This window comes from Amblyomma maculatum, chromosome 1 (assembly GCF_055883805.1).
Source record: "Amblyomma maculatum isolate TAMU_Amacu chromosome 1, ASM5588380v1, whole genome shotgun sequence".
Taxonomy (NCBI): Eukaryota; Metazoa; Arthropoda; class Arachnida; order Ixodida; family Ixodidae; genus Amblyomma; species Amblyomma maculatum.
In genome coordinates, this window is record NC_139344.1 from 269326168 (window position 1) to 269464501 (window position 138334).

General features: G+C 45.7%; 1 protein-coding gene and 1 non-coding gene across 4 annotated transcripts; both read right to left on the reverse strand.

Annotated features, from left to right (window-relative positions):
• Nucleotides 1–5228: 5228 nt before the first annotated feature.
• mino (glycerol-3-phosphate acyltransferase mino) lies at nt 5229–109136 on the reverse strand. 3 transcript variants are annotated; one of them, XM_084591232.1, is made up of 22 exons: nt 108956–109136; nt 38995–39229; nt 33954–34061; nt 33524–33597; nt 33332–33439; nt 33228–33271; nt 33054–33132; nt 32879–32975; nt 32681–32817; nt 32512–32608; nt 28109–28238; nt 27937–28019; nt 27720–27833; nt 27443–27644; nt 27311–27381; nt 26311–26608; nt 23099–23241; nt 22909–22986; nt 19571–19696; nt 16876–16999; nt 9727–9795; nt 5229–6232 (listed from the first exon to the last, which is right to left on the reverse strand). In XM_084591232.1, exons 2-22 carry the CDS (start codon nt 39220–39222, stop codon nt 6060–6062), a joined length of 2583 nt encoding a protein of 860 aa, XP_084447358.1. In that variant the 5' UTR covers nt 39223–39229; nt 108956–109136; the 3' UTR covers nt 5229–6059. The 3 variants fall into 3 exon arrangements, with proteins under 3 accessions (XP_084447358.1, XP_084447357.1, XP_084447356.1); XM_084591231.1 differs by lacking the exon at nt 108956–109136 and adding an exon at nt 102336–102382; XM_084591230.1 differs by lacking the exon at nt 108956–109136 and adding an exon at nt 50964–51187.
• On the reverse strand, nt 81142–81215 carry TRNAS-GGA (transfer RNA serine (anticodon GGA)). The gene has a single exon. It is a non-coding gene; the product is annotated as a tRNA-Ser (tRNA).
• Nucleotides 109137–138334: the final 29198 nt, after the last annotated feature.

The window sequence follows — 138334 nt, forward strand, 5'->3', positions numbered from 1 at the left end:
ACCTATAATCTGGAGGAATGTACAGAGAACACACTGTTGTTATTTTACCAAAAAGTAAAGCTCATATTGCCACTGCCTCTAGGTCTGTATTAAGTGAGATGCTTCAGTATGAGATTGATTTTTGAGTTACAATGGCAACACTGTCAGAGGGGCGAGTGCTGCCTTGCCTATCCTTCCTGAATATGAGGTAATGCTTGAGGAAACTTGTGTCTGCTCGTTTTAAGTGGGTTTCTTGGAGACAAAATATGTTTGGTTGGTGCTCAGCAAGGATTTCATATACATCATCCAGATTATTTAGTAGTCCCCGACACTTCCAATAAACGGTACTCTCAGTAGCCATTTTTGTAAGTGCAGGATGTGGATGAGACAGTGGGTTTAAGACTCGCCGCCTTTATCAGGTGGCTTCACTGGCTTATGTTTTTTCAATTTGGAGCGGTCCGGCAGGCACCGCCTCTCATTGGTGGACTCCCTGGGCGCCACTGATGCTGTGGAGTCCACGCTAACCTCCATCGACTCTGGTGAAGGCATGGAGGCAGGAGGTTTTTCCAGAGGAACCAAGTTCCTCTCAGATGTCTTTGGTGTCCCGGAGGTCTGGGAGAAAGTGACCTCCGGGATTGCAAAGATTGGGGCAGCCGGTGGCTGCTTAGTGAGGAGCCGTGGTGGAAGCACGTCAGCAGCATTGCACTGCGTGCCCACCGTTACTAGACGCGGCCTGGCCCCTCTGCGGGCTGCGTCAGCATAGGGAGCGGAGGAAAGCATTCTGTGCTTTTTTCGCGCCTCTCCGTATGTTATCTTCTCAGTTACCTTTATATTGATAACTTCCTTTTCGGCCTGAAAGGCTGCACAGGACCGTGAGTATGCAGGGTGGGTGCCCTCACAGTTCACGCATTTGTAGTCAGTTGCACTACATTTATCGGTTGCATGGTCATGTGCGCTGCATTTTGCACATGTAAGGCGTCCTCGACATGTCTGGCTACCATGCCCGTACCGCTGACACTTGAAGCACCTGCGTGGGCTTGGTAGGTACGGGCTAACTTTGCATCGGATGAATTCCACATTGATAAATTCAGGAAGTGTGCTCCGGTTGAAGGCGAGAACAATATGTTTCGTTTTTATTTCTTCATTCTTTTGCCTGATTGTTATTCTTCGTACTGCTGTTACACCTTGGTTCTGTAGGCCCTCAAGGAGATCTGATTCTGTTTCGTTTAGGAGGCCTCACTCAGAAACCACTCCCTGGCACCTGTTAAGACTGCGGTGGGGTGATACTTGAACGTCAAGGTGAGCAAATGTTTTTGTTGTGAGGAAGTTGTCAGACTGACTTTTGTCTGATACCTCTATTAGCAGGTCACCAGATCCTAGTTTTTTCGCTTTATAGTTTGCCCCAATGATGGCCTTCAGAGAGTTGGCAATCAGAAAGACTGACAGTTTATTTACTGGTTTAGATTCGGTTATAGAGCGCAAGACAAGGTATTTTGGAAAGTTCTCAGTTGGTGTCGAGATTTTTTGCGTCACTTCGGTGAGACTCCTTTTCGGGGGTCGATCAGGTTTTTTTAAAGGTAGTTTTTCCATGTAGTATGGATAGTTTAAGGGGTCCTAATATATGTCGCCTCTGGTTCAGCCTTATACGTAGAGGAAGGTCCCGGAGCCCCTCGCCTGGTGGACAGGCGAGGGGCCCATCTGCCGAGGCTTGACCATGGCCTTGACCGCCATCGTTCAAGGTTTCTTCCCTCCACCTCTCAACCTATCGCCACGGTACGGATTACAGCTTCGGTATGGGGGCTCAGGGTCCGTGGTGGCACCAAGCACCAACACCTAGTTTACACAAGGTGCCCCTGCGGGGGCCTCTCCCATATTCCTCGAATTAACCCGGTCCTGTGCTAGTTGTATCTACTTGACCCCTGCGAACTTCTTAATCTCGACCGTCCTCCTCTTTCTGCCGCCCCCTGCACTTTCCTTCCCTTGGAATCCAGTTTGTTACCCTAAGCAACCCACACGACCCTACTACAATTACAACTACTCAATTACAAACTTTTTGTATCCACTAGCAATCCAACTCTCATCACGTTTTACACTGCAGCATTTTTGCCGCAGTTCGGCAATAGTAATCTTGGTTTTCGGATTTTTGGAGGTGGTTTCATTACGTTAATCCAGTGGCATTGCTACAGCTCTACAGGGTCTTTCACAGCTACAATAGGGCATATAACGAAACATTGAAAAGACAGCATGTTTAGCCATTAAATTATAAAAATGCCAAGATACCATCACTGTGCAGTTTTTTTTTTTTTTTTCAGTATTTGGAGTTGTCATGCCTGCTGAAGAAGCTAACTGAACGACCTTGACAAGAGATCAGTTCTAAGATAAATTAGTTCCAACTAGTTATTTAGCCCTCAATAAAGGTCAAGAAATATGGAAACAAAAAATTTCTATGGGACAGCTGGACTGATGCAAAAAGTAACATTAAATGCAAAACTGAAACCAAGGCATGCAGACTGCAAATTACAAGTGCTCATAGGTGGCTTTACATGTCACACAACAGTTGTTGATCCACACTGCTCGCAATTTTTTGCCAAAAATGAGTGTTATTTGTAGCAAAGCTGTGGAAATGGCTTCATCCAATTGCTGTAAGCACATGATTTTGCCAAAAATTAGCCAATAATCCACTTCTAACATGTAAGATGATAGCAATGTAATTGACATTTCTAAATCTCTAAATGATGATAAATTATAAGGCGAGGCCTAACTTTCTGCCCAGCGAATAATAGCTTCTTCACCGCAATACAAATGAATTCAGGAGAATGCATATTAAGGAATTTTCGCCGAAAAACCAAATAATGTACCGGAAGCCTCTACCCTACTCAGAGCCCCCAGCACATGGTTTCCTGATGCAGAGCGCAGCCCCGAACTGGAACTATATATAAAATCCATAACAAAAGAAATTATTGAAAAAACAAAGCTAGCTCGAAAGCCCAAAAACCTCTCTATAACTGAAAGAGCAACTCTTGAACGCCTAGCCTCTAGAACTGATTTAGTTATCAAGCCTGCAGACAAAGGTGGCAGCATAGTGATTCTCCCAGTTGAAAATTACAAAAAAAAAAAAAAGAGGCATATAGACATCTTAAAAACTCATGCCACTATGAAAAGTTAAATACGGATCCAATAGAACAGTTCAGTGAAGTCATCCAGAATAAAATAGGAGACATATTTGCCAGGAAACAGAATACAGAGATTGGTTTTTCTGGAAATGGCTTAAGAAATTTGTAGTCACTTATATACCTTTGCTATATTGACGATATTTTCATGATATGGCAGCATGGGTCAGAATCACTCCAGTCATTCGTCTCGCATCTTAATAATCATCACAGTAGGATTAAATTCACTTGTCTGTCACAATTCAAACTTTCTCGACACCACAGTGTCGGTGGAAAATTGAGAACTTAAAACTTCCTTGTACAGAAAGCAAACGGATAAGCAACAATACCTAGATTTTGCCAGTCATCATCCAAGACATTGTAAGCAAGGAATATTTGTAGGACAGGCGACACGGCTTAGAAGAATATGTAACGATAAAGACTACCTAAATGAACTACATTCATTGAAAGCAACACTAATTCTGAGGAACTATACCGGTAACTCCCTTAATATGGCCCTCGAAAAGGCAAGCATTTTAAACCGCAATGATGTGCTCACGAAACGACCAAAGGCCAACACTGAATGCCAGCCTTCTTTTGTAAATAAATACTCCAATGCCCTTCCAAACAAACAATATTCTGTGGAAATACCATTCTATGCTAACGTGTAATGAACGCCTGAAGAAAATATTCCCGGAAGCACCAAAGATAACATACAAATGCAATGCAAACCTCAGAAATATTCTAGTACATTCTAAACTCAACAACAAGCATCCAACACAACCACATCCTTGCTCTGGACGCAGATGTAAGACTTGAAATCATATACAAAAAGACACCACAGTTAAAAGTACTGCAAGCGATTTAACTTTTCACATAAAATCAGGCTTTAATTCAATTAAAGCCTGATTCACATCTTCAAACTGTCTACCTCCTAGAATGCTCCTTCTGTCATAAACAGTACATTGGAGAGACAGGGCAATCAATGAATGGCTTAATGGCCATAAGGCAGACACAGGCAAAAACCTCCTGAAAGCAGTTTCCCAGCATTTCAATCAGAAAGACCATAAGTTCGAAGAAATTAAATTATATATTCTCCAGTCAGGCTTTAAATCTGCAAGGGTCAGAAAATATAGAGAGCTATATCTTATTCATAAATTTAGAACATTGGAACCAGCAGGAATATCTCTAGAGGAACATTAGAATCCCTTAAATATATTGCCTCTGCACCAAAACTAGCTGGGAAAACAATCCTATATAGCAGTAATTGTAGTTTATTCACTGCATGTGTACTCTCTCTCCCCCCTCCCCAAAAGCATAAGCTGCAGGTGTTTCTCCAAACAAGTTTCCTACTTATCACTTACTACTTTAGTAGGCCTTTGAACTTTATTTTTGGCATGGCAGGTGTGGTTCACTGTCCAGATATTAATCTGTATTGTCCTTTGTCCCTTTGCAGGAAGCTTTTGAAATTTGTTCACCTGCAGATATATCCCTTATCATGACCCTTTGGAATGAGTTCCTTTTCAAGAAATATGTGTCTGCACCAAACCTGCTTTAGGTGCAGACTAATCATCCACCCCACAACTATAGTTTTAGTGGTACTGCTGCTTTTACTTCTTTCTCAGGCCACAAGATCACCAGTTCCAGGCTGAGAAGTACATATTGAAGGAACATTTTTTTTTCACTCCTTGACCTACTTTCTTCTCACCCACTTTCCTCCCCTCCCCCCGCCTTTCTTCTCAGAAAGCAGAAGCTTATTTAAACACCTGCCAGTGATAATCGCTCTGCCCAGACAACACAAGTCCACTTTGTTGGCTCGACCTGCAAACTGAGGCTTGCCCCCTCTCACCTCCTCTACCCTTGTTCCGTGCTCTTTCATACAGCGTAGCCATCTTCTTCCTCTCGTTCTACCTGAACCCACTGTCAGGCATTCTAAACAAAAAAATATTCAGTACACCCAAACCCATGATGGCCTCTGGCAACGTTTTTGAAACTAGTAGTTTAGAGCAGTAGTGTGATTGCATCAATTAATCGGAGCCAGCCATCAAGACAGCACAGTTATCTTAACACACAAATTTCAGACTACAAAACGAAGGCAAGTGAAAATCAGTTATTTTTATTAACTATAACTAGAAACCTGGCAACAGCAACATAATGCTTACCTTGAAGGCACTTTTTGTCCCAGACAAGCAACTTTTGCCTTTGAACACTTGGAACAAGAATTCATTTGTTAACTATGATGGCATGATGACATACAGAAATGTGCAGTCATGAAATGACAGTATTCACAAATGAAAAATTTGATTATATGTATATACATGGTACATGCCATGCAAAAAAAAAAATGCAGTTCTCTCAATGAAGTTAACTCACTTTTAGAACCAAAATAGGCCTGAATCCCTTCTGCTTCTAAGAGCTAAAGCTCAAAAAACCACAACTCTCACAAAAAACAAAATTTGAGCAAGACAATAAGACAGATTATGAACTACTAATATTCTAAAAACGGCAGACAAATGCTAGGCAGAGCAACTTTAACAGTGCACAGAATGTTCCCCAGCGTAATTTGTAGCCATCCAACTACCAAACCAAGGGCACATTATGCACCCAATTTTAATTACACTGCCTTCACAGTAAAGATTTTAAGGAAATGCAAGTGACACACAAGCCTCCTTTTTCAGATTCATTCAATGCATTCATGACTGCAATACTCCCCCCAACCACAAGAGAAAGCACGAACAGGTCAGCACACCCACATGAAAGTGTGCACGCATACAAATGCTAGCAAATACTACCTGGAACAGTATGACCAGAGGTTTAAAAAAAATGAAAACGTGACAGAAACGTCTGAGTAGAGCACATTTGAACAACTGCTTCTGTCTTTGGTTGCGTGGCCGTCCTCATTTGGAGTCTACCAAATCAGTGTCCACCAGGTCACCGCCTGAATGCCCCCACAAATCTAATCACAGAGTCTATGGCTTCGTCCACATTCCATGGTTCCCCCAGGTAGAGGACACGCATGCCATCTTGAGAATGGTGCTCCACTATGCCCCAGTGTTCATACAGCTGGACAGCATTGCGCAGGGTGTCAGCAGCAAAGCTCTCCTCTGCAGCAATAATGCAGTGAACAGCTTTAGACAGAATAATGGCACTCCACATTAAGGATATCCAATTTCAATACACAAAAACCTTCCCCCATTAGAAAAAATGCATCCTAAAAAGAAACTCCTCTCACCGAACCCACAAAAGCGATCAAGTCACAGATCACTCATATATCGAAGCTCCTGCATACCTTCTAGCAGAGCACATAACAGAAGATGTTCTAAGACTAATGAAAGAACACACCTAGCAGAGCCTGTTGTAGTAGCGGAAGACTACTGGTAAAGTTCTGAAGTGATACTGAAAGGAAGACACACACAACCAACTGACAGTATGGAGTTGTTGTCTGTCCATTTGCACTGCGAAACTCCACCTTTGTAAACATGAACTAACTAGCCCAGATAGTTTTCGTGGCCAATATACAGCAAAATTTAATTTGGGCTGCACTATCCCCATTATTAAAAGATTTGAAGTGATATTGGGATTGGGAACTCCCACATATTTCACTGTAAACTGATGGAGTGGCAGCCCCTTGAATTCATGAAATGCTGCAAAGTAATGCTAATGCATGATATGCCGTAGCACTCCCATCATTTATCATTTATTGTCCTTTTAGGGCCCTGGGTCGGGCATTACATAAGGGGGAGGGGGAGGGTAACGAGTAAAGTATGTGGTCATATGATTATACAGTGGAATGAAAAGCAGAGGCAAGGCAACGTTATACATTTCTATGGAACCGTAAGTAATGAAAGGACAAGACGAAAAGAACACCCATTTGATTCATGATACATTCAATCAGTGGCACAGCTTGCTGCAGACTGCTGAAGCATGGCGTCTGCAGAGAAGACTCTCTTCACTAGGATGCAGCCATGGATATCACTTTCAAAGTGCTCTTGGCACTTCATCAAGGCACAGCGAGACCGGAGGAAGCACACACTTGTCACTCATCTCTGACCCCAGTAGTGGTCAAGGTAGCACATAGCAGAGGTCCTGTCATCGACGCCTCTCCCCACACCCATAGCAGCGCCAAATCGTGTCCCACAACGTGACCATTCTTGCTTCGATCCCAACATGAACTGACTGCACGCAACACAAGCCTGCACAGTTTATTTTAATGGCACGCCAGAGCTAGAAGGTTATGCTACTAGCATCAATTACTTTAACTACTGTCCAATACAGTCGATTTCTCTTCACAAAAAACAACCATCCAAATTTTGGCAGACGTAACTGTGGCAGGCGTGTAAGTAGCTTTGGACGAGCAGAGTATTATGCACCCCATGATGATGCCAGTTCCCGGCAGGATCGAAAAGAGTATTAACTTGTATGCAAATCAGCTAGGCTATTGGAAATTTGAACTGCACGCGGCTTGCCAGGCTCACTTGCGCTGGCAGTCGGTCCTTTGCATGAGCGGTAGGTAGGGTAAGAAGAACTACAGATAATAATTAAGCGGTGTGCATGCACCGTGAAATCCAGTACTAGACACGGCTGTGAAATTTGCTGCAAGCTGTTGAGGTGTCACCAGAGTGTGGAAGGCAGGATGGAGTGCCAGTTGGCTTTTCTTGGCTGGCACTGTAACAAGTTTATAATTGATTGCCTCATGCCATGCGTGTGCCACGATGCCATCCTACGAAAAAACAAAACGAAAAGCTGCAGCATACGCAGCACATTCTTGCCATGAATTTTTTGCCTAGGCCCGATTTCTTTTTATGTTCGGTTATTTCGAACATTTTTCACAGTCCCAATGACTTCAAATTAATTCGGTTTTAATGTCCCTGATGAAATGGCACGTACTTTATTTATCCTAAAGTTTTATGTACTAAGAACTGTCAGCAGCTACTAGGACCCGAAAGCCTGATGAAGATACACCCAAAATGATTCTCAAAAACAACTGCGTTGAACCTGTGAGCCAGCCGCCGAGAACGAGGCTTTAGAGGCACATGCATGGCATATGCAGAGTACGCTTGCTTGCCCTATGGTCCGAAATTTTAGTGCCAAGATTTTGTACGTAGCAGCAGTACAGTGGAAACAAGAGTTCTCGTACACTGTATTCACATACACAAAGGCCGACCCCCAGAGGGTATGCTATCTGAACTAGGTTAATAGTCTGCTATAGTTCTCTGATCAATAAATTGGGCCAAGAACTTAGAACTGCACAGAGAAACATTACAGAACTTTACATAATACAAAGATTAGCAGTAAAAAGAACAAGCCTTTAGCATTACACCCAGCCTTTTCACAAGATCACCAGCATAACATAGCTACTTTCTGCCTGCAATGACTGCAAATAATGGCGGAATGAAACTCTCAATCACTTGTCATGGTGGCTCTGTGGTTATAGCATTTAGTAAACGTGCACAAAGCTGTGCAATCGAATCTGGACTGCACTGACCGCATTTCCATGCCGGAAAAATGCTATTGGGTCCTTCTTCCATACCACACTATCACTTTGCAGCCAAGGGCAAGAATAGTTGTGAGGCAGGACACACTGCCGCTGCTATGAGTGGGAGGTACTTCGATGCCTCTGCAGAACGCTGCCTTGACCCCGAGTAGGCTGGCGATGAGCTTCCAGTCCAGCTGTGCCTTGCCGAACAAGCAACAAGCACTTTCAAAATGGTATTCGCTTTGGCAGTCTGAGAGCCGTACCACAGAGTTGTTTCCCAATCTGAAAGCTCTGGGAGTGGGGCACCATGATGTATCAAGCATCGGCATCACTTTGCGGATCTGAGGGGCCGTCACTTCATAGCTCTGTAGCGAAATTGGGATTCGGCAAACTGAATGCAGGAAAAGTGAGGGGCTTCATTAAGAAATACACAAGAGAGGCGAACGCTCTCTTCTTATGGAAGTGGGCTTAGACTTTCCCGCACAGAACTCAAAATCTTAACCGGGCTGGTGCAGGTCACCAGTTACGATTATCTGGTTAAATTTATATTCAAATTTACAGGACTACAAAAATCTTTATAAAAGTTCGAATTATAGATGCTTTAATTCACTTATTTTTCTCTGTCCACCTAGCACATCAGACATCACAAGCACTCACTAAAGCCATACTTTGTGAGAATTGACTGCTAAGAACATCATTCCTTGCTGTGCACCATATTTGAGTGGAACCACCTTACAGCTCTATCACAGTTTGAGTGGTACTGATTACCTTTTTTTTTCCCACAATCTCTGCATTTTTGTTTACTACATTTACTAAAATGTGCCCCTCCTACTTGGACCTTGTTGTGGTCTGAATACTAAATAAAGTAACGAAGAAAAAAAAATCACTATTCAGCGGCGACTTGACGAGCCAGGAAAGCCATTTTAGTCAAACAGATAACTCATATGCGGCAAATGTACACTCTATTCAAATCATTTAACACATATGCATTGCTGCTCTTTCTACAGAACACCCGACGAGTACGGAATGCTGCTTTACAGCAAAACTTTATGAACATTAAAGGTACAGAGGCAACCATTAGTAAGTGAACACATTCAATTCACTAATGAAAAATTTCCTCACCATAATACAGTGTTCCTTGCTGCAGTTTGTCTTGAGCCACTTTCTGGATGTGCCTGAAGAATATCCTCTCTGCAATCACAAGATAACCTCATGCAACAATGCAGCAGGCAGCAACAATATATGTGATCCATGTCAATCTAAATACCTAATATGGCACATAAAGCTGATTGTGCAGTAGCTGTAGTCAGTCGGAAGAGAACCGATATATGAACAAAGCTGTCAACCTCCAATGTGGTTTCAAATATGCCGCATGGTTTACTTCATTGGGTGCGATTTTGCAGTAATATGTTAGGCTAAACTTTCTTTGAAGCAGCCAAAAGTTCCTTTCAGCATAGATAAGTGAGCATATGGCACAAATACACAGTCTACCCTGGATATACCTAACTCAAAGGGGATTGCAAAATAGTTTTATATAAAAATGCCAACAGATTAGCTTTTTTTTAACCCAGAAACATCAATATGATGCATCTACGCTAGCGTGCATTGACATTACACAGTGCATGGTTGCCTTGCCTTTCACCTCCATCAAAATGCAGCTGCCGCAGTAGGAATCGAACCTCAAAGAAATGAACACCTGAAATTTTCAAGTTGGGGCTCCCAAATACTGCCCCATAAAAATCTCTGGTAAGTCTATTGCCAGCAAATTCCAGCAAATAAACTTCACCCAAAATGAAGCAATTCGTTTTCAGACACAACACAGCCAAGAGATCGAGAATCAACAGAAAGCAGTCAGAGTTGGTTTGTTCCAAGAAAGGGGATAACTCAGTAGGTCCGCTGTCTAGAAGTTAAAAAGTGGGACAAGACAGGAAGGCATGATAGTGCTGATGTAGACAGAGGATGACAGACAATGACTGCTTCCACATACAACAAATTTATAGGTAGTATCGATTTCATTGATGGACTGAAGGAATACTACAGGTGCCGTGAATGTTCATTGCATCACCCCGCATATGGATGGAAGAGAGCTGTGTATGCTTGAGTGTGTGTGTGTGCGCTCTAGTGAGTGAACCAGCAGCAGATGCTACATGCCACACAACTGTTACTGCTGCAAAGCGTGCCACACTTAGAAGGACATCGTATCCCACAGGCCTCCCAAAATAGGCCTGTGGGTTGCAGAGCGAAGGAACTCTGTGCAACAGCTCCATATTTCCAAAAGACACTGAGCACGTTGGCTCCTTAGTGCAGAGAAGCCATCTGCGGGAGCGGCACTGATAAGGAAAAATAACTGGATGAGAGAGAACTTGGAGGGAAAAAAATGGCTGCAATGCACTAAGGAGGCAGCGGAAACAAGGGGAGAATGCGAGGTCTAACGATGACTGCAGCCAGCTTTCGCTGGCTTCTATTTTGGCAAGAAATTGACACAGGGAAAAAGCAAATTGCTCTTTGCAGACAGCTAGCATTGCCCCTTTGACCACCACGATCAAAATGGTCGAGACAGCTGATGTTTTCATGCACGTGGAGAAAGTGTACTTTCATCGCTCAGTGTAATCACGCATCCAATGAGGTGTTATGCAAAGTAGAAAGTGTATGCACTGTAGTGGTGTAATGTAGTGTGTGATCGTGTGTTTTGCATGCGGCAGAAGAAAATAGCAGATTTCTTCAAATAAATTGGCTTTGAAGTTAGTGTAACATTTTCATTTGAGATTTTGCTTGTCTACACACGTCATTTGCATGCCTAGGTTTGACCCCTGGCTTATAATCCCAGATTTTTCATTACGATATTTATAAATAACGAATGATTTTTTGCTGTACCACGTGATTCGTATCGTGATTTGACTGTACGAGGTGAAGGATTTGGCTACCAAAGAGAAAATTTTGCAGACCCTGAAAGGCAGGCTCTCGACAGAAAGCCAGGAGGAAATGCAACGCGAAAAGAAGTACCCTGTCTATGTCCATGTAATGTGAAAAGTGAAAACAGATTCTTCTGGCGTTCGAAATCAAGAAGCGTCTGCAAACAGCAGCTCAGCCGGAGTTAAAAGAGGCCTTGCTTCCGTAGGTGATCGACTCGCATAATGCAAACCTGTAATTGAATGAACCCTTCATCTTGGCGCAAGGCACCCAAGATGCACATCAATGCATTCAAGTACGGGAAGGGTGGTGTTCAGTGCACATAACATGAAGTTGTTTTTTGCCACTGTACACAAAATCGGCTTTGGTTTCTGGGGTTCAACATCCCAAAGCAACTCTGGCTATGAGAAACGCCGTAGTAAAGGGCTCCAAAAATTTCGACCCCCTGGGGTTCTTTAATATGCAGGCGTGCACTCCAGTGGAACATATGCTCTCGTGCCATGATTTCTGCAACCAGTACGATGTAAATATTTTGAGTGTGGTCAACATTCTAGCATACGTTTGACAAAACACTGCCACACACGTCACAGCTAACTTTTCTTAGAGCAGCCTCGTATCTGAGCATTGCGATGATACAGAAGCCAAAGCATCGCTAGACGACAATGGAGATGACTGCCAAGACTATGGAGCTGTTCTGCCGGATGTGGTGACACTCACTGATTATGTTAGCATTGATGACTGCGTTGTTAAAGCTGACTCTCTTACTGAAGAAGAAATTGTCATAGACTTGTTGCACGGCGAAAGTTCTACGGTGGATAAGGGGCCGTGAGAGAAACAACCTTGGCCCCCTGACACGGTGAAGAAAGCCGAGGACACTCTCAGTGTGCTGGAAGAATTTTGTTGGGACACTGCAGACAGCATGGAAGGTGTTCAGCACTTGAAAGGACTGCGAAAAACAGTTTGGCGTGGGTTTCTGTGGGGAATGAGATGAGCATCCTCGAATACTTTTCGCAGTAAAGGTATTTGATAAAAGTCGTGCCTAGTTTTTTGTTTTTTTTCTTTTTTTGTTCTTTCAATAATTTGAACATATTTTATGGCCGCTAGAGAACTGAATTACCAAGCCTTTACTGTATCAAACTCAAAGATTATTCCTTTGAAAATCCCATGTATAAGCACAAAAAAGTTGTGCCATTTATCAAACTACAATTTCACCAGTCGTTTGATATACAGTAGCCGACGGGTAATTCGGACTCCAATAATTCAGACTTGTAGGATATTTCGGACTTCAGTGAGGCACCGTCAGTCACCCCATCGAAGCGCATACATATTCGCGACGGATATTTCGGACTTTAAAAGTCCGAAAGTTCAATTTTTCGGACTAATTTCAGTCCCCTGCAGGCCAAAATCTGCAATCTTATCGGCTTTTCGCCGGCGCAACAAGCACCATCTTGGATTGAGGTGGATTGGCTCTGCAGTTGGATTGGCTTGACATGGTTTCGGTGCCCCATTTTTGCCAGGAGAGGCCCCTGCAATCTCTGCCACTTCGAGGTGGCAGTCGGATTGTCATCGCCGTCAACCTGCTTTTGTCGCCAACGCTGACAGCTATCTCTGTGCTTTGTCTCATACGTCCGCCGTGTTGTCACACGAGTTTCTCCGATCGCGTCAACCGAGTGGCGCGCCGTCAATTCTTTGGCCGTTTTGTGATTGCGTCCGGCGGTTCCACCGCTCTGAACGAAAAGTGCCTCATTTTTGCGTGTTTGACGAGCGGTGTGGTGCGCACTCGGGCTGTGGACATGGCCCCGCCGGTGCTGCCGGGTCCGTCAAAGAAGCGTGGGAGCTATTCTACCATGACCCTTGAGAAAAAGGCAGCGATCATAAAGCTAGCGCTGAGTGGGCGAACGCAAGCTGACGTGGCCAAGGAGTTCGCACTGTCGAAGCAAACTATTTCGGATTACGTGAAAAATAAGGAGATTTTTTCCGCCTTTGAGGCGTCCCACAGCAGCAGCCAGAAGAACGACAGGAAAGGCGACCACCCCGAATTGGAGAAGGCCTTGCTACTCTGGCTTAAAGCTGCTTTAGCGAAAAACCTTCCAGTGTCGGGCGACACGTTGAAGGAAAAGGCAGAGACCCTGGCCGTGAAAATGAGAACTGAAAAATTCAAGTTCACGGACGGATGGCTCCGCGGTTTCAAGAAGAGACACGGTGTGTCTTTTAAGAAGATGTGCGGGGAGAGCGGAGCCGCCAACCCAGCCACGGTAGCAGACTACCGTCAGACGAAGTTGAAGCCCTTGTTGAGCCAGTACAGCCCGGAGGACACCTTCAACTGTGACGAGACCGGCCTCTTCTTCAAGATGTTGCCTGACCGCACCCTCTCTTTTTCGGGTGACTCCTGTTCAGGGGGCCGCCACAGCAAGGAAAGGATAACAGTAATGGTAGGTGCAAATGCCACTGGCACTAAGAAGCTGCCACTTCTTGTGATAGGCAAATCCAAAAATCCTAGGTGTTTTAAGGGCGCGAAGAACCTTCCCGTGTGGTACTGCAGCAACTCTAAGGCATGGATCACTCATGCTTTGTTTGAAGATTACGTGCGTCGACTCAACCGAAGTTTCGAGCGGCAGGGGCGACAAGTTATTATTTTTGTTGATAACTGCGCGTCTCACGGCACCTTCGACAACCTGAAAGCCATTCGGCTCGAATACCTGCCACCAAACACCACCAGCGTGCTCCAACCAATGGACCAGGGGGTGATCAAAAACCTTAAGGTGCATTATCGGAACCGTCTTCTGCGGCGCACAGTCCTTTGTTTTGACAACGGGAAAAAGTACGCCACGGATCTTTTTGCGGCGGTTAGCATGCTGGCTGATGCGTGGAAGGCAGTGAGAGCGGAAACAATTGCTAATTGCTTCAGGCACGCTGGATTCTCCGCCGATGAAGTCGATGACGTAGAAGACTGCAACGATTCTGAGGATTTGACTGCAGACAGTGGCGAAGACCTCATCGTTCACCTTCGCGGGAACGGAATGGACATTCCAACGGGCTCCACGTTCCGCGAGTTTGTTGAAGTGGACGACGGCCTCGATATGTGTGCGGACCTCACGGACAACGAACTTGTACGCCAGGTTCTTCAACCTGAAGACGAGTCGGACTCCGACGACGACTTGGGCGGCCTACCACAGCCATCGCTTGCACAAATTACGAACGCTGTGAACTTGCTGTCTAGCGTGTACAGCGAAACGACAACTTTGGCGCAAATACAAGCGCAAATCGTCGCCAGCAAAAGAAATTTGCCGCAAGGTAAAATCGGCGACTTTTTTAAGCCGATTTCCTCTGAATAAAGTGATTTTTTGTGCTTCACGGATTTTTCGGACTGTTCGAATATTCGGACCATTTTTCGGGTCCCTTCAAGTCCGAAAAAACGGTCGGCGACTGTACTGAACTCCGCACCATGCACTGGAAGGTTAACTGCTCCCAAAGACCCCATCATCCTTGATTGTTTACCATGTGCGCAAGAAGCGAGAGAGAAACAGTTCGGCAGTGGCCGGTAGGGAGCAGATGCAGCCAATGCAGCAGTGGTGTTGGGGAAGGGGAAACAAGAGAGCGAAGTGCAAGGGTGAGTACATTCTTTTGTTCCTCCATGGGTGTGCAGACGCATGCAGGAAGGAAAACTTCTGTCGAGCTTTTTCTCTCTCCTTTCTTCTGCTTTTCCTGTCTTCATTCACAGCAGCACACACAGCACATGCACTGACAAGCCAGCTCAGCAGATGGTAGACAGAATGGCAGACAATGTTGGTTGCTTTCTCCAGCCAACTAATTTTTGCTGGAAAAGCTGAGCAAGCTGCTATGCACTCCTACCAAGGACGCTGGTATTCTGCCAAGTTTGCCCCCATCTCCTCAACCGTTCCCCTTCCCCAAAGGAACTAACACATGCTGTGATACTGCCGTACAGCACCTTGGCGCCCTGTCATAGCGTAGGCTGTGGACTGCGCTGTGACAAAGGACACACTAACGACTAACCTTTTTTTGAAATTCCCAGCGGTAAAATTAGGAGGGGGGGGGGGTTCATTACGCCAGTACATTCGGTTTCGTTCCAAAGCAACTCAGGCTATGAGTGATGATGTAGTGGAAGGCTCCGGAAATTTCAACCACTTAGGGTGCACTGACATCGCACAACACATAGGCGCCTGGCTTTTTGCCTCCACCGAAAAGCGGCTGTCATGGCCAGGATTAGCTCCCCCATCCTTGGGCACAGAAGTTGAGCATTCTAACCACTGCACTACTGCAGCGGATTGCATAGGGCATCATTTGTCACAATCATGAGACGTGTCAAGCAGATTTCTGTATACAGAATTATCAATATATCAAACCATTTTGCGATACCCTTCCAGTTGATATATCCAGGTTAGACTTTAAAATAGCTTAAAAGTAGACAATTTTAGTGGACCGTATTTGTGCCTCCGCTCCGCTCAGCCGACGAACGGGAGAGCTACTGCGCATGCGCCAAATGTTCAGACGGGAGCGGGCAATTGGACAGGCCTTTCCGTTCCGCTTGTTCGCAGTCCTAACGGAGAGCGGAGCGGCACTGCGAGCGCATCGCATGTGGTGAGGCTACGTGTTGCGCCACCACCCGGCTTCACAAATAACGAACGCCTGCTCAAAAATAACGTATGCCTCTCGCTTCACATCTTATAAAAAGTTTACGCGCAATAATAAGTATTGCTTTGCACCAGGGCAGGAAAATGCAGCAGTGCTTTTTTAATACCTAGTTCCACTTTTTATAACCAGGGGGCTCTTCGTGCAATTCACCTGCGCCTTCGCTCAGCTAAAAAATAAATTTTGCCGCCAGCGATCCGGTTAGGCTCAGAGGGCAACGCGAGCGTAGTGGTGTCACCAATACGATCTGCTAAAACTGTCTAGTGACTGCTACATTTAAGTTCAGATTTTGCTTGCTTGTTTGCATAAGTGTCTGCTGCCAAAGTATAATTTTCATACCTAGGTCTAACCACTGGCTTATAACCGAAAGCTTTTCATTACAACGATAGCTCAAAATAGCGATTTTTGAGGGTCCCATGTGATTCGTTGTATTGAGATTTCACAGTACAGGTTTATTGCTTCCACTGGCCGTTGTGACAAGAAAACTGCAATGACATCAAGACACCTTTCTGTAGTTTAGATCTGAGGGTAGGCTCCACTGCCCTTCACTTCCAAATGATGCAATGCATTTTTCGATGTGAACAAAAAATCAATACACAGAGCCAAACAATAAACCTTCACTAAGAACTGAAACTAGATGGAGTCATCCTCACTGTCCATTTAAGCACCACATTTAGCACACACACATTGATAAAGTAACACCATGCATACCTTCTATCTGTGTGCCCACCAGCTTGGAAAGAGAGCAAGCAACCACCCAGTAGGACTCGATGCAACTTGCAAGCACTGTGCGGAGGAACTCCAGCATTCCAATACTGGTCTCATTCAGGGTCACCTGCGCGAGTTGAACGTCACTAACAGTTGCTAGAAACAGATGCAAAGGAGAAAAACATCGAGCATTTGGTTGGCTGCAACAATGAGCACCTAAAAACTGAAAAGCAAGCCTCTACCCTTCATGCTGCCAAAGGCATGTGACCAAACAAAAATTCAGCACTAAGATCGAAAACACGCCCAAAAACCAGTGCACATTAACAATAAACCCATCAAATCTGCAAGCAAGCATGTGTAGCACACAAGGTGCTCACTATAAAGACATGTCAATCATCCTCCACGTGGAATACCAAAACGGCTCCAAATGCAAGGTCCACACTTGAAGGTTCTATCACAAGTTTGCCCCACAGGAGATCTTAATGATGCCCTTTCACGTGCCACTGCGTACTATGGACATGTAGTGCAAATATTTGTGAATGCTAATGTGTACAGAACTGGGCTTTTTAAAAGGTGAGCATTGTGATATCTCCTTAAATTGATGACCATTAGTTTGGAAATTCAGATAACTTGAACCAAGTTCTGGCAGACGCCCATATATATATATCACGTTGGACACTCGTTAATTCAAAGATCAGAAGGCTCACACCAGTTATTTCAGACGGGGGTCACGTCAAAGGATGACACTGGAAAGGCCAGCAATCTAAACAGATCTCCCCGAACCCAAAGTGCATGAAATGGCATTCACCTCAGGCGCACACACTAAGGCAGGCGCAACAATTATCGAAAGTATCCCATTGCCAAAATGTAGCCCAGCAGGATAGTCTACCTTCTCTTAAATTCACACCATCCTGCCATCGAAAGTATGCCGCGTTTCGGACACTGCTTTCCACATACATTGTGCCCTACGAATAAGTATGCATATTTACCTAAATTGCACCCATGTGCTTCCTCTACTCGTTGAGTATACTAACACATCACATTTTAAGGGTACTCACCAGTTTCATATTGCTGCCAGCCATCTTGCGCACTACAAAAATTTTCTTCATTTGGAATAATTAGTAAATTAGGTTATTTTTCATAGTTTGCTTAATATTGACTTTAGGCAATAAATATGATTCGCCAAGTAGAAGATAGTATTGTATTGTATTGGGGTTTTTTGGCGCATAAGCAACTGAGGCTATCATGCGCCAAGAGCAAGGTTAAAATCTTCTTATTTAAAAAGGGGAAGAAGGTTTGTTAAAGTTTACAGTTTATTCAGAACGTCTGCTTCTTTTAAAAAACTAAGAACACATGTTAAGTTTATTATTGCTCTTTCTCCTAAAAGTAATTTGGGATGGAAAGGGATGGCACGATCATAAAAAATAGTGAAATGCTTTCTCCGTAGTGTCTTTAGTTTTGGGCATGTAATCAGGATGTGGTTGACTGTGAGTAGCTCTCCGCATTCTCCACACATAGGCTTATCTTGTTTCATTAGTAAAAAGTTATGTGTGAGATGTGTGTGCCCGATACGCAGACGGCATACTGTAACCTCCATGAAGCGTTCCTGATGAGTGCTTGTTTCCCATTCTTCTATTATAGGCTTTACGAGGTGCAATTTATTACTTTCTTGGTTATTCCATATAGACTTTTGTTTTCGTTTAATTAACTTTATGCAATCCTTATAAGGTATGTTTACTTTCTCTATTTCATTCCTGCCTGCTTGAGCAGCACACACGTCCGCTCTCTCATTTCCTTCAATGCCCATGTGGCTTGGAACCCAACAGAATATTATGTTACGTCCTTGGGTTGAGATCTTTATTACATCGTGTATTATGTTTCCGAGTAATGGCATGACTGCATTTCTGGAGTTTAGAGCTGTGGCGCCAAGTAGAAGAGCACCTTCAGAAACCCCCCTTCCACTTGTTTGTGGTATAGAAAGTTGCACGTGTATCTTTTTTTCTGAACTCCAAAGAAAGCCCATGAAATGCAGAAACAATCTCGTGATAAGGGCATTCGTGCGCCACAATAATGCTGCTCTCAACTGTGGATTGCATGAACCAAAATCACCTGCGGCCGTGCCTCAATGGCCCAGTTCCAGCTTTAGGCTGATAAGGTGGCGATGGCTGTAGCCCACTCGCTGCAACTTGCACAGTCACATGCGCCAACTGGCTCACGCGAGAAGAAACCACTGCAGAAATATCGGCCTGCCGCTGAAAGCCATGGCTACAGCTGGTTTTGTTCTCTCATGCCATTGCTGAGAACAGGGCAATTGTGGTGCACGAATGCGCTAGCCACGTGAGTGTTTTTGCAATTTGCAGGCTTTCTTGGAGCTCAGAAAAAATATACACAGTTGAATCCACATATAATGATGCCGGTTTTAACACTATATCGGTTACAACAATGAAAAGCTTCTGCACCGTCCACTTTTGCATATTTTCTATGGTAAAATAACCCGCTTACTACAATGACCCCATGCCGCATTATCGGCTATATATCAATGAAGTCTGGCTTCTGAGTGATTGGGCCAAAAGGCAGTAGAATGCGAAATTCTTGAAAAGAAAACAAAGAATGAAATTCCAGCTGCTCAGTGTATATTTAAATTCTGCACTTGATAGAAGAAAACAGGAAAGAAACAGGGTGACGTAGTTTTACTGACCCGATACTGCTCATCCTGAAAGTTGGAATCCTCATTTCCTTCAATTTCACTGTCGAGATGAAAAGAGTGCAGTTTCTTCATTGCCAACTTCCTCGATGGATGTGTCAACACCAAGGGGCCAGGACACTGCACACACAGAAAAAGTTCACTGCTCAGGTCACTTGCAAATATGTACAGCACAAAAAATAGCACAGACAAAAAGAAACAGTTTTGCGAGATTGCAACTTCATTTCTTACAACATTAGTTAAACCTGGATGTAATAAAGTAGAGAAAAGTTTAAAATGTTTCATTACATGCAGGCTTTTGTGTAACAACAAGCTAGCAACAAATGAAATGCTTGCTTTTACACTTCATAACTGAACATCAAGTTTAGTTTTAAACCAGCCAAAAGACAACACAGAGAAGAGAAGCAAACAATATGAGGCTGGTACGATTACCAACTCGCCCAGTCGTCAACCTTGTCATGGTTTGGTTTAGTTTGTGGGGTTTAACGTCCCAAAGCGACTTAGGCTATGAGAGACGCCGTATAGGGGGACTCCGGAAATTTTGACCACCTGGGGTTCTTTAACGTGCACTGACATCGCACAGCACACGGTCACCTTGCTTTTCGCCTCCACCGCAAAGCGGCCGCCAAGGCCGGGGTTCGATCCCTCATCCTTGGGAATGCCAACCTTGTTATTTCATCAAGTTTAACTAAAAACTTTTCACTATTTTCACTTGATAGATTCAGAGAGGGAGCCAACTTCGATGTGCTCAAGCACCCCCACTAGTTTGGAGTTCACATCAATAAGCGGCACATTTCCACTCCCTATCTTGTGCATGTATCTGCACTGATAAATTTCTGGGCACTGGTCAGTAGTGCCTTCAGGGAGGGTAGTATGCACTCATGGATAGCCTCTTCCCCCTTCAGATTCCTTATTTGACGGCCTTCTGACAGTGGCTTAAGCTACACTGGGACTTTCTTACTTCAACATGCTGCCAATAAGCCCTCTATGGCTTTCCAACCCTCCTGAGAACACGTCTAGTGATTGGAACCTAAGTGGCATCACTCCCACAGAAGTTAAAGTATGCTTTTGTCTAGCGTAGGCATGGCAGCCTCAATGATGAAGTACTACCTGCTTGTTTTCCCAGCAGAACCATTAGAAAAACTCACGTAGTTCTTTGCAGCCATACAAGATTCCTAACGGCTCGTGGTAGCAGAGAGGAAGTGCTATGTCACATCCACTTATTTGCCAATAAATTTACACCAATTGCTTCATTTGAAATTTAATCGTGAACAAACATTTATTAGGCTCCATGCTCTTCTAGTTTATGAAAAATGCATCAGGCTCAGCAAAATACCGCTGTCACTAGCGTGTTGCCATCATGTTTACTGGGGCAGCCCCTATACCATGTATAAAATTGCATCGAATCAATTTTTTTCATGCACAATACCATTAACCATTTCACTGTCACGAACGTACCGGTACGCTTTCGCATGTTGATGCCAAAACATCAAAGCAGCCATTTGGAGCAGTTTTGAAGCAATATTGTGTTTTCTATCAGGAAGAGCAGTTTGGAGCAGAATGGAGCAAACGAAGCAGCACTTCCACCCCTGCAGGCCTATCTCACTAACATCACTGCCTTGTAAACTCTTGGAGCACATTTACATAAGCAAATAATGAAATTTCTTGAATCTAATAATATATTATCCAATGTTCAACACTGTTTCAGACAAGGGTTTGATCTCAATGCCTGGATTTCGGGGGCCAAGTTGATGCCATATTTGTAGATTTCTGTAAAGCATTTGACTCAGTACTTCACTGTAAACTTCAAAAAAAGATACCACAGTAGACTCTAATAATGCTCGTTTAGTTTATTGGATTTCCAGCTTCCACACACAATGTTCACAGTTAGTTAACTAGCTGAATCCTACACGTAACTTCTGGCATTCCCTAAGGCTCCCTACCCTATTGGTTCCCTCTCCTTCTTACTTTATATAAATGACCTTCCATGCAACATCACATGCCAGATATGCCTCTACGCCAATGGCTGTGTCTTGTATTGTCAAATTAACAACCATCAGGACCACAACCACCTTATTGATTCCTTTTCAAAGTTCTGTGCCTGGTGCAACAAGTGGCTAATGAGTTTAAACTTCCAGAAAACTGTTGTCCTCACTTTCAGTAACAAACAGTGTCCTTCATAATTCAATTATTCTTTAAAATGGGTCAGTCACTAAACAGAGTTTCTAAATGCAAGTACTTTGAAATAACTATTACGGATAATATGGTCTGAACATACTGACTCAATCTGCAGCAAAACCTTGAATAAACTTTGTTACCTACGCCATACATTGTCTGAAGCCCCAAAGAAGCAAAACTCTTGTATAAATCTGTCATCTGCCCTCTTCTTGAATATGCGTCCACAGTGTGGAGCCTGAACTCCGCAATCAAAATTAGGAAATTTGAGACTATGCAGAGGAAACCGCAGTTTCATCTTTCGGCGGTATGACCGCGATTTTTCTCCCTCTTCCATACTTTCATCAGTACATTTACCTCCTCTCTCTGAACATCACCGCGCTGATTCTTTGAAGTTTTTACATTGCATTATTAATTCTCATTGTCACCTCTCGCATAATACTTACCTAATGTTTGCCTAATTAGCATCATCAAGAAGTCACCATCCACTAAACATTATACCTTTCCATGCACGGATTAACTTTTTTCCCTCTAACAATATCCGATTGGAACTCTCTTTCTGGCAGCATCCAGGATCTCCCACCGAAAAATATTTCTGGTCCGCATTGAAAGTAATTAGCGTACTGTATGACTGCCCATGAGCGAGATCGGGTTTGCACATGTGTGGCATTTGTTTGCTTTTTATTTCTCTTTAGTAGTGTTGCACTGTATATGGTTGGCACGCTACACTATTTGTACCGTCTCTGCCCACTCCTGCTACAGCCCTGACAAAAGGGCTGCAGTATGTGAATAAAAAAAATAATTAGAAAAAAAAAACTGTTTCAGCTACTACTTTCCAACTGGCCCATTTCCTTGTATGTTTTTTCAAAGATCCCATGAAAAATGTAACAGCAAAGTTCTACTGCACGAAACCTGATTCAAATTTCGAACCATTGATTCAGATGTAAACCTTGTTGAGTCTGTACAGAAACTTATATCATGCCATTTTTTTGTGAGATGGGACAATTATGCCCTACAGTTCATTTCTAGTGGCGCATTATGTGAAGAAATGTGAAACTCCCAAAGAGTGTGCAAGCATTTGGCTACAAAAAAAGGTAAAACGGGCGTTTCCATGCATTTTCATATCCTTGAGCTATGACCACTATAACGTCACTTACCTTGTACAGTGATAAAATATTGCTTTCAACTAGGCGCTCTATCGAGTTATTGACCACTGTCTGTGCATCGCTGCAAGGCTGAAAAATTAAAAAAGGAGCGACAAGGCTATGTTAGGCACGCACAAAAACGTCAGCACTGATTAAAGTGTCACAATCACAAACCACAATTGAAGAAGTGACAATCACGTACCAACACCAAAACAAACTCAAGTTGGAGGATGTTTATCAAATCCTGGCACTTGCTCAATAAGTCAGACCGTGAGACGACCACAAGGTTGTCGCGGCCACGCAAAATTGCAATGTGATCACCAGTTAGAGTGAACAGGGCAGTGGCTGAAATAAAAGAAAAAGATGGGCATTAAAAAAAAATGGACATAAAGAGGAGCTGCACCCTCTTAAAGAAGCGCAAAGTGTCAGGCAACTCGCAGTATCTCTCAACACAAAGAAACAACTTTGTGAGGCAAAACATATGTGAAGTAAGGTCTCAATTTCATTTCCTTATTCAATCTGCCATTAGTGGGCCCATCCAACAATATGTACTGTTTGAACCAACTGGGTCAGGCTAAACATGTGGCCTGGAGACAAGCTGGTAAGCCTCTAACAGGGTTGCAGTGGGAACAAACAGTCAAGGAATCATTCATGTAGTAACCTTGCAAAAATGCATCTTATTAATTTTAAAATGAACAAACGATTCCTGAGCATTCAATAAGCAGGAACTTAACTAGCCTTTCTTTCCTGAAAAATATATGCAGTAGCTTTTTCACGCACCTCGGCAAAGCTCAAATGAAACTGCTTGTCTTCACTTGTTTTAACCCTTTCGCTGTCAGGCGTTTCTGGCAGTGACGCACCGCCAGTGTTCGCTTGGTATCAGAAAACGAGCATATCAGGGAAGGAGTATAGCGATTTATTTTTGATTATGATTGGTATACAAATAAAGTAGTCAACAGAATATGCACATTTCAGTGTTCTGCAGATGTTAATTGACATCATCATCATCATCAGCCCGATTATAAATTAGATAAATGAGAATAATATAGGAATAAAACTGCGATACTTCTTGAGAGTCCGAGTCCAAGCCCGGCTTGTATTTATAATCAAAAGAACCATCCCTCCAGTCCGCAGTCGAAGGTCCCACGCGGTCAGCCATCCGAAAGTAACTGCGCTCGCAGAAGGCGCACTTTCGGTTGCCCGCACAACAGAGAGAAATGGCACGTCGTGAAATCAAGGTGACAGAGGGGGATGGAAAGAGGCTAAAACAACATCCTTTGCTACTGCTAGCCGCAAGCAAGGGCGCGGCAAAAGAGAGCGAAAGTAGTAATCGAGTCATGTGTAGACCTATTGGAGAGGCAACGGCGCGAGCCCCTGAACGTGACGCGATGTAGCAGACACGCCAACAGAAGAAAAAACCTGCAAACATGCGCAGGATGGCAGAACATCCCTTGAACCCGTAACCACACATACACGCCGCGAAACGCGCGCTGCATGATCGCGATAGAGTAGTGCGTGCAGAGCGACCGCGCCCCCCAGCAAAAAGGTGACGAGGGTGGGCGCGGTCGCTCCATACTCTTCAGTATATATGTACCAACACAACACGAGGGGAAAATATGAACTTGTAGAAAGATTTGACAGATGGCGCAGCCTGTGCAAGTGCGCCAGCTTCGCGACCAGGTGCGGAATTTTGAACGCAGGATAGAGAACGTACCGGTACATCAGTGACACTGTGCGGGGGGAGCGAGAAAACGTACCGGTACGTTCGTGGCAACGAAAGGGTTAAATATGTGCTGCCTTCAAAACGATGTTCTAGGATGCACATGGTTACTCAATCCAAAGGGACGACAATGTCAGAGGTGCACAGAGAAATCAAGAAACTGTTTTGAAAACATTCGTATACATGTATGCCCAAGGACACTAAGCGTAGCCTATGTGAAAAAAATTCTGAGCGCACTGTTAAACCTACACTGCAGAAACACGAAAGCCTGAGCATAGCTGCTACACAGGGTACATCATGTTTGTTATCATCACCATTATCAACTGAATGCACCATCATTATCATCGCTACTGTCAACACTGCCTTTATCACTACTTGCAGTGTCATTGTCATCGCTACTACAGTCAAATCTCGATATAACGAATCCCGCGGGACTGCGAAAAATCATTCGTTATTTTGAAATATTGTTGTAATGAAAAATCTGCGATTATAAGCCAGTGGTCAAACCTAGGTACGAAAATGACGTACCTTGGCAGTAGGCACGTGTTTAGACAAGCAAAACCTCAAGTGAAAAGGTTGCACTAACTCCAAAGCTGATTTATTTGAAGAAATTCATTATTTTCTTCTGCCGCATGCAGCAAACACGACCGCGCACTACATTACACCACTACAGCACATACACTTTCCGCTTTCCGGAACACCTCATCGCGTGCGTGATTGCACCGAGCGATGAAAGTTCAGACTTTGTCCATGTGCAAAAAGAAAAGAAAAAAAAAAAAATCGGAGTTTTTTATGACCTTATCTTCAATGCTCCCTGAGCTTTGAAAATCTTGTCTCGGTCTTTCATAGTGATCGCGGCAGTCAATGGGGCAATGCTAGCGGTCTGTAGAGGCCGAATCGCTTTTTCCCTGCGTCGATTTCTTGCAGTGAAAGCAGCTGCGTTCATATCTTCTTGACACTTCGCTGGCTAATATCATCGCCAATCTCGTACAAACTTCGCAATAAGATAATCAGCGGCAAAAAAAAAAAAAAAATACCGTCCCGCACGCGCAAACGCACGAACGACCGAGTCGCGTACGGCACACAACACAGGAAGAAAAAAAACGCAGGCAGCTAGGCCTGCTGGCTACTGCGTAATAAACCATAGCTTCATGGTGGCGCTAGGAGCTGGTCCTAGATGTCCTGATGATGATAGCTACAGCCCACGGACCATACACACAGAAACGGCGGTTTCTGTTTCGTTTCACGCGAGAGTTGCAAGCTGCGGTGCTGTTAATTTTAGCCAAATTCGTAATACTGATGTTCCAAAATTATAGAACAAGAAATAAAATACGTTCGTTATTCCGAAATATACGCTATTTTGAAATTCGTAACTCTGAAATAGTTTTACATTGAAAACATGGCAAATCTGCCGGGGATTCTTAAAAAATTCGTTAATTTGAAAAGTTCGTTAATGTGGTGTTCGTAGTAACGAGATTTCACTGTATTATCCTCATGGTAGACAAAGAGAATTATGATGTGGGTTGGTTAAAGCGCTCGGCTGGGGATCCGAGGGATGGAGGTTCGAATCACAGTGGAGACAGGATTTTCATTTTTCTGATGACGTCATGATTGACTGCTATAATGTGACTGGACAGACGCCGACAGTATCGGGAAGTGCACATATGTCAGGTGTTTGAACTGAAATTCCTCACCTACAATGGCCTCATGCACGAACACCGAGAGTACGGCATTGGCATAGTACTGCAGCTCAAGCACGGAGGGAAGGTGAAGCGCAGGCCGGTAGAAGACTATCTTGAGGTTGTTTTCAGTGTCGCCCGATGACCACTCCATCTGAACTGTCTCAGCCAGGACCAGTTCCTTGCCCAGCAAGGCACATGCATGCCGCACAGCTTCAGCACTATCAGCTGGACACATGACCTGGTGCTGCCGCTCAGACGCTGCCATACGCAGCCAGCTAAGGCTGTATGCCAGCTGCTGCAGAGTGCCACCCTGGACAAACATCACTCTGTACACTGAATAATGCATTTTGGGTCAACAACTGATGGAAATTCTTTTGAATGGGCAGTAAGCACCATATATGACTATGGTTTGGTCTGGTTTATAGGGTTTAACGTCCCATAGCGATTTAGTCAAGAAGGGATCCGAAATTTCTACCATCCGGGGCTCTAACATCGCATGGCACCCCACACTTCAAGCAAATATCCTTGCATGTAAAACTTCACACTACTCCAAAGAAGCATGACTAGGCAGTTAAAACTGTGCAAAAACAGATCACTTTGTTTCTAAACATATTGGCTGCATCAAGATCTCCACCCAGTGACCCTGCTGTCAGATTCTGTCATTCAATCATTGCTCCCACTGCTATCATCTAAGGCCTCCCCATCGTTGTACAGAAAAAAGTTGTTAATTTGGCCCCTATTAATTCTGACAGTCACCAGGCTCCTAGCGAATGGCCATGCAAGTGAGTGGCGCCAAACCTCGTTTATTCGAATGCCTTGCCGCTGCCACAGGTGAATTTGGCCAGTCTCCCGAAGTGGCCCCATGCTGAGTTATTACCTGCTTGACAAACAAGCTACTAAACATTCATCTTTGGGCTTGAAGTGCATACATTTTTCTGACTCCTCTGAGCCTTCCAAAACTGCACCTGATGCCCACACGCTTACATTAAGTCACACAACCACAAAAGCTCACCTTTCGATGCTTTGTGAGAAGTAGAAATGCCAACAAGTTTGTGCTCATTAGTGCAAGAGACGCCGATGATTCTGCAAGAAAAGAAGAAAATGTCAAACATTGGTGCCGCACACAGAACAGGAGAAAACTTACGACAAGAGACGTGATTGGCAAGGCTCTTGATAGCAAGTCTACAGTCTTCTGGGAGGCTGTCTGCACTTGCCAGTGAACTTGTACTCGCACACCCTTTGTACTCAGTTGGGCTGCTGCCAACTCTTGTCACGTCCATTAGTGAAAGTGGGCAGTCAAAGCACAGTGGCTCTACAGACGAAGCCTTCGAAGATTCCAGGAACTCCTGAAAAGTAACGCCAAAAATGGTTGAGAGAATTTCGCAGTTTGGAGCAGGAAATGAAATGCACAAAACCCTCACCTGCAGCGAGATCGGCTGACAAAAATCCAAACGAACAGCACCATAGTTGGAATGCAGTATCCTCCAGATAGATGCGAGCGCAGCCGTGAATGTCTCCATCACCTTTGGCTCTCCCTGATATGATAAGGAAAAAACAGTTTGCAAGGCGTGAAAAAAAAAAAGAAAAAAAAAAAGAAAGGATATCAACATAACAAGCAAGAGTGAAAACAAGAATTACCAGCTGCTCACTGACAAAATTTCCGTCCAGCAACTTCTCATAGCTAATGGAAATGGGCACAATGTAAACATCCTTTACAAGACCTACAGAGAAAAAAGTATCACTTGTAAATACAGCCAGTTCATATAATACAAATCCATTTCAGACTAAATGGAAAGTAGTCACTTGATACCTTCATTGACGCAGTTAACGATGACAGACAGGAGACCTGCTTTTGGAAGACGCGTTTTTCCAGTCCGTGAACGCCCTCCTTCAAGGAAGAACTCCAAGCTGTGATTTCCTTTCAGAATTTCCTTCATGTACTGCAATACATAGATAGTGCAATAAGCAATAACCTTTAACAAGCACACCTGCAATAGTATATGCTGCTGTAGAAAAAAAACATTAGCAGGTTTTAAAAATTATCTTTTAGTTATAACGTTAACCCTAATTTCATGGTTGACAGAGGGGAACAAAAACAATCCAAACAAAAGTAATGCACACTAATATTAATAACAAAAGAGGTAGATATAACACTAAACATTCTGAGTCAGGGATATGCAAACAGTATTCAAATACTATTAGCTAGGGATAATGAAACAAAGCAACAACAGACAAAATTACAATACAAAACAAAACAACCAACAGGTTAATAGACAACAGCTGCTCGCACGCAGGTTTTGAAATGGCAAAAATTCGCAAAAAAAAAAAAAGTTTAGAAAAAATGCATACTTGCTTATTTCAACGATTCAAGAATTGCTCCACGAAGTCTGAAAGCTCAATTCAGTCACAAAATATTTAAAAAAAACGACCTCATTTGCGTCAAGGTGTGCGCGAAATGCCCGAAAATTTCCTAAATATGTTCAAAGTTCACGCGCTCGCCATGCGCGATTGCGGCGATCCTCCGTCGCCATCTTGGGCTCATTTGAAAGCCGCTTTCTTTGTGCGTATTTTGCCCTACTCCAAAATGGCGTCGGTTGGGCGCAGCCACCGCTATCACGCCTTTCCCGAGAGGCTCTTGTGCGCTGCTGATTGGCCAAAGGACGTGCTCCTCCGCATGCTTGCTTCTTATTGGCCCATCGCTGTTTTCTTTCTTTTTTTTTCTTGCGTTGCCATCGTCTGCTTCATCGCCCTGTTGCCGCGTGTGGTATTTACTTTGTTCAGCTGTTTCCTGCACGTTTATGTTTGACTGCCTGACTTTTGCTTCGGTGCGAAATGTCTGATCGTCGCCTCACACTGACTACATGCCAAGCGTTCGGCAAGAAACGGAAGCTGGCATGGAACGCACGACCGAAGGCGTTCGATGCCACGCTGCAAGCATCGCCGGTCGCATCCTCACCGAGTGGCACTGCCGGATCGAGTTCCGAGCCGCAACCAAGTATGTCTGGCAGGATCACATCGTCGGTTCAAGTCTCTAGTGACGGGATGGAACGCATTGACACAGTTTACTTCACTTCCGAGGAAAACAGTGAGCGCGCAGCAGCCGCCAGCAAAACAAAGGACCACTTAGAGTCGAAGTCTGCAACGGATAGAAAGTTTGAAATTCTGGACGTCGACGCGGAAACAACCGTCAGTGACAGCAGCACGGAGTTGTGGACTTAAAAGTCATCAATCAGTTATTCAGCATCATGCCCTGCCCCGAGTGTGGCGAGAAATCGGCGACAGTGACACAGGATCAAGGAAAAGAGTACGGGCTAAGTGCCAAGCTTGTGCTCGCTTGCACAACCTGTGGCATGCGCGAAGAAAGATTTTCTTCACCCCGGATGGCCGGTGATGCCTCGATAACGCCATTCGAAGTGAATGTTCGAGCAATGAAGGAGATACAGAGCATAGGCAAAGGAGCAACAGCCTTATTGGACTTTTTTGCCATAACGAATATCTTTCATCGTGGTCTGCACCATAAGACATATCAAGGCCATATGAGCATGATGGTGCAAGCGTGCAACGCTGTTGCAGCAGACTGTGAAACTGCAAGTGTGGACCTAGTGAAGAAGATTTATCAAGACTTCGGCAGCCTACCTAGGAACATAGACGTGATTTTTGACGAGACCTGGCTCACGCGCGGTCACAGTTCGCACATCATGGTTGGATGCATCATTGAGATGTACACCGGGCTCGTGATAGATCACGCTGTGTTGTCCAACTTCGGTTTAGGCTGCTCAAAAGGTCCAAAGCCTGATGAAGAAACTTATGCAGCCTGACATGCAGTACACACTTCAGTGTGTAAAAAAAATGTGGATTTTAAGTCTGGACAAATGGAGGTTCAAGCTGCACTGTGCATGTTTCAGAGGTCGCTGCAGAAGTACAAGCTGTGGTACACCACAATGCTATCAGATGGAGACAGCAGGAACTTTCACGCCTTGACAGAGGAGTCTGTGTATGGCTTCATAAAGGTAGATAAAAAAAGACTGCATAAATCATGTAAGTAAGCGCATGGGAGCAGCCTTGCGTTCACTTGTTGACAAGAAGAAGGCCCAAGGTAAGCCATTGGGAGGAAATGGACGGCTGACTCAGGACAGAATAAAAAAGATAAGTTACTATGGCTACGCCCTGAGGAGCCATAAGAATGATGTGGCTGGCATGAAGAGGGCAGTTGCAGCTACCCTACAGCACATGTCCTCAACTGATGATGACCCCAAGCATGCCCTGTGCCCCGAAGGCCCAGAATCATGGTGCACATACAACCGTGCCATGGCAAAAGGTGAGGAGCTGCCACCCCACAAAAACAGCCTGCCAGACTTTGTGAAGCTTTGGAGCCGGTCTTCAAGCGACTGAGCGATGAAGCCCTCTTGGAGCGGTGCAGTGACGGCATGACTCAGAATGCCAGTGAAAGCTTGCATTCCATGATCTGGGATCAAGTCCCCAAAAATAAGCATGCCTCATTGCACAGTGTCCAGAGAGCAGTGGCTGAAGCCATCAGCCGGTTCAACCAGGGTATGACGAATACTGCAATAGCAGAGAAACTGGGCTACAATGCGGGCAGCTGCCTTGTGCGCCAAGCGTTGAAAAGGATCGTCGAAGGCTGCACATGTCAAACAAGGACCACGCAGACAGGCGTGCTGTGAACAGGAAGCTCACAAAGCGGCACAAGTCTGCAAGGGGCTCTGCCTACAGCCCTGGTCTGCTGTAGGTTTAGGTGTCACATGTGCACCATGTATAGTCCTGAATAAAATTCAGAGAATGCTACTGTTTGGTTTTCGCATTTGGATTTCACCCAATTTTGCTTCTAGAGGGGCAGAACATATGAGCACCCCACATATGTTATTGCTATTTATCTACAAACTGAAAAAAGGATGTGGAGTGTGTGGCAGTAAATTTCTTGCAATGTTTTCAAGGACTGTGGAGGACGTTACGAAAAATTTCTTATTGCTTTGTTTGTGCATCAGCCACATATATGGCATCATGTTATTGCTGAAGAACAGGCCTACATAATGATACTACTTATAGTGATACAGTGCCTTGCAAACAAAAGTTACAGTGAACTAAATCTTCAAATTCGTTTATCTCTGTTTTATTTTTTTGGACTTAACCCACAGCCTTACGGGGCATTTTTGCAAGTTGTTTTCGAGTCACAACTAAAAGATTGGTACTGCTGTATTCGTAATAAATAGATCTAGCCGGTTATGCTATTTATTATGCTCTAATAATGTTCACCAAATTATAATTCCAATTTATTATAGAGAACAGACAATAAAAATTTTGCAGTCAAGATTGCATTAGTTTCTCTTACATATGGAGCACATTCAGTACAATGAAAATAGCATCACCGGCTAGAGCAACTTCCTGGCATTCCAGCTGTGCACCTTGTTTTTGCTTTAGACAAAGTTAAGCTATCAATAAGCACCGTAAGAAATAGGCTAAATATGTGTTTTCAAAATTCTATATCTCGTGACCTAATGATACTATGCACAACCTAATTACATATTTGGAATCGGCAAGAAAATCTGAACAAGACAAGTTTCATCCAGTTCGTCCTAAAAGCAACAAAAATTATTTTAAGACCCACATCTCCCCTTAAAGCTCCCAACATTTACCAGGAAACAGTTACAAATAGTGATTACTAGAAAGAAGGTGGATCCCTTCCTGGTTGATATGTGTGAAAGTTGTTTTACCATGTTTCATTTGCATTTCCCCCAAAAAAAACCCTGACACCACTCACTGAAAGTATCAAGGCACTACTAGTTAGTTTATTATGGTCATCCACAGAAGTTACTAATCCATACATAATCTGCAAAAAGCTCTATTTTTACAGGTGGCTCCATAGCAGTCGGTATGTCGATGTAAATCAGAGAAAGCAATTGTCCAAGCCAAGACTCCTGTGCCATGCTGGAGAATGTATCCAAGAAATCAGATTCACAACTGCCAATATGCCTGCTGACAGCTAGCAAAACAGAGTATCCATTTAACACTATCATTCCCGTTTCATAATGATAGTTTTCATACATATTTTATTAGTTTAGAAAAGTCAACGATCCAGCAGTGCATTACAAGATATAAGTCAAAATGATCAGAAATCGTACGATTTAACATCCCCAATCCATTCTTTTCATTGAGCTTCTGCTAAAAAAAAAGTCAGAAAAAGTAACTGAACCTTACCTCTTTGAGGACAGCCCTGTAAAGGTGGTCTTTGCGTCCATTCTTAAAGTCAAGCCGCCGTTTTATAAAAAATCCTCCCAATCCTCTCAGCAGAGTCCTATTCAGCATAGAAGAACAACGTAAGTATCTGCAGATACCCAACTACCTTGTCAGAAAGGGCACTTCTTACCCGAAGAGCGGAATGAGCAAGTTGTCCCCAGCAGCCACAAGTGGGACCCTCATGCCATTCAGGTACAGCAAGTAGGTCACAAGGATGTAGTCCAGGTGGCTCCGATGCAAGGGCAGGTACACCAAAGGAACGTTTTTCTGTAAGCATACGAGCAGCAAGCATTACACACAGTCTCTTAACTTTTCTCACAGAACTCACCTCAACAACTCGCTTCAGCATTTCGATCTGTCCCTTTGGCACGTACACGCCTGTCAGCATGCGGGACATGATGCGATGCATAAACCATACAGCAACCCTGAAATGACCAGTATTGCTCACGACAAAGACAAATGTGAGACAAATCAGAAAGAAGAGAGAAGACAATGTGGGTTACCTCAGCAACGCAGTAGAAATGGACGCCCGCATGCGTTCAAAGATACTGATAGCCCGTTTTCTGTGTTCAGGTCTGTCACCTGAAAGAGGTCTCTTACTTTTATATCAGCCGCATTTTTAAAGCAACAAGTTTGGTTCACTTTATAAATAAAAACATTAATCCCAAAGAACTCACTCTCAGGGTCGTCTTCAACAGCTTTGCTGATCGCATCCTGAATACTGCAAGCACAAAAATAACCTATATTTGCAACTGGATTAAATGAGGTATTTCGCGATTACCTTTCAGAAGCAAGTATCTCTTTGGAAATGGGCACATATTCATGTGGTATATTCTTGCAAGTGAGGTAAACTGAATTTTTTAGAAATTCTATGGGTGTCAGCCAACTCCTAGAAGAAAAAGTACATATACTAGTAAGAACTTCAGAAGTAAAAAGTAAAGAAGTAAGAACTAAAAACAGAAGTAAACATTACCTGCAACTTGATGGGACATTTAGAGCATTGTCAATGCTCTGCAGTGCTAGAGATGAGTCAATCTTGAACTCCAACTGAAAGAGGCATTAAAAGGAGAAAATGCAGCTAAACAAGCTCCAGAAGTGCAGAGACTGCAAGAGTCAGTTATACATGCTGCAATGTTTCAGGAAGTATGGCACAAAAGGTGTGCGTCAAGTTATCACTGCAGCCACACAGCCACTTTTTCCTTTTGAGCTTATTGGTTCACTTTTCAACTCTACCCAAAACCAGCCTCACACAAACTAAAAACCATGCATGTGAAGCATCCCTACAGAACTATTTAGGAGACAGAAGGTAAATGTCAGCACAGCACAGCCATGACATACAGTAGGCAAGAGGCATGACAGAGACAAAAATGACAGCATAATCCCCCAACAAAAACAGCTCCTACCTTTGTCACAGGCTGGCACTTTTCACAGCTCTCTAGGGAAACAGAGTGCAATGCCTCAGACTGTGGCTCATCCTCCATGGGGGCCCACTTCTTGAAATACGGCATAGCCTGCAAACCACGTGCCCAGTCAGAAAATAGCTGGGCCAAGAATAAGCCCCTCAGGGCTTCCCCTTTCACCACTTCCGCCTCAGGAATGACCCCTCCCCATCCTCTGTAATTAAAAGAACTTTTAGACGGGCTAGATGGTTTTCAGCTTCAGACGGCATTCTTAGCGCTTGTTTGGTTTTTTTGAGACCGTCACTAGGGCTACTCAGGCGTGTTTGCAGGTGCTTGAAATCTGAACTTTGGCGGCAGGTGCGATGCTGTCAAGACATGTTAAGAGTTCTATGTTTTGCCTTAGATCCAGGTAGCGCTTGTCCCGTGTCCTTCCTTTTCTCTCGTGTGCGTGTGTGTTTTTTTTGTGCTAAGAATGCCTTCTGAAACCATTCTCTGTACTACTCTTGACAACAGCAGAAGTACAAGAATCAGTCAGGGTTCCTTTAACCTTGGCCTGTAAACATGACAAGTCTCTATAAGCAACACAGCCACAAGGCAAAGCAGCAGGTTTAATAATCTATCTGCAAGCCTGAGTGCAGCAATACTGCAAGTGCCTAGAAAACAGGGAGGTTACCGTAAAGCTAGGTAAAAACACCACCTAGTGCACACCAACCTTACCATTTCATACAAGCATAAAAAGCCATGCAAGAAATGAAGACACTGAAGAATTTGAGGTGGCAGAAAAAAAACTATTGTCTGCCATAAACAGAAAAGGTCTGCCCCACTACAACCCGTGCCAAGAACCTATCTTTGAAACACTATGCGGGCAAACACTACAATTTTCATCCTCAATAACCATATTCTACAAACTATGAAAATGCTTAAAAGCAGTCTAAATTAACAGCAAAACGATTAATCGAATGAAAATTATGAATTTAAAAGCCTCCAAACAATGAAATTCTTGCTAAACCAGAAGAAAACCACCGAAAATAGTGGCATTAAGCCAAGATGTCCAATCATGGACAAAAGTTTGCAGGATAAGAATTTGTGACAAAAATATATATATATATATATATTTCTTTGTTGCCCAAGCTAGGCAGTGAGTTGGTCATCATTTATGTGGATAGAGCATGCATTCCTCCTTATGCCCCTATAGATTCATAGATCAGCTTTTTCTGACCCATTATGCAAAATTTTTTTTTTCATATATTATGCACCCACCAGTCCCACACATTTTGTTTGTTGTGCAAAAAAATTTGCAAAAATATATGGAGTTAGAAAAAAAGTTTATTTCTTTAAAACGTTCATTCTTTGCAGACAGCCCTATCATGGAACTTTTCAAGCTCTCCAGTGTGGTCATATTGCCTCTCCACGAGGCCCTTGCTGCATGCAAGCTTCTTAGGGGTGCAATGTAAAAATCCCAATTGAAGCGTTGATAGCAATTGATGTTAGGTGGACGACATGCTGGCACAGGCATCACTACAGCCAGTGCAGACCAGTGTGGTGAACCCCACCCGCCCTTATTCTTGACCTACACCTCTGCAGTGGCATCTTGCAGTCTGTTTGCAGCAATGCAAGCAAAGCCCACCATGTTGGCCAGTATAGCACAACTGGTGTTAGTACTTCTCAGGCTGGAGCCACTGGTGAGGCCATGTGTAGTCATATCGTTCTACCCCACATCTATTTTACACATTTTGCTAAGCCAGCTAGAATGCATACACTGGTTGACCTTGTAGCCATTTGGTGTGCTCATGACCTGCGATTAACTGCAATTTCAGTGCCACCTTTTGTATTGCTTTTGTTGGCAGCTGAGAGGTCACATTTTGTAAAAAACTGGGATTGGACTCTGTATATCCCCCCTTGCCTTGGGCTCCAATTTACATGCTCAGAAAGGCTCCATGCAATGAAGCGTACATCCTTCACTATGTTGCATGCATGCTCAGTCATTAAGGAGGGATGCAGGGCTAAAATAACAATTTTCACCAAAATAATGTGTTTTTAAACTTTTGTTGTTTTGGATTGTGCATGTATTGGAGAAACTTCGCACCAAGTTTTTGGTTCTCATCTGCGCAGCAGAAAGATTAAACTGAATTTTTTTTTGCTAGATGTGCACTCACCACCGAAAACACCTATGAACGTTGACTGAAAGACCCAGCCACATAGTGAACACGAAACTGAATGCAGAGAGTATTCCCAGGTTAGAATGCTTGGTTTTCACGCTCTCTAGTCAAAAAAGACCTGCTATTGAGAGAACGGACAGCCAAAAAAAAAACTAAAAAGGGGAAATTTTGAGACATGGCAACAGTAGACTGGTCGGTAAACCAAAATGTAAGCTTGGATTGACTATGGTAGCCTGGCTAACCTAAGTGCTCGGCAAGCGCTAGATAGAATATGGAGCCCAGACAAAGAGGCACGCAAAGCAAGCAACCAAGGAAAGCTAATTGAATATTTAGGGAATCCCCCAAGGTTTGGTTTGGTTTTGGGGTTTAACGTCCCAAAGTGACTCGGGCTATGAGCGGAGGGCTCTAGAAATTTCGACCGCCTGGGATTCTTGAACGTGCACTGACATCGCACAGCACACAAGCGCCTAGCTCTTCGCCTCTGCCGAAAAGTGGCCGCCAAGGCCGGGATTCAATCCCACATCCTTGGGTACAGTAGTCGAGCGCCTTAACCGCTGTGCCACCTCGGCAGGGTAATCCCCCAAGGTGGAGTAGTCCATCCAAGTGCAGCCATGCGGCTACAAAGGAAAGCTATAGAGCTTTCTCGGAAGCTTCATGGTTAAAGAAAAATTAGTCTTGATCCAGGGATTGAACCCGGGACCATTGCTTTTCTGTAGCAGTCGCTCTGCCAACTGAGCTAACCAGGACGGTCAGCAGATCAGATGGTAGGGTGAGAGCAAACTGATCAATAACTGGAAGTGGGAATTATGTTGCCTGAATATTTAGGGCGATCTCCCCAAGGTGGCATCGATTTGTAATAAAGGAGTAATTACTCATACACGTCCACCCAAGCGCAGCCATACGGCTACAAAAGAAAGCTATACAGCTTTCTCAGAAACATCTAATTAAAAAAAAATTCATCCGATTCATACAGCTTTGTGGCTGCTCCATACAGTGTAGCCATATGGCTTTGTGGCTATATGGCTCCACTTGGGTGGACGTCAATGTGTAATTACTCCCCTTGGGTGATTACCCTAAATATTCAGTCAACACAATTTCCACTTCAGAGTTACTAATAAATACACTCTCGCATCTGATCTGCTGGCCATCCTGGTTAGCTCAGTTGGTAAAGCGACTGCCCCAGAAGGCGGTGGTCCCGGGTTCGATCCCCAGATCAAGAAGAATTTTTCTTTAACCACGAAGTTTTTGAGAAAGACAGCTTTCCTTTGTAGCCACTCCTATATTACACAGCAAGGAAAGCATTTGACAGAGCAGACAAGGGTGCTAGGCATCTGTAAAGCTGAAAAAAGCAACTCTAAGCAGGCCATTTTGATTTATTAATTTAGGCCCTAAATTTGAATAGCATGTTCTGAAATCTTTGAGCTCATTTTCCTCAGTTTACACTTTTTGCAAGAGCACAATTATTAGAAAAACTACCATTTCCAAGCTCTTTTGCCAAAGGCTGCTTTCAAAGAGGCTTCTGGGCTAAAATTTTGTTGGGAACAAGATAAGGCACTTTTTGGATTCCTAAGAAAAAAAGTATCAAATATGTGACTATAGTAACAGAAAGAATGAAGTTCGTCTAGGCAAAAAAAAAAAAGGACTGGAACAACAAAAAGTATGCCCATATCTGAGCACCAACTAGAACAAATGGACACTAGTTAAAGGTACACTGATCACAACAATTCCATCTAATTTCTGTTCCAAATAATATTTACCAGTTTTGCTTTTTTGAGTGCTGTTAAAATCAAATAGGCAGAAAAGAAAATGAAAATTTTTTTGTCCAAAATAGAATACTTTCTTCTGCTACTCTATTAAAACTCATGGTAAAGACTGCATCCATGCAAACTGCTGGCTGGAAGTCTACGGTGGTGTGACCTCACTTCAGACACAAAAACAAGAACACATTACTAGATGCCGCTGAAATTCCTTTGTGAAAACAGTAAAATAACCTCGTGTTCACTTGAACGCAATAATCTACCAATACAAGGCTACTTCATTTGTCCTCAGAGTAATTTTAAAAATCTTTTATTTTTATTTATACAACAGTGCACACATGTACACTCTGCATCTGTTATAAATTGACTTATTATAGTCAAGGTTTAATGTCTGCATAGACTGAGTTTATTTTGTAGCTTTTGGACCACAAAAGGTTTCCAAAAAAGCTCCAAGGAACCCTGTATTTCTTGGCTTCCATTTCTCCCTTATCGGCAGAAATGCACAAAACAGGAGGACTAAACAGTGAAAAGTAAAAGTTGCGCCCTGTCACACAAGAGCACAATAATCAACCATAACAGATGCTTACTTTTTTTCTCAACCTCTTTGGCTCCTGTAAGAAATGTACAGGTCTTTCCAATACGAAAGGAGCCAAGGTTTGAGCATTCAATAAAGGAGTGCTTCAGAATTGCTTGTAACAAACATACTTTCTCCGTACCTAGCTTTCCTGTATGAGTATAATATTAAAAAGTAATTTTCAGCTTTAGCAGACTAATATAAACATCATTTAGTGTGACACAGCTCTCTTTAGTATTGGAAGGGCCAGTAGATATCTTGAGGTGACTTAAGCAAAAGTTGTTCAATGCAAGGTAAGTATAAGTTACCTTCAAAAATACTGAATGTAGTCGCATCCATATGTGCCCTGTTTACTACGACTCGAAACACTGCCAGGATTTTTACACAAATGCCGAGACGTGCACCTTACAATAATTAGGGGAAAGTAAAACAAAATATTCATTTTTTTTTTTCAATTTTTTTAAAACATTGACTTGTTTAGTACAACTTGAATTTTACTAGCAAGTGTTCGCACGTTTATTCCTGAGCACACTATTTTTCAGATAACAGCTCACCTCACTGGGAGGAGGGCCCTTGCCCCGACGTGCAGCAGCCATGGGCACACGGATGCTGTCCACACCATGCTTGTCAGGCTTGAAAGTTACAACCCGTGAAGAAGGCCGGTCCCCTTGACGTGACCTGCGCTGCTGGTGTTCCCGCCCCCGCCTGTCTGCGACGTAAGGTCCTGACTTGAAGTCCCACATGCTGTACACATCATGCAGGTTCTGCAGCAGCTTCACCATCAACGCCCTGCAGAACAACAGGCATTTGTAAAGAGCATTTCCATCTAGGCCACCCAGTTTGTGACAACAGCAGCTCAAAACGCCTCCATGCCTTCAGACGCATATACGAAAATAAAAACAGAACCACAACAGCCTAGACTAACACGGATTTGAAAATCAACCTGAACAAGCATACATGTTGCATGAGACAGCTCTGCACATTTGCATCTCATCCCCAAATGTGATCAATATTATCTCTACCTACAAGCCAACCTACCAGAAGGCTTTGATCTGTATTACCAAGCCTGTATTACCAATTATCAATGCAATAGCTAACCCGATTCAAATTCGGCTCTTTGCAGACAATTGCATTCTTTTTCATGAGAGATTAACAACATTAGTGACCAATTACTCCTTAACTCTAACCTTAGTAAAATTCAAGAATGATGCAGTGAGTGGGATATGAAACGTAACAGATAAAACAGTCTTCATGAAAATAACAGATAAGCGAATCACGCATTCGTTTCAGTACAATCTTCCATCTCATCCTTCAACTGAAGTAAGCGAATACAAATACCTTGGAGTCACTATAACTAATAAACTTAATTGGAACAGACATGTTTCTAACATATGCGCATCCTCATTTAAAAAGCTTTCCCTTTTACGACACAAACTAAAGCAAGCTCCGCCTAATGTAAAGCTGTTAGCATACTCATCAATCATAAGACACAAGCTTGAATATGCCTCCACTGTTTGCAACCCGTACACAAAACTGTTTAATTTTTTTCTTTTTCTTAAATTATATATATATATATATATATATATATATATATATATATATATATATATATATATATATATATATATATATATATATATATATATATACCGGGTGTCCCAGCTAACTTGAACCAAGGATTACAAAATAATATATTTGAGGTAGGTCAGTGAAATCAATTGCATACAACTGCCAGCCTGTTTGCGCACTACAGGCAATTTTTTGTTTTGCAATTACTTAATTAGATAATTATGTTAATTTCTCTAATTTGTTAAATATAGTCTTTAGACCAAAAATGTGAATTGGAAAGTTGTAGAACACCTTCAGAAACCCCCATTCCATTAATTGCGATAAAGAGTCTCACGTGTATCTTTTTTTCCGGGTTCAGAAGAAAGCCCGCGAAATCCAAATACCACGTGACTAGCGCATTGTGCGCCGCGATTGTGGTGCTCTCAGTCGTGGTTTGAGCGAACGAAATCAGCTGCGGCCGTGACCCGATGGTCCCGTTGCAGCGGCAGGCAGAAATGTTGGCGATGGTTCGAGCAAGCTCGAGCTCGCCCGTCGCCACCGCGATTTTGGCCAGGCCTGCGCACCGCAGCAGCCTACATCACGACAGGCGGATGGCGATAAAGAACCGGCAAATGAAGGTGCAGCGCTAATTTTAGTCGAGTCACATGATGTCATCTCACCCCTTTACCCAAGCTTGTATGAGCAGATTCACTGGCTGATACCTTATCGCTCATCCGTTTGTCATGACGTTCGCTGATGGGAGAGAAGGAGGCCTTGTTAGAATCTCGGTGGTGTCGGCTCGCCGTTCTCGTTGCTACTGCACCGTCACGTGGGCCAGCTCTCTGACGCGGGCGAAGAAGCCATCGCAGGCATACCGGCCTGCCACTTTAACGGGGCCAAGAAGACACGGCCGCAGCTAATTTCGTTCGCTCAAACCACGACTGAGAGCACCACAATCGCGGCGCACAAATGCACTAGTCACGTGGTATTTGTATTTCGCGGGCTTTCTTCTGAGCCCGGAAAAAAGTTACACGCGAGACTTCATCGCAATTAATGAAATGGGGGTTTCTGAAGGTGCTCTATAACTTTCCAATTCACATTTTTGGTCTAAAGTCGATATTTAATAAATTATAGAAATTAACATAATTAGCTAATTAAGTAATTGCAAAACAAAAAATTGCCTGTATTGCGCGAACAGGCTGGCAGTTGTATGCAATTGGTTTCACTGACCTACCTCAAATATATAATTTTCTACCCCTTGGTTCAATTAGCTGGGACACCCGGTATATATATATATCAGGTCTATTAAAGTGCTTAAATGCTTAAGGCAATGCCTATGGAGTCTGCCAATGTCATGACTACTGTCACACTTCTTCCACAACAAGCATAGCAACCCAAGATGCATGACCAGCTTTATTTCCACAGCCCCACACACAGCTAGGATCGCAGTTACAAATCAGAAGCTAGTGATAAACTTCTCTCCAAAACACTTCGAATGATAAAGTGCTCCAAAAGCGTATATCGCCTCCACACTCTCACATAATAAAGAACAGCAGCACTGATGTCTGCTGTGTGCCTACTCATATGCTGTCTTCCACAGTGCAAGAGAAAATGAGATGAATGCTACATGAACTGCTAAAATGTATTTTATGAACAATAAACTATTCTCTTCACTACCAGAAATACTTCACTGAGGAAGCACAACAAGTGTACCCAGAGGTCCAATCACTGTGCACATCATAATTTAGGAAGATTTGTAGTAGGACATACTGGGTGTCTCAGATGTGTAGCAGTGACTATGGCACTATTCGAACTGCATGTCATATGCATTCCTTTGCTTCGCAACTTAAAGGTAAAGGACAGTCAGTGCTAACAGCATGGTGCTTATTTTCTGAGAATGAAGGAGCAAAAAGGTGCATTACACGGCACATTAGAGCAGGTACTTTGAATTTGGCACCGCAGTCAATGCAACTCATCCATCAACAGACGTGTCATTTTCATCAAGCTTCATGTGCCTTTAAAGGGCCACTGTCCACCCTCTGGTCGAAAATATTTTCCTCCCTAGTGACTGTGGGGCTTCGAAACCAGAACGCAAGGCCTAAAAAGTTTTTAAAAAGAGTAACTAAAAACGCAGTTACAGCCACTGCAATCACCCAATCCTGTCGTGCTTCTCTCCTCCCGTTCCCTCGCAAAGGTTTTTCACTCCCCTGGCCGGTGGTCTAGCCTTCACAAGCCAAATTCCCCTTCCTCCTCCACGTTTTGGTGGGAGGTGGGGCGTGGCACTCTGCGTGCGCAAAAACGAAACGGGAGAGGGAGCACGCGCCGCTGCATTCACTGCATTCAGTTTGGCCGCGGCGAGGGTAAAACGCACAGCGAGTGGCGCACACAATTAGTCGTGTATGCCCATCCTTCACCCATCAGTCAGCGAGACGGACCAATTGGATGTCGTCGCTCCTCCGATGTCAGCCTAGCGAATCGTAGAGAATGGGGAAGCTAGTTTCCCGAAGGGGAGGATGAGAGAGCTTTGATTTGTATTTTTGCTGCTTTGTGGCGCGCATATCGCAGTGGCATTTTGCACAGACTATCTCCGGTACCCAATCAAAGCACTGGCCTCCTTTGCTTAAAAAGTCATACCCTGGACAGTGGCCCTTTAAAGTGCTCTGTTCTGGTTTTGTGTGGAAAAGCATGTCGAATTCCCTCGTGCCGTAGATAATGCCATTTTCCTGCTTCCTACTGGCATAATCACCCAAAATGTGCTCACTATAAATTAATTAGGAAGTTTAGTTAAGTAGCTGCATTATTACATAAAATTATGTCCACCATCGCTGAGAGTTTGCTCCTGCAAACATTTTTTTTTCTAATTCAGACTCAATATCATGGGTAATTTTTAAAAGTTCGCTGAATACCTGGTCAGTTTGAAAACCAAATAATTAAAAATGATATAAACTGCTTATAACCCACTTGATAAAATAAACAAAGGCAGTGTGAATGAGCATTACTTCATTATGTTAGTTCATTTTGGAAGTAAACACCAAATAGGCAGCTTTTAAAAGCATGGAATCTTGTGGAACACCAACTCCTCATATTCACTTGTCTGCCCACATACGCAATAAGCTTGACCTTAGCTTGAATTTTCCAATGCTGCCCCACTGGATGTGAAAGTGCCAAACAGTGCCTAGACAATTCAGCAAGATTTTTTTTAACAGAATATACATTTGCTTCCTCAAAGGTAATACAGCTGTTACATGTAAAGCAGCGATTTTTTTTTTTCTTTGCTCACCCAGTGGAGCTCCACCATGAAGTGAGGCTTCTTATCACAAGACTCTAAAGAGCTCAAAGATAAAGACTCATATTTATTTGCTGGATTTTAAAGAATTTCTGTACCAAAATTACTGGCTAATTGGGAGTAAATATTTTTCTCAAGATAGCATATTTGGTGAGCACTCAGATATCTAATTAAATATAAGTATTTGGTTGAATTTTCTGGAATTAGGAAGAAAATGCTGTTGGTTGTGAGTATGGTCTTTCAAGAAGCATTTTAACAACCAGGCACCTCTAATCAACAGCAAGAGTTGTCAGCCCACAGAGTAATCGCTTCAGCAATCAGCGCCGGGTGCAGCCCAATCGTTTTGGCTGCTCAGCAAGCCATTCCAAAACTTTACTTGCAGGCAATAGCAGTTTATCATTAAAAGTCAAGACAAGTCTATTTTGTTTGGTCTGGTTTGCAGGGTTTAAAGTCACAAAGCAACTCTGACTATGAGGGATGCCATAGTGTAGGGTTAGAAATTTTCACAACCTGGGGTGCTTTAATGTGCGTTGACACGAGCACCTTCACATCCTTCTATTCAGCAATCAAGTGTCCTGACCACTCAACCACCACAAATGGGTGCAGTCAAGTCCCCACATTAAATTACTTTTCAAAAAATGTGTCTGCTCTCGAACAGGCCAGTAGTTAAAGCACAGCAAGTTTTTTTTGAAGGCAGACACTAAGATATGAAAGTCTCTGTAGTGAGTGGAACAGTCCTGCTAATAATGTACAGAGTTTCAAAGAGCTAGGAGCCCTAAAGAAGCAAGATATTCTGCAAGGTATCTAATTTTGAGGGCCAAAAGTGTCAGTTAGGGCAATGCTTTTTCCATACATACACTGAAACTACCAAAACCAAAAAATTCATTTCAACAACAAAAGGAACATCGACCAAAGCTTTGGTCAAGATAAGATGTTTTATTGACCCAAACCTTTGGTCAATGTTCAAACAAGAATTCGTCCAACCTTTGATTTCAAAAAAAAAAAAAAAATGAAAGAAAGAAAGAAAGAAAATATTCTATGCCACAAAACTCTACATAGGTAGTTTCACAAACTTGATATGGTTCATGCAAGTGAGAAAAAAAGCACCAAAAAAACTTTTAGTCTCACAGCTCTTACAAGCTTCCCAAAATTTATCACATGCCCTCCAGTCTCATTTACATTTTAGGGATGAAATTGAAGCTATGACATCTGGCACGAAGAAGCATGCAAAGAAGGCTCTGAGAGCCCATACACAAGGACACTGCCTCCTTTAATTTGCACTATTGCAAGAAATTCTTTCCAGGAAAGGTTTCAAATGTAGACTGGGCGGTTTATGTAATACTCTGCAGCTGAATTGAAGCTACATGCTAAGAGGCAACAAAAATATGCGAAATGGGTGCAGCGGGGCTATTTCTGCTCATACCTGTGAAGGATCTAGCAATCAAACTTCATAAAACTAGGCCCCGCGGCAGTGGTTAAGGCGCTCCACAGCTGTGCCCACGGATGCGGGATGCGCGATGTCAGTGCACGTTCGTGTGTACGTTTTCTTCCTTTCGTCCAGTGTCTTTTTGCGCTGTGCCCATCCAATATGAACCCCATGTGGCCGAAATTTCCGGAGCCCCTCACTACGGCGCTAATCGCATGAGGCGCCAATTCGAGGCGACCCGCCGCGCGACGGGTTGAGGGCCGCCAAAGCATTTCCGCTCGTCGCTCAGTTTCCGGGTATTTAAAAAATTTCGCGTGTCGCCCGGAAGCAGCTCGCGAGGCAGCCAATCGCAGAAGGCTTTGAGGTGCTCAACATCCACAGAGCCGTATATCCCCCTTTGGGAGAGTTCGGCGGTTCCTTGATCTCGCCGCCAGCCTGGAAACCACTGCAGTGGCATCTGGCAACATAGCGCTGACAGACTTCTATGGTGGCTAGCTCCTCGCAGTGCTGTGCGTGTATATGTACTTCGCCTCACAAGATATCTGCAGCACTGCGAAAGGCAGCCGCACACTACAATAGGCAATTGTGCGTTGGTGGGAGTGACAGTAGGAGCCCAATTCTCTATTATAGTGCGCAGGGGAGAGAGGCACTTAGGAGCGCAATTGCAAGGGCTTCTCTGCCTTTTGCAGTGCTGCAGATATCTTCAGAGACGAAGTATAGAGTTGCACTCCGCAGTTGTGCTCTTCTTGTGACCGGCCTTTTGCAGCTTTGCTGCTATTCGTGCCCGTTGGTTATATTGTTTTCCAACGTACATTGTTATCCAACGTTAAACCTAAATTGGATAATATTTTAAGGCTTTTTTTTTTTTTGCAAGAGCAGAGAAAAATTTGATAGATACAAATAACAACCAACGCTGCAAACTGAATGCAGTATTGTCTGCAGTGTTGATATTAAAGGGGACAGACATAAGAGCATTTCAATTATTGTACACAGATTTTAACTCGAAACTGTGTGTGCCATTTTGTTCATTTTTATAGGCAGCCATAAAACAGCCTATTTTTATATCTTGCAATTAGCCCACTGCATTTGGCCGTCTATTGCAAGTACCTTTAGGTTTACTACATAAATAAATAAGCAAATAAACATGTCAATCGTTTATGCACAAGCCATGAATGCGACAAAAATAGCCAGATGATAGACTGCAAAATGTAGCACAGTACCTTTTACAAACTGCTAATTATATTTTTTACTCAGAACGTCAACAGTTATATAAATGTCCATCACCTGAAAGGCGATTTCATTTGATTTATGGCTAATGTAAACTGGCAGTGCGCCGGCCGCGCACAGTGCATTTCCACTCGTAAATGCAGACGGCCTGCCTTTAGGAGTGGAAAGATTTTCATTATCTAAACGTGCCTTTCTGTGAACACGCTCAAATACGCACATTATTTGTGGTTATTAGGGAGATTTAGAATAGGGGGACCAAACCGACAATGCCAACGTGCGGAGTGCTGCGATGAATAGGCGAGGGGTGCGGTAATCACCCTGGGCATGCGCACTAGTGCCCCGCTATTACTCTTTCCCTTAACCGATAAGGTCCCCTTAAGCTTTGTATTTTCTTGGGTAAGAGCTATAGTCAGAGACTCAGCGCTAGCTCGGTCACCAAGGCGAGCTTCGGGTGTCTCGGCACAAAATGGCGGACAGCGCGGGCGCTAAATTTGGGTGGCTGTTGACTCAGCCAAACTCTGAACTTCCGTTCTGGCTTTTATTTTTTTTTTTGTGCAGGTGAAGTTTGTTTTCCTAGTCCGGTTTGGGCGAAGAAACCTGGTGCCTGCAGACGCTCACTTCGACTGATCCGTGTATATATGAGCGCATCGAGACAATTCCGTAAAGCTTGGTAGGGTAGTTGAAAAAAAAAGGGGGGGGGGGGGGGAGGGGCTAGTGTGGCTAGATATTGTTAATTTTCGAAAGGAGCTGGAGAAAGTCACTGCTTGCAATGCAAGTTCGCATCGCAGTGTGGTAGCGCACCGCTGCGCTGTTAATTGCGATGCGTTACAAGAAATTTCATCAGTGTTTTATCGTACTTCATGCTGTTTAGTGTTAGAAACGGGATATGTCGCTGAACCCAGTCGCTCCGTGCGGTGGGCACCAGCGGCAACGACAGGCGTTGGCGGCGGCGTCGCGCGACGGATCGCTAGGGGTTGTAGCATAGAGAAAGAGATTGGTAAAGAGCGGTCACTCGGCGAAAACTGGCCCCAGGAAATGACGCGCGACTTTTTGCGCTGCCGCCGGTTGATGGATGGCGGCACCAAAGTGCGCATGCGCGGACGCGCGCGCGACGGCACTCGCTGCAGCGGTAGCCCGCCGGAGCAGACGACAAGAAGTTGTCAAAGGGCGCGGTTGTGTGCTCGTGCCTCGCCGCGCTTGTGCGGCACAGACCTCTCGTGGACTGCTGCGCAGAACGACAGCAGTTGGAAACGACGGCAAGGTGAGCAACGTTGTTTGCTTAACTACGCTGCATTTCAAGCAGTTTACGCTGACCATTTCGGCCGGTGCCAATAAGTTTCGCAGCTCGTGAACAGGCGCGCCGGCTGTTCAGGCGCAGTTCATTACGCCGTAACTCTGGCGTTTCCCAACCACGGCGAGGTGTAATATGTTGTGTTCCCGGGAAGCAGCTTCATTTCGAACAGTTTAGCTCGTCACGCTTGACAAAGTGGCATGTGAAGGCACCAAGGCACGCCGTTGCGCCAAAATGGCGTGTTCGCCGGCCGGTGCGGCCATGCTGACGCAGTTTGCCGAACGGCTATAGTTTTGCTAAGTGTCGCGTTTAGCAGAGCAACGGTAAAGTGAGAAACTTTTCATTCTTGACTTTCTTGTTAAACTACGCAGTATTTCAGGCAGTGTAGCTCAGTGCGGCGGTCTGCGCTTCACAAAGACGCACGTGAAGGGCAGACAACAGGCATGACAAAGCGCTCGCCAATATGGCTCGCCGGCCGCGATGACATGTGACCTGGCGTGAGGTTTTGCGAACGGTTAGTTTTGCGTGGTGTCGCGTTTAACAGGGCAACCGCAAGGTGAAAAATGTTTCATTCTTGTAAAACTGCGAGGCATTTCGGGCAGTTTAGCTCAGCACGGTGGTCTGCGCTTCACAAAGCCGCGTATGAAAGGCAAGCCAACATGACGTGCTCGCCGGCCGCGGTGAGGCCAGGCCGCGGTTTTGCGAACGGCTACTTTTGCGCGGTGTCGCGTTACATTTAACGGGACAACGTTAAAGTGAAAAATGTTTTATTATGCGGCAAGCTTCATTGCTTCAGCTGTTCAGTGCTCTTGAGGAATATTGTTAGATTAGAGGCTGTTATTTCACGCTCTGTAGAAAGCATTTTCAGATAGGTTAGGTTAGCCTGCATTTCTTGACATCTACGTTGCAAGAGTAACTTTTGTATCAATTTTACGAATGGCAGCTTTTCTGTTCTGGACCGTAACTGCTGCTCACTAAGTTTTCAGTACCCACCCACATGCACAGATATTTCATTGCAACCTTCTGCATCATGTTCATTCCTTTTCCAACAGCACTGCATGGACCCACGGACTGCAGCCGAAGCACGGCAGATGCGACGAGTGAATGGTGTGACCTTCCCTCAAGCGTCAGTACTCCTCTCTGCCCTGGACAATACAAGTTACCCTTGCTAAGGTAGCCACTACTGGGACTGTGTAGTTTATGTACAATGCCCGTTTTGTTAAATATCATTTGCAATAATTCGGAAATCAACGTTATGCTATTTTTTTTACTCTACCCAAGTGCTGTTTTTCACCTTGTGTATTTTTATTTTTCTGTATTGTGCACATCGCCTAATGTGTGTCAAGTATTGTCAATGCATCCATCTTCATCTGTTGCATCTCGTGTTTTATATGCAGCAAAATAAATTCATTTCACAAAGCACTTGGCGTCTTTTCTGCAATACTGTTTTGCAAAGGCTGTGGCGCAGCTGCGTTGATAGCCAGTTTAGAGAACTGGGAATCTATTTTTCCTGTTGTTATGCATGCTGAAAATAGATAGAAACACTAGCAGATTATTTAAAACCAAAATAATGCGCCAAAAGGGCAGGGAAGGGCGCAGCGCATGGCTAGCATTCAAATCGCGCGCCTTTCAGCAAGACCGGAAGTAGTTGCCGCCGGCCGCTTGGTGCACTACAGTCAAATGGGCCGGCTGGGCCCTATGGGAGTGTCCGCTCTTTACCAATCTCTTTCTCTATGGTTGTAGCCTCAAGCGGTTACCGCTTAAACCAAACCAAAGCTTGAACAGTCCCAATCACTCGCAACCGTCTCTGTTCAATGCACTTAACTGCACGTTTGGGCGGTGAAGACCACTACCAGCGGCCAAAATCCTTCGTATAGCGTCTACCTGTCACCAAAGTCTGGACGTAGAAGCAGCCTCAGAGATGAGAAGACTCCCGGGCAATGGACCCAGCAGCTACAAACATGGCATTACAAAGCTGGCGGGCGCGTGACGCACATGCGGTCAGCTCATGAACGTGAACGCCCGAAGCCACCTTGCGCTCTTCTATGTCAAGGCCACGACGCGCGCGCGGCCAACCAGACCGAGACGACGTGCGGCTAACAAGCGGATCTCGCGGAGAGGAGCAGACGCCGGGTGATGGGAGCCAGTTTCCAGGAGAGGCCCCGCCGCCCCCTTTAAAGCGCATTCCGAGATCTTGGGGCGAGCCTAGGGAGGAAGGCGCACGCACACGCCGGTTCAGACCAGCGGGGCAGCGACGAGGAAAAACGAAGGGAGCACTACGTGTTGGCGTATTACCGCTCGGAAACTAGCACCAATCGAGAGCGACAAAGCGCAGTCAAGCAAAGCAGTGTGATCCCCGCCCCGAAACGATGTCCAAGTTTCGTCACTAAGCCTTTGAACTACCGTCGCGCCCACCCCCCTCGTTCATCTCTCCGAAACCCGCGCAGTCGATGCAGCAGTCCCAACCAAGGTAAAAGATAAGCATGGTATCAACACAACGAAACAGTAAAAATAAAACGCTTTGCGTAAGTTCAGCAACCTAAAGCTGAATCAACAGCCCATGCAAATGAGCGTTTCAGACTTGGTCACGCAATGTCAAACGTCTCGCTTCAAGCATAAAATGTTGCCTCTCAAAAGCAACATCAAGAGACGAAACGCACGTCGCAAATACGATCACCAGGAGGATAAATTCCAATACTAGCAGCAAACGACGCACATCCATACTGATTAGTCGTGGTTTTCCTGTCGCATGGATAGTTTCATCCATCGAGTCAAGCGATCAGTTTCCGACAAACCGGCTTGTCAGTTAACTCCCTCTACTTACAATTTCCAATAATTCTACCTAGCAACAGCTGTACTGCACTGTTCGGAATTAATTGCAGAGTAGTACACGTCACAGGCTGCGAGGCCCGCGGGATTTGGTGGCAAAATAATACATTTGAAATGAAAAGAAAAAAAGAATCACGTGCAAATGTAAAATAAGGTCACGCACTGTTCAGCTACTGATATGAATGGAGTGCCATGCTCCCCTGAATACTACAGAACGATATGTTCACCCGAAGCAGAGCTTGACTCATAGGATACGCCGGAAACGCAAAAGAAAAACGGGTACAGTATTTATTTCTGGGCGGCAGACGGCAAATTAGTGCGGCAAACTAGAGCACATACATACAGCCACATTCTACAGGAGGCTACCCAAGTCACATATTGCTGGCCGGTTGCAGCGGTTACGAGAACACAGAATGAAACCGAAAGAACGGCAGCAGTGCCGACGTCAGCAACAAAAATAAAGCAGGTGCGAGAACGAGGCGTGCAACCGTACGATGAACCTCCCCACTAAACTACACTATAATTGCAGTCGCAGCTCGCGGCGCCGCGACAGCCTCTCGCCGCACATCACTGCGACGCGCGCAACGTAAACAGGAATGCTACGCCGTCTGCAAGCGGTAGACCTCTGCAGCGCACGAAAGGTATACACCAGTGATACGGTTACAAAGCAAATAACCGCTAGTGTAAGCTCACGCTATCTTGCATCAGTCTGCACATTACCTGACCCACGTGCTCGCCGGCACTGGCGAGCCTCAATCGTTCGGCAAGGAAGCGGTGCCATTCCGCGCAGCGACTCAAGCTTACCGCACTGCACTCGACTTTCATGAAACGTGAACAGCAACGGCGGGCAATCAAATGACAACATCGCTAGCCATCAAACACAAGGCAGGTGCTCTCGAACGTGAGACCCGCTTACCTGACGGCCAGGTACACTGACACGAACAGCACCAGGGCAGTCAGCATCTCGCAGCACAGCTAGTGACGGTTCTCGCAGTGAAAGCAACGGTGGCCGAACAGGCCGACGGTGAAGACACCGAATCCAGCCAGGACAATCATGCTCTCAAAGACTTCGCGACCGGCGCGGCGATAGCGCGCGGCAGATTACGCCATGGTCGCGCAGGAGAACACAACATTTACAAAACCCAAGGCGGAAACGTGCGCCGTTCCAGCGGACCGGAAGCAAGCGCTCAGCGCGCCACGCGATTGGTCCGCGCGCACGAACGGAGCGGCCGCCGCTGGCCACCAGGGGCCACGCTCGCACATGTGACGCGGAAAACGAGGAGCCGGCCCCATGCGAGCGGAGGCCGTCACAAACAGAAAAACCACCGACGCGCTTCCGACAAACAAAATGTACGCTGTTCTCTTTCCTTCGTGATTCGTTCTCTTTTTCCCACCTACCCGCTGTTTTTTTTTTTCTTTTTTTAGGACGCCTGGCATTCCACGTAGTTCGGCGCGTGCTCTGTCAATTTCTGAATACGTTGAACGTATTGCAAGAACGTTTTGTTGGGCTAGTTGGTGACAGTTTATTGTAGGATCAAGGCGCGAAAACACACACGGACACAAGAAAGGTAATGGGACGGACGGAGGCGCTCCGTTCCGTTACCTTTCTTGCTCCGTTACCTCAAAAAGAAAAGAAAAAGAACAGGAAAGGAAACGTCACGAAATGAAGTAGCAATCTAAATCCAAGATCGCATGAGGCTAACAACCCCCTCAGCAATACCCGTCGACGCGAATATCGTGCCCTTTTAGCGATTTAAGCTGGAGTTTCGCCTGTCTCCTTTTCTTTACTTAATTTCTGGTCCCTCTCTTGCACAACGTCCATTCCTTCCGAATGCGTCTTCTCGCTGCAACAAGTCAGGACTAGAGGTGTCGCGAGCTGGCGACTCCACTGACACGCAGGCAACAACTTGTTCGATCCGTATTTCCCTTCAGACACTGTGAGGTTATGGAAAGCTTCCACTGTACCGAGTTTGCGCTGTTGCTGTTTGAATCCTTCGTTCGAAGCTATCGACTACAGACGACTTTGTCCCGAAAAAGCTATTTTTTTCTTTCTGAAATTACCACGCGTGAAGTGTTCAACAAAAGCGAACAGATACCAATCTAAATAGTCTTCACGCGTGTAAGCACACAATCCTCGACACCGACTTGAAAGCATACCTAAGTCCATTATTTCATTCAGTTCTTAATAGGCTGGGTAACCTGAGTTCTGCAGCTCTCACGATGCAACGTTAAAAAATCAGCTATATTTGAAGAAACAGGACACAATTATGTTGTGCCTTTCGTTTCAAGAAAGCATATGCGGCCGTTTGGTGCCTTCTTTCGAACCGCTTTTCGATGGAGGCGAAAAGCACGGCGCCCTTTCACTGTGCCGATGACGGCACACGTTAAAAACAGCCAGGTGGTCGAAATTTCTGGAGCACTTCATTACGGTGCCTCTCATAGCCTGAATCGCTTTGAGGCATTTGTCTAAACGTACCCCCCCCCCCCCCCCCCTCTTTTTTTTTTTTTAACTTCGGTGCGTTCTGCCACAGACAAGCTTGTATGAAGCGATGCATGCCGGGTAATCCGCCACATTTCCGTTGGCAGCAGACGACGTGTAGCGTAGGCAGGCTTCAGTAAACACCGAGTGCCTCATCGTTTTCGATGGCCCACCAAGCAAACACGCGCTACTCGTGCGCTACCCTATATGGTTGCAAGACGTCGGCAAATCCCCGAGAGACGTATGCGTCGACGCTGCGACCGAAAGATCGGGCGTGCTATGAAGAAAAGGCAAAGCAGCAGTGCGGCGTGGACCTGTTGACGCAACGCGCGGACGACTGCACTATGGTCTGAACTTGGGGCCGCCCGTCGACATTGATGACATTCACGATTCCTAGTTCTGGCATCTAGTTTTCTACTTGGCCGGACTGGCGTCGATCTCGCGTTTGTTGGCCCGTGCGAGCCATTCGCGTCGGCGTCGAGAGCTCATTTGCCTTCTCGCACTCGTTTAAGCATACTTTTAAAATCGCGAACTCGCAGTCGGCCTGTCCGATCGCGCCAGCATCGTCTGCGCGCATTTTACGCGACCATGCAAACGCGGCTGCGTCGTCTGCTGGCAACAACATGGCGGACTACCCAGCATGTATGGCTTTATGCAAGCTCCCTATCAAGACCTATACAGAACTACAGACCTGCACAGATAAAGGGGCCCCATGGAGCTGCGTGCGAAAGCATTCGTTACCTTTTTTGGTCGCTGAGAGCGTTGAGCGGACCTGTTCGTTTTCTACCATCATCAACAATAAATATCTTAAAGAAATTAGCGCTAAAACTCGGACGAAGACAGAAGAAAACACACACGACGACTGACAATCGTCAAGCGCTTGTCAATCGTCGTGTGTGTTTTCTTCTGTCGTCGTCCAAGTGTTAGCGCTAATTTCTTCTTTAATATGCAGAACTTAAGCGCATTTGCTCAGGGTAGATGTTCGGGCAAGTTGTTTTATCATCGTGGAAATACAGTGCTTTAAAGACAAGGACAAACCATAGAATGGACAGCACGTGCGCTATATGCTCATTTTCCCCTCTCCCAAAATCCGCAATTAAAATGGCTACAATGACAATTTTTCCCGCTCTGGAAACGAAAAAGAAATCGTCGCTCTGTTCGCTTGTTTTGTCTGCACCCGCGTGGATAAATGACAACTACCATAAAACAATAAAGGAAGCCATTTGTAACAACAGGTCAACACTAGCGCCATATTGCGGGTATTGTTTCTATCCTAGCGGCTGAATGTGTGGACTACGACGACATGCGCGCTGGAGCAGTGCTATCTGGGGAGGTCAGTAGTTCAGTAGGCCTTGCTCCCTATATTCTACTACCTAAGTCGATATACACTGCTACTTAACGCATATGGATTAAGTAGCAGTGTATGCCCTGGATAAGTCCACACCCTTGGATTATTTTTCATCAAGAAATCACTGTCACCGAGAACCCGCCAAGATTATCGCGAACATTGTTGCTATCGTAAGCCTTGTCATTCTGCACGCTAATCCATATTTCGAGAATAGTGTGCGGAAATGAACCTCGCAGATTATATGAAGTACAAAAGAACGCACCAAAATATCGTTAATGTACCTCTCCTTTCTCTCAGAGAAGGAGATATAGCGAAGTTTATTGCGGAGATTACGACAGTGCAATCCAGAAATTTCGGTTCACTGCTGTAGACAGAGCTCCTGTTGGGCAACGACGCCAATTAATGCCGCATTCGCACTGCAGCGCTTAAGAGGGGCCGAAAGTATAAATGAGGAAAGTGCCCCAACAGTGGAGGGGCAAGGACAAGAGCAGCTCTCCCTTGCATGCATAAAGCCCAGCTGACACCCCCCCACCGTCAACCCCCATTTAATTTGTGAACAAAGGTATACATGCGCTCTCACAGGTCACCGGTGACGTCACTTTCTCAACCTACATCCAGCAGTAGACAGCGAAGCTATTAGGTAATTCGGAATACTTTTGCTTGAAGGCCTTCCTCCCAAGTGAGATCGTCCCAAACGGCCGCGGTGACAAGCCTCAAGCGGCGCCTCGTCACAGCTGGAGTGGCACCTGTGAGCCTCCTTTGCATCAGTCTGATGTACGATCGCCGATTTTTTAATAGTACGCGGCTTCACTGTTGACAATTAGCCGCTTAGTTTCTTATTTCCCTTTCTATTGCGCGCTTTTTCTTCGTTTCTCACATCTGAACATGCTATCTTACATTCTAAGGCTGTTCTTCACGCTTCTATATACAGAGGTCATGGAGAGCTAAAGGCGTACCGGAGTTGAATGCACCGTAAAATTTTATCTACACGCGTGGCTCTGCACCCATAGAACAAAAGACTCTCAAATGCAATTCTCGGTGTCCATGCGAGAGGACTATGCACAACTTTCATCAGCAAGCACACAGCTGCAACACGTACCATCCGTTCAACCTCATTCTGTACCTAGTTTCCGGGCTACCGCCTGAATGAACGCTGCCGTGCCACTTTCGACCTCGCAAAAACATTACGGCTAATGTGCACGTAATATGGCTGCTGAATCTCTTGCCAATCTACGTGAAAGACGTTTCATTCATGCGCATAATGTCGCTCAAGTGCTCATTAAGCGGCCATGGTGACTGACGTGTCATTACTCAATAGTTAACCTTTACCCGTATACTGCGCGAACTGCACCTCGCCATAGCTACTTTTTTTTTTTTATTTACTTTCTTGCCCACCGCCTTCCTTTCGTTCACCCTCAGCGTGTCATGCTGTGCGCCCCAAAACTGCTTTTATGTCTGTCTCAACTTTCTTTGCAGCGTTGGCCGCTTAACATGCATGCTGATTGTGACTTGTTTTGCTGGACCTTCGCGCTGCGAGTGATGGGACGCTGAGTAAACAATGCGACTACGCGCCCGTTTTTTCTTCATTTAGTGCACCTAACGCTGGTGCACCAAAAAAAAGAAAAACGTCGCGCCATCGGTTCGTCGTTCTCCTCGCAACGGTTCCGGTTACGCGGTGTTGTGACCCCGGCCTCCGTGCCCCTCCGAATGGTGCCCGTCCAAACGCGTCAGCGACCCTCTTCGGCGTGCCAAAGCGCGCAACACGACGCCCGAGTCTGGTCTTGTTTATTAACGTTTGGCGCAAAACAACGACGCGCCGTTGCTGGTTAGCTGCCTCCACCGAAGGACCATGTCTGTTCACCGAGTTCAGCGGATAGCCAAGATGCAACCCGTCGAGTTTGATTTTTCGCTTGAGGCCATTTATCTGCTTTTAATAGCCGTGGAAGAGCGACGTGAAAGCGGTGCCGACACCGGACGGGGAAAAAGCGCGATAACAGTGCGCGTTCCGGTTCACCGCATTTACCAGGAAAGAGTGCTCCGGAGAGAAACGACGCTCTAGTGGTGTCCGCGGCCACGGACGTTTCCATTGAGTTTTTTCCCGACAAAGCAAGAGCCATTTCTCGTCACCCTCGGACCCCGGCGGGCTATCTCCAGCAGACAGCACAATAACACGCACCACTCTCTTTACAGCGGCCAAGGCGGCTCTGGAGGAAACGCAACATTGTAATCGGGTTGGCAACAGGCACTGCGGCTCGGCCAACGGAAAGGAGCGAGATAAATATAGTAACGATACTCGAACACTCGAATGCGAAGGGCACGCTATCAGAAGGGCCTTGCTTTTGTTTCCCCTCCTTTCTTGAATTTCCTCCCTCCGTGCACACACAGCAGCTGCAAGGGCCGTAATAAGAGAGCCTGCACTCGGGCTAATGAGAGGGACGGAAGAGCCCTATACGAATCGGGGATCTGCGTGCGCAGTTTCACCCGCCTGTGGCACGCGTAAGATCGATGGTGATCAGCGCTGACGTCACGCAGGCACTGCGCCATCATCAACGCGATCATTTCGCGATCGTTGCCACCGTCTCAGGGTCCCCTTTCACGTAGTGCAGAGAAACGCACCGACGGCGTTTCTTATCAGTCCCATCTCAAGCACGGCTGCCGACTGCCTGCGGACAACCGGACTTTCGCGACGGGAAAACTAGCGGTGTTAGTATGCGACTCAAGCAAAGAGGTGACACAAAATAAAGCGAGATTCCGGTTCCGCTTAACTTGGCAAACGCGGAGAGCAGTGCGGCCTTCTTATGTAGGTCACATAAAGTTGTTCTGCTGAAAGCCAGATTAAGCGCACAAAAGCATTCAGGGCTTCGTTCATTAAAAGCAGCGCTAGGATGACTTTACCTGAGAAAATCTACAAGCGAGAGCTGGGAGCGCGCCAGTACGGAGGCGTGATTCGCTCGTTAATCGTACACATCCGTTCCTGACCCCGAGTTGAGGCGTTACCCGCGCGTCACCTGCTCCGAAATTCCACGCTGGCCACGCGCACAGCCAGCCGAGGAGCCACCCATTTGCAAGCCAGCCACGAGGTCGGCTTCCAGAACCTCGGTCGCCAGATTTGAGGCTCTTCACACTGCAGTTGCTGCATGCGGCGAAATATGCCGGCGCTGTAACCGCTCTAAGCAAGCATCCCGGCTCCCGTGCATTGTATGCAGCTCCGTAAGTCGACATGATACGAATGCCTGCATCACGAAGAACAGGACACTCCGGTTTACGCTCTGCGACTACGGACACCGACAACTTCTAGAACAACTGGATTTAAACGTGAGGCAAATATGGCTCACAGGGTATACGGTGCCGCCAGCCGAATTAGTCTACCTTCTGTTGTAAATGCTGGGGCACATGAATAGACAGCTTGCTCCCTAGTCGAGGCACTCGCCTGCAGCACACCCAGTAAGAAGCGGATGGTTCAAGCTCCGAGTAGCTTTTCAAAACTCCGTATAGCGCTATTCAATGAATGCAAAACGCACACGTATGTTCATGACTACTTTAAATTGGTACGCGAATGGGCAAGAAGATACCGTATTTACTCGTCTACATGCCGGCCTGGTTTTCCGAAATCGCGCTGTAACTCGCGAAGTCGACAAATAGGGGAGTCGTGGCCAGGGCGAAGCACAAACGCGGATACAAGCGCACAAGAAAAATGAGGATAACGATTCCATGGATGGTACGCAGCCCCCCCCCCCCTCACTTTTTTTTTTTTTTATGAGAGACACGCGAAATATTCTCGGATATAAAGCAGGAACCAAAGACCCACCACGACACGACATCAAACGCGTTTTAGAGGCGTCGTCGTAAAAAAAAAAAAAAAATGAAAGAAAAAAAGAAGACTAGCATGCGTTTCCCTCGAGCGCAGGCGAGCGTTCTGGGCAGCATTTAAAACCAGCGTCAAGAAATTGAGCGGATGCGGTTGCACACGAGTTCGGAGTCGCAAATTTGATGTTTGGTATTTCAGATTTTAATGCCCCTAGCAACGCATCAGTTACCAGGGACGCCAGAGTGCACGGCTTCGTGTTTTAGACCATGCACCTGGGGTTCTTGCGAGCTAATACTGCACAGCACACGGGCATTCTCGCGTTTCGGCTCCATCGAAATGCGGGCGCCGCGGGCGGAATCGACCCAGAGGCCACGGGATCAGCAGCCACCGCGGCGCGACGCCTTCGACGTCGGCGAAAAAAAAAACGAAAAAAAAACAAAAAAAGCAAAGAAAAACGTCAAATTCAAAAGGAAAACAGCAGGAGCGCCTCGATATGTGGTGCTATGCCAGTCGTCCAATAGAATGTTGTAATCTAGGACCTTCGGCTGGCCAACCCAGCATTCCATCGTTTTTACTATGCTAGCAGCTAGCATAAGCGTGGCGCACAGAGAAAAATGTCCGCGTCACCTGTGCGACAAAAGGAAATTATCTCTGCGTAAAGAGAAGGCGGGTTACGTCGCTATCCTCCAGAACACCTCCCACGTCTCCATCCTAACTCCAGTGTCCAAAAGAGCCACCCGACAAAAGCCAATCTATCTCCAGCCTAGAGAAGGCCACCGCCCACCTTCGGTCGCGCACGCGAAGCTTCGCTTTAGAGTAAAAACACGCATTAAGTAAAAGCGTTAAAGTAATCGAGCGAAAATCCAACTGCTCAGCTTCCACGCACCGGCTTCATGGCGGTCCTGCCATTTTTCTCATTTACGGTCCCCGAAGTTAGGGTGTCGACCTATCCAATACGGGGTTGCAAAGAGTAGAGAAACCAAATTTTCGCTGTGTATTACGTTCTGTGGAATAATGCTAAGCACATCACTGAACATGAGTAGCCATGTAGATACCGCGAAAAAGCAGTAAATAATTCATAACAATTTTTATTCTCCCGTACATGTCATGTGAGGTGTACAACAGCTGCAGTACCGTCGCGGATTTATTTTTCATTTTAATTCACCAGTTATTAAAAAAGCCTTCCCAAATGTTAAAATAAAGAAATGAATAAACAGCGCTTATGCCGCAGTTTTTGCATGTCTCACATGACCCCAGCACAATAATTACATAACAACCCATCATTCGACGGCTCAAAACGAAAATTCACAAGAGAAAATTTTAATTATACATTATTTCGTTGGTGTAGGTGAATCCCCAGTCGTGATTAATGCAGACTACTGTCTTCCGCACTGTTCCAAAGAAAAACAAAACGCATCAAAAACTCTGGTGTCTCTACTCATCTAACGCCCCAAAGAACTCAGGCTAAGAGGGACGCCGTAGTAGCGGACTCCGGATAATTTCCACGGACGACCTATAGGTTCTTGAACCGCATGTAGTGGTGAGTTAATAAGCACAGCTTTCGACGTATAAATAGAGCTTCCATTGGCAACCACCATTTGTGTCTTAAGTGAAAAAAAGAATTTGATTCGTTTTCATAGGCCTGCAGTCTTCACAAGTCCCATTCATTCAGATAGGCAATAAAGCATGCGTTTGCATGACCCACGACGAACGAAAAGGCCGACAATGAGCGAAGTGCATGGAACGACGCTTGGGCAAGTCGTGTAGTTCAATCCAGTTCAATGTCATCACCTTCAGGCTGACTTAACTTGCCAGTCAAAGTGCTTGTCAAGTTAAATCGGCTCAAAAGATGCGGTGTCAATTATTTGCCGACTTTCCCGTACACAGCTGTTCCTCCGTCGTCGTTGGCCTTTTATTTCGCCTAGAATAAAAGAGCATTAAAAACCAGCGCCAACTTATACGTAATTGTGACGTCACGTGTTTTTATTTTCTGTGTGACGTCACTGCATCACATAACATCCGACAGGGCGGCGCCACGAGACTCAAGCCTCGCTTAGTCGTCACGCAGGCGTTTAGGGACTTTCGCAATCTCTTGATATATTCACGTTGAGAGCATTTTAGCGGGCTAATTGGTGCATGAAGAATAGGAATTAAGTACAGCGCAGGAACAAGCGCCTGTGTTGTGTCGTCATGACCTTGTCCCTGCGCTGTTTTTAATTCTCATTCTTCATATTTACCTTAGCCTATACTGTAAAAAAATGTGTGTGAAATTACAGGTATTTTTAAAGAAAATTTCTGTACCAGTACAGAGAAAATCTTCATTGACCGAAATACGTTCATGAAAAAGACCGTATTTTCTGTTTTCCGACCGAGACCTTGAATCGAAGGCAAACAATTCGATATATTTTTGCCGTCTGTTCTATTTTCTACCGCAAACTGATTTTTATTTGAACAGTAGGTAAATTCTGAATATAAAGTGAAATGATATGACAACATCGAAGACGCTGTCCGATGATCGGCTGCGTAACAATTTCGATTCGAAAGAAGATAACTAGTGGTGACACAGTGAGGTCAGTTGGTTGGCTCCCTGCTACAGTGGATACCACTGTTCCACTTGCCTCTTTTCGGTGCCTAGACAACGGCTGTTGCGAGACCAGCCTTATGGGTGCCATCGAGTATTGCCAGCGCAGAGAGATATTCGTGAGACGTAGTTGGCCAGGCGTCCGCCTTAAAATAGTGTTCATTGAATAAATTGGCGCTTAACGCAATTTTATTGTTGTTACAGGCAGGAAACGTGAAATGAAAGACGAGTAAAAATATATATATATATTTGCATTATTATTTTCACTGCCACAGAAAAACAAACAAAAAACAAATAAAAAAAAAACAAAAAAACGCCGTATAACAGAAACATTTTGGCAATTTACAAAAATTTTCTTTCAGTTGTAAACAGAAAAAACTGTAAAATCATAGAAAAATTAAAAAACAAAATATAGCAGAACAGAATTTCTGCCAGAAAATTTCTGTATATTTCAACAAATGTTTTTTACAGTGTAGCCACTGAGCCACAGCGGTAACATTCATCGATACGTTGCCGTCTGACTTCAGTTATTAACATTATTATTCCGTGCAAGAAGACTGGCGCCTCTCACTGCGGACGGGCCGGGCCGTTGGTAGGTCACCACATCTAACGCTAAACAGGGAGTGTCAAACACGCGGCCCGCCGGTTCCTGATATTTCAGCCTTTGTTCCGACCTCTGTTCCGAAACCAGACCTCTACCCCGGACCATCACGCACTATCTGCGAGAAAAAAAAAAAAAATCTGATCTCTTGAGCTTCGCACGGGCATTGCAAAACATTCTGAAGCCAACAAAAACGAGAAATAAACTTGCTGACACATATAGCAAATTTAGGACCTAACAGTCATTATTATTCAACGCGACATCCTGAATTTTGGTTTGTGCCGCGTTCACGGACCAACTATGGCGTTGAAATGTTGTGTACAGCGTTCCGAATATATTGAATTGTTTCAGGAAAGAGAAAATCAACATTGAGAACCTGCCAATAAGGCCGCTGAACCGATTGTTGTTGTGATTTTCTTTACATCTATAAAATTATGAACATGCTCTAATATGACTAATGTGCTTTTACGTTATTTTTGTGTTTTTATTAAAGTCTGTTTTTTATTCATTGTAAAGTTCGTGCTTTATTGATTGCAGTTCAATAATGCATTTATTTGCTCTGTTGACGTCATGTACACTTGTAGCTGATGTTCTGCTCTTGTATAGGGGATGGGAGCCTATAGTCAAGCTGCATGATAGAAGCTTTTTATCCCATCTCCTCACGCATGTAGCGTAAAACTCATCAACTCCAATTTTTTTTTTTTCTTACGAGGGAAAGTGACTGTGGTTAATTATTACCTTTGTGTCCTTCAGTAGCTCAGTTGTATGGGAACATTGTTTTTGTTGGGTTCATCGATTTTATTGTCAATTACTGATTTTTACTTATTTGTATATTTTTCCCGGGAGACGAAATTTTACCAATGTGGCCCGCAGAGCGATACGAGTTTTAGACCACTGCGCTAAACAAACATGAATGAATACGCATGCAGATTTACACGCCATAGAATTTCCGCCTCGTGATGCGACACAAGGAAGGGATCAGAGCGAGGTGGCAAATCCCCTACAAATATCTACAGCTTCTTTCCAGTCTCCACCTAACACGCCAAGAATATACTCCAGTGTTCGCCTTGTGTGTATCCACTTCACACCCGGTCGCCGGGTGCATTGGACGAGAGCCAAGTCAGGGGCATGCGACTGTCAGCATGCGTCATTCACACCGGGGTAATCCCGAAAAGCGTTTGTTTTCAATACGGCCGCCCAATGCACGCTGCGACCCCGTAGCACTGTCCGACAGTACACCAGACGCTCGAGGCAACAATGTTCACTCGATGCAAGCATCGAACTCGAGGCCAGCGAAGAAAACAAGGTGCGCGAGCGAAGCCCACTCAGTGTCCACGCGGAAAAACCACGTAGTAGTCGGCACTGGAGACTATTTGTATTTAACGTTGTCAAAATTGAGGGGAAACACGCGGCTAAGCGCTAAAGCCTCAATTATCCAACATCGTGGGGAATCGACCGGGCAGGAAAACCCGCCTTTGGCACGAGCTTTAGATGATGACTGGCCCTTGTAAGCCAACGCTTCGAAGGATTACAGCGGGCAGCGGCTCTGATGACCAAAACAGATTCCAGTAAACGTGCGCTCAAGTCAGTGCCTGTTATGGCTTAGGAAACAATATAACACTTCCCGGGTGTCCGCAGAGGAAGGAAATCACAGTCAAATGTGTTTCCTGGAGGAGTGGTTCTTCGCCACATAACCCAACTCCTTATTCTTTCAGACGCAAACAAGTTACCTAGCGCGAGCAACCGTTACACACTGTACATTCACTCAGTACGTTAGACTAAAGCTATGTTTCAATATTACTTGCGCTCGATGCTTTCTTGGCAGAACTTCTATCCCTGACGTTATCAACAGAGCTGCCCTCTACTAAGCATTTGTCCGAAAAGGGCCCATAACGTATGATATCGGCTAAGCGCAGGGATGACAAGCTCTTCGAATAATACTGAAGAAATCGCGCTAAGTGGTCCCAAAAAGGCATAAACACAGAGAGACGAAGACATCCCTATTGCAAAAACCAGCGTCTCCAGTGCGAAACCAGTAAATCGTTTTGCACTGGATCTGCTGGGCACGCTGGAGGTCTGCGATATTCACTGGAGCAGTAACGGGAAGACACTGGCTGCACTGGTGCGATGGAAGAAAAACGCTGGGATTAGCCTTTTGACGCTGGGTGTGTCGCTGGCATCCGCGATGCACAGGGAGAAGCGCTGTATGTGCGCTGGGGCCGCACTGGTCCCAGTGCCCCAGTATAGCCGGTGCGGCCTGCGGCGTCAGCCGGAGTAGCATCCCTCAGGGGCCAACAGGGCAACAGCGTACTTTCAATCGACCATCGGGGGGCATATGAAAAATATGGTTCAAGCAAGCGGTTTTTGCTGCGAAGTCGTTGCGCATTTGTAAGATAACAAAGGCAGTATCTTTTTTCTAGAGTTTCCATGTTTCGATAGGTCGTTTCGAGCGTTTCGAGAGCGACAACGATCGCCGCGCCTCGATCTCATGACAGACTGACGATTAATACACTACTAAAGCTGGAATTGAATAATGTGGGCTACCATGCATAACCAACTTCACAGGTGATCTTAAGGGCACTCTAACACAATGATTACTGCCAAAATGTTCAATGCGGGCTCAATCGCAGGCGAGCATAGCCTGCACCACGGCCCAGTATAAACAGCAGAAAGAAAAACTAAAACGAGGAAGAGAGTAGTTTGCCGAGCGATGGGCCCATGAGAGAAAAAGCAACAACATACAGCGCTTGTGATACATAATATTTGGCGTGTTTCTCAAGCTTTTGCGCTCCTTCTTACTCTGCGTATCAAGCAGCCGAGCCCTCGGTCATCGCAACGCTTCCCGCAATGTTTACATACAAATAAGGTTTAGTTACACGCAATTAGGGTCATCGCTGCGGCGCTTGCCGGTATTGAAGCTTGGTCGCACGTTTTTCCTTGAAGGCTTCTACTAAAGCTCCGTGTTCAGCGAAAATTACGCCCACGGTAGCAGAGCACCACCCAAGAGCCGGCGTTGGTAAATTTGCCAGCGATGTCAAACTCCACATGTTAAAATGATTCCAGTGTACAAAATAGCGCGCATAGACACCCAGAACATTAGTTGCAAGTCGTGAGAGCAGACAGCAAGCTAAAATGATCAAGAAGTTGCAATTGTTAGAGCGGTAGCAATGGCCTGTAGACTGCGAAACACGAAGTCCCAACCTTATAAATGCGGGTCATGACATAAAATGGAAAAATGTTTATAGAAAATCCACTTCTCGGCGTGGCCGAGAGGTTAGCGTGCTGAGCTAGTGATTGGTATGTATCTAGGGACTTAGTTCGAGGCACGCTTGGTGCACGAATTTTTTTTTTCTTTTTTTTTTTACTTTTTTTTTAAGGCTTTTTATATACCTAACGTGTTTCGTTACTTTTTACTTTTTACTTTTTAATTTTTATCCCACGCCTTTTTTTTTTTTTTCGGACGAACAGTGCCGCGAGCGCGGAGCGTCCCAGTATGCCGCGTCCCAGTGCGCCCAGTGTCCAGCGTCATACTGGGACCATAATCAGGTATGGCGCTGGGGCGCTGGCTCCCAGTGGCACTGGTTTTTGCAATAGGGATGCTTCACCTGTCTGTGTTCATGCCTTTAAAAGTATAACTTAGCGCGATTTCTTCAGAATGCATGGAATACCAATTACCTCCCGCTTTTGGCTCGTCTTCGAATAATGACGAAAGAAAAAAAGAAGCAAAATGTCATTCCCAAGCTACTGCAATCCGACATCGTAATCTTGAGATTAGTCTTATGAAATACGAGCCTCAGTCTTTCAAAATATCGAAATTTGGTCCGGTTTACTGACCGAATAGAGCCACTACGCACAGTAACCTCTTACTTTGGCGTTACATTTCTCAATTGGAATGGACATGTAGATTACTGCTAAAGCTATAGCGATGCTAAAGTGGCTATGATAGGGTAAATCTACCAAAAAGATGCATTATTTAAATATCATTGCCAACCAACAAATCCCAATGCGAGGAGAAGACTTGTACAGCATTGAACGCCGAAATACGCTCCCAGCAATTAATCAAACATGGCGTCAAATACCGTGAATCCTGGTATTTAACAATGGCACACGCGAGCGTTTACTCACATGGCATTTTCGTTCTTTTGTTCGCCTACATACATTAACTACTTTTTTTTTTTTTTTTAATAGGGAGCACTTTTGCAGGGCATCAAACCCACGTTGTTGGCGCTTTGTTGTTCGGCTCGTTATCATTACGTGTAGTCCACATTTAAGGTTATTCCTCCACGTTACTATGCCTAATCGTGGTATGAACGGTTACGAGTGAATGAGGAAGACAAAGTTCCGCGGCATGTTGTGCAGCTAACCTCGAGACAGTAATGCTGCGCGACGAAAATCGTTGATGGGGCATTAAAGACGCGCAAGCAGTAGAAGTTCAATAACTGTGGGGGTTTAAGCACGGCTTGAATCCAGTGATAAAGCGAAAGCTGTGTGTTGCAGTGATAGCCTCTGTAACGCCTTTTGAATACGCGTTTTTTTTTTTTTTCTTTAAGTTAGATTTTAGGGAAAGGAAGGCTCTTCATACTTTTGGGTGGACAGCACGGAATCGGTTTGGTTTACGAGGTTTAATGTCCCAGAGCGACTCAGCCAGTGAGGGACACCGTAGTGGAGGGCTCCGGATTTTTCAACCATCTGGGGCCCTTTAACGTGCACTGACATACGAAAACATGACATTGACTTAGGTGTAGATGTCCATCATTCGCCCCGCCGTGGTGGTGCTGTGGTTAGGGACCGCATCCTGGCTGCGGTGACCGCTTTTCGATGGAGGCCAAAAGCAAGGCGCTCGTGTGCTGTGCGTTCGTGTGCTGTGCGCGCACAGCACACGAACGCCTTGCTTTTGGCCTCCATCGAAAAGCGGTCACCGCAGCCGGGATGCGGTCCCTAACCACAGCACCACCACGGCGGGGCGAATGATGGACATCTACACCTAAGTCAATGTCATGTTTTCGTATTTTTTCTTGTAAATTGTATATTGTTTTATATGAAAGGAAAGGCGCAGTATCTGTCAGACTTGAGGGAAAGGAGGAAGGTGGGAGCGAAAGCGGAAAGAGTGTAAGGGGTCCCGTAGTGGAGAGTTGCGGACTAATTTCGGCCTTCTGGGGGCCTTTAACGTGCGCTAACATTGCACAACACAGGGCTACATCGCCGTTTAAGTTAGGTTTTGGGGAAAGGAAGGCGCCCTATACTTTTGGTTGGTCCCCACGGAATCGTGGACATCCACACTTAATTAGGTCAAGGCCACTTGAAAATCAAATTTAGTGCCCCGCGAAGACCGGCTCCGCCTAGCGAAGCTAAGCTTTCACTTGTTTCAAATTGGTTTATACAAAAAGGCAGTATCTGTCAAGGTCACTCGAAGGTCAAACTGAGGCTCGCGCAACGACTGCTTTACCTAGCGTAGTGAAACTTTCGCTGCAATGCCCAAGAACCCCCCCCCCCCCCCCCCCCCCCTCCTTCCCGCTGGCTCTATACAGTGGTTGACTGATTAGAGGCCCGACGCACACATCTTCCAACCTATCATGGTAAATTAGAGGTCCGGGGCCAGATGCTCGAAGAGCGCAACGTGCTACACCCCCCCCCCCCCCCCCACCTCTTTCGAGAAAAAATAAGAAAACAAAGCTTTACCGAAGCTTCCCAGTAACGTATACGACTGGGTAATGCGACAATACGATTGTGAGTTCGGCACTAGGAAATGAAAGCGCAGAAGCTGTTTCCACTCGGAGCAGAGCACGGCGGTGCAAACTTCGCCTCCAAACCGCGCACCCCAGCAGACTCGTACACCGTTGGGGGCGAAGCATCCAGCTGACAGTATGACAGGCCAGATAGGACTCTTCACACCCGTTCCGACTAACACCTAAACCCATTCGTGTGGAAATCTCTCCTGCGTTGATCAATCGCGTCATCCCCTCAGTCCCCTGCTGTGTCATTACGACTCATACAACTAGCCGACACAACGCGTACTATGTGCACCACAGAAGCAGATCTCTGCGCTGTCATGGGTGATACGTGCGACCTCGCATACAGGTTTGCCGCGAATGTCGCCTGGTAGACATTCATGAAGGACATTGGCGAACCACTCGTGCAATCCTTTGTAGAAGTCAATGAAGTTTATTCTACCTCTTCTTGCGATGTTACAAATAAAACGGGTGTGTAGAATGCAGATGAAATCGTTTTTTTACTAGTTTAATAGGCACAGACACAAGGCACGTTCGCACTACAACAGAAAAGAAGGGGTTAGGCTTGCAAATCTGCCTTTGCAGACGGCGACCTTCGTTTCTCGCTACGGCGCATGCTGAAAACGTGGAGTGAGACACAACAAAATATGTCCCATTAAATCCAGCCACGTTTGTCGAAACAGCGGCACAAACATCGTGAGGGAATTCAGGAAGAAAGGGCGTGCAACTAACTAGTCTTGGTATTGAGCAGCTCATCTCCGCATCTTGTCCCTAACTGTACCGGAACTAAAGAAAGCATGCATGCTAACGGCAATCGACTGCCGCAAGTAAGGCTGACCCACACTTGCTCGCACGTGTCGTGTCGCAAGATAACACGCGAGATAAACATACGTGCGCGATTGTAGTGCGTAAGAAAAGTGACGACGCGTGCACATCCACACGAACGACGAATTACATTAGCGGCCATTATTTTCTGCGTTCTTTCTCGAATGGGGGGGGGGGGGGGGGGAGGAGGCAAATCGGGCCACAGTTACAGCTAAAACTGGGGTGAAAATCGGCCTATACAGCAAAAAATTCCGCAAAGTTCCGCTTCTCTAGCTAATTTCTTGCATGCAAAAAAAAAAAAATAAACATCTACAGGCGGTCGCTTTTGTGCGGATTCGTGCTTATTACTTTCTACACAAATCGGAATGGCAGGTTTCACTGAAAACCTCAGTAAATCGGTTTTTCGGTTTATTTTATTTCGCCGTGCATTTTACATCTCCCGCTCAGCGCTTCCGCCCAAGACCCGCAAAACACGACAGCGACCATTCTGATCGTACCGGAGACTTGGAGGTGGACGTTGTTAGCACTGGCAGAATTGTGTAGCACGCTCAAGTACACGAAAGCATTTTGAGAGGCGCACATGTGTCATCTCCACACTAACTTGCATGTGTGCAAACGACGACGCAACGACAACTTCAGCCTAGTGCTCGCATTTGATGCCGCAGTTAGTAGCTGAGCTGCGGCACTTGGGGAGAGAAAGAGAGCGGAGGGAAAATACTCTGACCTTGAAACAAGTGGCAGCGAGAACAGATACGCCCGGTAGGCGTCTAGCTCGCAGCTATGGCCGCGACCATCACACGTAACATGGTAGTTAATTGTCAGTCTCTGTGCACTGCATGTCGTCGTCTCCGCCCTTTACCATCCCTGCTCAATGCATCTGATTTCCAAACACATGCTATCACACTACTCTCTTAAGGTGCCTTAAGCGGCCCATAAGCTTTACGGTGCGCTACCGCTAAGGTCCTCAGTCACCGATTTCGCCGACCTTCGACACTGACACCTTAGCCTCAAACCGAAATGAAACGCGACACGCTTTCGCATGAACTCCGCATTTTGGCCAACTTGTTAAATAGGCTTGGTTTTGGTTTATGGAGTTTCCCAAAGCGACTCAGGCTACGAGAGATAGCTAAATAGGCGGCAAATTTGTCACCAAACCGATTCTTTCGGCTTAAGAGCGGCAGAATATTCACTCTTAATAAAAAATGCATCAAATTTAACGTCAACACATGTCACGTCGGCGATATGATGGTTTGGTTTGTGGGGAGCAGTAGTGAAAACCTGATACTCCATTCATGGCCAATGAACGCACTGACAAACGCAATGACAACGGCAACTTCATTCCTAGGCTCAGTGTCCAGCTTCGAAGCGCGCCACCATGTTCGAAACGATATTATAGCGTACGTAACGGGAGCGTACGGTAAAGAATAGTGTTTGCCGAATGCGCACAGCGAAGCACGCTATTCTTTTCAGAGTAGGATATCCCTTTGAGTATGTCTGAACACGCTTTACTAAAACTGCCTACTCATGCCTATCAGGCGTCAGATCAGCAGAAACACGTTTTCACCTTTCGCTACTAAAACTGACTTTTGAGCTCACCTTCAAACTAAGCTGCGTCATGAATAAAAGGCGCTAGAAGAGGTTCAACGTCACTGCTTAGCTGACAACACCCCTCGATATCCACGTGTCGATGGAATTGCATAAAAAGTTTTGGAGTGCGACCTGATGCCGGTGAACCACCTTCGGCAACGCACTCCCTCACTAGAACAGGAGTTGGCTACCCTGGTGCACTAATTGGCCGCAACCTCCCTTGATTAGTCCTATACAACCCCGGCCCTCAATCAACAGCCACTGACTGACTCAGCGGCTCAGTGCACTTTAACCCCAGGTGGTCGAAATTTCTGGAGTCCTCCACTACGGCGTCTCTTATAGCCTGAATCGCTTTCGGACGTTAAACCCCACAAACCAACCAAACCAAACCTAAGCCTAGATACAGAGAGATATCTCTGTTTGCATTGGTTACGGTTGTAGTTAAGCTTCCACGTCGAAGGTCACGATCAAAGGTTGTTGAGGTAATTGGTCAACGCATTGTTAAGCTGCATACTTTAAACCAAACAAAGTTCCTGGCTTCAAGGTCACATTGTCCCACCCAATGACCTTGGCGAAACGGCGTAATAGAGCCTCTAAAAACAATAACAAAACACAAGAAACAAACGCTAGAGGTTTTAGTAGGACGGCCACCAATGTTACTCGCTTCTTTAACCTTGGGCACTGCCGTTCCGATACGTGATAGGCGTGTTTGCGAAGCGGCGTTGGTCCTCGCTACAGCTCTGTGCTACTTGGCCGCTCTCCCGCGCCGGCCAGACTGCGTCTTGGGTCGCGCTTTCGCGTTTTGCGTGAAGAGTAAAAAAGGGGCCCGTAGTCTTGCATCAACCACGCATGTATGTCGGCGGCTGGGACTGTTCGTGATGTTTTTTTTTTTTTTGCTTCACACCGTCTATCCGCTAACGTGTTTCGATTTGGCATTGAAATACATCAGCCAGCGTGGCGAAACTGGAGGAAAAAATTAAGAAGTTACCTAGTGCAAGCCTAATTTTGCCTGCATAAACACCAGCTGGCCGCCACCACCACCACCACCGGTTCCCTCATCAATTGCGTCATTATAATTTATAACTTTCCTTATAACTTTTTTGGTTTTGTAGTATCTTCAGAACGGCTAGGGGAACAACAAAAAAGGCGACATTATTTTATACTGTGAATGACTCATCCTTGGGAGAGAGGAATTAGAATTCTTGCAGTTTTGAGCTGGCCTTGACTTACCGACATCTTAATTCTCGACGAAGAGAACAGAGCAATAGCTGTGATGCTGGGAAAATTGAGCGGTGACACTACACGAAACGCGTCACCGTGGCACGTCTTGTCATCAAGATAGGTGGTGTTCTTCCCGGAGTATTTTATCAAGCCTCATCATCATCAGCCTGACTATACCCACTGCAGGGCGAAGGCCTCTCCCATATTACTCCAATTAACCCGGTCCTGTGCTAACTGCATTTACTTGACCCCTGCGAACTTCTTAACGTTATCCGCCCACCTAACTTTCTGTCGCCCCCTGCTACGCTTTCCTTTAACGCATAAGGGTAAATGTGAATTCAAATGTCATGGCAGGCTGATTCTAATGTCACCCTCCCACACTAAAGTAGAGGCCCGAGTTGGCGCTATTTCAAGCACCCACAGGCACTGACGCTGAAGGTCGAACTAGCTGGCGTAGTGAAGCTTCCGCTTGAATACTGCCTGAAAATAGAGACTCAATGAATTTACCGACGGCGCCAGCTTACGCCCTAACGCTCGCAGTTTGACGAAAAAGCTTTCCCGTCGCGCTTCATTCCGCACAATAGCCGCATACCGAGCACTGGAAACGCCTGTCGTCATCGAATGAAAGCAACAAGTCAAGCTTCGCTCGGTGAGCACCGCAGATCTATATGCGCTACCTGCGGCCGTGTTATCAAAGTTGGAAAACCCTAGGCAAGCACACGACATGGTGCGCGGAGCCAAACCATTTCGTTTGTCGCCGGTGGCAACTCCAGGTGGGCTCCCCTGGAGCCAAGTTTCGGTAGGCAAGGGCCGACACAAGCAGCCGCGAGCCTCTTGCACCGCCGGAAGGTGCCAGGAAGATGGCATAGATACTACGCACAAGGAGGAAAAGTTCGAGAGCCGGCGGGGGGAAGGGGGAGCGCGTTTTCAATCGAGCGACCCAAACACAGGCCATGCAAGCTCAGCCTTGCACGCTTTCCTTTGCTACCTCGCATGCTGGGGCCAATAGAAATGGACGCCAAGTTTTGGCCTGTCCAAGAGACAGAAGCCTGCGTCGGCTACTCGGACGGACGGCAGCACAGGGGCAGTGGACTCCGCGCACTCTTCTTTTTGCACCACCGGTCAATCTCGGAGAAGTCGGCAGGGTAGCGCGAGCTCTCACGCTCAACAGCAGCGCATATCAGCCGGCCACTCGCCGCCTCTTCAGATACAGATAGGCACGCTAAACATAGAGCGACCCTTGTCGAGAAGGCGGGCTCCCGTCGCCATCCCCAGGGGACAAACACACGCACGCTCTGGCGCCTTCTTCACTAATCGCCCGCTGCGGTGGAAAATGCCAACCGAGGCAGCAAAGCGTCCCGTGCAGCGCAAGCTGCACTGCAGTACGCGGTTTAGAGAGGGCTTCACGCCGCTCAGCGGGATGAAGGCCCCCCGCCACGTCGAGGGCCGTGACATAGCACTCTGCCCTGCGCGGGCAATCTTTGGGCCATAGATTCCGACAGCAGCTTCACGAAAAGCCCAAATAGCGGACGAACAAGCCAGAATGAAATTCCAATAGGGCAAACTAACCACGACCGCGCTAAAATAGGCGGCGCACAATCCCTAAATAATAACAAAAATAACGCTTAGCTCTGGCGCTTTGTTTCTTACGTATACACAGGAGAAGTCCCGCCGGTGTGGCGCAGTGGTTACGGCGCTCGACTACTGTGTCCAAGGATGCGGAATCGAATCACGGTCTCGGCGGCCGCTTTTCGATAGAGGCGAAGGCGCCCGTGTACTGTGCGATGTCAGCGCACGAAAGAACCCCAGGCGGTCGAAATTTCCGGAGTCTTCCACTACGGCGTCTCTCCTAGCCTGAATCGCATTGGGACGTTAAACACCACGAACCAACCAAACCAACCAACCGTACACAGGACAATGCACGAAACGCTATATAAGGCTGTAAAAGCGCTGCACTCGAGGGGATTCAACCTGATAGTTCTGAATAGCAGACTTCCAGTCACCGACTGAGCCAGAACGTATTTAACGAAATGCGAGATCCCTATGTAGAGAAAACAAATCCACACAAGTGAGCAGGTGCGAAGATATATGCCTCAATTTATTTTGAAGCTCTGGAACTGATAGCACCGACGATCACGTCTATGCTGCCTCAGCACAAGATGACGAGATAAGGTCACTTTTTTCAGAACATAACGCTTCACCTTTCTAATTCGCTTTTAGATGCTGCATGTTTCAATCACAGTTTTGAACTAATTGATTTGGGTCTAATCAAGCTACAGAACTTGTCAAAGTGCAATAGATCTTGAGATATCCATAAATAAGATCCCTTCTAGTTCGCACATCATCGTGAAAAGACGAAAAGGACGCAGACTAAGAAAAAGCAAGGAATTTGTTTACGAATATGACACCTATTTCATTTGGTCAGTTCTGTAGCTGGACTGGGTTAATATATAGAGCCAAGATCGCGATTGCAACATGCAGCACAAGGTGAACAATGAGACAGTTAATTATCACGGTGTGAATAATTAATCCCCAAAACCGCGCCAGTTGTCACGGTTTTGAGCCCGCTAGGCCTTGCAAGCAGCCAGTGAAAGCAGAATCTAGGTGACCATTAGTGTCATCAGATCGCCTTCAGCAATTTCTTGCGATAAGCGATTCAACCACGAATCCCTGTTGCAGTGTTCTCCCAGCTCCAGTCCAACCAGCTGTGGTTAGAGGCCACATCCCTCGCGCAGTCGTCAACGTCGCGCAACAAAATGTTATTTCAGAAACCGCTCACTCCGGCCATTGTCCCCGCCGCAGCTGGACAGGCGCACCTCAGCCGCAGCTGATCGAGTCACTCTTATGACTGGCAGAAAGCGAAGGGATGAGAGAAAATCGCCGGAATAGAAACGCATCTATGGCAACGGGGGCCTCGATTCTAGCACTCCCCCAGAATATCATGAAACGCTTCACAGTTCACCGCAAATTAAGGAAATTATCACACAACAACGATATTAACGATAACAAAATGGCCTCGATACCCACATCGATGTGTTTGCATATGAAATATTTCTCGTCGCAATACTGTTTATGTATAGCCTTCGTCAAAAGTTTAGAGCCCACAGGGTTTGCTTTTAATCCATATATTTTGACTTCTTTAACAATCGTGCAAGTCCTAGCCATTGCCATTGATTTTTTGGGTAGGACCAAAAATCATCTTGCCCTGAGCAAGTTTGGAAACCTAGGAATGCATTACGAGTCGCATAGTATGACTCAGAAGTAGACCGCATGGGCTCTAATCTTTTGACAAAGAGGCAGGCCTGATCACCTGTTTCGATAAAAAAGAAGGAGCTTTCATCCCAGCGTAGTCCTCAATGCAGTACATCTAAAGCACAGCACAGAGCCTCAATAGAGATGAGCAGTTCACAGACGCACGGATACAATGACAGCGCTAGAGCGACGCTAGGACACGCACAAGAAGAAAAATAAACCTCGTGGAAATACTCGGTGGCCTAAAAAAACTATGGTAAATGAATGTTCGACGTTTATAAGCGTTTGTTAACCTATTCCTATTAGGTCGGATATTTTAAGGGAATCCCCCAAGGTGGAGTAGATTTGTTATAAGGGAGTAATTACTCATTGACACCCACCAAAGCGCAGCCATACGGCTCAGAAGCTTCGTAGAAAATTTCGTCCTCATCTGGGACGAATTTTTCCTTAACTAATAAGTTTCTGAGAAAGCTTTACAACGTTCCTTTGTAGCCGTATATATGGCTGCGCTTGGGTAGATGTCAGTGAATAATTACTCCCTTATAGCATTCCTACTACATGCGGTTAAAAAAAAAAAACAACAAAAAAAAAAACATGCAGGCTAAACCAGTTGAACAGAAAAGCGCCTATTACTTTACGCATCTACTATAGTTCCGCCCTGAGCGTCGAGGCAAGCCCGAATAATGCTTCGACCGGCAATGGATTCCCGTATCTTCGATCACATAAGAGTCGCCGGAGGCGAGGAAGGAAGTGGGCACATATGCCTGCCTCTTGCTTCTGCGCTGCCACCGCGGTTCGCCTTGCGATAGTGCACTGGGAGGAATGCAGTCTACAACTGCGGACGATGCGATCGCAGATGCATGCACTGTGTCCGGAACAGCAAGAGGAAAACGAGGAAAGCAGCCGTACGAACGCAGCTGTCGTCACCAGAGGCGAAGAAGCTCATTAGGTTAGGTTGAAAAGCGCTGCCTTTGTTCAACGATTCCCAATACTGTGTAGCTATTAACGTCGCTCTAAATATCGCAGCTGCTGGTAGTCTCAAACGGGGTTACACTCCCGATTTCGCGAAAGGAAGCAGGCTCGAGCGCAACGCTTCCGTAGGGTACATCGATGCCAGCGTCGCCGTTACAGGGGCACAAGGGTTACGCAGACCACGCTAAATGTGCAAACTTCTACCTCCGGGGAAATGGCATCGTAAAGCCTCTGTCCCGAAACAGCGTGTATGTCTGCACCGTACGATTTGGGTTTGTACCACCCAGGACACGTGCTTTGGGAAAAACAAATATATAACTCATGTGCGTCCCGTCATACTTTGGTATGTTTCAGGCGGCTCGATCACGTGACTGCGCCAAACAATTCTCTTTTTCCGCGCGCACATGCCCCGTAAAGTTTTGTGGCGATAGCACTGGGGCGTACGAGCAAGGTCACATTTTCAACGCTGGCCAGACCACACAGGGCTGAAAAAAATGCCCAACGGGTCTGCACTATATTTCCGACGCAAGCGAGAGGGCAGTTTGGTCCCCTGCCAACGCTGTTTTATCGTGCTCCCCGCGTAGACACGTGCGTGTCCCCATAAGGAATTTCGATCCAATTATTTCTGCCCGCCAAGATGAAGCGAAATATGTCGCAGCATGCGCCAGGCTCCGCCCGCGGTGCTCAATTGGAAAGCCGCGCAAAAATTGTCTGCACAGCTGCCGACGAGGATGAGGGCCGCGGTGTCGGAAAGCGTATCGTCCTGCGCTTGAGATATTGCGGACCGTGAAGCCAGAAATCAGAAATGGTGCGCGCCACACTACACCATGGCGCAGAATTCGTTGCAATACAAGCCGCAAATGGCGTCAGCAAACGAGAAGTTGAATTCGAAAATCGGAAGCCAAGGCTGCTCATGCGCCGAGAGGTACGGAATTTGTCGGCGTCTTGCCTATCGTACGCAAGATTACTACGGCTGCTCAAGTCACGGTAGTAATTCAGTCCAGAATAGCTCCGAGTGAAACGCTCCAAGAATCTGACCCTGTTCAATGCGTTGAGCAGACAAGTGTGCGAAAATGAGTGGCTCGTTATGAAAACAACAAATACGCAGAGCACTTGAGAAGGCTATATTCAGTAACGGGTCGAGTACCGCTGTGCGAGGCCAATGCCTGGCATTTTCAGACCCTCCGTGTGGCCGCGTTACGTATTATACGCATCTTCCGCGCTGCGCGCAACGCCGCCTTAACTAATCTTGCGAGCACGACTTCGCGCGGTGGAGTTTTCCTCGTTCGGGGACGCGCGAGGTTCCAGGTCAGAATGGAGCGGCCGCTAAACTGCACTGCTTCTTCCAACCCAAATTACATTATGCAGAGCAAGCCAATCGTAGCGAACACACCCCAGCACTCGGCTCCCTGGCCGGAGAACTTGGATTCGAACTCGGCTATGCTCCGATGGAGGCGAAACGCTAAAGACGCCCGAGAGTTAGAGGGGTACTAGGTGAACTCGTTTCGGTGCGTATGACTTACTGACGTGTGTTTGGGATGTGTGCTGATGTTAGAGTAATATAATGAACTTAAATAAAATTTAAGATTAAAACAGGAAAAACTAAGTAAAAATTGCGAAATGAAAAGGCGTAACTTTTTATCGTGCGCTGAAAGAAGCCAACGTGTTGCGTGCCCACATGGCATGCAGAACCCAAATGGAGACAAATTTATTTTCTTGAATTAAGTCTATTTTCTGAAATCCCCCATTAGAGGTAACTCCTCGACAATCTTGCCTTTATCTGAACCCTCCCCCGACGCGCTATAGCTTTATTTGTATGTGGGGTGTTCGAAATTCCCGCGCACGTTCATGTGTTGGCAAATATTAAGGGGAATCCCGTAAGGAGGAGTATAGATTTGTAATCAGGGTGTAATTACTCACTGACGTCCACCCAATTGGAGCCACAGGGCTACAAAGGAAATCTCGCCGGATAGTTCTATTTGAACGGGCACACAGTACAAACCAACGTACACGCACTTTGAAACGGAAAGGGGGAGCAAAACCGTGTCAGTTCAGTTTCAGCGCGCATTTTTTTTTTTTTTCGATTTAGCTCTATATCGCGACTACACTGGGATACTTGGGCAAGACTAACGCCGCTCCGAAGTGACTCAGTGGCGGTCTCGTAAATGCCAAGTGAGCTGGTCGGCGTACAGAGTCGATAACACTTGTCTAGAACGCGCGAGCGGTGCTGGAAGCGAAGAGAAATTCTAAGGCAGGTACTATCAGTGATAATACTTGCGCTCTAGCGCAGCTGCAAAGCTGTGCAAACCGCACAGACAGAAGCGCATTGACCCCAACCACGGTGCAAGATATATAGGTGGGGACACAGCGTACCGCGCCGGTTCCAGATAAAGTCCCCTAGTTTGTCTAAGCCATACGAGATGGCAGTTCGCTCAGCGGCCTGTGACGTAGTGGGAGGCACTGCTTTTCTATGGAGAATACACGCTTTTTGAGAGCCATTTTCTCGTAAACTGTCGCCGATGATGAGAGAAAAATATTTTTGTCGCGTTGTTTTTGTCTAGGTCCATTATTCGGCGCAGTTTTATGAATCTGTGGCTTCGTGAATGCTTAAATAAAAGCGCAAAAGGAATGAATTTTCGCGCGGAATTTGAACCTGCTGCACGCATAAGCGGCGGCACTTTGACAACAAAGCATTAACCATCGGTCGTTTCATTTGTTCTTTGACTTTACATCTTTTGTTCGCCCATTAGTGTGCCCGCTCATCCTTTGTTTGCTCCTTACTTTATTCCTTTAATACATTAGAGGTCCTCTAACTGGATTGTGCTAGCTCCCACTGAATTCCCCCCCTCCTCTCACTTCCTCTATACCATTACTTCTCTTAGCTTCTTTTTTCCTTTCCCTTATTCTTTTACAGTACAGAGGGGAAGAGAATTTCACAATGGAAAAAGAACACCAAGTATAATTTATTCAATACAAAACAATAGAGGTAAAATTACGGTTAACAGCTTTCTTGAATCTACGTTAGGGATTGGCGAACAGTAATGTGATGTGGTGCGCCAAAGCCGCATATAAATCAGTTGATGAACATAGATAGATAGATAGATTGTGCAGCCGTTCGTGCAGTCGGGATTCGTGCAAATATTGAAGATAGTTGAGCTTGCTTGAGGCAAAAAAGCCTTAAATCACGGCAGCATTTGTGACGTTTTTCGCACACATAACACGTCCGTACTTTTCCTCGCTTGCTTATTCCATTCTTCTACTCAGTTTGCACGTTAGTGATTTATGCGATAGAGAAGCGGTACGGGGCGCTGTTGCATTTCCTTCATTAAGTGGTTAAGAATACCCTCTGAATTTTTATATTTTTCTCCCATTCGCCCAACCGAACGCAGGATTCGCTTTCCCTGCTCTATTTATGCTATCCAAAGTGACAAAACTGCTTCCCCAGCGCCTTCAATTGAATAACGATGACTCATAGTACTCACTCCCCCATATTTCAACATAAAGTGCAACTTCAACCTTTTCTTCACTTCGTTGTTAGGAATAAATTACGTCAATAGTATTGACAAGCCAATAAATTATTCTGGACCTCGCTTCTGCACTGATGCAGTGAGCACGGCTTAAGAATAAAGTGCCACGGTTATGCTTCTGGCGACGACGGGGAAACAGTTCGGGCCACGCAGAAGAAACGCGCCGCGCGGTATCAGCGGGTTGCTATCGCAACGGCGTTGTCGATGTATGTGTTTTTTTCTTCCAGCGAAGATTCACCGCTACATCGACGCTGACGCTGCGATCAGCGGCCCGGTTCGGAGGAGCGTGGCTGGTACCTTACCTGGAAACTTGCGTCCAGTGCCTCGCCCGTGCCGTGTCCCCACCTAAATATTCTTGCACCGTGACCCCAACTAAGCAGCTGCGGTACGGTTTGATTTCATCTATTTCGCAGCCCACCGTTCGGGCGCCCTAGACAAGCTTGATCGACTTTGTACTGCTCTGCTGTTCGCTGCCGATACCTCTGAAGAGTTGCGATGTGCCAAGTGTTAGTTACTTCAGGAACATAATGAGCGTCGATAAGCTCTTTGCAAAAAAGCAAGAGATTGTTATTTTGCGTGGGGCTGTTAGCCAACATGAACGGTGCAAAGTTATCGGGTAGAAAGGAAGAAAAAAAGTACCAAGGTCAAGAACAAGAGATGAAGCCTTATTCTGCGGGGCGTAGGAAGAGTGCGCCTCGGACCCGCCCTGACTGATACTCAACACGCAGGAGGCACAGACGCGGGCAGAAAGTGGCAGGGGCAGCTCATTGCTCAAAACATACCACCAAGAGAGAACAAGTTGTTACACAAGGTCTGTTCTGGCCTCTCAGCGAAAGGAGATGATCGTCTCCAGAAATAAACCATAACAAGCACATGAAGACGAGAGACAAGGCATGGAGAAGCATTTGTCCGGTGTCTTGTCTCTCGTTTCGTCTTCACTAATGCACTGTACGAATTACCAGCATGTCCATATTCACTTCCTTCTAAAGAGCCATTCCTCGTCCGGCAAGCTGCATCAAGGTTGCGGAAACTTGATGACTCCGGATTTTACTCAAACGTAACGATGATAACGCAACGGTACCCCATTCCGGGCAGCTGACATCTCCAACGCCCCAGTGAATAAATATATTCGAGTGTGTGAGGCAGGAGGCGAATGGGGGTGCAACCAGCAGGAGCACGCTAGAAACTGAAAAGCATCGCCGAAAATTTGTCAGCAAGTTCGCTTTCCTTAGCCAGCACACATAATGCAGGCAAGGCCTGAGCACCGTTTCCCTCGAGTTGTGAATCTCGAGCATCGAAAGCGACGCCTACACCGGGGAAGCAAAACCCACACAACCGGCGTACGCGAGACGTGGCACGTGGCCAGCCATCCACTTGTGCGCACCCCGATAAAGTGTTCCCCGCCGATCCCAGCGAAAAGGCACACCCAGACGCATAAGTTTCTGTGCCGCCACGGGTTTCGAAATGAATTTGCTTGCGACCGAGGCACACAGCAACTATTAACCGCAGCGTTCACAAAGCCACGATTTTCGACTTAGTGCGTGGCACTCAAGGGCAATCTGCTTCCTATGCGACATCCGTCTCTTGTGCTCGGAGATGGCCATGCGGGTTTTGGTTTCCAGCCTTCAACCCATTGCAGGTTTCTTCGGTGCAAGGGCAATTTAGGCGAGAGGGTGCCGAAACACGGCTCTGCATGGAGCGGGCTCAGAGCGCAGAGTCGGCCACGCGGCACTTTCGTTGCTGGAAGCAAGTGCAAACCGCACTATCTACCTCTGTTGTCGGACTCGATAGTACCCGTGCAGCCACTTGCAGAGCGTTAAGGGTCGTTCATGCGGCCTCCGACAGGGATGGAGATTCGCTTCACCCCGCACTTGCTTGGGACTGCTCTTTTTTCAGCTGCGCTTCAGAAAGTGTTTTCTTTTTTTTTTTTCCAACACAGGCTGCTGGGAACTGTAATAGTTTGCCGCGAATGCCGTGAAACTTTCGCACACTTGCGCACCGAATTCCCCGAGGACACAGCGCTAACCCATCGGAAGCGCTACTTGCTCCCAGAAGATGAAAGATAGCATGAAAAAGCGCGACCCAAGATCAGAGAGAGAGAGAGAGAGCAAAAGGAAGCAGGCGGCTCCCAGGCAAAGCGGCGACACAAACAGAAAAAGGCAACGCGCCGAGAGCTGGCTGCTAACTTTAAAAATGCGCCGCCATAGTACATACGCTGTCACTTAAGACGAATCTACCTACCACCTCAAGACAACGGTCACGGCTGCACATAGCGCGAGAGGGCGCCTCAGTCGGTCCCGAAACAATGCCTACGGCCGCAATCGCACACCATGTTTCTGTTAGCGTTCTGACCAAGTGTCGCAAAAGGCAGCATTCTGCGCCACTTCACCGTTTCTGTCGGGTTCTACGGCGTTAAACTGTCCCATGCTTTTATCGAACATGCGCAAGATCACTTAAAGTAGTTATGTCACAAAAACCGACATACACAATAACTCAGTTTTAGCTTCCTTACCAGCAGTATGCACCCCGCCTCTAAAAGAAAAGCCGTGTCGACTGGGCTTTTCTCTAAATATTGTTAAGCGTTTCGCTGGCGAGATTACTACTGCTACAAAGTAGCCGCCGGACGGTCACTACTATTAACCCATTAGAGAGATTTGAGGCGGGCGTCGCCGTTACGCCGAGTGAGCCAGCAGCCAGATTTTATTTTCGCAAAGTCCGAGCATGGGTGTACCCAGGTCGCTTGACTGGCTATGACAATTACGCATATTTACCAATACAGTATGCCCTGTACAGATAGCCGCCAATGCAAATAATTTAATGAAAATAACACCGTCAAAAACAGCGACTAATCCATTCTGATCGTAAGAATTCACTTTTGTACCATCAACAACTGCTACCTTGATAACAAAGCATCGACCACTCCACAAAGTCAAATGCTCCTGCTGTTATGACGTTTCCGCACTAATGGCAACCGCATTTTTAGCCATTACTTTATGAGCGCTTGACCACTGCAATAAACCTTACTTATTGGTCAAATATTTAGGGGAATCCCCCAAGGTGGAGTAGATTTGTAATAAGGGGGAGTAATTACTCATTGCATCCACCCAAGCGCAGCCACACGGCTAAACAGCTTTCTCAGAAACTTCGTAGTTAAAGAAAAATTCGTCCTGATCCGGGAATCGAACCCGGCACCACCGCCTTTCCGGGGCAGTCGCTCTACCGACTGAGCTAACCAGGACGGTCAGCAGATCAGATGGTAGGGCGAGAGCGAATTGATCTATAACTCGAAGTGGGAATGGTGTTGGTCAAATATTTAGGGGAATCCCCCAAGGTGGAGTAGATTTGTAATAAGGGAGTAATTACTCATTGCATCCACCCAAGCGCAGCCACACGGCTACAAAGGAAAGCTATACAGCTTTCTCAGAAAGGAAAGCTATACAGCTTTAGCCGGGTTCGATTCGCGGATCAGGACGAATTTTTCTTTAACTACGAAGTTTCTGAGAAAGCTGTATAGCTTTCCTTTTTAGCCGTGTGGCTGCGCTTGGGTGGATGCAATGAGTAATTACTCCCTTATTACAAACCTTACTTATCATTTCATTCATACTTAAATTAGCAAGCCCTTAAAGTGGAGAGCGACAAATAAAAATTAGGGGCCCACTTAAGCTCCGCCTTACGGGGATGACGCGATAGCGATATGTGAAGAGCTTCCGCATTGACAAATCAAACGAAGACGCGCAATTTATGCTCTGAACGGAGAACTCGAAAACTACAAAGCAGCGTCCACACGGACGCAGGTTCCGCAATCTTAGTTTTACTTTAGGCGAAATTAACAACCTTATAAAGTGTAAGCAGTTATGACACGCGGCGGCCTTTAATTCGCATAAGTAATGAGCGAAACCAACTTTCTTTTCACGCGTGACGTCACATTTCGCACGAGCGTTAAGGGGTATTTGAAATTCTCGCGGGATGTCATAGCTGTGACGCCATGAACATGTCGACCAATCAAGCTTTTTGGGACACGACGACGGCAAACGGCGACGCCAGATTTTCCGTGAGATGGAGCTTTCACAGTATCGCGTAATATGCCCGCACCGGTTCCACAGGAGCTTGACCTCATCGCAATAAAGTAGGCACCGTTCAGCAGAAAACCCGACATTGTCGACATTGTCGGCGGTAATTCTCGAGCATGGCTCCGGCCAGTGACTCGATCATTGATTGGCCGGCGGATTGTGGGGCATTACGAGACTACATAATACGCAAGACCTACCAGACACCACGCAGAAGTAACTCGGATGGATGGATGGAATATAGGAGCGCCCCCGTTGAAACGGGGTGGTAGCAGTTGCTATCATGCTCGTTTTTTTTTTTTTTTTTTCCCCTATATCTTATTTATTGTTTTAGATCAGTTAACTATACCATCATTCTGTTTATTGAATTTTTGTTTCTACATTACTAACATTATGTTACTTTTCTGCTTTTAAGCCACCAATCTTCCAGTCGTTTTTTGCTAGTTTCCACCGCCGGTTCATTCACCCGGCCACTGTTACCTCTAAACCCCAGAGCTTCAGGAACAGTGATTGCGCCTGCACCAACTTCCGGGTGGATACCATTACATTCGAGTATAATATGGGCAATTGTTTCACTGGAGTTTCCACATACAGCACATGCATCATCTCCATTGTTAAATTTCTTTTTGTAGCTGCGTGTTCTAAGGCACCCTGATCTAGCTTCAAAAAGTAGGGCACTGCCTCTTGAGTTAGCAAAGAAAGCTTCCTTCCTGATCTGCCTTTTCCACTTTCGGTATGGTTCCACACACTGTTTCTTTTCCATAGAATTTATCCAATTTTTACCTTCTGTGTTTTTCACCTGTTGCTTAACGCTCTTTATTTCTTCATCCTTGTGACCAGCATACTTACTGGTTAGTTTCCTAGTTCTTTTCCTCCATTGTGAGTCAACGCTTTTTAGGTACAGGTATTTAAATCCTTTAGCTGTCCACCTGTACTTGTCCAATTTCTTCAGACGTTCCTCATATAATATTTTACTATGAGCTTCCCGTGCTTCTAAAGATGCCCAGCCCATACATATCCCCCTGTACCGCCCCGTTTGTGGTTTTGCCATGGGCACCCAGTGCTAATCGTCCGACGGCTCTGGTTTATTTTTAATGTCGACTGTACCTCTGCTTTTAGGCACAAAACCGCATTTCCGAAAGTAAGTCCGGGCACCATAATTCCTTTCTAAATACCCCTCAAAACCTCATACCTATTGTACCCCCATAATGCCTTATGCATCATTATCCCGGCATTCCTTCGCCCTTTGGCCTTAAGTGATTGCTCATGCTTTCCAATGTATGCCAATCCTTCGTTTACCCATACCACCAGATATTTATATTCTGCTACTCTAGGTATTTCTTTGGATTTTAAGACCCTGATCAGTTGAGTGGTTGAAAATCATCAGACCCCACTTAACTGCGCTGAAACTGAAGCCTAGAGCGTCCCCTTCGTCTCCGCAATACATAACTAGAGTTTGCAATTCTTCCAGACTCTCAGCTAGCAGCACAATATTGTCTGCATACATTACATCGTGGAGGCGCTGCTCTACCACCTTTCCGCCTAATCTATATGACAGGTTAAAACCTAGGTTACTTTCTTGTATCCTCAGTTCCATATTTATTATATAGTGTATGGAGCAGCGGTGATAGAGGACCACCTTGCCTTATCCTTTGCATACCTTCCAGTAGTTACCTTCCAGTAGTGCATACCTTCCATAAGTTCCAGTAGCTGGGTTGCACACATTTTCATTGGCCTGATAAAATATATTTCACGTCCCCAAATAAGCTTTACGAAGCGAAGCGACGCTAAGTTTGAATCGCTGTCGTCCAACGAGCAGTGAGCTGGCAATAATGTCCGGATTTGCCGCGTCCAAAAGAAGACACACAACCTTCACCTGCGTTAACAGGCTTGCTCAACTCAACAAAAAAAATATTGGGCAACTCACAGGCATCTGCACTATCTGCAGAGTGCCAAAAGGCACGCACGACAAATGGAATGCACGTCTACTGAGACCGCCGTGCGCGCCCATGGGCCGCGCTTGTGGATGCAGTTGATCATTGCATAATTTTTATTTATGTTGTCCTGCGGTCTCTGTATTTCCCTGTCTACGATAGCTTGCATGAGCACCAATCTTATACGGGGTCCTTCGTCAGGTGTCGATACACATCTTCCCTGATCTCCCCCGGTTTTCATTGCTTCTGTAATGCAAACCAAACGAAAATGCGCAAAAACCTTATCTGACGTCGAAGTACTAGCTGTCCATTTCGCCCTCCTCGGTTGATGTGATTCATAATGCCCCTGTCTGCCATTCCATACACATTATTCATTTAGTCGTGTTAATGAAATTTCATGTCTACTATATTGAACCTCGAACGATGAATTGTTTCTCATGCCATACTGCTCACAGAGACTAACATTGATAAACGTTGCTTTTTTTTTTTTTTTTACTTCTTCGTGGATGCTCTGAACAGATCTCGCATTCGTTACACGCCATCCTGCTCCAAACAAGTGGTCGAGCGGCTGTCTGCCACCTGTTACATTCCCCTGTCCTAACTTAATTTTGCGGCAGAGGACTTGGAAGTACGGTTAAAGAGGCAATAAGTATCGTTCAAAAAAATTAAGTCGGGATTTGAGGCAGGACGTTCTTTCAACGAAAGAGAAAAGTAGGCAAGCTACAATCCCTACATGCCTGACAGAGAGGAAAACATGCATGTGTATTAGAAACCGTAGATCGCTTGTTTTCCCTTCTCATAGCTGTGTTGCTGTATCAGCGACTGCGTGCGCGAGCACCGCGTGGACAGGGCGATCAGTGTGAATCTGCCATCCTTTCCTTTATCGTCAAGAAAAGTGGAAACCGCCTCACCAGAAAGACAGCTAAAGCTTTTCAAAAGTCTTCTGCGTAATATAAGTGCCTGCGGCATTGTCAAGCCCCGGTAATCGTTCTGTTCGCGCTGTTTTCTCTTTTTTTTCTTCAGGCTTTTTTTTCTCCTCTTCGGCTCCAGCTTCATTCATTCGTACCTTCTCCTCGTTCCATCCTTCGCATCTTTCCTCTCTCTCAGCCAGTCCTGATTGGAGCGTTCGAGGCTGGCTTTGCATAGCGGAGGCGAAATGCATCGAGGCACCCTAGCTTTGTGTGAACTGTACGAGGGGTGTTCGCCACAAATGTTTTTAATGCGAAAGCATTACTTCACTATGGTAGCAGATTTCTGTTCGCCGACTGCGTCCGCAGAATGTGTCCGCAAAATCGTGTCCGCAGCAGTTGTAATTGAGAAGTGGTAGAGGTTAATGAGTGGTGTCAATCGATAGAGGGTGGCGTAATGCTGCGTCCGAAAGAAATAATTAGGCTAATAATTAGGGAATTAATTAGAGGCAAAAAATGTAAAAGTAAAGGCGAAAATGATATCATTAGCATATGGCTTGGCGCCACATTTGAATATATCAAATACTAAAATAGTAAATTAAGTCAGTCAATTAGGGTGGCCCAAGATGTATCAAATACTAAATAGTTATTTAAATCAGTCAATTAAGGTGAGATCAAGGATGTGACGTCACGCAACCTGAAGTCGAACCAAAAAAAAAAAGGGCATCGGAAGGGACTGGCGCGCAATTTGAAAGTACCAAAGACTAAAATGGGTAAACAAGAAGTGAATTAAGCAACTAGAAGCTACCAGAAGCAACCAACAGCAGCATCCGTGCTTTCGCATTACTCCAATGCAGATTCTGCAGTGCTTTTTTTTTTCTACATTCTTACCGTGTTTTTGTATCCCCCCCCCCCCCCCCCCCATTCCCCTTCATTTTTTGCTCAGCCTTTCCAACTGCGCGCGCTTCTTCTGCCTTCTTCCGTTTCTCGTGTTTCCAGCTTAGAAATAAACGCCCAACAGGCAAGCAGCCAGGGCTCGTACCTGTTTCGCCGTTTTGTGTCGTATGGCTCCCGCATTTTTTATGCTTCGCTACGTCAATCCAGCTGGCCAAAACTGCCTCCATTTCAAGCGCGCCACCTCTTTCAAGCGCGCCGTGCCCAGGCGGCCACTACTAAAATTCTCCGGCGCCCACTCGTGGCGCTACCTGTTCGGCGCGAGTGCTGCCCCCTAGGTTTCTGCACGGTGCCCTATTTTGCAACACTACCAAATATGACGCTGCGGAATCTGGTCGGTATAATGTAACCGCAAAACATATGGGATGGCATGAATTTATAGAGCGCATTAGCGAAACGCTATTTCAAATAGAACCTTAACGTAAACTCGATTTACATACGGTACTTCCAGATTTTAGCGTTCGCGACTCCTGTGTATGCTGAAATCACAAATTGCAACATGACGGCGCGCTTCGAAGCGGGATTTACCGGTCAAAATGGTGCATCCGGCGTTCGCTTGGCCTCATCTCACCTGCAGCAACGTTCAAAAGCATTAAGTTGCCTTTTGTTTTTGTTTTTTGTTTGTTTGTTGTTGTTTTTTTTTTGGGGGGGGGGGGGGAATGATTTTGCCTCTCCTAGGACTAAAGAAGAAAGTCAGTTCGATGACAAAATGGTTGCCGTTCATAAAACCAGATGGCGCCAGCAAGCTGAAGTTGCTTCAATGCTTTGAAGGACTCTGCTAATAGCCAGTCAGGCTACTTTTGAGACAACCCAATTGAGTAAAGACGGAGAACGCGACGCCAACTTAAACGAGCTGCACCTAGCAGTGGCAAGCTGCGCGCCGGCGTTCTCTCCGTAACACCTGCATCAGCTATCACTTTTCCAACAAGGCATGTGGCAGGCCACTGCACTGCGCCGCACATATGCGGCAAGAGGCATCAGAGATGAGATAGGACAGTAGGAAAACTAGAGGGGGCGCAACATTCCCTTTCGCTTTAAGGCTCCTCCATTTCGCTAGCATGACACTAGCGGCGCCTTGTGACAGTCGCCGAAAACGCAGTCCCGCACACTATGCCCGCGCCTTGCCGACCGGTACCGGTCAGGCATCTTCCACTATCCCTCTCTCACATCTATTTTTCCTTCCTACGGATGCCTTCTGAACCCTTTTCTGCTCATTCCAAAGTGATCTGTTCAACCGGTAAAAGCTAAAAGTACGATAACAAGCCACAAACCATGTTTGCAATGTCTGAGCTAAGCACAGCCTAATGCTGGGGTAATTTTCCACAGCTGCCCAGATGTTTCACTAGCGTTAGATGATGATCAGGATCCTTAGTCATCGATGAACGGTTCACTCACTCTTCGGCCTATCGCCGCTACTGCACCAGCCAGGTCTTTGGACTCCGCACATTCTGAAGTTGGCGACAAATTGAAGTGCAGTAGTGATGTAGCGCAAAAGAAACCCATGCAAAAATAAGCAGAGTTGAAAACACCGGCGAAAGTACTTTTATTTTTATTTCATTTTACAAAGCAAACATGTTTGCACTTCCTTATCTCGTAAAGCCTTTAAAGATACTTAACCATCCGAAAACATTATTAAAATGGGTTAGGGGAACTAGCAAATCGTGAAAACGTATATGTGAAACTTCAGAATATATCATACAGTGCCCAATATTCAGTGCTCATTTACAATTACGCTAATGAAATTACAGTTTCGAAATGTTTTCTTGACAGAGGCTCTGTGCACGCATGGAAGTTGAACTGACGCCACCACATTGCTTCGCGCCGTGACCGTAACACCGTGAGTAAACGACGATCGAGGCTGTCAGGCGGAGAACGCAGAGCAGTTACAACCAGCGCAACCGCCGCGTCTGCCGTGCGCTAGCATGTGTACCGTACACTACCGTGTTTACCGTGCGACGCTTATAAAACAATGTTCCGTTGCATCGCGACGGTTGGGCGTGTATAAGCGCACTATGAACTTCGCATAAAACCGTCGAACCACACATATCTTTTTGAGTGCTGAGCAGAACTGAAACTGCACACGACCCATCGGAACAATTGAGGCATCAAAAATTAGACGCAAAAGCTGCCAACATCTATGCGGCCAGAAACAATGAAAAGGAAGCAAAGATATTTTTGACTTTCAGAAATGCAGAGAAGTGTACGGGAGAAAATAAAATCGCAATTAATGAATGACCAAGCAAGCAATAACACAATGTAAACCACGAATGGACACGGTAATGCCACTAGTAAACTATTTTGTGCTGCCTACAAAGTTATACAGCCTTTATATTGAGCTGGCTCGTGTGTTGGGTTTAAAGGGGTCATGACAGCTAAAATTTGAGCATAAACTGATTATTGGGTTTCACTCCACACACGTTAAATTATAAATACTCGCAATTTGAACTCATTCTGTGCAGTAGACAGTTTTAAAATGAATTTTTATTATTAATACTGAAAGCAGCTTTCTGGTCTGGCAACCATTAGCCGCTGCTGTCACAACCAACGTTAATAGAAATAGGGTTATCCATAATAGGGTGTCACAACGAGATCTTATCCCCATGTCGTCTGCTATTCGCGCTCTTGCATGCACGCCGTGGACGGTGCATGGTCACTGAGAGCTTTTTTTTTTTTCTTCAGCAAAAATATTTTACTCGCATATTATTTTTCTTTGACCAGCCTTCACTATAATATGCGACCTTTGTGGTCCTCGGAGTTTTTTTGGGCTTCGTCTAGTGATTGTCGAGGAGGCCGAAATCGATGGCCTCATGAGAAGCATATATTATTCTCACGTTATGAGTTAGCTTGTTTGGCAGCAAAACGCTCCCGCATATACAAGGGCGCGTCCAACGTTTCCTTCCGCCGTGTGCGCGGCGAAAGGGAGAAGGGGTTAGCGTTGTTTTGCTGATTGCTGATATATTGCCCGTCGCTCTTGCGGACCAAAATAAAGAAAATCCCAAACAAGCATACGCTGACGCGAGAGCATACCTTGCCACATTAGAGCAGCAGACAAAACTACGAAGCGGTACCCCTTGACTTGCTGTTTATGCGCGTGTTAGTCAAACTTAATTATTTTCGGCTGGTAAAGAATTTTGTTTTGTAACACTATGTTAAGTCTGGCCACGGCCACCGCACGAAAGCATGCGCCGCCACCGCCGTTTCAGTCCCGTGATCGCAAAACCGGAGCAATTCGAATGCGCTTCACTGCCCGCACCGAATAAGAGCATCCCATCCGCCGCCGTCTCCGTCTCGCCTCCCCGCAGCCGCGCGCGCTACCGCGACCGACTGCCGAGCCAAATATCTCTCGTCAGTAGTTCGACGTAAACACAGTAAACATACACCATTTAGTATCTAGTTTTTGAGCCCTAAACTCCCGCGGGAATGCGCCTATTCGCGGATTACGACTGCGTCCCCAGCTTGCTTGTTTACACACAAGCGGCACCGACAGCTGCCGGCTGCGGTCGCCAGGCAGGGTCACATCGACGCTTCCCGCTCAATGTGCACGCGCTTTGTGATGTAAGAAGTCGTCAATTTGGAGTCACTACTGCCAGAACTACACTCGATGGCCACATGCAACCGCTAAAGCTTGTGAGTGCGCGCTCATTAAACGCCGAAACTCCAGAACCAAACCCCGCGTACTCGCGCTAGGCCTACTCGTCGTGGAACATGCCGGCAGTTCGGCGCTAACATTTCTGGCCAAGGTCATTGCTGATGAGAAGGGGGAACATATAAAGTGTGGCCGCTTGTTTTACTTTTTCCAACTCAGTTAAGCTATAGACAAGCGCAGCCGTTGAAGCCGTTCACTCATCGGGTACGTGTAAAGTTTTCGCTTGGCCTCCGATCTGACTAAAACATATCGGGTGACCGTCCGCCGATCAGTTCCGTCGGGCCGAAAACCTCACACTACGGTGATAGGCGACCGTTGGTCGTGCTGGCGTCGTTAGCGATGTAATGCGACAGATCAGCGCGTCGATAAGCCAAGGAACATAACCATGCAGCTCACTAACTGTGAGCGTGCCTTATGCTGAAGAAAACATGCCTTACTCTACATTGCTTTCGTGCAGTAACATCAATATCAAGCACTTCTGCATGAGGGTCGACCATTGTGTCAATCGTCAAAAAAAACGAAAAAATTACAGAGCAATGCAGAATTTACATTGCGGTAATGCGAAAGCACGGATGCTGCTGTTGGTTGCTTCTGGTTGCTTAATTTCCTTCTTGTTGGCTCATTTTAGCCAACAACTAACTGGGTTTGGGCCCCCTGCAGAGGAGGGGCGCGCAGCGGGATTACGGAGCTTCTCCCAAACGCACACCCCTGGAAAAGCCGAGCGCCAGGCCGGGGGACGCTTGTACCCATTTTTACCGGTGGGTGTCCGGCGGTGGGTTTCGAACTAACCACCTCCCGCAGCCAAGACGGGCGCTCTAACCACTAGATCATGGAAAAAGCAAGAGAGTTCCAGAAACCGATCTACTTCTGCTTTATTGATTATGCGAAAGCGTTTGACTGCGTAGATCACAGCAGATTGTGGCAAGCTCTCCAAGAGATGGGAGTTCCAATTCACCTCATCTGTCTCCTCAGGAACCTGTATGAAGGACAAGAGGCCACAGTCAGAACTAGGCATGGTCTTACTGATTGGTTTCCGACCGAGAAAGGAGTGAGGCAAGGCTGCATACTCTCGCCCTGCCTATTTAACCTATATGCAGAGTGCATCATGAGGAAGGCCGGTCTGGACGAGTCTTGGAAAACGTATCAACAACCTTAGATATGCGGATGATACCACTTTAATGGCAAAAAGTGAAGTGGAACTAAAGAGACTTCTGATGCGCATACAAGAAGAGAGTGAGAAGTTTGGGCTTAAACTGAACATTAAAAAGACAAAGATCATGGCGTCTTGCCCTATCAAGTGCTGGAGCATCAATGGACAAGAAGTGGAAGCTGTGACAGATTTTCTGTTCGGGCTCCAAGATTACCTCGGAAGGAGACTGCAGCCATGAAATTAGGAGACGCCTGCTTCTGGGAAAGAGCAATGATTAACCTTGACCGCCTAGTAAAGAGCAGACATTAGTCCGCCAACCAAGATCCGTATAACTCGTGCTATGGTCTTTCCAGTTGTGATGTATGGATGCGAGAGTTGGACTGTGGAAAAAGGCTGACCGCCGAAGAATTGACGCGTTTGAATTATGGTGCTGGCGAAGACTCTTGAGAGTTCCTTGGACTGCCAGAAGATCAAATCAGTCGATATTGTCGACCATAAACCCTGACTGCTCATTGGAGGGTCAAATTCTAAAGTTAAAACTCAGCTACTTTGGTCATCTGATGAGAAGAGAGGAGTCGCTGGAGAAAAATTTGATGTTGGGGAAGGTTGAGGGTCGCCGGAGGTAGGCAGCGAACGCGATGGTTAGATGGCATCCTCGAGGCACTGCAGATGAAGTTATGTGATGTTAGGAAAATAGTGAGAAACCGGAAAGCGTGGCGTGACATGGTCCATAGGGTCACGAAGAGTCGGACACGACTGAACGACTGAACTGAACTTTCCCATTGCGCGCCAATCCCTTCCTATGCCCTCTATCGGTTCTACTTCAACCTGCCGCTTGGCCACCTCCTATAGTATCCAACGTTGCACCCCCGGCGGTAGCTGCGGTTGCAGCCCCATAATTCTTCTTAGCTTTAGGAGCTTGTGGCACAAATGCAGCTCCGCCCGGCCGTAGATCAACGTTGGGCTTAACTCTCGGTGTGTAAGAGCGTACCCGAACCGGCGCCCCAAGCGTCGTTCTAAACGACCTAACAACAGTCTCAGGGATGACGTCAATGCGGCTGTAGCGCTCCCTCACGGAGGGAGCGGGAGTTAGGCCGCGGCTGGTAGCTACCGCTAGACTACCGCCTCGCGAGCCGACGGGGCGAGTTGGGTCATAACACCTGTGGCGCTCCTGGCGGAGAGAGCAGGAGTCCCACGGTCATTTTCAAAAGCGATTGAGTTGATAGCCTTCGAGATTTTCAATCGCGATCGAACTCGAAGGAGTTGTGCCGCTGCTACACGGCAAAACTCGAAGGCTATTGAAATAGTTCTGGTGTTTGGCGCCAAACTTTTATGGCGCCACTATCGTTGCTTTCGGTTTTGTTTAAAGAACTAAAATCTCTCTATAAATTCAAAATAAAATATAACTGTTACCTTTTTTTTAGTAACTGCAGGTGTTTAGTTGTTATTCAAGGACAATTTTTTTTTAACGCATTGGCGTTCATACTATAGTTCATACGACTGTACTTTTCACTGTGTTTTTCTCGGCGGCGCATGCTACAGTAGTAGAGAGTTCATAAATAATACGCCTAAAAAAGGAGCGATGCCATTTTAAAATTATTACGGGTATCAATATTTTACCACGTAAATTAAAGATATAAAATAATAGCGCTTGTTCCCGTTTTTGTATCGTAAAAGCGCTGTGCACGTGTGTGCGTGACGCTCCTTGGGTCAACGCTAGCAACCTTGCGCGACGTTCGCGGGTCCGGCTTTAGAGATCTCGATAGAGTTCTGAGCTGTTCCATTGACTCGATAGACTTTCGACTCAATGGCCATTGGAAAACGCCCATGTGGCAGCTTTCGAAAGCCTTCGAGTCGATAGGAAGTCGGTTCGAGGGCCTTCGAAATGCCAGTGTGACAGCGGTATTACGCAGTCACACGGTCATTTTCAAAGGCGATTGAGTCGATAGCCTTCGAGATTTTCAGTCCCGATCGAACTCGATGGAGTTGTGCCGCTGCTACACGGCAAAATTCGAAGGCTATTGAAATAGTTCTGGTGTTTGGCGCCAAACATTTATGGCACCACTATCGTTGCTTTCAGTTTTGCTTAAAGAACTAAAATCTCTCTATAAATGCAAAATAAACTATAACTGTTACCTTTTTTTTAGTAACTGCAGGTGTTTAGTTGTTATTCAAGGACAACTTTTTTTTTTTTAACGCGTTGGCGTTCATACGAGCATACGAGTGTGCTTTTTATTGTGTTTGTTTTTCTCGGCGGCGCATGCCAAGACGCATGCTACAGTAGTAAAGAAGAGTACATAAATAATACGCCTAAAAAAACAGCGATACTATTTTAAAATTATTACGGGTATAATATTTTACCGCATAAATTAAAGATATAAAATAATAACGCTTGTTCACGTTTTTGTATCGTAAAAGCGCTGTGCACGTGTGTGCGTGACGCTCCTTGGGTCAACGCTAGCAACCTTGCGCGACGTTCGCGGGTCCGGCTTTAGAGATCTCGATAGAGTTCTGAGCTGTTCCATTGACTCGATAGACTTTCGACTCAATGGCCATTGGAAAACGCCCATGTGGCAGCTTTCGAAAGCCTTCGAGTCGATAAGAAGTCGGTTCGAGGGCCTTCGAAATGCCCGTGTGACAGCGGTATTAGGGTCCCTAGAAATATTGCTAGTCTCTAGTCCGCCGGCAGCGGCGGGGGCTGCCGCTGAATGATCGCCGCGGTGGCGCTGCTGTGAACCGGAGTGCCGGAGTACGCCACTGCTGACGGAGCAGACGACGCGCGCGCCCGTGCTTTACCCGTGCGCTTCGAAATGCATTCGCTGCGCACTGCCTGGTGCCTTGTACGTGCGATGCCGCTCTTTAGTTGTTTTTTTTTTTTTTTCAGTTTAGTCGTAGTATTGAATTCGCGCCCCAGTTATTGGCATAATCACGGAAACGATTTTTTTTTTTTTTTTGTCGTGACCGAAGGTTTGCGCGCATGCCCCGGAGCCGATGGAGAAACGAAGCTGCTTTTTATACCCTATTATCCTCCCTGAATACTACCGCGGTGCCGTATTGTAATAACGTCTTCTGAAGATTTTGTATAAACAATTGCGCTTGCATAAAGGACTATATTAGACGCACATTCTAGGCTCGGAGGACCATATGTGCGAGAAACAGAACGCTGTCGCCGGCGTTTTCGTTCACGATATAATTTCATCTTAACTTCTTGTTAAGTTATAACACGTAAGTAGAACTGGAACTTTTCAGATGCATGCACAATTAAAGCACGCAAGATACAATACAATAATACAATATTAAGTTTATTTCCAGGTTCAACTGGAGGGAAACCCTTGGAAACCCTTGCCCTGCAAATCGCATCGCGCTTCAGGAAAACTGCTGATGTGCATTCTTTGGTGCTTAGGAAGCCGAGTAGCCACTCGAATATGCCACCCCTTTCCTTGAATTGCGTTTTGCAGCCTCAAAACATGTTTTAACAGCCAGCTGCTGCTTGATAGGAAGGCCACTAACCCTTCTATCAAACTCTGTCCTTGAAAGGTGTTCATTTTCATTTTTCAATATTTCATAGACCTTTTACCAACTTTGTCACCAATTGTACGTCTTTCATACGACAACCTGCTCGACACTTGGAAGTCTTTTTCTTCTTTACACCCGCCAAACTTGATCCTTTTCTCCTTGACAGGGTGTTCTGAGTTAACTTTCGCAAGTATTTGCACGCTATGCATGCGTTATGCATCAGAAAGAATGGTACAGTTCGTCGCAAAGTAACACCCATTGGAGGAGGGAAAGGTATTTGTCATGCATGGGCTTCAATCCGCAGCCAGGACATAAACTGAGTTTCGCAATGTCCCGAAGAAGATTAATTATCTCTTCTGTTTACTTGACAGCTGCTATCTCCTTCACTTTCTTTGCTCGAATGTACACTGCAGCATTCACGGTAGCTTCATATGTATAACTGCGATGGAGCAGAACTCGCCGGCTTACGTAGATTGCTTCCGGAGATCCGTCCTCGCTTGAGTGGCATGTGCGAATGTTTCTTGCTCATGATCAGAAAAATCGACATTTGTCCACGCGGTGGTGGTGACTGCAGCTTTCTGCATTCCTGGAGCAGACTCGCGTCACACGTACGATCCATCGTCACTGTATTCTTCAAATCGGCTCACTGGTACTTTGGGATCAATGCGCTTCTGTTTCTCTGCAGGTCTCCCTGCTGACTGCTTTTGCTCGCACAATAACTTGCGCTCATTTCTGTTTTGAGGCAGGGGTTTCGGCAAGTATTTTGGAACGTTAGGAAACACTGTCTAGACGACATCCTTCGTGAGGTAACATCCCGGGGAATCTCAATTAGCACAGTCTTCTCAATAAAACAGCTATATAGGGTTCGAAGTGTCGCTCACAAACGACGCTACCTTCGTCGAGCACTCTGTCGCCGCGCTTGATGGTGCGCTCCCATTCTTGCTTCTTCTCTGCGTCTTTCGGTGTCCTAAGACAGAGAATTTCACCTCGAACGAGCGCTACCCGCTCTTGCACCCGCGAGCACGAGTTGAGTTGCAAGTCCTTTAAGACGGCTCATGGCGATGGATGGAGGTAACGTGGAGTAGGCATAATCTTTAGTGTTTCCAAAGATCATCACTCAAATCAAATTGCTCTGATCAGGCCTCTAAGGGAGCCATACTTGCAAATATTTTTGTGTTAACGTCAGTTCCTACAAGGCGGTAGCGTTCGAAACACGTGCTTTCCCGCTTGTCCCGTTGTGTGGACATGACGTGATCGCACATCCATAAAAAAGGAGCACCAACACACATGATAACTTCCGCGGATTCCGGCTCGCGAGCGCAAAGAAGTGCACGTGGTGCACAAGCGTTGCCATGGCACTAGTGCAGAGCGCAGACGCGCAGTACGGCACAACCTACACCACGCTCCGAAGGCGAGCAGCGCCCCCTGCGCTTTCATCCGAGAAGCGGCCAACCGGTTCTATAGGGAACCCCGCTCGGACGGCACTTCTAGGGACTCTAGCGGCCGTTCATACGCACCGCCGTCTCTCACGGACTGCGCGAGTGCGTCGCCCAGCTTTGAGGCGTGACGTCATAACACCTGTGGCGCTCCTGGCGGAGAGATCATGCGCACCGCCGTCTCTCACGGACGGCGCGAGTTGGTCGCCCAGCTTTGAGGCGTGACGTCACACAGAGGTCATGCGAAAGGTCATTTCATGTGCACCGCCGTCGCACCGCAAAGGCTTAAAAGTGAAAGTAGTATTGCTTTCGCAATAAAAAGAGAGACGTGTTCTTTGATATTGCAACCTGCATTGCAGACGACGCTCCGCCGCGTCTCCTCTGTGACGTCGCACGAGCATTTCAAAATGGCGGTCGCTCTCGGTGGGAAGAGCTTCTCGATTCCGATTTCTATCGCGTTTTTTTTTTTTTAATATGCACCGCGTATATTATTCACAGAAGTGCAAAACGGCAATACGTCGACCGACCTCTCAACTGATCAGGCGCCAAACTCGAGGCTAAATACCAGTTTGGTGTATGCATCGATTGTAACTGTTATAGGGAACCCAAGCTCAAGTTTCGCCGCGCGACGGCAGCGCCGCATTTCTGGCGTGGTGGCGAAATGTGAAACGATGGGGCTTCGCCGGAGCAGACGCTCCACTAGCTTCATGTGTACGCGCGGCGATCGCTTGGCGATTTGGCGATACTACAAAAACGTTTCCGCTGATGCGAAACGGATGTACGAAGTTGCATTGTGTAATGGGAAGCCACAATAGTAGGCGAAGCACCAAAAGACGAGGCTCACGTGTGAAACTTTGCAGATTCCTTTGGAAGCGTGTCCGCAAGACCTGTTTTCCAACCGCATGACAGCGTTCTGAGAAGTCTCGCGTTCTTTTTGGAAACGAAAAGTGCCAATTTCCCCTTTCTTCGTAAACTCAGAAATGTTGACAGTTGACAAAGACGGCTCGGAGAGGCGTCAAAAAAGTACAGTGGTTTAACACCATGCATGTGAGGAGGATGGAAGATTATCCTGCCCTTCGCTCCCCGCGTGTCTAGTTTTGCCGATTTTCTGTGCTCTCTCCCTGCTTTGTGAGTGCTCTGAAAGCAACCAGATCAACAGAAGCGACGTCCGCGATCGAGACTGATGTGCGAAAGTGCCCCCTTCTAGCCACCATACCCTAAGTGTCCACAGCTGCCTTTTCATTTTTAGATTGACCAAGAATATTTCTAGGAACGAGGCCTTTTTTTTTTTTTCGGGGGTGGGGGCGGCGTTGGAAAACATGCCTCGCTGAGACGCTTTTACAGATTTTCGCAAATTATTATTATTATTATTATTATTATTATTATTATTATTATTATTATTATTATTATTATTAACAAAGATATGTCGGAAGTGCAGTAAAAAGTGATTCAAGCTATGACTCGACTGACCCTACTCGCACGGAGCACCCCATTCGCGTCACAGGGTTCGTGAATGCAAACCAAATATCATAAATGAAGCACGACCATTTAATAAGAATCGAAATAAAACACTATGTAGTACATGCTTGGATTTCACCTGCCTTCCGAGCCAGTGAGCCGGTTATGTCGCGTGCAGCGCACGGAGCACTCATGCGCTTATGAGAATGCCAGCGTTCTTGTCTTTGAAGAAACACCTCCTTCGGACTATATACTCATTATTCTACTGCAAGATTTCCCCTTTGGTAACGCCGTAAAAACAAAAAACAAATCCGTACATAGATCAAATGCTACAGGCCAAAACGATGGTCAACGATCGGGCCACTTTATTTCACAGTACTGATGATACTTTACAGTTTTTAAACATATGCGACAATATAATTACATAGCGGACTTACCTCGAGATACACTTCCTACGTTTTTGCTAACGTGGGACGCATTCACAATCAATATTTACTCATCCCCGTCTGTTGTCTGCTCTACAGTACAGACGTGAATAAAAAGTTTCCCGCATATAACTAAGTATCCTTCATGAAAATACGCGTCAGGTTGCCCAATGCACGTGCGCGGAAGCGAGCGAGCGAAAGGAGAAAACTTGCACGGGATGCCTAGCTGGTGCCGCCGCGAGTATCCCCAGTTTCTATTTTTCTGTCAGAGATGGCGCTCCCTGTCAGGAGCAGCAGCGCCGCTCGACGGTGCTTTGGAAGCCTAGCTTCTTTTGAAAAAATAATAATGCAGGATAAGTTGACAAGGGCATTTTCACCTAAAACCAATCACGGGTGAAAAGGAATGTGTTCGTTGTAGAACTTTGTGAAATGATTTGTCCTTAGTGTTTCAAGTGTTTTACACGAGTATAAGACATTGTTTACAGTGAGGTCATCAATGCATACATTGCATACGGCGCATGTGGTGTCTCTCTTGTTTGTGTTCGTGTTGCACCGCCGTTCATTTCATCGCACAGGGGTTTGTCTTGTTTTGTGAGTAGGAAGTTGTGTTTACGTGTGTCCTATACGAAGGAGACATATGCACTCCCTTAAAACGTTCCTGGTATTTCATTTCCATTCCCCCAACACAGGATTTATCAAGTGAGCTTTGTTATTTATTGCATTATTACAAGTGGACTGCCATTTATCTCTCTGTTTACAATGTTCTAACTTCATGCAATCTTTAAATAGTATTTAAAAATTAAGCAAGACAGCTGGGAAAGATTGGTGGCCTAATTCCCAGGTTTCAGGAACGGCACAATGATCGTGTTTTTTTTTTTTTCGTTTTTTTTTTTTTTCACACCTCAGGTATTTTTCCTAACAGCCATATTTTGTTGAAAAACTTTAAAAGTGCTTGAATTGATGGTTCAGAGACGTGGGACAGCATTTCATTATGTATTTCATTGGGTCCTGGTACCGTCTGTCTGCCAGCAGATAGTACTTTATTTTTACAGATTTCTTATACTAGATAGATGTGCTGTAATTAAACTATTAAAATGGTTCGCTGCTGCTGCCACTAGTTCTAAGTCTCTTTTCTTCGGCTGTGCTTTTGTATTTTAAAAATGATTCTTTGCAATGTGAAAAGTGGAACTTTGAAGAAATGGCTCCCAAGAATATCTGCCTGCTCCTTTAAGCTTGTTTGCATATCTGGAGGTGTTAGGAGAGGGACTGTGAAGGGGGAGTGAGTGCAGTCTAATCTCAAGTTTCCACACTTTTTTAGATACAACCTCAAGTTTCGAGGCGCGACAGTAAAGCGGATAATTGGGCTAGTTGGTATGCCATGATTATGAGGCAGCGCTCCCACTCCAATGTGGAGTAGCAGGCCGGGGTAACCTTACTGCCGGCCCACCTTTCCATCAGCCCTGTCAAACTAGTTTCTTCCAGAAAATGCAGTAGAAGAATATTCAGCTCCATTTTCTTGGTGTTAAAGCCAATACAGGCCATTGCAAGTGTGTTTTGGATGGCTTCTTTGATGCATGATGTTTTGGATGAGCACATGGGCCACAGAACCTTACTGCATAATAAAAATTGTTGGGGCTTAGAAAAACTTGAAGTGTCTCTGCCTGTGCACTGCATGACAGGGGGAAAGATGGAAACAGCGCTGTGGCTTTGTTTTCTGCCACTTGGCCCAATGAATCTAATAAGACGTCAATACTGTGAAGCAAACTAGTCCACAGTGATGCAATAATGCCAGGACAGGAGCTCCAATTAGTTTTGGTTTAAACTACTTCACCCTCCCTGGTGAATGGAGAACTGATGCTCCAAAAAGAATTCATTCCAGCGAATGCACACTACTCGAATGGCTGCACCAGTGGCCAAATTGTTTTATGCACTGGGTAGCGAAGTTGCCTCTTTTCGAGGAACGGTGGTTCAAAAACACGGTCCTGTTACTGTTCAAACAATATACAATGCCACAGTTGGCTTTCCTTTGGCCACTACAGGAGAAATTGGCACTAACATCTGGCCCAGCAGGACAATTGTATGTATATATGTGAATTTTCCACCCCCTGATCATGCTGTGCAATTAAATAACTCAGAGTACTAAAGAAGTCGAGCCCATTCACAGTGGGCAATTTACAGTAAGAACGTTGGAAAACAGGGAAAAAGGAAAGATCTTGGTAACTCCACCAAGGAACAGCATGGCACATCAGGCTATTCGCATCGACCGGTGGGCTGCATAGCCAATTTTCAATGAAAGGAATGCTAGCATAAAATCATGTGCTGGTGGTAACGAACTGTCCAGGCAAAAGCAGCCCTTGCTCGAGGGTAATGAGTCTCCTGCATGTTTTGTGCTGTGCTAGAGAGAGCAAGTTATGCATGGTGACTTGAATTTGCCACATCAAAACAATACACGCAAGTGCTGGGCACCATTACGCTGACATACTTAATGTGAAATGGCCAGGAAACATTTTTTGTAAAAACTAGGATCCAAATATATGGACTCCACAGGAGGTAGCAATGGGAATGGTTATTCTTTCATTATAATCAATTTTGTATTTCATTATAAGCTGCTCTGTTATTATATATAATATAATATTATATAATAATATAATATACGGAGAACTGCAAAATTTGAACACAGTTGTGTTAATATTAGTCCGCTCCACTTTCTTTGCAAATTAAGAGGGTCAAGTGAAATCGAAGTGTAACTGGTTGTACTGACAATGATTAATAATGAGCTTAATGCATTTTTTCCAGTATTTGCATCAAGTTTTCATTTCTATACAACCAGAGAAAATTGGTTATTATTCAAAAATAAACTTGAAACTAATCAACCAAAATTGCCCTATTTAATTTTCAAGACAGTTTCCATAAGCCGTGATCTACATCATCGACCGAAACCGACCAAACATTATTGACCAAAATTCTCTTAAGACGATCGTAAACACATTCAGAATTGTGTGCCAATTGGTTAATGAAACTTGACTCTCATAAATAAACACTTGTCCTTTCACCGCTGCCATTACTGGCTTGATTTGCCCTTGTGTAGCAGCGTGAACGCCCCGCCGGGGTGGTAAGACACCCGACTACTGTAAGTCGGGTAAGACACCCGACTACTGTCCGGAATACCCGGGTTCGAACCAGACCTCGGCGGCTGGAAGAGGCGTCCGTGTGCTGTGCGATGTCAGAGCACGTTAAAGATCCCCAGGTGGTCGAAATTACTCCATAGCCCTCCACTATGGCTCCTCTTTCTCTCTTTCCACTTTAACTCCCACCTTCTTCCCTTCCCTTACGGTGCGGTTCAGGTGTCCACAGACACAAGTGTGACAGATACTGCGCCTTTCCCTTCCTGTAAACCAATTATTATTATTATTATTATTATTATTATTATTATTATTATTATTATTATTATTATTATTATTATTATTATTATTATTATTATTATTATTAACAGCGTGAACAAAGTATGAAAAGGAAGACGACAAAGACACAAAGAAAAGAGCACTGATTTCCAACTGTAAATTTTGCTAAAGATGCCATGCTGAAATATGAAAGGAAGTGTCATCTCGTACTTAAGAATGGCATCTTCAGCAAAATAAACAGATGCAAGTCACCACTCTTTTCCCCGTGTCTTTGTCATCGTTAATTCTGTACTCTGCTTGCACTGCTACACAAGGTACCATGGACCAACTAAACTAGCCCAACAAGCAACTATTCTACTAACGTTCCTATATAATCTTGTCTATCATGAAAGTATTTAGGGCTTCTCGCATCCCTAATACTATTACTATCTCATCTGTATATAGAACACTTGGATTTTTGCGATATCATCTCTGCATGCAGAATTATTAGCATACAAATCTCTTGTCAGATTGAAATTGGAATATGCACCACTCATTTCGATCTCACATCATGCTTACCTTATCAACCCACTTGAATTAGTTCAAAATAGCGGCAAGACACATTCATTTACTTTTATGACATCAGTGAGTCAGGGTTGAGAGATAAATTCGATTTGTCACACCTCTCAATTCATTGCCGCATCACTAGCATTTCACTTATGTCACAAATTTTTCCTCAGTTCACTTAGCTGCGTGCCCCCTGTTGTTCCACCGCTCTGCATACTCCATCGCACTCGTCATCCTTTCAGAGTTTCTCGACCACATGCCTATACTGCTACTTTTGCTGCTTCACTTTTTCCCCACACCGCCGCAGACTGGATCAATCTGCCCAAAGACACAGAAGCCATCATGTGCTTGTCGAACTTCACTGATAATCTTTACAGTCATTTTTCGTTGTGTTAGCAATGCCGACCATAATAATTGCACCCCCACCTCATGCAACACCTCTCACCAGTCCTTTAAGGTAATAAAATGAAATGTCCACAAAACATGCTATGCTGCAGTAGCGCCACAAACTAGTCTCAGAATGACCACTGTATAAGCGATTCGCCAGGACTTTCAAACAATACTGTCATAATTTTGCTTTAAAGATATACATTGAGAGGGCTTTTACAAGAGCATGGCCACTATAACCAGATAAAACAGCTGCTAAGTGACACCATGAGAGTTTTCTAATACCAGCAAAGCACGGCAAGAATAAGGAATGCAATTTTACATGCGGAAGTTAAACACTGGCAGGAGCATGAGAATGCAACCAGCACGAAATTTATCAAATATGATTTCATTCGGTTCGAAGTACCTATTAAAATACAAGATGCTATGTCTCTGATGCTCTCGCCCTGCTCCGTTCTTGGTTCAGAACGTTAACATTGGCAGAACTCTTGAGGTCGAGGAACTTGTGAAAATTATGCTGGGAACGATACCTTTCCACTCTTCTTTTTCCATCTTTCCACATCAAAAATGTTGACCTCTGCAGCAGTAAAACAACATTTTACATTTTTCGCAAACCCAATCTTGGTGCTTTTAACATTTCTGGTAAAGTAAAATAACACTTCGCGCTACGCACCTCCACCACCAAAGAACTTAAGACTTCGGTTTGCCGATATGAATGCTATGCATGGCCTTCTGCTTCAAACCAGTAGAGGTGAAGAACCACCACTATTCCTGCTTCCCTTAAACCAGTTTCACTGTTCCTGGCCCTCCTCTACTTCCCTCTTTCCCAACCTAGATGCATTGTAGGCCTATTGGTTGGTGCCTTCCCCAATAGTCAACCTTCCTAAAGTTGAAAAAGATGCTCATCACCGCCGATAATAGTGATCAATGACAGCGATGATACCTTAATTCTAGCAAAAGTGGCATCTAGGAAACAAATGCAATCACAGACGAAACGGTATAATCTTTCAATGAAAAGTAAGGTTATCTGAGCACGTGCCTTCATGAATGTCAAGTCAATGCTAATTCGAGCTGTATTAGCTTACCCGTGCATGCATGCATACAAACGCATTGATGGGCACCATCATGGTAATTTTGAAGGTTGACAATGTTTCTCTGCTTTAATTGCCAATGTAAAAACAGCATCACTTTTAAAAATAAACCCCCTTTGCACCAGAACACAGATGAAGAGAGCATAAATGTCGAAAATTCAACAAGGAGCTTTTAAAGGTAAGCAAAAAAAAAAAAAAGAAGACTAAACAGAAAAATTTTGTACACAGAATATGTAGTCGCACTGTCTGAAAACAAAAAGAGCCCCTAAATTTCAAGGCAGAACATTGCCTTATCCAGTCCTATTTTTTTTTCAGTGTGAAAGTTTTTCTTTAAAGAGTAATATGTATTATTTTACCAATGTAAGGCAAGGTCTTTTCAATTCAACTACAATCTCCTGACACATTTTAGTCAACAGATTTTCACTTTTCTGCAACTGTTTGTCAAAATCTAACAGCATTTTTTTTTTTTTTCTTCTGTGATTGCAAGCTGATTTCACTGTTAAGCATTTTTTACACAGGTAGAGTGCAAACCAAAAAATATTGAAGTAACAAGCACTTGATTAGAAATCAATGCTTTCTAAAGATGACCTAATGAGTTTGACAATAATTTTGTTTAGAAGCACTTTTAACTGCAGCTTTCAAGAGCGTCAGCCCCATGCGGATATTATGATTTGAACAATATGCCATCTTTCATGGTTTTTCAAGCATGGTAATGGCCAAAAGTTGCCCACGTTAATGACTGTTATGTGCAACTAAAGATACAACACAAATATCTAGAAAAATGACTCATGATTCAGTATAGTTAGGCCGCATGTGAACTAGGCATACTACCACTTAGCCTTGGTTTTTCTCTATTTAGCAGTTGCTTAGCTTGCTTGTTTTGCTGGCTGTGGCGTTTGCTGAGCTGTTTGCTTCCCTCATTCCACAGTTAGTCCTTTCCCGGCTCTTCAGTTCAGCCACACATTCAGGCATAGGCGCTGCGCAGGGTTCTGCATTAGGGGGATCGAACCTTCACCGCAATGCCCCCCCCCCTAACTTCACAAAAGTCTCTATGGCCAAAACGCTGTGCAGAGATGAGGATTTGTTATCAACATACATTTTGACGTGATGTAATTGAAACATAAAAAGATAGTGAGCGCTTAAAATTAAAACAAGCTTCGCCATGGACACAGAATTGAAAAGTATGCGATGACGTGCTCTCAAAACGGTTCCTCGAGTCCTCGATTGGCTTTCCGCAGGTAAAGGTGGCAAGTGAGCAGTTCTTGTAATGCAACATCACGGGTCCTCAGCCGGCAGTATCATAAAAAAAAAAATCCTGCATGGCCATAACTGACAGCACAGGTTCGGCAAAACAAAGGTATGGGGCAGACATGGTGCCCCCCGAGAGGATTAGGGGGGCACACGCCTATGCATTCAGGGTAATTCGACACACTTTGAGATGCCTTCTTTACTAGTGCTGTTCATTTCAAGACCAGCTTCCCGCCCCAGACAGCCGGGATGACCCTAGCTCACCCATGGCTACACCTCCCGACAATGACATGTCACGACTCACCCAGACTACCACAGGCATGCACAGGGTTCTGCATTAGGGAGAGTAAGTTTCACCACAGCGCACGCCTATGCAGACAATACACTTACAGAGACTGCCACACACTCCTCCATTGCCAGCACAGTGGGCATTATTTAGCTTTTCTATGTTTTGCAGGAGAATACCAACAGCACACAGGAAGCAGTCAGAGCAAATTTTCTGCTGCTTCAAAACAGAAGCAAGCATGTCACAAAAGCCTTACTGCTGCACGACCCCGAAGGCTTCAGACAAATTATGAAAAAAAAAAAAAAATCGGTAGTTGCGGCTCTTTGTGCTAAGACACTAAAATGAGGTATTCCATTCAGCACATTATTAAACAGGCTGTGAAACAATTTAATTACTGGATAATTGGTAAGCATCAGCCCTGAAAACACATATACGTGTGGCGGGTAATGAGGAGTGTCTCAAATAAGTTCTGCTTGACTCCGCATATTATTTTTATATACCTGCAAGTTCAATGCATATTGATTTTAGGGTTCATATGTTTCTTTCACCTCATCCAAGATCATCAGCACAGCTGCGAGAAGCTCGTGTCTTGTCTGCCTGCTATTAATTATTAGCAGGCAGACAAGACAGGAGCTACGGCTAAAATCTGCTAAAATCGTGCAGCTTCCAGAAAGTTATAACACTTGATCAGGTTGCCTTAAGCCATTTGGTAGTAAAGGCCTGCAAAGATCTCAGACTTTGTGGTGCTAGAACTCCTTACATAAGACAAAAACAGACAGGTCACCAAAAACGCCCCTCTTGAAAGCACTGCGATAGAACAAATAGCAAAGAAGTAACAATACAATTGACTGTCTAGTGGCCACAGTCAGGACCATGGAAGTTTGTTATGTGCGTATTGCAGCGTTTCTTTTTCTATGAAATACCCCTGACCTTGGAAGAGCTCCCCTTCCATTATTTCACTCACATAATTCTGCTTCTCAGTTAAATTGCTCGTAGTATTTTGCAAACCAGTCGCTGAAAGCCGCTCGAGTCTAGTTTGACTTAGAAGAGCTCCACTTCCATTATTTCAATCACATAATTCCGCTTCTCAGTTAAATTGCTCGTAGTATTTTGCAATCCTGTCGCTGAAAGCCGCTCGAGTCTAGTTTGAGTTGTTTGTTTTGTCTTCTCAAAAACACTTTCAGAGAAGTAACTATGTGGGTAACACCACATCGCGGCATGAAAACTGACAAGATTTTTAAGTTCCCCTGAAGCATTTTTTATTTAATTAGTGTCCCAAGCAAGCCCCCATAATCATCAAAACACATGGAGATGAACACCTGAGCCAAGCATAGCAGCTCTACCTACGGAAGAAGGCCTACAATCTTATTCTGAAGATTTTTTTGTACTGCTCAAGTCTTTCCAAATCTCTGCCCCGTTTTATTTCTGTAATGACATCATTTCTACTACTATCACATCATGGCACAGACATGGCATCATTTAGACGGGCTTGTTCAGCATCACAGATATGTACTAATGGTAGCTCAGCAGCAGAGAAAATAGGCTGCTGACTCACATGCCAAAGCCAGTACAAGAAAAGCAATTGACTAACCAAGGAAATCATAGTAGACTTTTCTTTCCCCTAATTTGTAATGTTTATGATAAGTCAGTAGTGTAATCATTTTTTTTTCTCTGAAAAACATATGTGTACATACCTCGAATGAAATGACCACATTAGGAAAATTCTTATGCCACATGACTCCATTGTGGAATCATGTACAGTTGTGAGCAAAAGTGGTATACAACACTCAGCCAGTGACAGAGCTCGGGAAAACTGCATAAAAATGCCACCTAGCGACAGCGCAAGGGACAGCGACAGTGACACATGCATGTGGATAAAATGGGGCACTGCCACTACTGTTCCGACCACAGAAAGCTGTTGCTAGATGAAGTTGGCATGCAGTTTTCGCTAGCTCCGCCACTGGCCGAGCGTTGTATACCACTTTTGCTCACGACTGTACACGTGAACAGAATCAAGATTTCTTTTACACTGCACATTTCTTGAAAATTTGGCAAAAGTTCTAGGACTTTCTTAAAGGACTGCTGCAACCACTAAGGCTATGTGGCCACAAGTGACTCATTTCTTCTGGATAACATTCTCTCGTGCCTAGTCCATGATGCCTAAAAATGGAGTGCAATTTATTACACAAACCCAGGTAACTAGAAAGCACCATTATAAGCAAGCCAGTCAGAACTGACGCTTGTCACATTTGTCCTTCCATGCAGTACAAATTGCAGTCTTTGTAATTTCCACAGATGTGGTGAGAACACCATGTGACTTCACATTTTGACATCCAAAGACTTCACTGTCAACGGTGCTATGCCAATGCTATACATCTACAGTCAGATAAAACACAAGAATGAAGTGGCAAATGGCCGTAAAGGAGGCCTTATGGCCAATGGTGCTGACTGGTTGTTATCACGTCGCGGGGATATTAAACTTAGCAGCAATAACCCAGGGCACGCCAGATGGAAAGGGATTCACCTCAGTTTAATCGGAATAACCACATGAACTTTGGTCTACATCATTGGGGCCTCTTTGAGGGTCATCTGCCACTTCGACCTTGAGCTGTATCTGACTACAGGATGAGGGTGGAACAGTTGCACACCTGCCAACCTGGCAACATCGAAAGTCAGGAGATTTTATTTGCACCAACGAGGAGTGGGATCATCCAACTGAGGCGAAGGGGTTCAGGCGGTGTCAAATGAGCTCTTTAGCGGAGACCTTGCAATAGGGAGAATTGCTAGCTTCAAAAATCTGTCAGAGTCGTTCTCCTCAAAACATTACCTTCAGGTGTTGGGGTGTTCTGCTGTACACTGATGAGCAGAATTTAGTTCTGGTTTCAGCTTCAGTTTCAAATCACCTTCACCAACATGAAACGTGCTGATGTTGCACCTGCACGTTGTGCAAGATGTTTGCCTTTTCTCAAATCTCATGTACCACAGAAACTCTGAAATATGAAACTTTAAAAACATCTGCAAATATCTCTTCTCGGGTTTTAATAGTGCCATGACGTCAAGGACAATTCTAACTTCACATTGCGCACCGTACACATTAAATGCAGTTACACAGACCTTAGCTTGGATCAGCTGCTTAGCCGATAATGCTGGTGCTGGCGATCATGATGCAGCTGCAGATCATGCAGTGCCAGCTTTACAAAAACCATTCTTGCATGGGCAGTTTACAACTAATCGAGAAATACATGTCAGTAGTAGTGAGCCTTCTGGATGAATCGGGAGTGTTGGCAGGTATGTAGTTTGGTAAGTCACTCAGTTTTGCTTCTTGCAAGCATTTTTTCACAGGGTAGTGGACCTACATGCTCCTTAGGTCCACAGTTCAAGAGGCCATGTAGGAAACAGTTCAGGCAAGTCACAGTCCCCCTTTTCACAGCCCCTTCTGCCCATCGTTGTTTGAATTGCTGTTCCACTAGTCCGAATGGGAAGAACTAGGTAAGATGTCAAGCTTTCATGTGCACTATTGGCTGAAACTTGAAAACCTGAACAACCAAGCCAGAGTTTCATAGAAAACAGCCCAGCAAGTGAGGCACACAAAACTGCTTCACTACTGAACTGCCTTCAATAGCCAAGGTAGCTAACAAATAAAATTTATAATCAGCCCTGTTTTGTTTTGTCAACATGCATATGTAACCAGACATCGGTCAGTGCTAACAAGCACTAATAAGTAGGCGTTAATGACGGTGGTATTGCAGGTCTTCCAGTTCCCTCACATATCAACATTCACACCACGACGACCCTATTTCACACTGTAACGAGATTCTTGTGTGACATGTCATCCCTTCTTTAGGCCGTCAAAGGCTCGGCATAGGCTGGCTATCAGTTATGACCACGAATTATTGATATCCATTACCGTCATCATTTCCCTTGGTGCCGTAAAAGTTCTAGGCCCTAAGAGAAACAATTACCAAATGGCTCGTCCAATGCAGGCAATTACGGTGCACTATTGTGCTTCAAGTAACCGAAGGTCGAGTTAAGCAGCGCAGGCACTGCGAAAACACCCGACCACATGGCGGCGTTTCTTCAACGTCGCGTGTCGCGTCAGCTCTTGCCTTCGCATTTTCATTTGTCCCCCCCCCCCCCCCCCCCCCCCCACCTTCCCGTACGAAGCATTTCCGGCGTCGACGTTGAGGTCTGACATCGCCAGATAACTGCATTTTTCTACGTCGCCTCACCCCAAGCGCCAAAATTTCTAGAACCTCAGGCGACGCCGGTAGCCGAGACGCAGACGTCGGCAGCGAAGTTCACCTGACACTAGCGTCAAGCGTCAAAAAACGAAAATCAGCCATGTTCCCAGGCTATAGTGAACTAGAATATATTTCAATATAGCCCAAACACATAAAAATGCGTTGGTGAAGGACAACAATTTTGGCTACATGAAGTCCCGGATTAGCGCAGCCCCTCGAAGCTAAAAGCAATGCTAGAAAACGGGAAATGAAAAGTGTTTCAAAAGCATCTGAAAATGCTTCACCTTTTAGAAGGAGCGATGAAGTTGCCTGACGCAGAAGGTAAGGCCAACAGGGAACACAAAACTATAGTGCTCCAACCTTCTAGAGCACTATAACAAAACGCACCACGTATGTATGTACTCCGCGTGCTCTCGCACGGCGCATGCTGCTGCTACTTCCGCCATGGCTGCTGGGCGGCCGGGCCCAGCGTTACCAGCCTACGTCGAATAAAAGTTGTGCCTTTCTCTACAATTGTGCCTGTTTGTCGCGTTTTTTTTTTCTTTTCTTTTTTTAAGGCGGCGATAAATGACACGCACCGTGGCATCAGTAAAATGCTGTGCCACGCACAAATATACGTCACGCTACGTCATCATAAACTAAGCAAAATAAAAAAATGTGTGCAACAGCAAGTGAAACATCTATAATACTAATTTGTAACTTAAAATTTTGGTTGAAAAAAGGTTACTGTTTATTTTTCTAATAATTTTAACTTATGTAGGTATCGGTGGCGTCGGCGTTTGGCCCGTTGGTGAGGAATCCGCGCGGAGTTTGGACGCGCTTGATTGTGACGTACAGTTGCAGAGGAAGGTTTTCTCGTGTAGTGCAATTTCTAGCTTCGCTCTGGACTTCGGGTTCGGCTGGGCATTGTGCGCTTCACTCGACTCAAGGAAATTTGGCTCCCCGTGGGCTGCTTATCTCGTTGTTTTGTCGAAGGTATTCCGCCTTCAAATACGAAAGATCTGCAGTCGCTGCAGTGTTCTGTTCCATAGCTCTAAGACTGTACGTTATGGCGCTGTATTTATTTACCTCCGAATTCCTTTTTGCGGTCAGCTAGGCTACGCGTCCGCAATTGATAATTCAGTACTCAATGTATCTGATAGAGACAGGAAATACAGGCTGTATGGCTAGGGTCCATTAGGGTCCCTGGAAATATTGCTAGTCTGTCGTCCGCCGGCCGCGACGGGGGCTGCCGCTGAATGATCGCCGCGGTGGCGCTGCGGTGAACCGGAGTGCGCCACTGCTGACGGAGCAGACGACGCGCGCGCCCGTGCGCTTCGAAATGCATTCGCCGCATGCTCATTGTCAGGTGACTTGTACATGCGATGCCGCTCTCTAGTCTTTGATTTCAGTTTAGTCGTAATATTGAATTCGCAGCCGAGTTGTTCGCATAACCACAGATGCGACTTTTTTTTTTCTTTTTTTTTTTTTCTTTTTTTTTTTTGTGAGCGAAGTTTTGCGCGCATGCCCCTGAGCCGATGTAGAAACGAAGCTGCTTTTTATACCCTATTATCCTGCTGAAGCTACCGCCGTGCCGTATTGTAATGCAGACTTCTGAGGATTTTGTGCAAACAATTGCGCTTGCACGGAGAACTATACTAGACGCACATTCTAGGCTCCAAGGACCATGTGTGCGAGCAACAGAGCGCTGTCGCCGGCGTTTTCATTCACGCTATAGTTTCATCTTAACTTCTTAGTTTAGCTAAGTTATAACACGTATGTAGAACTAGAAACTTTCGGATGCATGCACAATTAAAGCACGCAAGATGGGAACCCGAGCCCTTCAAATCGCACCGCGCTTCAGGCAAACTGCTGGTATTCTTTGGTACTTAGGAAGCCTAGTAGCCACTCATCAGAAAGTGCCATCACTTTTGTTGACTTCCGTTTTGCAACCTCTAAAACATATTTTAACAGCCAGCTGTTAGTTGAGAGGAAGGGCACTAACACTTCTTTCAAACTCTGTCCTTGAAGGTGTTCATTTTCATTTTTCATTTTACCGAGAGCTTTTACCAGCTTTGCCACCTTGTCCTTCGTACGACAAACTGCTCGAGACATAGAAGTCTGTTTCTTAATTTTTTCTTCTTCTTGACAGGGTGTTCTGAGTTAACTTTCGCAAGTATTTGCAGGCTATATGCATGTTGCATCAGAAATAATGGTGCAGTTCGTCGCAAATTAAGCAACGCCCATTGTAGGTGGGAAAGGTCTTGGTAATAGGCTTCAATCCGCTGCCAGGACACAAGCTGAGTTTCGCAATGTCCTGAATAAGATTAATTACCTTTTCTATGTCGACTTTACAGCTATCTCCTTGACTTTGTTTCCTCGAATGCACACAGCAGCATTCATGGCAGCTTCACCACTGCGATGGAACAGAACTCGCCGATGGCAATTGCCTCCGGAGATTCGTCCTCGCTTGAGTGGCACTATGCGAATTTTCATTGTTCAACATCAGAAAGATCGACATTTGTCCCCAGTGGCGGTGGCATGCAGCTTTCTGCATTCCTGGAGCAGGCTCACGTCACACGATCCACCATCGCTGTATTCTTCAACTGGCTCCAGATGCTTCAGGATCAGTGCACTTTTTTTCTTTCTCCACAGGTCTCCCTGCTGACTGTTTTTGCTCGTACAAGTTGCGCTCCTTTCTCTTGAGAGGCAGGGGTTTCAACAAGTATTTTGGAGTGTCAGGAAACAGCGTTGAGATGGCATCCTTCGTGAGTTGCGTAACATCCCGGGGAATCGCAATTACCTTTAGGTATTAAAACTTCGCTCAATAAAGCAGGGTTTAAAGTGTCGCTCACAAACGTCGCTTATTCGTGTTACAGTAATGTGAGGGCAACCCCGATCCGGATCATCCGATATTTATATATACCGATATTTATATCAACGTCCAGGATTTCCTGTCTGCAACTCATAAAATAATGAGGAAGATATTCACCACTTGTGGGTTTGCCCGCCACTGAAGCCGACAATATCGGCACCTGACGGCAGTGGGCCTTTCACCGAGCAACCCATCTTCGTACATTGCTTGCACGCAAGGGCCTTATCATCGTTCTCTCTTAAATTTTATTAGAACACAGCCAACCTATTTTCTTTCATTTATTACGCCTTTTAATTTTCGTTTTGCATATTCCTTTATGCCCTAGCTGAGACAATAAACAATGTTATTACCTTTGCCGCCGCGCTTGATGTTGCGCTCCCACTCTTGCCTCTTCCCTGCGTCTTTCGGCGTCCGGAAGAGAGAACATTTCACCTTGCACGAGCGCTACCCGGTCTTGCACCCGGGCAAGAAACACGTATAAGTGCTATCACGCTTACCCGGTTTTCTGGACATGACGCGATCACATATCCATAAAAAAGGCACACTTGCACACATGCTAGCTAATTTGCGCGCATTCCGGCTCGCGAGCGAAAAAAAGTGCAAGTGGTGCACGAGCCTTGTCACGGCACCAACGGATCAGCGCGGCGCAGATTCGCAGTACGGTACAACCGCCACAGCATCACGTACACAACGCGACCACGCTCCGAATGCGTACAGCGCCCCCTGCGCTTTCATTCGGGAAGCGGCCAACCGGTTCCATAGCGAACCCCGCTTGGACGGCAGACTAGCAAATACTTCTAGGGGCTCTAGTATGGCCAGTTGACGCGGCCGGCGCAAATCGCTTGTCAGAAAGGAACTGCAGGCAGCAACAGCTGGTGAATATTCGAGGTTGCTTTGGTTGCCTTTGGTACTTATATAAAACTATATGCAAGAATTTTTATGACCGCGAACTGGGTTTGCATTATGGCTCAGCAGTGCGGCTGATCAATCTGTATAGGTCAGCAAAAACGGTACATAATGCAAACTCCTGTTTTTGGAAGGTGCAGTTGTACTCGGCAGTGTGCCTTGTATCTGAATTAACTTAGCAGTTTTCGCGGAGCCTCCCTGCCCATATTTCATAGTTGCCATTTTTCAGATTTGTTAGTCAGTGCAGTGGCATCGTCTTTTGACTTGTTCTTATGTGAAAGTTGCGATATGGGCAGTATGGTATATGTTTTTCATCGAGACACTGGCCCAGTCAAGAAAAAAAAATATGATTTCCAGCTAAAGTTTGCAGTTGCAAAATTTCTAAATACGCTTTTGGGACAGACTCGAAGCTCCAATTTGAATAAATTGAACATTGCAATTAGGCAGTTCAGCTAAGGCTTCCAGTCTTGATGCTTATTTTGCTGGCACTGACCTGAAATGGCAGCTCCAAGCGGGCGACAGGCAAGCATGCATTCATATGACACATAAACCATAGGAACACTATATACCTGAAGAGTTGACACAATCTTTTCTTTCTTGGGGCTTATATACCTCGCACATTGGACCCTCCTCCTGCATTCAGTGGCAGATCTTCAGGGGTGAGAGTTACTTCATGTAATCACAACTTATAGAAATTATGCAAACTACACAGCAGTTTAAGTTGCAACATTTTTTTATTGAATGTTCAACAGGGCCTTCCAATTGAATGTTCCAAAGTAAGTGCCAATCTGAAGTAGAGAAACCATTTGAGCTACATGATTACATTCACAAGTCCAGCTGGCATGTTTTATTTAATCTACTTCATTCCTAATAGACACATGGTATCTTTTTGCCTGGGGTAAATTGGCAGCATACTTGGCAAAGTTACTGTTCGAAAGCAATTAAATTACACTACCAATTACTTGCTAAGCCTTAAAAATATAATAAAATTACTAAATACTGCTCCCAAAAAGTTATGACATTACAATCACTTCCGCAGAGCAAATTCCATCTCATTAATTACTGTCTGGATTTCATCCGCATACAAACTAAGTAAAGCTTGTGAACAAAACTTCTCTCCAAACACTAGAGCACATTCTTTCATCTTCCCGCCAATTTCTGTCCAGTGAGATTATTCCCTACCCTTTTCCTACAGAACAGGCTATTAAAAATATAAGACAGTGGCAACAAAAACAATCATGGTCAAACACGTCATGAACATTTCCGCCATGTCTCTTCCCTAAAACCCCTTTTTTGCCCGTGATGGCAAGTGTAACCAGGCGCCACTGTGCCTATAGCCAATATGCAACAGTGAGTACTACTGCACACTTTCAACTAGCTTTGACCTTCTACCATTTTGCACCATCTGTCACTTCGATTGACCCTCAACGTCTTACATGTATGCCTTCCGCTTAGAGAATGGTTGTAACCCGGAGGCACAAGACAGCTCTGAGGCCTTGAACACATAGTTCTACTCAATTCTGTCTTTTTTTGCTTATCCATCACTGGTGGGACAGGCTTGCTACATGTCATTACTGCATTCTTGGCGTCGTACCGGGTGTGCATAGTATGAAGTATAGAAACAGCAGTGATTCACTTTAGTAAAAGTAATTTTGAAATGAATGAATTACTTTCAGTGCTTAAAGTCTGGCTCTATTGGAGAGACTCTAGAAATTCGAGCGCAATTGTTGAGGAGGAACTAAGAGGGGGAAAGAAGGGGCTGGCGGCCTTTGCACATCTTTCTATTTAAATGGAAGAAATTATATATATATATATATATATATATATATATATATATTGGGAAGGTTTTTGTGATCATTTTATGACATGCACCTGAAAAAAGTGATCCCCGCACTCTGCCAGCATGATCGATGATCTGTGATGTAAAGCAGCTTATAGTGAAACTACAAAGTGTCAGCACTTGTAACATATGCAATATTTTTCCTGAAATCGCTATCTTGTAGCACAGTTCACATCGAGAACTCAACTTCTGTCTGGTTGCAAAGAAAATTTTATAAGAGTGAATAAGTTTGAATAGAAATTTTGCAAATAAATGTCTTTGAATGCACTTTATAGAAGCAGCAAGAGTGCTATGTTCTTTAAAGCACTTTATATAGGAAGTACAATCTTAATTGCATGTTAAATGTAAAATAAAAAATATATACTATAATTTTTACACTTCAAGTGAACGCAATGAAAATTAGCAAACCATATTGTACATCATCTGAATAATATTGCGTGAGCATATTGACAATTTGCTCAGCCAGCACCTAAAACACAGTGCGAACCGGCAAAACTGAAGAGATGGCATGTGAGAATACCTTAATTAGTTCCAGCCTCTGTGTAAAGAGACTGACTTTTGTTTTCTTCATCACAGGTTTTAGAAAATTCTAATTCTTACTAAAATTAAGTAATAATTCTTACAAAAACTTGCTGCAAAATTTTCTAGTAATCATAAGCATTCTCTGATTGCCACTGAAAAGAATAAAATTCGAGGATACTTGGCGACTAAAGTGATGAAAGGCAAAAGCCTGAGTGCTGCATTCTGCTACGCGATTGTTGCGCATGTAGCGATGAGTGCTGCTACAAGTAAAGCAAGTGACTACTCTTTCACATTCTGCGTGTACATTTATTCAGTGCATTCTGCTTGGCAGCGCAACGATAAGATCGCATTCCTTGTATCTTCGCAGTTGTTCTACATTTACTGTTGTGTGGTTGATTTTACCGGGTGTGGCATTAATTAGTAATTATGAATGAATTAGGCATTAATGTGTAATTAGTAATGAAATCAATAATGAGTCATTTACTTGTAGTTAGCCATTAATTAGCAAATAATTGATTAAATAGTCATTAATTAGTAAACAGTCATTGATTGCCATATGGCCATCATTCGCACATACTGTGGTGGTGCTCTGTGATTGGTTGAGACTTCTATGACATCATCCTGTCTCGACCAATCAGAGCTGCGCAAAAGTGTGATACTTTGGCTGACGACAACAATGAGGCAATAAAGGCCTTTGCCAAATGGATGCACCTTCTTCATATTCGTGCAGTGCTGGACACCGGATATATTCAAGTGCGGGGGGTCTCAGACCTCTCGTAAAAACTGGTGAGGGTTCTCAGACACATGGTACGCCCCTGACTTTAAGTGACAATCTTTTCATGTATCTAAAATAATAATGTGGGCTATTGTGAATTGCACCTTTATTGTAATGCTAGTGTAGTGCATCTGGCAAGTATATTCCCACTGAAATCAGGACTAGCAGCTGGTAATCGATATGCCTCCAAAGGCAAGTATACGATACCTTGCTTGCGATCATTGATAAGATAGAAACTTCAAAAAGGCTTGAAATTTAATCTAAGACAGCAGCAAAGGTATGAAGAGAGCCTAGTGGATTAGTGAACAAGCAGGAGCTCAAAGGCAAGATATCCAACAGTTAGTTGCAAAGGAATGAATTCCAGGAAAAGATATAGGCTGTGGCTAAAGGTACGTCGGACGGACCCGATCAATGGTCTTAAAGGTACGTCCGACGGACCCGGTGCATGCGTTTTTCTTCGCGATACGTCGGACGGATCTGGGAAATATTTTTCAGTGGTACGGCGGACGTACCCGGTCGGCGGGGTTCAAGTTTAACGTCCGACAGACCCTGTGCATTTTTCTCCGGGATACAAAAGGTAGATGGATGGGGGTGGGCCTTTTGGACTTGGGATACGTCGGAAAAGCCGGATGTGTAGATTATAGTGGTTACTTGGTAGCGATAGCCAAATGTAGCCAAATCGAAGTTGATACGAGGTGTGCGAGGTCCAGTAGTCCAAGCACGGTGGATCCAAGCATACGTGAAATGTAAAATTACGAAGACAGGACAGTGGCAAGAATAGTGCCTAGAATGGGTGATAGACTACGTGATGGCATGATGATAGATTTACGTGAGTTGGACAGCGGCAGGGAATACGCAAGCACGACTAATCGCGGTGTTGACGGCCAGCCCGCACGCCCGCTCATTTGGTCCTCGATCGTTATCATGTGGATTATCGTGTACGACGGTAGTTATGTAGTTTTGATTCTTCAAAGTTTCCTCGCTTCAATCTGCGATGAGATGCGTCACGTAACGCGTCGCTTTCTGCTCGTATATGTGCTTTGCGGTGCTGCAAGTTCTACATAGATATACAAGCGGCGCTGAAAAAGCTGGGTACCGCCAGAGTCCCTCAATACACTCTGGTACCGCCGATGTGTCTCTAGCCCTAGCATCGCGTCATCCTGTTGTGCGAATGGAGGTGTAGGCGCCGGTTTGTGCTTTCCGTGAGAAGCTATGATGTCCGTGCTACGTCGTAACGAAAGTGCTGTGTGACACTACGAGAGTGCCGTGATGTGATGCGTGCGCCGATGTCCGGACGGACATCAGCGTGTCCATTTATGATCGCCGATGTTTCGAGTGCATGCCAGTGATTATTAGGTGCAGTGGTAAGTCCAAAGGCTGTGGCTGAAGGTACGTCGGACGGACCCGATCAATGGTCTTAAAGGTACGTCCGACGGACCCGGTGCTTTTTTCTTCGGGATACGACGGACGGATCCGGGAAATATTTTTCAGAGGTACGGCGGACGGACCCGATCGGTAGGGTTCGTCCGACGGACCCAACGCATTTTTCTCCGATATGGGCCTTGGGATCCGTCGGGAAAGCCGGGCGGATCCGAGATCCCCAGATATATGTAGAGAAATCGAAGTTATGAGGTGTACGTGCGATGTGCAAGAAGAATGTACTATGCATGAAATGTGAAATTACAAAGAATAGTACAGTGGCAAGAATAGTGCCTAGAATGGCTGATATACTACGTGATGGCATGATGATAGGTTTACGTGAGCTGGACCGCGGCAGGGTGGCAAACACGACCAGAGCGCAAGCGCATGTAATCGCGGTATTGCAACTGCCAGCCCGCGGCCCACACGCCCGCTCATTTGGTCCTCGTTACCATGTGGATTAACGTCTACGACGGTCGTTATGTAGTTATGTAGTTTTGATTCTTCAAAGTTTCCTCACTTTCATCTGTGATGAGATGCGTAACGTAACGCATCGCTTTCTGCTCGCATTTAGGTTTGGTGCTAGTACATATACGAGCGGCGCTGAAAAAGCTGGGTACCGCCGGCGTGTCTCTAGCCCAAGCATCGCGTCATTCGTGTTTGTTCTACAAGGGGGGGTGTGGTTTGTGCTTACCGTGAGATGCTGTGATGTACGGATTACGTCCTACGAGAGTGCTGTGTGAGACTACGAAGAGTGCTGTGATGAGTGCGCCGATGTCCGGACGGAGTGTCTGTTTATGATCGGCGATGTTGCACATGCATGTCAGTGTTTATTAGGTGCAGTGGTAATTTATTTACACGCGCTGTGCAACAATCAGACGAAAATAAGTCATCGACAATTTGTTAGCCTGCACTACAGAGCTCAAAACTCGGAAAATGGGAATGCACATGATGCAGTTTTCGCATGTTGGAGTGGACCGAAAAATAAGTGCCCAGCCCACACCGCCGGGATGCGCATTACTACTGGTGAAATGGTTCAGGTTTCTGTAAAATAGCCGCCTGGCACAGCACCTTCCTAAATGTTCAGGCTTTGTACTATTGTTGAAGGCCACTTTATCATTAATAAAGGAACGAATATGCTTTATGTGTTATTAGTGCTTTTTCAGCATATGTTAATTTTTTTTTTCGTTTTTCATTAGTTTCCTTTGTTTTTCATGCTAGACAAACACAAATAGTACACTTTTAAACTTGTCAGTCCAAAGCTGAACATGAATATCTGCCATGCATGTGACAGCTTTAATGCTAGAAAGGTTGACGTGTATATAGCATGTACGTAGACGCTGCGACATCTTAGTGGCACGTTCGTCTACTTGCCCCAAGGTCGTGATGTTTAATGCCAGTGATAGCAGTCGCACTTTGGTGCAGGTGAAATGCAAATGCTTCTGTTTCCTGCAATATGTCAACGCAAAGTACAAAGCCCGGGCAGTCAAATTAGTCTGGAGCTCTCCACTACGGTATTTTTCATAGCTACATATGTCACTTTAGGATGTGAAACCCCACATTCCACAGGTAGGATGCATTGTTTTTTAGATTTTGTAATCTCTCATCTATATTTTGCAACATTTGGCTAATTTTAGTTCTCAAACAGTTGTTAAAGATGAAACCGAAGCAGTTCTTGGCATGGTTTCCTGCTTGGATTAATTTGCTAATTGCAGTTCTTTGAAACTTGCATCAATGCTGGACAGTTCAAATAGCATGCAGTTGAACTACAGAAATGATGTGGATCGTGCATTTCAGTTCTGACAAATGGAAAGTAACGGTCCCCTCCTTGCATGCATAGGTGCCCTTAGACAAATACATACTCGGGTGTGTGATTGTGACGCATATCAAAGGTCAACAGAAGGCCATGTGGAGCCAGTGATATTCTTCATGAAGGCTAAAGTAAAATTGTACAACAGCTGCTGTACCATGCAGAAAAAAATTGATCATTTAGTGTATAATTAACTGACCATGAATAGCATCTTACTCAGAGTATGATGTGATATATATCTGGTTTAGCATCCCAAAATAACTACGGCTATGAGGAACACAATAGTTGAGGGCTCCGGTATAATTTCGACGACCTGGGATTCTTTTACATGCATTGACACCGCACGGTGCATGACGGCCTATTGTTTCGCCTCTATTGAAATGCCCCTGCTGTGGCTGGAACCAAATCTGCATCTTTCGGTTCAGCAGCCAAGCACTCTAACTACTGAGCCAGCACAACGGGGCCACGTATCAAAATGCATGCCATTACATTTCCTTCTAGCCGGTGGTTTTGTTCACAGAACTAATGTATACAATGAAAAGTAAATAGCAAGAAAACACTAGTTTTATTGCACATTATATTCACATTTCAGCAAACATTCTCTAGGAAAAAATTTCTCATAATGTTTGCATGGAAACCATGAACATCTTACAAAAACAAAACAATGCACTTACTCTACTCCAATTATTAATGGGCAAGGTTGCATCTATGCTACTACACTGCACTTATCACAAAACCACAAGCCCCATCTGCTTTGGCCACTCACTTGATGAAACTAAGGGAGACAGATGTCGCACACCACAGACTGGTCGTCTCGCAACATATCTCTGCATATGTTGCGTTTCAATTTCATGCCTTTCCACTTAGCTTCAACTGTTGCCAGCATTACTAGTCACCCATCTTTTCTGAAGTTCCTTTTTACGCTGTTGGGATCAGCATCCTTCTTAACGATGGTCTCTGGAATTTTCGATGCTATCATTTTCACATCTTCCTCATCTGGAAGAACGAAGGAAATGACAAGCTTTGAGCAGAAAAAAAATTAGGCAGACTCCTAATCTCCACCTGTAAGGGTATGGTGTGCCAGCGTTAATGGTTCTTGTCTGCAGATCCCACTGTGGATTCCCGTTAATTTATATGCCCTTTGCTACAAACATAATTACTAATTCCTTAATTCATGTCTCTGTTATCTCAGATATACTCATTAGCATACGGTCGTAGGCTGCCCTGTTAGGTGATAGATAACCAAGCATAGACCTCTGTAATCCTCAACCTTTCTTAATTGGAGCTGAAACCTCCCCAGAACATATTTCAAGTATAACTTTGTAAGCTTGACTTAACAGCTCCTGCCATGTCGTGTGGCCTCGTGACATTTGGCTCGTGGCACGTCTGGCTTGTGCACAGGGGTCATCTATTAAATACTGGTTAACATGCATGAAAAATACATTTTCACACAAACTGGTGGCAAATGGTCAAGTGGAGCACTGCAGATTCTGAAATGTATACCTATATGCATGCAAGGATTGCATCATGACATAACATGATCAAGAGTTCTATCAGTACCTGTAGTTACATAGCATTTCAATGCCCATTAAAGGACCACCTCAGACAATGGTTGTTGTTACCACAAGACCTGTTCTAACAGCGTACTGACACCATTCCACTGAGCGATGGACATGTATATGCATATCCTAGATAGCTCATGATTGTGGATCTCATTTATTTCTATGACTTCCAAGGAGTTCCTGTCATCAGAAACCCTACACTTTATGAAATCGGGACAGTTGTCTTGAAAGGTGATGAAAAGAAATAACCAGGTTACCTTGACGCAATGCTAAATTACAGAGGGTGAATATGCTGCATGAAGATACCAAGAAGCTTGTACAAAGAAAAGTGAGAGTGAAATGGCAGGATTTTTGAAACATTGAAATAAACTACAAACTATACTTGTCAAACTTGTCATTAAGGAATGGAAATCATGCAGTAATCAAAAACACAACATGGAGGCCATTTAAGGTCATCTTCACAAAACACATACCCACACCTCACACACAGCTTCATACTTATGAAAGAGGACAAACCAATATGCAAGGAGTGTGGAGATGAACTAGCAATAAACCATATCTTACACGTGCGCCAGAGTCGAGAAAATAAGAGGAAATATTTTGTACAATTTTACAACAAATCCCTTTCCATCCCAGCATGATGCTAGGAGAGACGTGCAAATTTCCTGCAATTTTGGTTTCCTAAAATGTTCCTAAACACGCTACATCCTAAAGAACATTTTAGTCATTACACACAAAATAAATACATTAAACCTTGTTCTCGGTGCATGGCAGCATTAGTCGCTTATGCACCATAAAAATCAACACAATGCTGTAAGGTATATCTTGGTTAGCTATGTTATACGAGACAAGCTTTCGGTCTGGTGTGGTCCTTACTCACGTGACAGCGCTGTCATGAGGGTCTGTGTCCCAGCGATCGTAAAGTGACCTATCCAATAATTTTACAAACTGAAGGCGATTCTTACAGATTTCTAAAGACTGGAGGGCTCAAATGTTTTATCAACGTCCGCCTGCTTTGACAGCCTGGAGTGAAACTGTTGAAGAGAATACATTTTTGAACATTTAACGCGTTTCTGAAGGCGTTGCTTACAATTACGGGGCCCACAAAAAGCAGCTGAATGTCAAACGCCGCCTAGGTAGGCTTTCTAGCAAGACAGCTGTGTAGCGTGGAAAATCGCTCCGCCGGTCCATCGCTGGCGCCGCTGACTTGACAGGCGAACACTTGAAACACTGAATTGCACATGATCAAGGCAGAATTTCTCTAACACTAAGCACTGGTAGCTATCGATTTCGCGCCCAATATTGTGAAAATCTGTCCTCTCTTCGATCATTGATACGTCCACGGTTGAACATTTATGCGCCTCGGGGTAGGCCAGCCGTTGGAACATGGATGTGTGGTTGTAGCAACGATCACTTGCATGGCACACTCTGCAAAATTCCAAGAGTCAGCTTCTGCAACGAAATGTGCAGCGCACATTTTCTACCGCGTACCTAAGTCCGGCGATGCATGCATATCGACCCCGATCGTTTCAAAGCTGCGCGGCCGTTCAGTCGGGTCACGCTAACCTCGAACATGCGGGGGTTTAAACTACATGTACGCAAAATTCAACGTCAAGAAAAAGATGCAGGCTAAGTACTTTAGTCTAGTCTTCCCCTAAATACCAAAGAATATTGCTGTTCACAGGGAATTCGGATCATTCGCGCTTCCGGCTTTCCGGTTGTGCACTCTTGCGGTGCGGTGCAGTAGGTCTTCGCCGCAGTAGCAGCGCAGGCCTCTAGTAGATTCTGCATGTCTTCTGCCACGGCTCTGAGGTAGAATTTAAACGAAGAATTTAGCTAGAAACATCCTGTTTCCTCGGTCTGCATGTGAGGAACGAGCATAATGCCATTTCACATACATGCACAGTAAGAAACGATACAAAGGAATACACAAACACTAAAATTGCACAGAAGAGAGGCTCACAAAATACAAACGCTAAGCATGCAATTACAGAGGTATTCAATAACATGGAGGCTTTACAACACAGATGAAACACGAGAGAGTTACATAAACAAACACCAAATTGTTCACCGGGCATTGTTGCAGTCCGACGCCTCGAGAGTCACGATGTGGCCGCCATACAAGACGAGCGCCGCTCCCTTGCAGGTCCGTGGGCTTGCCAGCAGCGGGTGATCCCCGGGAGTCCAGCCGAAGCACAAGCGAACACGTCGCAAACACTGACTGACTGACTGACTGACTGACTGACTGACTACACAAGCGGCGCGGTCTCTTTAAATAGGGCGCGCCGCGTCTGTCTGTTAAAACGCGCCAAAGCTAGCGCGCACACACACTTAACTTCGCTGGTTATAGCGCTCTCTCCTCCTCCCGTCGAGCCGCGCGTCGTCATTGGCTAGGTCCCATAGAAGATTCTCGATTTTTCTGGCGTATTCCAGACTGATGAGTCCGCGTCATCGCCGGGAGATGAGAAAGAGGGCGACGGCGACGCGTACAAGGCTACGCGCTCTCTCGCGCGGGGAAGGAGGTTTTTCTCGAGCTTTCCACGCGACGCCGCGCGGGCCTCGCGCCGTGCCGGCTTGATGAAAATGTGCGCCGATTTCGTGACACTGCCCCTCCCTTAAAGAACATTGTCCCACAATATTCACAACAACCAAGAACATCGCGCGCACATGCATGCGCTCACAAATTATATGGGGCAAATGTCCACATCACACACAATGCACAAATTTCACAAACTGCAATAACACATTACAAAATTCATACATCAATGCCATGATGTTCACAAACATAGCACCACACTGTCGCCAGATACACATAAGAATCATCAACACACAGCTTTTCAAATGCGAAGCGCACAAACCTAAATTTCCGAGCGTAATTCCAACCTGCGATCAGTGCGTGACACGCTTCTGCCAGCCGGGGATTCTGCCTTCGCTCTAGGCTCTCGCATTTGAGGTGCTTCCATGTTCCCAGATCGGGCTACTGAAAATTCCCTGAGGCATGACTTATAGTCCCCTTGCAAATCACACAGCCAATGTGTGCCGATAATTGCCCCTATAACCAGTAGCGCCGACGGATATACGGGAACCTGTGCTAGCGTGCACAGTTCAACAAAAAGAATCACCGTAGTAGTGCTCTTTCCTAGGCACCGGTATTCCTTCCGCTGAAGGTGAAATATCCCAAGTAACGCCCCCATAAGAAGGAAAAACACTTGGGCTACCTGCATGAACGACGGCCTAGGCATTCCTGACTTTATTTCCTGTGTTGTCTCTTTCTTTTCGGTTTCCTCTTGAGGTGCTTCCTTTTGTTTATTCTTTTCTAGGGGCTTTTCCTTCGGCTTCACATGACCTTGCTTGCCTCGCCTTCTCGTTTTCGTTTTAGGTTCACTGCAATGCCCAGGCGCGGAACTTCGATCAGGATCCGCGGGAAATGTTGCGCCCTTGATATTGCTCAACACCAAATCGTAGATAGGGCGTTCCATGCAAAGGGCTGTCAGTTTTCCAGAATAATATGGCGTCTGCACTTCCAATTTTGCTTCAGATAGCAACTGAATTGAGCCGTCAATTAGCCTCACAGGGCATTTCTCACCAGTCAGATAATTCTCATGAATCAAACTCCGTTTAACAATTACGGCACTGCTACCTCTATCTCGTAGCACAGAAACTGATTTTCCTCCTATCTTTCCCCTCAAAACCGGCATCCGATTCACCGCAGCTCCAGGTTGCGCGTGTACTACGGCGTTCACCACGCGGATTTTCTTATCCTTCTTCCGATTAACCACCTTCTCTGCTTCCTCCTCTAGGCCGTGCACCACGCGGACTTTCCTGCCGTGCTTAAGCTCAACAAAGCCATCGGAATCCTCTTCCTCCAGGCGACATTCCGACTCTGACGGAGTCCTCGCGGATGCCGCCTGGGGAGCAGCCTTGTCAGCGTCGGGGCACGACATCGCTTTGTGGCCCTTTTGTCCGCATTTCCAACACGAATATGGATTGTTGGTTGCAAGTTTGCGGCAGTTGGGTGCATAATGGCCTAGTTGTCCGCAGAGATAGCACCTCGGGGGTAACTTTACGCTAGGTCTTGTCTGCCGGAATTCGGCCTTTTGAGGGGTTTCAGAATTTGTATTCCTGCTCAAATTTTCGCCTCCCTGGGCTTCCATGGCCTGCCAGATCCATCATTTCATCCAATGTATGCGCTTTCCTTTCTTTTAAATAAAGCGACAGACCAGGGTGACAGCTGCCCAGGAATTGTTCCTTAATTAGGAGTTCGCGAAGGGCGCCATCATCATCATCATCATCATCATCATCATCATCATCAGCCTGATTATACCCACTGCAGGGCGAAGGCCTCTCCCATATTTCTCCATTTAACCCGGTTCTGTGCTAGCTGCATCCACTTGACCCCTGCGAACTTCTTAATCTCATTCGCCCACCTAACTTTCTGCCGCCCCCTGCTACGCTTTCCTTCCCTTGGAATCCAGTTTGTTACCCTCAGCGACCATCGATTATCCTCTCTTCGCACTACATGTCCTGCCCATGTCCATTTCTTCTTCTTAATTTCCACTAGAATGTCGGTAACTTGAGTTATTTCTCTGACCCACTCTGCACGCTTCCTATCTCTTAATGTTACCCCTACCATTTTTCGTTCCATAGCCCTCTGGGTTGTCCTCAACTTAAGTAGAACTCTCTTGGTTAGCCTCCACGTTTCAGCCCCATAGGTGAGTACAGGCAAGATGCAACTGTTGTATACTTTTCTCTTGAGCGATACCGGTAAGCTGCTAGTCATAATCTGCGAGTGCTTGCCGAATGCGCTCCATCCCAATCTTATTCTTCTTGTTATTTCCTTTTCATGGTCCGGATCTGCGGTTACTACCTGTCCTAAATAGACATATCGCCTACTACTTCCAGTATTTCGCTACCTAATGTAAACTGCTGTTCCTTCCCGAGGTTGTTGAACATTACCTTAGTCTTCTGCATATTGATTTTCAAGCCTACCTTTCTACTTTTTCTGTCTAGGTCATCAATCATTATTTGCAGTTCATCCCCCGAGTTGCTTAGCAAGGCAATGTCATCAGCAAATCGCAGATTACTGAGGTATTCTCCATCTACCCTTATCCCTAACTGTTCCCATTCCAAGTCTCTGAATACTTCCTCTAAACAAGCTGTCAATAGTACTGGTGAGATTGTGTCTCCTTGCCTAACACCTTTCTTTATGGGAATTTTGTTACATTCTTTATGCAGAACTATGGTTTCTGTGCAGCCACTATATATATCTTCCAGCACTTTCACGTACGGCTCGTCTACCCCCTGATTTCGCAATGCCTGCATCACCGCCGAGGTTTCAACTGAGTCAAATGCTTTTTCGTAATCAATGAATGCTATGTATAAGGGCTGGTTATATTCCGAGCATTTTTCTATCACCTGATTGATGGTATGGATATGATCGATAGAGTACCGTTTCCGAAACCCTGCTTGATCCTTTGCTTGATTGCAGTCTAAGGTTGTCCTGATTCTATTAGCGATTACCTTAGTAAATACCTTATACGTAACAGATAGTAAGCTGATTGGTCTGTAATTTTTAAGGTCCTTAGAGTCCCCTTTCTTGTGAATGAGGATAATGTTTGCATTCTTCCATGGTTCCGGTACCGTCGATGACACCAGGCACTTACAGGGTGGCCAGTTTTTCTAGCACGATATCCCCCCCGTCCTTCAGCAAATCTGTATTTATCTGATCCTCTCCAGCTGATTTCCCCCTTTTCATAGTTTCTAGTGCTTTCATGACCTCGTCCTTCGTCACTGGTGGAATGTCTGACTGTTTTTCCCTACCGCCAATCTCATTACGGTCCTGACTACTTTGGCTACTGTAGAGATCTGTATAGAACTCTTCGGCTACTTTGACTATCTTTTCCATATTAGTGATGACGTTGCCCGCCTTGTCCCTTATCGCATACATCTGGTTTTTGCCTATGCCCAATTTCTTCTTTACCGCTCTAAGGCTTCCCCCGTTCTTTACAGCATGCTCAATTTTCTCCATGTTATACTTCCTTATATCGGCCCCCTTGAGCTTATTGATTAGCTTTGATATCTCGGCCAATTCGATCTGGTCGGTTGGATTGGAAGCTTTTATGGTCTGGCGTTTCCTAATCAAATCTTTCGTCTCCTTAGACAGCTTGCCGGTATCCTCTCTAACTATCCTACCGCCTACTTCTACCGCGCACTCAGTAATGATATCTCTGAAATTATTGTTCCTTGCCTCTAGGGTAATGTCGCCATCCTCAGTTAGAGCGGAATACCTATTCTGTAGCGAGATCCTGAACTCTTCTGCCCTCCCCCTCACCGCTAATTCGTTGATGGGTTTCTTTCTTACTAATCTGTTGCGTTCCTTCTTCAGATTTTGGCTAATTCGAGACCTCACCATCCTGTGGTCACTGCATCGCACTTTCCCGATTACCTCTACATCCTGCACAATGGCGGGGGTTGGACACATTATGAAGTCGATTTCATTTTTAGTCTCTCCGTTAGGGCTTTTCCATGTCCATTTCCGGTTATTCCGTTTGCTGAAGAAGGTATTCATGATTCGTAAGTTATTGCGCTCTGCAAACTCAACTAGTAACTCCCCCCTGCTATTCCTAGAACCAATGCCATAGTCCCCCACTACCTTGTCTCCTGCCTGTTTTTTCCCTACCTTGGCATTGAAGTTGCCCATTAGTACAGTATACTGCGTCTTTACTTTTCGCATTGCCGATTCTACATCTTCATAGAAGCTTTCAACTGCCTGGTCAACATAACTACATGTAGGTGCATAGGCCTGTACAACCTTCAGTTTATACCGCTTATTAGGCCTAATTACGATGCCAGCAACCCTCTAATTAATACTATAGAATTCATCTATATTACCCGCTATATACTTATTCACAAGGAAACCTACTCCTAGTTGTCGCCTCTCTGGTAAACCTCGATAACACAGTACATGCCCATCCTTCAGTACAGTATATGCCTCATTCGGCCTCCTAACCTCACTAAGCCCTATGACATCCCATTTCATGCCCTCTAGTTCCTCTAACAGCACTGCTAAACTAGCTTCACTTTCTAGCATTAAGCGTTGCCAGGGTCAGTTTCCAATGGCGGCCTGTCCAGCGGAGCCAGGCTTTCTTAGCACCCCCTGCTGCGTCACAGGTCTGACCGCCGCCGTGGTCAGTTGTTCCGCAGCCGCTGGTGACTGAGGGCCGGGGTTTTATGGAGCTTATCATAGGAGGTTGTGGCCAATTACTGCACCAGGGTGGCCAACTCCTGTTCTGGTGAGGGAGTGCGTTGCCGGAGGTGTTCACCGGCATCAGGTCGCACCCCAAGCCTGTTTATGCAATTCCATCGACACGCGGATTTTTTTTTTCATCCGGTGGAGAATTGCGCGGCACCGGGATTTGAACCCCGGTCCTCTTGCATGCGAGGCGGATGTTCTACCGCTACGCCACCGCTGCAAGGGCGCCATACTCTAGTTAAATTTTTGAGAGTTCAGTCCAGCGGTCAAAATAATGACTCAATCGCGCAACATACTGTGTTGCCGTTTCACCGTCCATAGGCTTTCCAGTCCTGAACTTCTCACGAAACCCATCCGTCGTAAATCTAAACCTTTTAAGTAATGTAGCTTTCACCTTGTTATAGCTGCCTGCATCCTCAGGAGGAAGTCTTCCAAATACGCTTAATGCTTCGCCGCTAAGGCAAGTGCTCAAGATGGTAGCACATTCACTGTCTGTCCAATTTGCATTAATGGCGATCCTTTCGAAGCGCATGAGGAATGCGTCGAGATCGCCTCTTCTCTCGTCGTACTTCGGGATCAATTTACTTGCGTCTATCCGCAAGCTGCTATGTCCTTCACTGGAGCTATGTACTTCAGCTAAACCGTTGTTGTTCCCTAAGTTTTGGAGCTGAAGTTTCATAGTAAGTAATTCCTTTTCTCTCTGAAATTCCTCTTCCCGCTCCTTTCGAGCCTTCTCTCTTTCTTCCTCGGCTTCCTTTCGAGCCCTCTCTCGTTCTTTCTCGGCTTCCTTTCGAGCCCTCTTTCGTTCCTCCTCGGCTTCCTTTCGAGCCCTCTCTCGTTCTTTTTCTTCTCTCTCTCTTTCTTCTTTTCCCCTCTCTCTTTCCTCTTTTTCTCTGTGGCTAACCCATTTGCTCAGTTCGGCACAGGACAACCCCAGCTGGGTGCCAGCCTCAATCAGCTCTTATCTGAAGCGCGAACCGTCTAGGTGTAGCCTAAACACTGCTTAGTGAACCTCGCCTAAACGCTTCCGTGCGGCGCTACCTCTCGCTATCGCTCTGCTGCTACACTGTTTACGCCCTCTTTGTAAACTCTTCCAACTCGTTCTCCGTCCTCTGAGCTTGAGTGCACCAAACGTCCTGTCGAGGATGCCAGAATAATTGTCACCCGTTAATAATTAGGGGGTATTATTAACGATGCGCCCTTAACGATGCGCACACTCCCAGACAGCCTTAGAGTGAGTGGGGGTAGCTGTTCCGGTCGCAAAGGAGATGCCCTCGACCTGCGTGGCAAGCTGAGCCGGAATTCAACTACCTTGTAGTGACAGAAGGGAGTAGCCGTTTGGTGCCCAGCTGTCGCCGGTTCAAACCAGAGTAAGGATCGGAGTCAGAAGTAACAAACAAAACACAATTTATGCACAGCAAGAGACGATACAAAGGAATACACAAACACTAAAATTGCACAGAAGAGAGGTTCACAAAATACAAACGCTAAGCATGCAATTACAGAGGTATTCAATAACATGGAGGCTTTACAACACAGATGAAACACGAGAGAGTTACATAAACAAACACCAAATTGTTCACCGGGCATTGTTGCAGTCCGACGCCTCAAGAGACACGATGTGGCCGCCATACAAGACGAGCGCCGCTCCCTTGCAGGTCCGTGGGCTTGCCAGCAGCGGGTGATCCCCGGGAGTCCAGCCGAAGCACAAGCGAACACGTCGCAAACACTGACTGACTGACTGACTGACTGACTGACTGACTGACTGACTGACTGACTGACTGACTACACAAGCGGCGCGGTCTCTTTAAATAGGGCGCGCCGCGTCTGTCTGTTAAAGGGCCACTGTCCAGGGAAGGCCCTTTTAAGAAAAGGAGCCCAGCGTTTCGATCTGGTACCGGAGATAGTCTGTGCAAAATTCTACAGCGACACGCGCGCCGCAAAGCATCGAAAATACAATTCAAAGCTCCCTCATGCTCTCCTTTGAGAAGCCAGCTTCACCGCTTCCTGCGCTGGCCCGACGGGCCCCGATAATGACGTACATACCGGGAACGACGTCCATTGGTCCGTCTCGCTGACTGACGGGAGAAGGATGGGTGTCTACCGCTCGCAGCGCGCTTTTCCCTCGCCACGGCCAGACTGAATCCAGCGGCGCGCGCTCCCTCGACCGTTTTTTTTTTTTTTCGCGCTCGCGGAGAGCCACGCCCCACCTCCCGCCAAACGCGGAGGAGGAAGGGGAATTTGTATTGCGGAGGCTAGACGACCTCGGGCAGGAGAGTGAAAAACCTTTGCGAGGGAACGGAAGGAGAGAGGCAGGATAGAATCGGGGGATTGCGGTGGCTGTAACTGCGTTATTAGTTACTCTTTTCAAAAACATTTTGCGGCCTTGCGTTCCAGGGGCGAAGTCTCACAGTCACCGGGGAAGAAAATATTTTCGACCGGAGGGTGGACAGTGGGCCTTTAAAACGCGCCAAAGCTAGCGCGCACACACACTTAGCTTCGCTGGTTATAGCGCTCTCTCCTCCTCCCGTCGAGCCGCGCGTCGTCATTGGCTAGGTCCCATAGAAGAGTCTCGATTTTTCTGGCGTATTTCAGACTGATGAGTCCGCGTCATCGCCGGGAAATGAGAAAGAGGGCGACGGCGACGCGTACAAGGCTACGCGCTCTCTCGCGCGGGGAAGGAGGTTTTTCTAGAGCTTTCCACGCGACGCCGCGCGGGCCTCGCGCCGTGCCGGCTTGATGAAAATGTGCGCCGATTTCGTGACACCGGCAATGGCACAAAACGTACCACTTTCCATTCGATTCGCGCCGACAGCGGCCAGGAGGATTGATTTCGCTGCTGCGGCGCTTCTATCAGAAACCAATGGCCTTGTCTTTAGTAATGATCGAGTGGATCATCCTGGGCCATTGACCAGAAACCAAGGCACGCCATTCTTGTGGCAGTTTTCTCTTTCCATGAGACGAACAGCGAGGACATTCCTGACGAATTTCATGCAGGCGGGAACAGTTCTCTCAGGAACTTACCTTGTGTGCGTGTGTGTTCGTCCGTCCGTCCGTCCGTCCCAATTCCCGCGTAAGCAGTTGGCTTAGCGTACTGGAATTATCTTCCTTTTTCTCTTTCATCGGTTCTGAGTGCAAATTGAGATTATTGATATTAAGGCGAAAGCCTTTATTGCCTCATCATTGTCGTCAGCAAAAGTGTCACGCTTTTGCGACGGATCTGATTGGTCGAGACGGGATGACGCCATGGAGGTCTCTACCAATCAAGGAGCACCACCACAGTACGCGCGAATGCGGCCATATACCAATCAAAGACCGATTACAAGTTAATGACAAATTAAGTAATTATTAAACACTACTTAATTACTAATTGGTTCTATACTAATTAATTTCTAAATAATACATAATTACTATTTAGTGACAATTGTGTAATTAAGTATTAATAATTAATGCCGCACATCCGGTAAAATCAACCACACGTACAGCAGTAAACATAGAACACAAGGAACGCACTCTCGTCGCTGTCAAGCAGAATTCACTGCACTTGCAGAATGTGAGAGTAGTTGCTCGCTTTACTCGTAAAGGGCCAGCCACATGGAGCGAACTTTCCCTGCGAACTTCATGCGGCGCGGCAGAACGCCGACGCACCGCCGCCGTGCCGAACCACATGCAGCGAAAAACTGGCGGCGTCGGCAGCGTCGGCGCCCGATTGAGAAGACACACGACCTGGGTCCGATTCAACCATCTACTTTTCACACTAAATGACATTTCAAGAGCAACGTATAAAATAGGCAACGGCTCAAATTGCGCCCGACAGCGCTTGTATACTGCCTCCGAGTGTACGTCCGACGCCGTAGCAACAGCGTATTGCAGGCGCGTCTCTCTGAAGCAGGGTTTGAGCCAGTGTTGAGCGGAATGTCGAAAAAGCTTCCGCTTCAGCTGTATCATCAGAGTAGGCAAAATCGCAACGCTTACAGCACCTTATGGCGGGACCTTACCAAAGCAGTGCCGCCTGCTAGCACGGCGGACGACAGTGCTCTGCCGTGCGCTGCTTCATCGCTAGGCCTATATTTTGTTTCGCATCGATGGTACAGTACATGAAACGGTTCCATGAAATTCCTTCGTGCTATAGTAAATGGTCCACTCATAGAACTGCCTAACTGTCAACCCAATTCTCTAACAATAAAAGCAAAATATTAACTTAGGCTCCACTTTTTATCGGAGGCGGCGTGCAAGCGGACCGAAGCAGCCATGCCGCAACGGCGACAGCTGGTTGTGAACAGAACCACGGCCGCTCAATGGGCAGAACCTTGCTAGCATCGCAGCTGTCGCTTCTATATCAGCCACTCGGTACGGCTCAGAGATCCTCAGGAAGGATTCAGTGTTGACATTTCGCTTATTATTTACGGGAAAAACAAACTTTAGCACACTTTTGTAAAGTTTTGCGTATCGTCGGCATCGTCGGCGCGCACGACTCGGAGCTACAGCCGGCGCGGTGCGGCAGCAAGTGCTGCCATCTCACGGTGGCGCGCCCAGTAGCGGTATAGTGTTCTAGAATTGGGAAGTGTGCCGTCTTCGGCGCGCGGCAATGGGAGCGACGTGGTCGCCGGAGCGATGAAAAGCGTAGGTGGCGCTGTCAGCCGTAGGAGCGCATCACAAGCGCGCGCGCCGCAGAGGAAACGCTTGGGGCGTCTGCTTCTGCGGCTCGTTTTCTGCGTGAATTTTTTTTGCATCGCGTTGCTTCTCTGGCTGTTGTACTATGGCGCGTTGTTGAGCGAAGAGCGATGATTGGTCAAGCAGGAAAACACATGTTTGCAGACAGCATAATAACAGTTCCGTCCGTCTCGTATAACTTTCGCCCCCCCCCCCCCCTTCTTTTACTGAATGCTCTTTTCCTTCCTTTCGTTCTTTCTTCTTGCTCATTGCGCGCTCTTTCTGCTGCCTTCCCTATTCGAACCCTTCCCTTGTCGAAATACACTCAAAGCATGGTTGACTCAAAGCATGTTTTCCTAAGCAACAGCACCGCGGAAGGCCTTCGGGTAACTTTGTAGTCCACAGTCGACCTCGCTGACTACTTATCTGCAGAATGCGGTTTTACATACATTATCACATCGAGACTAAGCCAAGACAAACTAGAAAACCTCTTCGGCATCGTGAGGCAATTTAATGGCTGCAACGATCATCCCACGCCGGCTCAATTTTTTCGTGACAGTTAATACCCTGGCATTTTACAACTTAGCGAAACCCCCAAAGACAGGAAATTGTAATGCTGAGATTGTAAATGCCTTACTTGGAATTAGCCGTACAAGCGAGAAACCTACCCAGCTTCTTTCAAATCCTATTGATGAGCTTGACCGTTTTGTTGACGAGAGAAGGCTCGAGAACGTCGAAGCTACTTTGAATTCCCTTCCTTCAGATGACCACAGATACGTCACTAGGCACAGTTCTAGCCGTCTCATAGCTTATATTGCAGGATATGTCGCTAGAAAGTTCATGAAGAAGTCAAAATGCAGTACTTGCTCCGCTTATCTCATTTCAAGCAAATCGTGCGCGGTACAAAAAGAAGAAAATCAATTTATCTCAAACTTCGACCACGGAGGTCTTCTTTATCCGTCCTCGGAGCTTGCAAAGCTCGTGCACACGCTGGGAGAGTCTTTCACGTTTTTTTTTTTTTTTAGTTCAAGCAAGATTAACGCACATAGCATGCGTGAATTTGCTTTGTTTTTGCAAAGCGCAGAGGGTTCCAAGTTTGGTTTCCCTACTCATGACAAAGAAATGACACTTAACATAGTGAAGTTCTACGTCCTCATGCGATTGCGTTTTTATGCCAAGTCGCTAAACCAAGAGCAGACCTCTAAAGCAGAGCAGGTAAAGCACCTAAAGCTACGAGGAGGTGCAAGTAATCGTGTTTGAGTACTTTAATCATTCTGCCTTTCTCTTGTGTGTTTTCAAATTTAGCAGCTTAATTTATTCACGGCCTAGTACAGTTCATTAATATTCTCATATAGTTCTGTACAGTTTTATACGTTTGTACCATATTCTTGCACTAAGTCGCGATTATTTTTTCACGTCGTCTATTATGTGGTTTCGTTCATTGCTATATGTGCTCTCATCCATTCATTTCGTTTTGAGTAGGACTGCCAGTTCATATGTATTCGCCCACATTTAAATAAAGCATCAGTAAGCGCTGGCATAATTTCTGTCTTCAAGCAATCTTCGCATACTTCTATTTACATGTGGCGCAAAAAGTACGCTAGCCTAGCCTAAAACACCATTCACTGCGTTTTCAGTACGCGCGAGCGTCGATGGAAGACTTCAGTCTAGCCCGCATAAACCGGTGCATCCAATATTAAAAATTTACATGATCATAGAAATACGTTAGACATTCGTCCTTGAACCTCCCGCTAGTGTTCGAGAAATAAAGTACCCAATACGTTCAGGAAATATATCTTGCCGTTGCTTGGCAGTTCGTCGGTAATCTATCTTACATTGCCTGTATGTGTATTGCCGTTCCCTGACGACGGCCGCTTATTTTATAGGGAACTAGTTGTTTTTTTCATGAACATAATCGTTTTAATACATTTAGACAAGCGTGTGGGAGCTAAAGCGACACAATTTATTGCGCCTTCGGAGTCCGATTGAACTAGCGGTGACGGTTCACCCACCTGTCTGCCCCGCGCTCACTGCGCTCCTCCTGCACACAGCGCCCTCTCTCCTGTCATCGCTGAAACGACCAGCTCGCCGGCGGCAGACGGCACACTTCTCAATTCTAGAACACTATAGTAGCGGCCGTTCGTCCACGGCCGGTCTCGAGGGAGAGAGCGCTTATCTTCTCTTACGGCCTCTCCAATGGGGTCTGTTTCAACCGCCCGCCGCGCCTCGGTGGGGTCGCCACCGCCCCACTGCTGCTCCTCCGCTACAGACGTTCACGCGCAAGGGAAACGCGCGCTCGCTTTTAGCTTCGCCCGCGTCATTTGCAACTGGCAGGTCCTGACATTTCGCCCCTTATGGTTTATACAAAGTCCGTCATCAACATCGAACATTTATCGTGTACGAGGAATAAAATACAGTCAACAATCCGCTCACGCACGCGCTCCTTCGTCAGTTCGGCCGTGCACGGTCGAATGAAGCTTCGGGTACACTTCAACATTTTTTACCTCTAAGTTTTGTACAAAAATAAATTTACCAGGCTATGCAATCTGCCTTTGAATGTTTTAAGCAGGTGTAGCGCAACCTGACGTGAGTTCTTGGTGAACTGTTGGGTGGAGATGCTGTCAACCGCTACCGTTTTCGTTTAGATCAGAAGAAGCATCGGCAAAAATTCATGGCGCGTCTCAGATTCAGAGTAAAGAACAAAAATTTACTCATATAGTAAAAATTTCACTTGTCGTAGAGTGGGCTGTTCTAGCTTCGTTCAAAACGTATCAGTCGGTTGAAAGACCGAAGATGTACATGTAGTCTCGCGACTACTTTTAATCAATGAAATGGGCATAAACAGTTAAGCAGAATCGAAAAGAGCAGCAAACAATAAAAAAATTTTCAATCAAAGTTACACATTGCACTATATATTCATCAATTCATCAAAATGCGAACTGCGTCTAGAAAATTCAGGCTCAAAATCTTCCTGCACGGCTTGTGCACATAAGGAGTTGGCCTTTCGGTCTTCTCTGTCACTTTCCTGGTATAATTAATTGAGAAGAAGAATTCTGAGAAATTTTTCAAATATCAAAGAAACGGACTTAATAACATAGCTGTTGTCAATTCCTTTCTGGCAACTCAGTGTTTAGTTCTGAAATGCTGGCTGAATCAGGATCTTAAGTACTTCGAGAACATTTGTGTGTAGTAGGTTCACGGCAGCTTTTTCGAAAAAAAAAAAAAAAGGTTTGTCCAATAGGGCAACAAGCTCTGGTTTCGGATAATGCAGTCCACTAGAACATTGTCCTCGTAGAAGAGGGTACTACATGGGGCTGCTTCTTTCGCTAGTTTCAAGAAGAATAGCGCAAGCGTCAGACCCGAAGTTGAATAACTAAATGATATATCCAGCGAGGTAAGGTGAACCGGAATATGTGACAGTGGAAAATGGGATGGTAGAAGATGCCATCACTTCCTTCCGTGCCTTGATTTTGCTCTCAGATGAAACGTTCGTCTTGACAATGTAGTCATCATGCCGCTAGCTGTTACGGCCCTCACATCTGGCATATGTCATTCCCTTCCACACATTAACCTTACTTTCCCGAAGAGAACCTCAATGGGTCGCTATATAAGGCTTGAAATGAGTCTTCAGTGAGGCTGTCCTTCTTTAACGCTTTAGAAGTTTCTTGCATACTTTCGATATAGCAGGTGAACTCATTTGTAAGTCACTGCATCGAGTATCACCTTCACCATTTATTGGCCTTTTTTTACCACTTCGAGCACAAGTGGTGCCATGAATATCAACCATTTTTTGTTTTCATATTAAGCATAATATCATGTAAAACGTTCATTAAAACAATGTTTATTTGCAAAATTAAAATAATGTTTATAATACCACATATTGCCAAGTATATGAATTCTAATAACACTTAAAACTCAACTCTACAACGTTTACTTTGACTGTTATACTAATACTTTATATCATGCAAGCATTTTGCAACTTACATTACATTTTTATGAAATTATTTTCATCTTCGGTGCTACATGAATGGTTTCGCATCCAGCGCTGAAAGGCGGTTTTGCTGTTGCAGACGAGTTGCTGTCATGTTAGCCTTGAAGAAGCTTCGATGTGATCACTGCTCATTCAGTTTTCTTTTTGTTCCCATTCGTGTACAGGCTTGGGGAAAATTCGGATTAAAATGAACAAAAGTAGCTACCGTGCCGCAATGTATGCCATGCTTGTCGAACGTTTGCTGAACGACAGTGTTTTTTATATCCGTTCACGTGTGGTCCGTTGACGACATGCCGCTGCAGCATCTACCTTCTGTGCTCTTTAATTACGGGCCTGCACTCACCACGAAACTCGCGAGCGACAACACGAAACCAGGCAAAAACCAACCGCCGCCGCTGAAGCAGACGCGGAGCGAACGGTGAGCAGGTCGCGCCCCTTGCGGTGGCGGAGAGCGTAGCTCAAGGAGAAAAGTTCCCATTGTTCCCGCAGCGATTGAGAAGGCCGTAAGAAAGAGCGCGCGCCCTCTCCCTCGAGACCGGCTGTGGTTCGTCCGGCCGCCGGCGAAATATCTGGCACCGGGGCCGCCGGCGGCCGCGAACGGCCGCCGGGCTGCAGTTCGCAAGGTTTGCCGCGGGAAAATCGCTCCATGTGGGTCGGCCTTAACAGCATTCATCGCTACATGTGCAACAGTCGTGTAGCAGAATACAGCACTCAGGCTTTCGCCTTTCATCACTTCAGTCGTCAGTGTCCTCTAATTTTTTATTATCATCATATATAGCTCAGTAAGTTCAGTTATCTGCTCAATCGAATGCGCAATTTTTGAGTGCCGGAAGCAGGATCGCGATGAGGATAGAACGATTGACCCACCTGTTGCTTGAGGCTGACTTGGTTATGCGCTAGGCCGCCAGGGGGAAACAGCGGTAGGAGATGTTCGGTAGGCTTCTCTGAGGCGTACTCATCCCAGCTGGAAAAGCATGTTTCCAGTTGAATTTCCAGCTGGAAGGGGATCAGGGCCCGTATTCCGAGTTTGCGTCGTTATCGAAAGTGTCGCTATCTCCCTGACCTCGAGTCATCTGATTGGTGGAAACGCCAGGACATGATGTAACCATCTCTTTCGGCTCCGTAGTCGCAACATCTGGTTCCGGCGTTTCGACTAATATCAGATGGCTCGCGTTCACGTGAGATAGCGACACTTCGATAACGACACAAACTCGGAATACGGGCCTAGATTCCAGCTGGAATTAATTTAGCTAGACCTTGCACTGGATGTATAAACTTTCCAGTTGGAAACCGGAAAATTCCAGCTGGACCTGATTTCCTGTGCCATAATAACCAGCTGAAAATTACCGTTTTCCTCGTCTGGGACGAAGTTTAGAAAATTTTTCCCGGCTCAACCGGAGTTTCATTTGCGCTGAAACCACGCACAAAGCTTGTGCTTGTTGACCCTTTTTTACGAGGTAAGTTTGGCCATGGCGTTTACCTGGTTTGGCGGCGCATGATGAGCAAACTGGAGGAAAGTTCCGCAATTCGAAAGCGCCCAGGCAAGCATGGCAGCTGTATGGCAGGTTTTTGTAATGATGCTAGATGACGCTACTGCTGCCCTTAATTAGGCGAATTAGGCGGGAAATTGGCGTTCACGTTTTTCCTTCCTCCAGCCTGGCCACAGACGGCTCTGGTTTCGACCAAACCAGGTAAGAAACACTGCAAGACTTACCACACACAAAAAAAAAAAAAAAAAAAAGGGACAACAGCACGCAAGCTTTGTGAGGGGTTTCAGTGAAAATGAGCCACCTGTTGAGGCGGGAGAATTTTTCAAAACTTCTAAACAGCTATCGGCATTACAAAAAGGGCCGACTATCGCCTGTGAAATTCTACCGTTCCCCCCACAAGCGGTACGAGAAAGCACGCAGTAGGTTAATCGGTTAATCATTGTAGTTTTCTTCGTTTCTTAGATCGCGACGGCGGGCAGAATTCTGCAAAAAAAGAATAACCGTGCAGACGTAGACAAGCGCTCGACGGAGCAGACGACGCTGCCGCATGCTGCGCCAACGCGCTGCGCGAGCTTTTCCGGTCTTTCCA

Bases quoted from the DNA above. Each gene is read 5' to 3' on its own strand.
- mino (XM_084591230.1), bottom strand. From the start codon at position 51,010: ATGCTGACTGCCCTGGTGCTGTTCGTGTCAGTGTACCTGGCCGTCAG. The intron at 32,976-33,053 runs GTAACCCACATT...TGGTCATTTCAG, and splicing joins ATTTCTACTGCGTTGCTGAG to GGTTGCTGTATGGTTTATGC. The intron at 19,697-22,908 runs GTAAGTGACGTT...CTGTGTGTGCAG, and splicing joins ATATTTTATCACTGTACAAG to TGTCCTGGCCCCTTGGTGTT.